At 43.3% G+C, this 144,179-nt stretch overlaps 4 protein-coding genes, 1 long non-coding RNA gene and 2 pseudogenes across 8 annotated transcripts; 5 read left to right on the forward strand and 2 right to left on the reverse strand.

Moving 5' to 3' along the window:
* The first annotated feature begins 376 nt into the window (after nucleotides 1-376).
* On the forward strand, nucleotides 377-60,382 carry LOC139544097 (synaptic vesicle glycoprotein 2C-like). Of its 2 annotated transcripts, XM_071350860.1 has the most exons (13): nucleotides 377-698; nucleotides 17,149-18,232; nucleotides 21,727-21,907; nucleotides 31,667-31,818; nucleotides 42,238-42,371; nucleotides 47,762-47,851; nucleotides 48,144-48,254; nucleotides 48,377-48,465; nucleotides 49,900-50,064; nucleotides 52,634-52,767; nucleotides 55,659-55,862; nucleotides 56,070-56,229; nucleotides 56,336-60,382. In XM_071350860.1, the coding sequence occupies exons 2-13, from the start codon at nucleotides 17,605-17,607 to the stop codon at nucleotides 56,517-56,519; spliced, it is 2,232 nt and encodes a 743-aa protein (XP_071206961.1). In that variant the 5' UTR covers nucleotides 377-698; nucleotides 17,149-17,604; the 3' UTR covers nucleotides 56,520-60,382. The 2 variants fall into 2 exon arrangements, with proteins under 2 accessions (XP_071206961.1, XP_071206962.1); XM_071350861.1 differs by lacking the exons at nucleotides 17,149-18,232; nucleotides 21,727-21,907 and having other exon boundaries at nucleotides 383-698.
* A 5,701-nt stretch (nucleotides 60,383-66,083) lies between these two features.
* LOC139544100 (proteinase-activated receptor 3-like) lies at nucleotides 66,084-71,462 on the reverse strand (annotated as a pseudogene).
* LOC139544099 (proteinase-activated receptor 1-like) lies at nucleotides 67,922-91,260 on the forward strand. Of its 2 annotated transcripts, none has more exons than XM_071350863.1 (3): nucleotides 67,922-68,023; nucleotides 86,769-87,662; nucleotides 87,804-91,260. In XM_071350863.1, the coding sequence occupies exons 2-3, from the start codon at nucleotides 87,017-87,019 to the stop codon at nucleotides 88,223-88,225; spliced, it is 1,068 nt and encodes a 355-aa protein (XP_071206964.1). In that variant the 5' UTR covers nucleotides 67,922-68,023; nucleotides 86,769-87,016; the 3' UTR covers nucleotides 88,226-91,260. The 2 variants fall into 2 exon arrangements, with proteins under 2 accessions (XP_071206964.1, XP_071206963.1); XM_071350862.1 differs by lacking the exon at nucleotides 67,922-68,023 and adding an exon at nucleotides 85,387-85,675.
* On the reverse strand, nucleotides 78,749-84,903 carry LOC139544101 (uncharacterized). The gene is made up of 3 exons (XR_011668806.1): nucleotides 84,808-84,903; nucleotides 82,873-83,146; nucleotides 78,749-82,738 (listed from the first exon to the last, which is right to left on the reverse strand). It is a non-coding gene; the product is annotated as an uncharacterized lncRNA (long non-coding RNA).
* Nucleotides 91,261-91,832: 572 nt separating the features above from the next.
* On the forward strand, nucleotides 91,833-100,718 carry LOC139544102 (proteinase-activated receptor 2-like). 2 transcript variants are annotated; one of them, XM_071350866.1, is made up of 2 exons: nucleotides 91,833-91,960; nucleotides 97,683-100,718. In XM_071350866.1, the coding sequence occupies exon 2, from the start codon at nucleotides 97,733-97,735 to the stop codon at nucleotides 98,759-98,761; it is 1,029 nt and encodes a 342-aa protein (XP_071206967.1). In that variant the 5' UTR covers nucleotides 91,833-91,960; nucleotides 97,683-97,732; the 3' UTR covers nucleotides 98,762-100,718. The 2 variants fall into 2 exon arrangements, with proteins under 2 accessions (XP_071206967.1, XP_071206966.1); XM_071350865.1 differs by lacking the exon at nucleotides 91,833-91,960 and adding an exon at nucleotides 92,301-92,488.
* Nucleotides 100,719-125,520: 24,802 nt separating this feature from the next.
* Nucleotides 125,521-137,670, forward strand: LOC139544103 (proteinase-activated receptor 2-like). Its single transcript, XM_071350867.1, has 2 exons — nucleotides 125,521-125,696; nucleotides 134,850-137,670. Exons 1-2 carry the CDS (start codon nucleotides 125,621-125,623, stop codon nucleotides 135,830-135,832), a joined length of 1,059 nt encoding a protein of 352 aa, XP_071206968.1. The 5' UTR covers nucleotides 125,521-125,620; the 3' UTR covers nucleotides 135,833-137,670.
* Nucleotides 137,671-143,149: 5,479 nt separating this feature from the next.
* The window catches only part of LOC139544104 (proteinase-activated receptor 2-like), a 10,644-nt pseudogene continuing 9,614 nt past the window's right edge, over nucleotides 143,150-144,179 (forward strand).

Raw genomic sequence — 144,179 nt, forward strand, 5'->3', positions numbered from 1 at the left:
GGTTTTCTGATGTCAACGTTGTGAACAGAGTGCCCCGTGGTGGCGGTGGGGTTATGGTATGGGTAGGCATAAGCTACGAACAATGAACACAATTGCTTTTTATTGATGGCAATTTGAACGCACAGAGATATCGTGACAAGATCCTGAGGCGCAGCGGTCTAAGGCACTGCATCTTAGTGATAGAGGCGTCACTATAGACCCTGGTTTGATTCAAGGCTTTATCACAACCAGCCGTGATTGGGCGGTGCACAATTGGCCCAGCATCATCCATGTCAGGGTTTGGCCGGGTAGGCCGTTATTGTAAATAAGAAATTGTTCTTAACTGACTTTCCTAGTTAAATAAAGGTTAAATAAAACATTGTTGTGGTGTTGTGCCATTGTGCCACTTCACTGGTATACGATTATTGATTTCATTCTTCCTAGTCCCTCATATACAGCACACCCCCCATCCCCTCTCTCTTTCTCCCTCGCTCTTTCTCTCTCAGGGTCCTCTCCTCTTTCTTTGAGTACTGCAGAGGCACGGTTGCATCGTGCATCGCGGAGGAGAGGAGAGCGGGAGAAAAGAGAAAGAACTCTCAGCGCGCGGGCACTAACTACCTACATTCCTGTGTCGCGAGGGAAACTAGGGGAAATCGACTGGAAAAGCACACAGCTGGCTCCCTGCGATGTTGTAACGAACTGCCCATTTTCTGTAGTCGGTGAGTATTTTCCCCCCGTCTTTATACTTTAATTTGAGTTAATCTCTTTGACGTCAACCCTGTGTATTGTGAGTGGGCTATCCCCGTGATCTTTGCTCGGTTTACAGTAGGATACATGTAGATTTGAAAGGTGTATCGAACCGTACTCACATTAGATTAGCTCACCAATAACTATAAATATTTGCTATGTATGCTACGACATGTATAGAATACGAGATCATTAATAAACAGGCTTCACGTTTGCATATTTGAGGGAAACTTAAAAGGTGTCACGTTTCTGAACTTCAAACGTTGTAGGTATTTGCGCATGCTGTGCCCTCAATGTAACTGCTGTCGCTGTTGGAGTGGGACACCTGATCAACACATTTCATCCCGCTGAGATCACATCACCGCGCATGAATGAATTAGATATTTAGCTGTACTCATGTAGGCTACTCTAGGATACATGGGATGCTTAATTTAATTTATTCAGTAGGTTTATAGTTAAGCTGGTTAGACTAACAGTTCTACAAAAATGTAGTTGATCAATTAACGAATGCGCACAACCCTTTCAAATAAATAAACTTATTGACTGAAAGATAATGAGTTAAAAAACACAACACATATGTTTATGCCTTATAAATTCCCGAGAGCGTCTCGTGGAACTCATCAATCAATCACCATAGGATATTACACTGAATTTGTATTACCCTTATCCGGCTTCGCCTCGGGCTCACTTACACACACACACGCACACACACACACGCGCACATTATGCAGAAAGGGAACAGATCCATCAATTACAGCAGAGAGGGAGAGAGAAATAGGGAGCGAGAGTGAGAGTCAGAGAGAGAAAGAGTGAGCGAGAAAGAGGGAGCGAGAGAGAGAAAGAGGGAGCGAAAGAGAGAAAGAGGGAGCGAGAGAGAGGCAGAGAGATTTCGATGCTGCTACAAATAGTGCTGCTTTACTGAGTAATCTGCGGAGAGAGGAGCAGTCCGAGGATAGAGGAGGATGGATAATTGATTACCGACCACAATGTCAGGACAAGACAGAAAATCACATCACAGGATGCATTTTGCTATAAAAGTCCGGCCGGTGATTGATGTCCTTCCCGACCGGGTTTACTGTGGCCATGCAGTGCAGCCTCCGCACGACTTCACGGAGCCGCGGTAGTAAAGGGTGAATCTGCGGTGCGTGAAGAGGGGGAGAAAGAGAGGAGAAAGACACCGAAGACAGTCTGCCCAGTACTACTATCTCTGCCTCCATTGTCAATGGCTGAACATACACAACTATCCATCGGCCCAATGTCTCTCTTTCTTTTTTACTGTCAAATTGGCTGTGTGACAGTTTGATGGAGACCAATTCTAAACAGTTTATTATGGGAGCTTGAGCAGGACTGGACATGGCATATTGACATTTCCCTGGCTCAGCTACACAGGCAGGTGTGTGTCCCAAATGACACCCTATTCCCCATATAGTGCCTTTCTTTTGACCAGAGCCCTATATGCTCTGGTCAAATGTAGTACACTACAGTACATAGGGATCAGGGTGCTTTGGGACAGAACCTACCTTAACTCAATGTTGACTTCAGGTTGGAATAAAGGGAGTGTGTATTTTCACCTGCTTATCTTTGGAGTTCATGCATCATAAAAGGAAATCTTATCCAGCTCATTTATTTTATTTCAACAAAGCCTTAATAGCAGTAAAATACCAATAGCCTATCGGTAGCTAGATGTAGCAGCCTACAATTTATTGGTTTGAAAAATGTGTAATTTATCAACTGATGAGTAGATTGTTCCATTGATATACTCACATTTAATGTAATTACTTTTGCAAACTGATTTAGAGGCCATATGTCATGGTCTTTATGTCAGTATACTGATTGCATAACAGAACTACAAGCCCCAAAAAATCAAAAATAAATAAAATATTTCAGGCATTGGGAGTTCTCACAAATTCATGTCATCCAACCCACAACATGTAAAAAAAAAAGTAGAATAATCTGTATACATACAAGTATACAGATAGACAATGATAACATATGCTAGGGGGTACAACAAATTACAGATTATACAAAGACCTTAAAAGATGCACACATATTGATTGTTTTAACAGCTTTCTTATTAGAATAATGTTGAATGGTCTTAATGTACTGCTCGAATTCCTTATAGAAAACACGGAAGAGTGTTTTTTTATTACTGAATTTACATTTATGAATTTGAAATTATGCCATTAGCACAATTAGATTCATGAGGTAAAATTGTTTTTCTTTATTATACTTAAGGAAACCGAGCTACACATTTTCCCATAACAAACAGAAGTCATCAAGAATATGAACAATTATAAAACTGTGAATATCTTTCCATAATTGTTTTACATGTAGACAATGCCAAAATAAATGCAAAACTGTTTCTGGATGCTCAACACAAAAAGTACAGTTAATGTTAATGTTTTTTTTGAGTTTCTTCAGGTAATGATTCGCAGGGTAATACTTATGGATCATTCTGAAAGAGACCTCTTTGACCTTGTTAACAAGCAGGTATTTGTGTGGTAATAACCATACTTTTTCCCAACAGATATTAGCGACCAATGTATTCCAGTAAATTGTGACATAAGGAATGGATACAATATCCCTTTGAAATAAAGCACGTATAGATCTGTTGTTCTGAGGGAGCAAGCAGAAACAAATTTTCCCTATTGGAGTCAACTGGATTAAGCGAGGGTAGGTCAAGAAGGTGAGATCTGGCTACACCTCTGAATAACATGAGAGTTCCAGATGGAATAGCATGAAGGACTATGGCAAACTCTAGGTGTTACAGGGATATTGTAACAAGATAAAAATTCCTCATAATTGAGTAACAATCCTTCTGCATTAAAAAATTCTCACCAGCAGGATATGATTATTGAACCAGTTCTTGAAAAATAAAGACTTGTTTCTATACAAAATGTACTTATTGTTCCAAATGGGGAAAAATTATGTTTATATATTATTGACCACACTAAGAATACTTGTCTATGAAAAGCAGATAATTTCAGGAATTTTATCAATGTTATAGTTACAAAGTAACATAAAATTGAGGCCACCAAAACAGGAGAAAATATGAGGGATGAAATTCCAAATTGAAGTTGGATTCTTTAAGAAATGTTTAGCCCAATTTATCTTAAAAGTATTATTCAAAGTAGGAAAATCAAAAAAATTGAGACCACCATATTCATATGAGTTCATAACGACAGATTTCCTATTAAAATGTGTACGATTTTTCCAGATGAAGTTGAAAAGCACCTGGTCAACCGCTTTACCTATTTTGTTGTCAAGATATAGGGACTGGGCTGCATAAGTAAGTCTGGAGATACCTTCAGCTTTAGAAAGCAATACTCAACCTTTCAAGGATAAATCCCTCTGCAACCAATGGTTCAACTTCTTTTAGTTTTTTTCAATAATAGGTATAACATTTTATGATCATCTTTCCTGTTGATCCTTAGATCCTAAGGTAATCCCAAGGGATGTTACTTTTTCCTTGACTGGAATATTGCATATAGAGGGTATCACACAGTCTTTAACAGCAAACAATTCACACTTATTAAGATTTAGGCAAAGACCAGATGCTTTGGAAAATATATTTATCACATCAACTGCTCTAGGAATCTGGTCAGCATCTTTCAAAAAGAGGGTTGTGTCATCTGCAAGCTGACTTATGATAATATCTCTGTCAGCAATAGAGATCCTGTAACGGGCTTCCTCCTCCTCTTCATACGAAGAGGAGGAGTAGTGATTCGACCAAACTGCAGCGGGTTGTGAATACATAATGATTTAATAAACAAAACTGAAGAACACGACGAACACTTGAATAATTACAAAACAAATAAACGAATGTAGACAGACCTGGACCCGAACTTACATACAACGTGAAGAACGCATGAACCAGGAAACAGACTACATAAAACGAACGAACAAACAAAAACCGGAACAGTCCCGTGTGGCGTAACATACAGACACTGACACAGGAGACAATCACCCACAAACAAACAGTGAGAACAACCTACCTTAATATGACTCTCAATCAGAGGAAACGTCAAACACCTGCCTCTAATTGAGAGCCATACCAGGCAACCCAAAACCAACATAGAAACAGAAAACATAGACTGCCCACCCAAAACTCACGCCCTGACCATCAAACACATACAAAACAACAGAAAACAGGTCAGGAACGTGACAGAACCCCCCCCTCAAGGTGAGAACTCCGGGCGCACCCCTAAAACTCAAGGGGAGGGTCTGGGTGGGCTTCTGTCCGCGGTGGCTGCTCCGGCGGTGTACGAGGACACCACTCCACCACTGTCTTTGTCCCCCTCCTTAGCGTCCTTTGAGTGGCGACCCTCGCCCCCGACCATGGTCCAGGAACCTTCACTAAGGCCCCCCCTACATAGAGGAGACAGCTCAGGACAGAGAGGTAGCTCAGGACAGAGAGGTAGCTCAGGACAGAGAGGTAGCTCAGGACATAGAGGTAGCTCAGGACAGAGAGGTAGCTCCGGACAGAGGGACAACTCTGTCCTATTGGCAGCTCCGGACTGGGTGGCAGCTCCGGACTGGAGGGCAGCTCATGACTGGAGGGCAGCTCATGACTGGAGGGCAGCTCATGACTGGAGGGCAGCTCATGACTGGAGGGCAGCTCATGACTGGAGGGCAGCTCATGACTGGAGGGCAGCTCATGACTGGAGGGCAGCTCATGACTGGAGGGCAGCTCATGACTGTAGGGCAGCTCATGACTGTAGGGCAGCTCATGACCGTAGGGCAGCTCCTGACTGTAAGGCAGCTCATGCAGCTCCTGACTGGCTGGCGGCTCTGGCAGCTCCTGACTGGCTGGCGGCTCTGGCGGCTCCTGACTGGCTGGCGGGTCTGGCGGCTCCTGACTGGCTGGCGGCTCTGGCGGCTCCTGACTGGCTGGCGGCTCTGGCGGCTCCTGACTGGCTGGCGGCTCTGGCGGCTCCTGACTGGCTGGCGGCTCTGGCGGCTCCTGACTGGCTGGCGGCTCTAATGGCTCGGGACAGACGGGCGGCTCTAATGGCGCTGGGCAGACGGATGGCTCAGAAGGCGCTGGGCAGACGGATGGCTCAGAAGGCGCTGGGCAGACAGATGGCTCAGACGGCGCTGGGCAGACAGATGGCTCAGACGGCGCTGGGCAGACAGATGGCTCAGACGGCGCTGGGCAGACAGATGGCTCAGACGGAGCTGGGCAGACAGGCAGTGCAGAAGGCGTTGGGCAGACGGCCGACTCTGCCCTGCTGAGGCGCACAGTAGGCCTGGTGCGTGGTGCCGGAACTGGAGGTACCGGGATGACGGCACGCACTTCAAGGCTAGTGCGGGGAGCAGGAACAGGGCACACTGACCTCTCGAAGCGCACTATAGGCCTGGTGCGTGGTACCGGAACTAGAGGTACCGGGCTGAGGGCACGCACCTCAGGGCGAGTGCGGGGAGAAGGAACAGTGCGTACAGGGCTCTGGAGACGCACAGGTGGCTTAGTGCGTGGTGCCGGAACTGGAGGCACTGGGCTGGAGACACGCACCATAGGGAGAGTGCGTGAAGGAGGAACAGGGCTCTGGAAACGCACCGGAAACCTGGTGCGTGGTGTAGGCACTGGTGGTACTGTGCTGGGGCGGGGAGGTAGCGCCGGAAATACCGGACCGTGTAGGCGTACTGGCTCCCTTGAGCACTGAACCTGCCCAACCTTACCTGGTTGTATGCTCCCCGTCGCCTGACCAGTGCGGGGAGGTGGAATAACCCGCACCGGGCTATGTAGGCGAACCAGGGACACCATGCGTAAGGCTGGTGCCATGTAAGCCGGCCCAAGGAGACGTACTGGTGGCTAGATATGTAGAGCCGGCTTCATGGCACTTGGCTCAATGCTCAATCTAGCCCTACCAGTGCGGGGAGGTGGAATAACCCGCACCGGGCTATGCACACGTACAGGAGACACCGTGCGCTCTACTGCGTAACACGTTGTCTGCCCGTACTCCCGCTCTCCACGGTTAGCCTGGGAAGTGGGCGCAGGTCTCCTACCTGCCCTAGACCCACTACCTCTTATCCCCCCCCAATAAATTTTTGGGTTGTACTTGCGGGCTTTTCGGGCTTCCGTGCTAGACGCGTCCCCTCGTAACGCCGGTTCCTCTCTCCGGTTTCCTCCGCTCTCCGAGCTGCCTCCAGCTGTTCCCATGGGCGGCGATTCACCTCAACTTTAGCCCATGGTCCTTTTCCTTCCATGATTTCCTCCCAAGACCATAAATCCTGCTTCGTGCGCTGTCCGTTAACCCGCTGCTTGATCTGGGTTTGGTGGGTGATTCTGTAACGGGCTTCCTCCTCCTCTTCATACGAAGAGGAGGAGTAGTGATTCGACCAAACTGCAGCGGGTTGTGAATACATAATGATTTAATAAACAAACCTGAAGAACACGACGAACACTTGAATAATTACAAAACAAATAAACGAATGTAGACAGACCTGGACCCGAACTTACATACAACGTGAAGAACGCATGAACCAGGAAACAGACTACATAAAACGAACGAACAAACAAACAAAAACCGGAACAGTCCCGTGTGGCGTAACATACAGACACTGACACAGGAGACAATCACCCACAAACAAACAGTGAGAACAACCTACCTTAATATGACTCTCAATCAGAGGAAACGTCAAACACCTGCCTCTAATTGAGAGCCATACCAGGCAACCCAAAACCAACATAGAAACAGAAAACATAGACTGCCCACCCAAAACTCACGCCCTGACCATCAAACACATACAAAACAACAGAAAACAGGTCAGGAACGTGACAGATCCCTTTAAATCGCTGGATTTAACAGAACTTGTAAGAAGTTGGGTTGCAAGCAGGAAGAGGTCATGCGAAATTGAGCAACCGTGCCTAATTCCTCTTCTCAAATCTTCTCAAATCAAATGTAGGAGAAGTGCCATGCTTTAATTGAATTGAACTGTTCCCATTCATATAAAGAGTTTTAATAGTACTAAAAAATAATTTCCCAAAACCAAATTTCTCAAGGGAGAGAAATAGAAACTCATGTTCCACTGTATCGAAGGCGTTATAAAAGTCTAAGACAATAAAGAAGACAATAAAACTATCTTTGAAGATTAGATCAGAATAGTCAATAAGGTCTAACACCAGTCGGTTATTATTAGATATATGTCTATTCCTCATGAATCCAGATTGGGTTTCTTCTATAATTGAGTCCAATACTTCCTTCATTCTTTTTGCAAATATAGAGGCTAATATTTTGTAGTCATTATTGAGCAGACAGATTGGACGCCAATTATCGAGTAGAAGCAAGTCTTTCTTGGGCTTAGGGATTCATGTAATCAGACCTTGAGTCAAACTGGGAGGAAGAGCATTATTTGTAATGCTTTCAGAAAAGACCTCCAACAGAAATGGGGCTAACTGTTGAGAAAAAGTTTTGTAAAACTCAGCAGATATACCATCAGTCACAGGAGACTTATTCTTTTTAAGGTGTTCAATAGAATAAATGATCTCTTCAACTATAATAGGGTCATCACACTGTTGCCCCCAATTGATTTCACATTCCCCAGAGAGTAAAAAAAATAGTTATAAAACGATATAAATTCCTGTAGAAGTTGCAACTAAAGTTAGAGATTAACATATCATCCAACTTGTTCTGTAGCTCAAACAGAACAGATTTGTCCTCCTCTCTGAGACTTTCAACAGGCAGCAGGTAGCCTAGTGGTTAGAGCGTTGGATTCAAAGATTGAATCCCCGAGTTGACAAGAGTGCAAATCTGTCGTTCTGCCCCTGAACAAGGCAGGTAACCCACTGTTCCTAGGCCATCATTGAAAATAAGAATTTGATCTTAACTGACTTGCCTAGTTGAATAAAAGTAAAAACTTAATTTTTTTAAATCGGTGATCTTTGTAATTACACTTTCTTCTTCAGCTCTCCTCGTCTTGGCAAGAATACTCTCATATTTTCTTAAATATTTTCCAACCTCATATTTAAAAAGCTCCCAGTTATTACTGTATGAATGGTCATTTATAGCTTTGTTCCAAAAGTGTGTAATTAAATTGTTTATCTCCATCTTGACCAACTCATGTTTTAATATAGAGATAGTAAGCTTCCAGTAGGATGCTCTGCCAAGGCCATTATCAGAGATAAAAAGTTTAATGTCAATATAAATAGCTCTAAGGGGAGTGGCAAGGATGTTAACAGAAATACCCTGTTTATCAAAACATTTAGACACCAGCCAAAAATCTATGCGTGATTGTCTGGAGCATGCCTCATTACTCCAAGTGAAAGACTTGTCATTAGGAAACTTTACTCTCCAAAGATCTATAATATCAAACCTTTCCATAAACTGCCTCAAACTTGTATTCATAGAAGTGGACTGTCCCGGAGGCCATCTATCAATTAAATTATTCTGAGAAATATTAAAATCCCCACCTACTATAAGTAAAGCATTCGGGAACTTGGTTAGCCAATGGAGAATACGCTTTTCTAAAGATTCAAGTAAGTGATCATTTTCAAGTTTGGAATTGTAACCATAAATGTTGGTAATAATAATGATGATGTTGTTACAGTTGATAACAAGACATAGAAAGTGACCAGAAGGGTCACAGTCGGAGTGCAAAATACTTCCATTGAAATTATTCTTTAGAGTAATAACTCCAGCAGAGCGTTCAGAACCATGAGAGAGACATACATCATTACCCCACTGAGATCTCCAGAAGTTGACGTCGGTAGCAACTGAATGAGACTTGGGAAAAAATATACATCTGTTTTAAGCTGTTTGGCAAATAAAAATAATGCCTTGCGCTTTACATTATTTCTTAACCCCCTAGCATTGAGTGAAACTATAGACAACAACAAAGTGGAATATAGAACAAAGTACTATGAGCTAAACAACAATCGCAAATTGAAAAAGAATGCAAGGAAACCAGCGTTGCACACCAAATAGATATAAATAATTGAGTGAGAATAGTTTAGCATAAGAAAGCTAATTGCCAGAACAAGAAACAACAAAGAGCTTGCTCACTGCCTATACTACAGGTAAAAATATCAGAAGTGAGAGAACAAATAAAATAGTAAATATCCATTACTCCAGTAGTCCTGTGCAGTTAGAACGAAGGTTAAATCACCTTAGAGCCAGGAGTGGGATCTGCTCACATCAGAGTTAGCTATCTAGGTAGCCTATGTTGACCACTAGGCACAGTCCATGGCAGTAGTCAAGGAGGAAGGTTGATTTTGGATCTGTTGATGAAAGCGCGCCCTCCGATGAAGTAAGCCGCTTTCCCTTCTTTTCGTGCTTTTTCCACAGCTGGCCACAGTTTCTCTCCTTTCTCTGTCTGCTTTCGAGAGGTCTTCAGCAAACCGCAGGTTGTTATCGCGTAGGAAAGTAGATTTCTTGGCTGCTTTCCAAATGGCATCCCTGTAGATCTGTGATGTGAACTGGAGAATGACACATCTGGGCTTGGAGTCACCCTGCCTTCTCGTGCCAAGGTGATGTACAGTGTCGACAAACTCTGCTAGCTTAGCCTTCTCCACAGGTAGGATAGCTTGGCAGACTTTGATGGTCTCTTGCCGCACGTTCTCCCCATCTGCTTTGGGATCTCCATACCGTCTCAGATTCCACCATCTGGAGTAGCTTTCGAGTTCCGCGATTCTTCTTTGGCACAAGTCCATCTTTCCCTCCTCCTTTTCGACATGCTTTTCGATGTGGGTGACCTTCTTAACATCCCTGATTTCCATGCATGCATAGTCAACTGTTTTTTTTAAGCCCTCGATTTTCATTGCGTTGTCGCCAACCATTTTCTCTATGGCATCGGACCTTGCATTGATGAGCCTGGAAAGAGTGGCGATAACATAATTATTGGCAGTGGCATCTGGGCCCAGTTCAAACATGCCTTTCTTGGAAGCTGGAGGTTTGCTTGGGGTTATAGGCAAAGAAGGAAAATCCTCGCCTGACACGCAAAGTGTCATAGAGTCTGTCAGACCAGTATAGTTGTCAATCAAAGCATTTACCTCCTGTGTAACGACATTGGATGATGCTTGAGGAGGTAGCCATAAGATTTCTCTTCTGTTCGCGCTGTGACATTTTGGAAAATATAATCTTAAATCATCAATAACCTGGTGTTTTTAGCAAGAAAAGTATTAGTTTGGTAGTTCAAAACAATACACTTTTTACTATCTTTCAAAAGTTGATATGCAGAGCTCGGTAGGAAGCGTGCTTTCAAGCTGCCATCTTGGAGCCTCCACCAACCCACAACATGTCACAGCTCCAGGATCACGACCTTATGATGTCACAACCTGCCAGCTGACCACTGGACTGGAACCAAGATGTCTCTCCCCTGCTGGTAGAGAGGTCATGAACTCGGATACACACACACACACACACACACACACACACACACACACACACACACACACACACACACACACACACACACACACACACACACACACACACACACACACACACACACACACACACACACACACACACACACACACACACAGTCCTCAGTGCCTCTATGAAACTGGCTTGGGCATCCGTGGTGGGTCTCCTACAGCTGCTGGCCAGTCAACCCACACAGCCATCCATCACTAAATTGCTGCACTTAGCCAGGCAGCTGGGTGGGTGTGTGTTTGTTTGGGTGTGTGTGCACTTGCGTGTGTACAATCAGGACTTACAGTAAATTGTATACTGGTGTGCGTTTCTGTGTGTGACTGCGTGTTTTTGTCAACAGAGGGACTTGCCAGTGTGTGTGTGTGTGTCTGTGCCTGTCTATAGCAGAACGTAAATTATAAACTGCTGCGTGTGTATGTGTGTGTCCGTGCGTGCGTGAGTGGGGTTCGGAGTTGGCAGCTCGAGTGGGAGCGGTTAGCACGGGGAAACCATTTCTGATACTACTGCCGTATCCTGCAGCTACCTAGACTAGAGGATGGTGTCGTTCCTTCCTGAAACATCCTTATAAGGAAACATCTCCAACTTGCACACACACACACCACATTCTCTCCCTGAGGAATACCTGGGTAGTGTTCAGAAAGCACCAAACAGGAGAAAATGTTTTTAAATGGAGGAGGTAATACATCGCCATTCCAAGTTTTTTGTCACGCTCCGTTTTCATGTTTACTGATCATGCTATGTTTTCCTGTTTACTGATCATGCTATGTTTTCCTGTTTACTGATCATGCTATGTTTTCCTGTTTACTGATCATGCTATGTTTTCCTGTTTACTGATCACAACCCTGGTTGGATCTGGAAATATGTCATGCCGTACCACCTGTCCTGAACTGTTGTCTGTTCTATATCACAGTGCAGATGAAGGCCTTTTTTATTTTTATTCAGCTTTACATTTTATGACCCATAAATGGGACAAATCTCCCCTTCTCTGTGATTCACTGTGTGTGTGTGTGTGTGTGTGTGTGTGTGTGTGTGTGTGTGTGTGTGTGTGTGTGTGTGTGTGTGTGTGTGTGTGTGTGTGTGTGTGTGTGTGTGTGTGCGTGCGTGCGCTTTTGTGCATGCACATGTGTGTGTGTGATTAATGAAGATGGCTGTGTGGCGTCAGCGGGCCATGACAGCCCCACTAGGAGGAAATCATTTGTGCCTCTTAGCAGGCTCCTGATTCCAGCCAGCAGGAAATGTGCATATTGTGTAAAACGCACCGTGAGCCTATAGTAACCATAATCACTGTGCAAGGCACAGCAGCTACGCTACGCAGGGATAGAAATGTGGACAGGCATTTGACTGGATTTGTGGGTGGATGTGTGTGTGAATTCTGCATGAGTGTGATTTTGTGACCACAACTTTGTCAGTGTGTGTGTTTATGCTGATGTACCATATACATTCACAGTGTTATCTGGGAATCTCAAGGTGCACAGCGGCGACTTATGTCAACATTAAGGGCCATTAGCATATTAACTATGTGTAGGAAGGGATGGATCCACCATCATACAGTATAATGAAATGCCAACAGACCGACAAGGCCTTTTAAGTTGCGGATCGCCTTCTGAGCAGCTAACAGATCGCTGCAGCTGTACACAGTCCATCTGTAAATAGCCCATCCAATCTACCTACCTCATCCCCATATTGTTTTTATTTACTTTTTTGCTCTTTTACACACCAGTATTTCTACTTGCACATCATCATCTGCACATCTATCACTCCAGTGTTAATTTTCTAAATTGTAATTACGTCGCTACTATGGCCTATTTATTGCCTACATCCTCACGCCATTTGCACACACTGTATTTAGACTTTGTTTTTTCTATTGTGTTATTGACTGTACTTTTTTTTCTTCCCATGTGTAACTCTGTGTTGTTGTTTGTGTCGCACTACTTTGCTTTATCTTGGCCAGGTCGCAGTTGTAAATGAGAACTTGTTCTCAACTAGCCTACCTGGTTAAATAAAGGTGAAATTATCATAATTTAAAAACAAATGGACAGCCGATCTGGCCAGCCGTTTAAACTGTGGCAAGAGAGAGAGAGGGGGTTGGAGGGAGGAAGAGAGAGATAGAGGGGGAGAGAGAAGTTAGGAGACAGCGAAAGAGAAGAGTCTTTCAATCAAACTCTACTTAAACACTTCACAGGCATTCCTATTCCACACTCTATATCCCACCCCTATCTTGGCTGCTTGGTATCCCATCCCCACCAGCATTCATACCCCCCTTTGTAAAAGTTCAGTCTAAGTTAGTTATAGAGTTGATCAGGTATTCCCTCCTTCCCCCCTGGGTGCAGAGCCTCAGTATCCAGTGTGATGATGAGTCTGATGTTCTGCCGGACTCCACTGAGCCGTCAGACACTGTGTTAGAGAAGCTACATTACTGTCATAGAGTTTAGGGGAGTTGTCTAACGGAAAGAGAACACTGTCTGTGTCCCAAATGGCACCACTATTCCCTATATAGTGAACTATTTTTGACCACGGTCCATAGCAATTTGTAGGGAATAGGGTGCCATTTGGTACGCAGCCTCTGAGACGGCTCTCTCCTCTCTAGATGGGCCAGATGAACAGGAAGTAGAGATAGCTGGGGGTTTGTTTGTTGTCTTGGTGGTGGATTATTGTTGTCTCTTTGTTTGTTGTTACAGTGTGGTTTACCTTTGGTTGACCTGTTTTATCGGACTGAGTTGATTTGGTGGAATGAAGTAGGAAGAGAACATACGTATAACATACCTGTGGTGCACACACGTCACATACTGTACACATACTGTACACATGCATATGGGCACACACACTCACGGATATATAAAGTTGCGTTTTACATCACACACATGACTACAAACATCCCCCCTCAGAACAACGCTGCTTTCCACTCTATTTGACTGCAGCAAAATCTCCAGGGCTGGTTGAGTTTGTTCTAGACCACAGGGCTGGTTGAGTTTGATCAAGACATCAGGGCTGGTTGAGTTTGTTCTAGACCACAGGGCTGGTTGAGTTTGATCAAGACACCAGGGCTGGTTGAGTTTGTTCTAGACCACAGGGCTGGTTGAGTTTGGTTTAGACCACAGGGCTGGTTGAGTTTGATCGAGACATCAGGGCTGGTTGAGTTTGGTTTAGACCTCAGGGCTGGTTGAGTTTGTTCTAGACCACAGGACTGGTTGAGTTTGATCGAGACATCAGGGCTGGTTGAGTTTGGTTTAGACCCCAGGGCTGGTTGAGTTTGGTCTAGACCTCAGGGCTGGTTGAGTTTGGTCTAGACCTCAGGGCTGGTTGAGTTTGGTCTAGACCACAGGACTGGTTGAGTTTGGTCTAGACCACAGGACTGGTTGAGTTTGGTCTAGACCTCAGGGCTGGTTGAGTTTGGTTTAGACCCCAGGGCTGGTTGAGTTTGGTCTAGACCTCAGGGCTGGTTGAGTTTGGTCTAGACCTCAGGGCTGGTTGAGTTTGGTCTAGACCTCAGGGCTGGTTGAGTTTGGTCTAGACCCCCAGGGCTGGTTGAGTTTGGTCTAGACCTCAGGGCTGGTTGAGTTTGGTCTAGACCTCAGGGCTGGTTGAGTTTGGTCTAGACCTCAGGGCTGGTTGAGTTTGATTGAGACATCAGGGCTGGTTGAGTTTGTTCTAGACCACAGGACTGGTTGAGTTTGATCGAGACATCAGGGCTGGTTGAGTTTGGTTTAGACCCCAGGGCTGGTTGAGTTTGGTCTAGACCTCAGGGCTGGTTGAGTTTGGTCTAGACCTCAGGGCTGGTTGAGTTTGGTCTAGACCACAGGACTGGTTGAGTTTGGTCTAGACCACAGGACTGGTTGAGTTTGGTCTAGACCTCAGGGCTGGTTGAGTTTGGTTTAGACCCCAGGGCTGGTTGAGTTTGGTCTAGACCTCAGGGCTGGTTGAGTTTGGTCTAGACCTCAGGGCTGGTTGAGTTTGGTCTAGACCCCCAGGGCTGGTTGAGTTTGGTCTAGACCTCAGGGCTGGTTGAGTTTGGTTTAGACCCCAGGGCTGGTTGAGTTTGGTCTAGACCTCAGGGCTGGTTGAGTTTGATTGAGACATCAGGGCTGGTTGAGTTTGTTCTAGACCTCAGGGCAGGTTGAGTTTGATCGAGACATCAGGGCTGGTTGAGTTTGGTGTAGACCCCAGGGCTGGTTGAGTTTGGTCTAGACCTCAGGGCTGGTTGAGTTTGGTCTAGACCTCAGGGCTGGTTGAGTTTGGTCTAGACACCCAGGGCTGGTTGAGTTTGGTCTAGACCTCAGGGCTGGTTGAGTTTGGTCTAGACCTCAGGGCTGGTTGAGTTTGGTCTAGACCCCCAGGGCTGGTTGAGTTTGGTCTAGACCCCCAGGGCTGGTTGAGTTTGGTTTAGACCCCAGGGCTGGTTGAGTTTGGTCTAGACCTCAGGGCTGGTTGAGTTTGATTGAGACATCAGGGCTGGTTGAGTTTGTTCTAGACCTCAGGGCTGGTTGAGTTTGATCGAGACATCAGGGCTGGTTGAGTTTGGTGTAGACCCCAGGGCTGGTTGAGTTTGGTCTAGACCTCAGGGCTGGTTGAGTTTGGTCTAGACCTCAGGGCTGGTTGAGTTTGGTCTAGACACCCAGGGCTGGTTGAGTTTGGTCTAGACCTCAGGGCTGGTTGAGTTTGGTCTAGACCTCAGGGCTGGTTGAGTTTGGTCTAGACCCCCAGGGCTGGTTGAGTTTGGTCTAGACCCCCAGGGCTGGTTGAGTTTGTTCTAGACCTCAGGGCTGGTTGAGTTTGTTCTAGACCTCAGGGCTGGTTGAGTTTGTTCTAGACCTCAGGGCTGGTTGAGTTTGGTCTAGACCTCAGGGCTGGTTGAGTTTGTTCTAGACATACAGGGGCCTCACCCCGCACTCACCTCTCAGCCTCACCCTTCAGCCCAGGCTCACCCCTCAGCCCAGCCTCACCCCTCAGCCCAGCCTCACCCCTCAACCCAGCCTCACCCCTCAACCCAGCCTCACCCCTCAGCCCAGCCTCACCCCCCAACCCAGCCTCACCCCTCAGCCCAGCCCAGTCTCACCCCTCAACCCAGCCTCACCCTTCAACCCAGCCTCACCTCTCAGTCCAGCCTCATCTCTCACCCCACACTTACCTTCAGCCCCACCCCTCAACCCAGCTTCACCCTTCAGCCCAGCCTCGTCCCTCAGCCCAGCCTCAGTACTTTACACTCTACTCCACTCGAGTCCTGGGACATAAACAGATATCATGCTAAAACAAGTTTTGGAGAATTTATCCAAGATAGATAATACTGTGTACTATCTAAAATAACTCCACTTGAAATAATGTTAAGGATATGTGTCCTATACGGTATGTAGGCTCTGTTAAAATAACATTTGATTTGTTATATGATGTCTGAGATGCTGTCTGTCAGCAGGCTGTGGTGTTGAGGGCAGGGTGGTGATGGTGAGGCCTGATGTTTTGACAGGCCCTCAGAGATCCTCAGTCACAGTGTCAAGTAGTCACAGAGGAGGACGCCAGTCCCACACCACATGACATGTACTGGACTGTAGTGTACTGTAGCCTGGCCTGGGAGCAGTACATAGATTCCTGGAAGAAAACAGCAGAATACATTGAGCTAGATGGAATGGAACACAATGGCTCAGACAGAATATACAGACTCTAGACCAGTCTAGACCGAACACAGAATAATAGATAATAGAACTTGACAGATCACACAGACCTAGATGGATGTCATAGACCCCAAACAGAAAACACGGGTGTCTCAGAGGCCAGGGGGTGCATGGAATCTATCCACTTTTATTTATCCCCTTCTTTTTTTTTGGCCTGTTTCAGCCTTTTACATTAATTTCCTTCCATTGACCTCACAGACTGACAGACATATCCCCTGATATTGTTGAGGAAGATTTATAGCGTACACTGAAGGCCTCAAGGGTTCCTCACTAACTACCGGCAGAAATAGTCCACTCTGCAGAAAGCCTGATTGTCGGAACTTATATTGACAAAGGGAACCTGAACACTGCTGTATCCAAATCATTGTATTTCTCTCTCTCCTCAGACAGATGAGCTGTGACCAGATCTAACCACAGTCTGCATGGTGATCTCTATTACTGGAACTCAGCTGTCTTCACCGCTCAACCTTGTGACTGCTCCCATCCCACTGCCGTAGAGATCTGCTTTCCCTCACCACAGCAGCAACAGCTAGCGATCCTAGCCAACACTAGCACCATTTGAACCACCTCCAAACTTACTGTGGGTTAGGGTTAGGGTTAGGGTTAGGGTTAGGGTTTGCTGCAACTGAATTGCCATTCAGTAACTTACACTCTGATACTTCAGAAGAATGTAAGCAAGTAGGCTAACGTAAGTTAAGTCTCTGACAGTTAAGTTGTCCTCCACTGCAGTTCTTTGGCAGAAATTCTTGCCAATGAGAATTGGTTCCCAACTGACCTAGCAGGTTAGATAAAGGACAAATAAAGACAAATAGATAGATAGATGACCAATCAGAGTTAGTGAGATGGATGAGTCGTACAACAACAGGATGTCGCTGGTGAAGGGCGCCAAGGACATCGCCAAAGAGGCCAAACGCCACGCCGCCAAGAAGGTCAGCAAGATCGTGAACCGCGCCACGGACGAGTACTCCTCCCAACGCAACTACAGCCAGTTCCAGAACGAGGACAAAGACAATGACGACATGTGCTACACACAGCCCGACAGCAACGGCCACTTTCCCTGCAGCCGCACAGCCAACGACGAAGACGGCGAACACTACGCCAGTGACGCCACAGAGGGTCACGATGATGAAGATGATGAAGATGAGATCTACGAGGGGGAGTACCAGGGGGTGCCTGCTTACACTGACAGGATGCCCAGGGATGGGCAGGATTCTCTGGGTCAACCTGTCTCAGACAGCCTGAGGGACCGTAAGGAGCTGGAGCTGGAGAGGCAGGCGGACGAGGAGGAGCTGGCCCAGCAGTATGAGCTGATCATGCAGGAGTGTGGCCATGGCAGGTTCCAGTGGCAGTTGTTCTTCGTGCTGGGCATGGCGCTGATGTCAGACGGTGTTGAGGTGTTTGTGGTGGGGTTCGTCCTGCCCAGCGCCGAGACTGACATGTGTGTTCCCAACTCTGGAGCTGGGTGGCTAGGTAAGGAAGAGAGTGTGTGTGTGTGTGTGTGTGTGTGAGTGGTGTGTTTGTGTTGGTAGAAATAGGGACAGTGAGGACATTGGATGACATTTACAAATGTACTCTCATTACGTTAGAACAGGTTGGGTTGTCATGGCACCAGGTATTTGGATGCCTGAGTAGAGAGCTGTGTGTGCGGTATGTGCGCGTACGTGTGCGTCTGTGTGTGCGTGCGAGTGTGAAACTGCCATTTGCTCAAATGAATAGAAATAGTTGTAATTAGTCTCCTAAAATGAGAGGTCTGTATTCCTGCTGTACACCAGTCTGTCTGACAGCTGCTCTCAGACAGACCTGTTGATCAGACATCATCCTCAAGGGATTCCCTGGAGCTGGGGGAATCCTCAAAGAACATCCGGAATGTTCCCAATGTTCCAGATCCCCAATTTGTCAGCTGTTTCTCTCTGCTGTCTGCCTTCCTCTCCTCTCATCCTCTCATCTGTTCCTCTCATCCTCTCATCCATCCTCAGAACAGAGTGATGAGGAGCGTAGCGTGGAGGGGGAATTATGCTTACACATAAGAGCTAATTATCATCGAGACAAACTCACAACGCCGCTCCCCGCTCGGCATGCTCATCTTGTCTGGTGGAGATAACAGCAGCAGCTAGCATTGAGTTAGTTAAGTCCCTCTGGGCTTAAGGCAGAGCTGCCCGCTGTACCGTACCGTTGGAGAGGAGAGAGCAGAAAGACAGTCTGCAGAAATATCTCTAAAGAGTAGGATTTTCTTTACATTCAATTAGACTAAATACAGCTACATTTGAATAATGCTTATTACGCAGTCATTTGTTGTGGAAGTGAACGTCCCTTACAGCAATTCTCAGAAAAATGTGTGTGAATCCCATTATTTCATAGCAGGTGTTGTGGTAAGAAGTAAAGACTGAATTGCACCCTTTGTAGATCCCCTGTCATCAATGACTGGGAATTGAAGAACCCTTTTCGGTTCCAGTTAGAACCCTTTTGGTTTGCATGTAGAACCGTCCTGTAGTCTCTGCTATAGAGTCCAGTGTCTGTTGTCACTTATAATGAATAAGTGTCTCTCATCGTCCCATTTGTACGTCTCAATAAGGCCCTCTACCTTCAGCCTATCAGTCGCATCACCAACATTCAAAGAAGGGAAACCAGAAGTGAAGAAAACAGGAAGGGTCTGGGTTGTGGGCTCTGGCCTTCCCGGCAGTGATGAGGCATAATGTCGGTAAACGATCACCTCTCCCCACAAACACTGATTATAATTTGTATTAACATTTCTCGATTCTGGAGTGAAGTGGATTATTTTCTGCCCCCTTTTCCCCTCCTCCACTTCCCAGTGTCCCTTGGGACTTGAAGAGAGATCACACTCCCTTCCTGCGGAAAAACAAGACTTGACCATTTCTGTTAGCTCACTCAGACAGTTGTTTTCAGGTCAGTGTTGTGGTATGAAACTCTCCCATATCAATTGCTGCTGTCAGAACACAATATTTTTGAGGTTCAGTTAGTGTTGTGATATGAAGTAATACTCCATGGTGAGGTTCAGTTAGTGTTATGATATGAAGTAATACTCCATGGTGAGGTTCAGTTAGTGTTGTGATATGAAGTGGTACTCCATGGTGAGGTTCAGTTAGTGTTGTGATATGAAGTGATACTCCATGGTGAGGTTCAGTTAGTGTTGTGATATGAAGTGGTACTCCATGGTGAGGTTCAGTTAGTGTTGTGATATGAAGTGGTACTCCATGGTGAGGTTCAGTTAGTGTTGTGATATGAAGTGATACTCCATAGTGCGGTTCAGTTAGTGTTGTGATATGAAGTGATACTCCATGGTGAGGTTCAGTTAGTGTTGTGATATGAAGTGATACTCCATGGTGAGGTTCAGTTAGTGTTGTGATATGAAGTGATACTCCATGGTGAGGTTCAGTTAGTGTTGTGATATGAAGTGATACTCCATGGTGAGGTTCAGTTAGTGTTGTGATATGAAGTGATACTCCATGGTGAGGTTCAGTTAGTGTTGTGATATGAAGTGGGACTCCATGGTGAGGTTCAGTTAGTGTTGTGATATGAAGTGATACTCCATGGTGAGGTTCAGTTAGTGTTGTGATATTAAGTGATACTCCATGGTGAGGTTCAGTTAGTGTTGTGATATGAAGTAATACTGCATGGTGAGGTTCAGTTAGTGTTGTGATATGAAGTGGTACTCCATGGTGAGGTTCAGTTAGTGTTGTGATATGAAGTGATACTCCATGGTGAGGTTCAGTTAGTGTTGTGATATGAAGTGATACTCCATGGTGAGGTTCAGTTAGTGTTGTGATATGAAGTGATACTCCATGGTGAGGTTCAGTTAGTGTTGTGATATGAAGTGATACTCCATGGTGAGGTTCAGTTAGTGTTGTGATATGAAGTGATACTCCATGGTGAGGTTCAGTTAGTGTTGTGATATGAAGTGATACTCCATGGTGAGGTTCAGTTAGTGTTGTGATATGAAGTGATACTCCATGGTGAGGTTCAGTTAGTGTTGTGATATGAAGTGATACTCCATGGTGAGGTTCAGTTAGAGTTGTGATATGAAGTGATACTCCATGGTGAGGTTCAGTTAGTGTTGTGATATGAAGTGATACTCCATAGTGAGGTTCAGTTAGTGTTGTGATATGAAGTGATACTCCATGGTGAGGTTCAGTTAGTGTTGTGATATGAAGTGATACTCCATGGTGAGGTTCAGTTAGTGTTGTGATATGAAGTGATACTCCATGGTGAGGTTCAGTTAGTGTTGTGATATGAAGTGATACTCCATGGTGAGGTTCAGTTAGTGTTGTGATATGAAGTGATACTCCATGGTGAGGTTCAGTTAGTGTTGTGATATGAAGTGATACTCCATGGTGAGGTTCAGTTAGTGTTGTGGCTTCATGGCTGCCTGTGTGTTCTTTATTACTGTAGGTCTGTCTGTCTGCAGGTCCCCAGGCACTGTCCAATCAGATTGACCAGATCTCTGTGATCCCTCAGTGGTTTATCAATGACTGGGAATTGACAGGCTTGGTTAAATCACACCACGTGACCTTGTCTGCTGTGGACTGTACTAATAGTCAGACATGCAGCAATTCTGACACAGGTTATGCGTGCGACACACCTGCTTCTGTGTGTGTGTGTCTTCTCCCTAGTCAGCAGTTTGCCTTAAAAAATGAACATGCTTGGTCCAGATGGATCAGATAATTCTCAAGTGCTGCAAAATATAAAAGGGCCACTTAAAAAGGCAACACTGTGTAAATGAATATTTTCTCACTCCCTCTCTTATCCATTATTCTTTCCCTCCCCCTCTCCCTCCCTCCCACCCTCCCACTCTCTATTTTTTTGTTTCTGTCTTTCTTTCTCTTTCTCTGTCTCTCTCCCCTCCTCTCCCTCCCTTCTCCTCTCTCATTTTCTCCCACTCTTTTTCTTTGTCTGTCTCGACCCCCTTCTCTTTCTCTCCCTCCCCCTCCCTCCCTCTCTCTCTGCAGGTAGCATAGTGTACCTGGGGATGATGGTGGGGGCGTTCTTCTGGGGGGGTCTGTCAGACAAGGTGGGCCGTAAACAGTGCCTGCTCATCGCTATGTCTGTCAACGGCTTCTTCTCCTTCCTCTCCTCCTTTGTCCAGGGGTACGGCATGTTCCTCTTCTGCCGCATGTTTTCCGGCTTCGGGTGAGTGGTGTCCGTTATGTTCTATTCTACTATATTCTAGTCTTCTCTACTCTAATTTACTCTTCTATACTGTACTATACTTTACTATACTATAATATACTGTACTGTACTATACTGTGCACTATTCTGTTATTCTATTCTACTCTATTATAGTACTTTATAATGTGTCATGTCTTGTAGAACATTTCCTTCCACTAAAACTCTACTAGAACACTTCAAAAGTTCCATTAAGTTCTCTTCCTCTAAACCTCTCCTAGAACACTTCATAAGTTCCTGTCACGCTGGTATGAAGAGATTTGGGAGACAGGCGCAGGAATGCGTAATAGTTTTTAAAATTATACGGCAAATTAAGGCGTGCCGTGTAAAGGCACGGGGACGAAGACCAAACAAACACGTAACAAAAACACAGGGTTGAAACCCAAACAAAAAGCGAGGATGTCACGACTTCTGCCGAAGTCGTTGCCTCTCCTTGTTCGGGCGGTGCTCGGCGGTCGACGTCACCGGTCTTCTAGCCATCATTGATCCATTTTTCATTTTCCATTGGTTTTGTCTTGTCTTCCCACACACCTGGTTTCAATCCCATTCATTACCTGTTGTGTATTTAACCCTCTGTTTCCCCTCATGTCTTTGTCAGAGATTGTTTTATGTCAGTGTTGTTTATGGTTGTATAGGTGCGCGACGGGTCCTCGTACCCATGTTTATTTTATGTATGTACATATTAGTGTTTGGAGCATGTAAAGTGGACATATATTAAAAGACTCCATTTACACTCCGTTTGACTCTCCTGCGCCTGACTTCCCTGCCACCTATACACACGACTCTGACAGAATCTCTGACCAAAAATATGAAGTCAGCAGGAGAAGACACTTCGCTCATGGAGGTAGAGGAACGCGTCATGGAACAAGCGGAGGAGATTGACAGTCTGAGCGCCGCTATGGATCGCATTGTCCAGAATATGGACCGCTGGAAGAGACAGGGAGTTTCTCCAGCGCCTCCACCACCACAACTGGGATTTCCTTTGAAATAGCTTTTTCTCCTCCTGAACCTAACAAGATCCATTTATCGCTACCCACGGGATACAACGGAGATACTGCCAGCTGCCAGGGTTTTCTCCTTAAACTGAACTTGTATCTGGCCACGGTCTCCCCAGTGCCATCGGACCGTGAGAAGAGTTGCGCCCTCGTCTCATGCCTCACCGGGAAAGCCCTGGAGTGGGCCAGCGCTGTGTGTAGAGAGGAGGATGCGGCGTTGGACCATTTTGAGGAGTTCACCTGCCATTTCAGGACAGTATTCGACCACCCACCCGAAGGCAGAGCGGCGGCTGAGCGCCTCTATTATCTGAGGCAGGAGACGAGGAGTGCACAGGAGTTTGCTTTGGAGTTTAGGACCCTGGCTGCCGGCGCTGGATGGAGCGACAGGGCCCTGATCGACCATTACCGTTGTAGTCTACGCGAGGACGTCCGTCGGGAGCTGGCCTGTAGAGACACCACCCTCACCTTTGACCAGCTGGTGGACATGTCCATCAGGCTGGACAACATGCTGGCTACTCGTGGACGTCTAGATCGGGGTCTGGTTGTTCCATCCTTCCGCACCCTCTCTCCCGAACCTATGGAATTGGGAGGGATGGTGCGCAGGGAGACCGAAGGGGGTTCCCGCTCGAGCACCATCTATGGTCGCAGAGGGCACACTGCTGGTCGGTGCCGAGTTGGTTCCTCTGGGAATAGAGAAGGCAGGCAGAGCACTCTGGCATCACCCCAGGTGAGTAGGCACCATTCTCATCCAGAGCCCTCTGTTACACTAATGTTTGTCTCTGTCACTTTTCCTGATTTTTCCCTGTATTCCCAGTATAAGGCGCTAGTAGATTCAGGCGCGGCTGGGAATTTCATTAATAAAAGTTTAGCTCATAGTTTAGGGATCCCTATTGTTTCTGTGGATATGCCTTTCCCTATTCATGCCTTAGATAGTCGACCATTAGGGTCAGGATTTATCAGGGAAGTCACCGCGCCTTTGTGTATGATAACGCAGGAGGGTCACAAGGAGAAGATTAGTCTTTTCCTCATTGACTCTCCTGCGTTTCCCGTGGTACTAGGCCTACCCTGGTTAGCTTGTCATAACCCCACTGTTTCTTGGCCACAGAGGGCTCTCACGGGGTGGTCGCGAGAGTGCTCAGGTAGGTGTTTAGGGGTTTCCGTTGGTGCTACTACGGTGGAAAGTCCAGACCAGGTCTCCACCGTGCGCATTCCCCCAGAATATGCCGATTTGGCTCTCGCCTTCTGTAAAAAGAAGGCGACTCAATTACCACCCCATCGACGGGGGGATTGTGCGATAGATCTCCTGGTAGACGCTGCATATCCCAGGAGTCACGTGTATCCCCTGTCGCAAGCGGAGACGGTGGCTATGGAGACATATGTCTCTGAATCCCTGCGTCAGGGGTTCATTCAGCCATCCATTTCACCCGTCTCTTCGAGTTTCTTTTGTGAAGAAGAAGGATGGCGGTTTACGCCTGTGCATTGATTATCGAGGTCTCAATAAAATCACGGTGAAATATAGTTACCCGCTACCTCTGATAACTACGGTTATTGAGTCAATGCACGGGTCACGCTTCTTCACAAAATTGGATCTCAGGAGTACGTACAATCTGGTGCGTATTCGGAAGGGTGATGAGTGGGAGACGGCATTTAGCACCACCTCAGGTCATTATGAGTACCTTGTCATGCTATATGGGTTGATGAATGCTCCATCAGTCTTCCAATCATTTGTAGATGAGATCTTCAGGGACCTGCACGGGCAGGGTGTAGTGGTGTATATCGATGATATCCTGATATACTCCGCTGCACGTGCCGAGCATGTGTCCCTGGTGCGCAGGGTGCTTGGTCGCCTGTTGGAGAATGATCTATATGTCAAGGCTGAGAAATGCTTGTTCTTCCAACAATCCATCTCCTTCCTAGGGCATCGGATTTCCACATCAGGAGTGGAAATGGAGAGCGACCGCATTGCAGCCGTGCGTAATTGGCTGACTCCAACCACGGTAAAGGAGGTGCAGAGTTTTTTAGGGTTTGCCAATTATTACCGGAGGTTTATCCGGGGTTTTGGTCAGGTTGCTGCTCCCATTACCTCACTGCTAAAGGGGGGCCCGGTGCGCTTGCAGTGATCGGCTGAGGCGAACAGGGCTTTTGGGCACCTGAAGACTCTGTTTACCTCGGTACCTGTGTTGGCTCATCCGGATTCCTCTTTGCCATTCATAGTGGAGGTGGACGCATCCGAAGCTGGGATAGGAGCAGTGCTCTCTCAGCGTTCGGGTGCGCCACTGAAGCTTCGCCCCTGTGCTTTCTTTTCGAAGAAGCTCAGCCCGGCGGAGCGAAACTATGATGTGGGGGACCGGGAGCTGTTAGCTGTCGTAAAAGCCTTGAAGGTGTGGAGGCATTGGCTTGAGGGGGCTAAACACCCTTTTCTCATCTGGACTGACCACCGCAATCTGGAGTACATCCGGGAGGCAAAGAGACTGAATCCTCGCCAGGCAAGGTGGGCCATGTTTTTCACTCGTTTTGTGTTTACTCTTTCTTACAGACCAGGCTACCAGAACGTTAAGGCAGATGCATTGTCTCGGCTGTATGACACAGAGGAGCGGTCCATGGATCCCACTCCCATACTCCCAGCTTCGTGTTTGGTGGCGCCAGTAGTGTGGGAGCTGGATGCGGACATTGAGCGGGCGTCACGTGCAGAGCCCTCTCCCCCTGAGTGTCCAGCTGGTCGTCTGTACGTTCCGTCTGCTGTCCGCGACCGATTGATCTATTGGGCTCACACGTCACCCTCCTCTGGTCATCCTGGGATAGGTCGGACGATGCGCTGTCTTGATGGGAGGTACTGGTGGCCCACTTTAGCTAAGGACGTGAGGATTTATGTTTCCTCCTGCTCGGTGTGCGCCCAGTGCAAGGCTCCTAGACACCTGCCCAGAGGTAAGCTACAACCTTTACCTGTTCCACAACGGCCGTGGTCGCACCTGTCTGTGGATTTTTTGACTGATCTTCCACCTTCACAGGGTTACACCACGATCCTGGTCGTTGTGGATCGGTTTTCGAAGTCCTGTCATCGCCTCCCTTTTTCCCGGTCTCCCTACGGCCTTACAAACTGCAGAGGCCCTGTTTACACACGTTTTCCGGCACTATGGGGTGCCTGAGGATATAGTGTCTGATCGGGGTCCCCAGTTCACATCAAGGGTCTGGAAGGCGTTCATGGAACGTCTGGGGGTCTCGGTTAGTCTTACCTCAGGTTTTCACCCCAAGAGTAATGGGCAGGTGGAGAGAGTTAACCAGGATGTGGGTAGGTTTCTGCGGTCTTATTGCCAGGACCGGCCGGAGGAGTGGGCGAAGTTCGTGCCCTGGGCAGAGATGGCCCAGAACTCGCTACGTCACTCCTCCACTAACCTTACTCCCTTTCAATGTGTATTAGGGTATCAGCCAGTTCTGGCTCCTTGGCATCAGAGTCAGACCGAGGCTCCTGCGGTGGACAATTGGTTTCGGCGCGCTGAGGAAATCTGGGAGGCAGCCCACGTCCACCTTCAGCGCGCCATAAGGCGCCAGAAAATTGGCGCAGACCGTCGCCGCAGTGAGGCCCCGGTGTTCGCACCAGGGGACAGGGTCTGGCTCTCGACCCGAAACCTGCCCCTCCGCCTGCTCTGCCGGAAGCTGGGTCCGCGGTTTGTGGGGCCGTTTAAAGTCCTGAGGAGAGTGAACGAGGTATGTTATAGGTTACAACTGCCCACTAATTACCGTATTAACCCCTCGTTCCATGTGTCTCTCCTCAGGCCGGTGGTGGCTGGCCCGCTCCAGGAGGCTGAAGTGCGTGATGTTCCTCCGCCTCTAGACATCGATGGGGGCCCGGCGTACTCTGTTCGATCCATTTTGGATTCGAGGGTCGGGCGAGGGGCCTTCAGTACCTCGTGGACTGGGAGGGGTACGGGCCGGAGGAGAGATGCTGGGTTCCGGTGGAGGACGTGTTAGATCCTTCCATGTTAAAAGAATTCCACCGTCTCCATCCGGATCGCCCTGCACCTCGCCCTCCGGGTCGTCCCCGAGGCCGGTGTCGACGCGCTGCTGGAGCCGCGCGTCAGGGGGGGGGGGGGGGGGGTACTGTCACGACTTCTGCCGACGTCGTTGCCTCTCCTTGTTTGGGCGGTGCTCGGCGGTCGGCGTCACCGATCTTCTAGCCATCATTGATCCATTTTCCATTGGTTTTGTCTTGTCTTCCCACACACCTGGTTTCAATCCCATTCATTACCTGTTGTGTATTTAACCCTCTGTTTCCCCTCATGTCTTTGTCAGAGATTGTTTTATGTCAGTGTTGTTTATGGTTGTATAGGTGCGCGACGGGTCCTCGTACCCATGTTTATTTTATGTATGTACATATTAGTGTTTGGAGCATGTTAAGTGGACATATATTAAAAGACTCCATTTACACTCCATTTGAATCTCCTGCGCCTGACTTCCCTGCCACCTATACACACGACTCTGACAGAGGAGTACCTTGAATAAATAACACACGTGCACAATGATTAACTCACAGGACAAGACCCGTAATCATCTGCGCAATCCACAAGGGCACGAAAACCCAAAACACACAGCACAGGTACACCCACCAACGGACATAGTAACAATAATCGACCCCCCAATGGAAACCAAAGGGCACATATCATATATACAGAGACTAATCAGTGGGAATAGGGGCCAGGTGTGCGTGATGAAAGTTCTGGAGGGATCCGTGACAGTTCCATTAAGTTCTCTTCCACTAAAAATCTTCCATGACGACATTGTGTTCTCATTGGTTGAGAGGTAGGGGTTTCTTTGACCATGCAGTACTCTACCAGACAGAGCTCTACTCTCATGGCTCTCTCTTTCTCTCTCTTTCTCTCTCTCTCTCTCTAGCTATTCTCCACTCCAAGGCTCGCTCTCTCTCTCTCTCTCTCCCGTCTCCACTCCTCCACAGCTGTCTCTCAATTCAATTAATATCAATTCAATTTAAGGGCTTTATTGGCATGGGAAACATATGTTAACATTGCCAAAGCAAGTGAACTAGATAATAAACAAAAGTGAAATAAACTATAAACATTTAGAGTAAACATTACATTCATAGAAGTTCCAAAAGAATAAAGACAGTTCAAATGTCATATTATGTCTATATACGGTGTTGGAATGACATGCAAATAGTTCTAGTTCAAAAGGGAAAATAAATAAACATACATATGGGTTGTATTTACAATGGTGTTTGTACTTCAGTGGTTGCCCCTTTCTTGTGGCAACAGGTCACAAATCTTGCATACTGTGATATTTCACCCAGTAGATATGGGAGTTTATTCAAATTGGGTTTGTTTTCGAATTCTTTGCGGATCTGTGTAATCTGAGGGGAATATGTGTCTCTATGGTCATACATTTGGCAGGAGGTTAGGAAGTGCAGCTCAGTTTCCACCTCATTTTGTCGGCAGTGTGCATATAGCCTGTTTTCTCTTGAGAGCCAGGTCTGCCTAAGGCGGCCTTTCTCAATAGCAAGGCTATGATCACTGAGTCTGTACATAGTCAACATTTTCCTCAAGTTTGGGTCAGTCACAGTGGTCAGGTATTCTGCCACTGTGTACTCTCTGTTTAGGGCCAAGTAGCATTCTAGTTTGCTCAGATTTTTTGTTAACTTTCCAATGTGTCAAGTAATTATCTTTTTGTTTTCTCATGATTTGGTTGGGTCTAATTGTGTTGCTGTCCTGGGGCTCTGTGAGGTCTGTTTGTGTGTGTTTGTGAACAGAGCCCCAGGACGAGCTTGCTTAGGGGACTCTTCTCCAGGTTCATCTCTCTGTAGGTGATGGCTTTGTTATGGAAGGTTTGGGAATTGCTTCCTTTTAGGCGGTTGTAGAATTTAACGGCTCTTTTCTTGATTTTGATAATTAGTGGGTATCGGCCTAATTCTGCTCTGCATGCATTATTTGGTGTTTTACGTTGTACACAGAGGATATTTTTTGCAGGATTCTGCATGCAGAGTCTCAATTTGGTGTTTGTCCCATTTTGTGAATTCTTGGTTGGTGAGAGGACCCCAGATCTCACATCCATAAAAGGCAATGGGTTCTAAAATTGATTCAAGTATTTTTAGCCAGATCCTAATTGGTATGTCGAATTTTATGTTCCTTTTGATGGCATAGAAGTCCTTCTTGCCTTGTCTCTCAGCTCGTTCACAGCTTTGTGGAAGTTACCTGTGGTGCTGATGTTTAGGCCAAGGTATGTATGTTTTTTGTGTGCTCTAGGGTAATGGTGGTGGTGGTTCCTTTTTTGGAACACCATTATTTTTGTCTTACTGAGATTTACTGTCAGGGCCCAGGTCTGACAGAATCTGTGTAGAAGATCTAGGTGCTGCTGTAGGCCCTCCTTAGTTGGTGACCGAAGCACCAGATCATCAGCAAACAGTAGACATTTGACTTCAGATTCTAGTAGGGTGAGGCCGGGTGCTGCAGACTGTTCTAGTGCCCTCGCCAATTCATTGATATATATGTTAAAGAGGGTGTGGCTTAAGCTGCATCCCTGTCTCACCCCACGGCCCTGTGGAAAGTAATGTGTGTTTATTTTGCAAATTTTAACCACACACTTGTTGTTTGTGTACATGGATTTTATAATGTCGTATGTTCCCCCCCCCCCCCCCCCCTCCAACACCACTTTCCATCAATATGCCAAATTGAGTCAAAGACTGTTTTGAAATCAACAAAGCATGAGAAGACTTTCCCTTTGTTTTGGTTTGTTTGTTTGTCAATTAGGGTGTGCTGGGTGAACACATGGTCTGTCGTATGGTAATTTGGTAAAAAGCCAATTTGACATCTGTACATTGTTTTCACTGAGGAAATGTAGGAGTCTGCTGTTAATGATAAGGCAGAGGATTTCCCCAAGGTTGCTGTTTCTCTCTCTCCCTCTAGTCTCCACAGTCAGAAAACAGCACAGGAGGTTATTCAAGCTGCCTGGCATCAGCCCTTCCCCTGAGTGGGAGAGAGAAAGAACAGAGAGAAACACAAACATTAGCTAAACATTCACAGCAGACTAAATGTCCTTATTTTTCTGTTTAATGACTGATTCAAAGTCTGCTTGTATAATCACAAGTTGTCACTGACTTTGACAGTGGAAAGAAAAACTTTTTTTGTCATGAATAAAAGACTAAACAATAGGTAGAAACATTGATACAAGCTTTGGCAAACTAGAATAAAGCGTTCTGCTAAAAGATGAATAAGCAGATGAGACTGACAGAATATTTGCCCCCCACTCTTAGATAATACACTCTCTGCACAATTGATTACCTGGTGATTGTTGCACATGATTGTTATTCATAGCATGACCTGGCTCTCTGGTGCGTTTGCATTAACAAGTAAATGTAATTTAATCTGAGACAGCCTGTTTTGGCCCGAGGGGATTCATAAATCACAGGACTGTTTCTAAAGCAAGGTTTCAGTTGGACAGAGCTGTCAAAATCAATCTGCAACAACACAGTGGATTTACACTCAGCTGTGGTATTAGTATGTGTGTCGTGTATGTGTGTGTTGTGTGTGTGTGACTCATAGACTACACATTATTGCAGTTCCACTCTACCAGTCCTACATATGACCAGCACACTCTATCTAATACAATGCCTGTCTTACTTTTATTTCCATGTCGATTTAAAGACTCTTCTCTCCTCATCTCTTTGATAGCCATCAGCTAGCTGGTGGTTTCCACCGGCTGTCAGACAAATTATATAATTTGCATTGAATTGCTACACTTAGCATACATTCGCTTCTCAATGGACAGAAAAATAAAGAAAAGGCATCGTTCAAGCTTCCTACAGATGTAGGATCTAATTTGATCACTGTTTTGTTAATGATAATTTTCTTGCACAGCAGGAAGTGTAGTGTTTTCAAGGCTTCTAAAGTTTGTAATTTCTACTTAAAAATGTTAGACTTGATTTGCCCTAAAATGTATTAGCCCCTACAGAAAAATCCCATTAATTATAATCCACATAATAATTCACATTTCCTGATGCTGCAGGATTATTTTCCTGCTGTAGCAAACTGTCACTATTTTGTTCCCTTCCCAAACAAACCCATCAGCAGAGATCCTAACAAAAAAAGCAGCAGAAATAGACAGATAATCATCTATTAATAGTTTGATGTCTGTCCTACTGTGTTGCCAGTGGGACCAGAAGAAAGGCTTTTAGGCTACTGACTGCTGGTTCCTCTGGTAGACTATTGATTTTTATCATCCACCAGATCAGACCAAGATGGACCTCTCTCTCTCTCTCTCTCTCTGGAGGTATGGAGGATTAGGGGAGCTGTCTGTACGGCTGGAGAGGAGGGGTTGGTTGTACAGTTGTAATGTGGTGCTGGAGGGTGTATTGTATTGCACTGTGTTCTTGTGTACTGTGTAATGTGATTGTGTGGAGGTTGCGGTGGCATGCAGTGCGCTTTCCCTTGGGGTGGGGGTGGGGGTTCTGGTGGTTTTAGTGTAATGAGGATGTCTCATTTAAGTAAGACCAAAAGTCAAAAGTCTCTCTCTACCTCTCTCTTTCTGTTTCTCTCTCCAGACTCATTACGCCAGATCAGAGCTGCCGTATTGTTTCGCCAGCTGCCCAAAGACCACACAAAAAGTGATGTTTTGAAAGTGACCTGACAAAAAGAACAAACAGGGCACTCAAGAACATTACCCTGTTTGTCAGTTAATTTGTCCATATACATCTATTTCTGACATTTCCCATGTCCCCATGCAGGATTGGTGGGGCGGTCCCCATCGTGTTCCCCTACTTTGCGGAGTTCCTTGCGAGGGAGAAGAGAGGAGAGCACCTGAGCTGGCTCTGCATGTTCTGGATGATAGGAGGGATCTATGCCTCGGCAATGGCCTGGCTCATCATACCACACTATGGTGAGTGACTGACAGCCCTGTCACGCTGCAGGATTATTTGTGCCACACCTAGGTCACCAATCATAGAGATTGATATCAGCAGCCTAGGCCTGAACCCTCAACCCGTATCCAGGGATTACCCGTGTTTACTGTCTGTCTGTCTGCTACTGTCTACTGTCTGTCTGTCTGCTACTGTCTAATGTCTGTCTGCTACTGTCTGTCTGTCTGCTACTGTCTACTGTCTGCCTGCTACTGTCTGTCTGCTACTGTCTACTGTCTGTCTGTCTGCTACTGTCTACTGTATTGTCTGTCTGTCTGTCTGCTACTGTCTGTCTGTCTAATACTGTCTATTGTCTGTCTGTCTGCTACTGTCTACTGTCCATCTGTCTGCTACTATCTACTGTCTGTCTGTCTGCTACTGTCTGCTGTCTGTATGTCTGCTATTGTCGTCTGTCTGTCTGCTACTGTCTACTGTCTGTCTGTCTGCTACTGTCTACTGTCTGTCTCTCTGTCTGCTACTGCCTAATGTCTGTCTGTCTGCTACTGCCTGATGTTTGTCTGTCTGCTACTGTCTGCTGTCTGTATGTCTGCTATTGTCTACTGTCTGTCTGTCTGTCTGCTACTGTCTACTGTCTGTCTCTCTGTCTGCTACTGTCTACTGTCTGTCTGTCTCTCTGTCTGCTACTGCCTAATGTCTGTCTGTCTGCTACTGTCTACTGTCTGTCTGTCTGCTACTATCTACTGTCTGTCTGTCTGCTACTGTCTACTGTCTGTCTGTCTCTCTGTCTGCTACTGTCTACTGTCTGTCTGTCTGCTACTGTCTACTGCTTGTCTGATACTGTCTGTTTGATACTGTCTGTCTGTCTGTCTGTCTGTCTGTCTGTCTGTCTGTCTGTCTGTCTGTCTGTCTGCTACAGTCTACTGTCTGTCTACTACTGTCTACTGTATGTCTGCTACTGTCTACTGTCTGTCTGTCTGCTACTCTCTGCTGTTTGTCTGATACTGTATGTCTGTCTGTCTGTCTGTCTGCTACAGTCTACTGTCTGTCTGCTACAATCTACTGTCTGTCTGCTACAATCTACTTTATGTCTGCTACTCTCCACTCTGTCTGTCTGTCTGCTACTATCTACTGTCTGTCTGTCTGCTACTATCTACTGTCTGTCTGTCTGCTACTGTCTGCTGTCTGTATGTCTGCTACTGTCTACTGTCTGTCTGTCTGCTACTGTCTACTGTTTGTCTGATACTGTCTGTTTGATACTGTCTGTCTGTCTGTCTGTGTGTCTGTCTGTCTGTCTGTCTGTCTGCTACAGTCTACTGTCTGTCTACTGTCTGCTACTCTCTGCTGTTTGTCTGATACTGTATGTCTGTCTGTCTGCTACAGTCTACTGTCTGTCTGCTACAATTTACTGTCTGTCTGCTACAATCTACTTTCTGTCTGCTACTCTCTACTCTGTCTGTCTGTCTGCTACTGTCTACTGTCTTGTCTGTCTGTCTGTCTGTCTGCCTGCTATTGTCTATTGTCTGTCTGTCTGCTGCTGTCTACTGTCTGCTACTGTCTACTGTCTGTCTGTTGCTGTCTACTGTCTGGCTGCTACTGTCTACTGTCTGTCTATCTGCTACTGTCTACTGTCTGTCTGCTACTGTCTGTCTGCTACTGTCTACTGTCTGTCTGTCTGTCTGCTACTGTATGCTGTCTGTCTGTTTGTCTGTCTGTCTGCTACTATCTGTCTGTCTGTCTGCTACTGTCTGTTTGTCAGCTACTGTCTGTCTACTACTGTCTACTGTCTGTCTGTTTGTCTGTCTGTCTGCTACTGTCTGTCTGTTTGTCTGTCTGTCTGCTACTGTCTGCCTACTACTGTCTACTGTCTGTCTGTTTGTCTGTCTGTCTACTACTGTCTACTGTCTGTCTGTCTGCTACTGTCTACTGTCTGCTACTGTCTAATGGCTGTCTGTTGCTGTCTACTGTCTGTCTGCTACTGTCTGTTTGCTACTGTCTACTGTCTGTCTGCTACTGTCTGTCCGCTACTGTCTACTGTGTGTCTGTCTGCTACTGTCTACTGTCTTGTATGTCTGTCTGTCTGCCTGCTATTGTCTATTGACTGTCTGTCTGCTATTGTCTGCTACTGTCTACTGTCTGTCTGTTGCTGTCTACTGTCTGTCTGCTACTGTCTACTGTCTGTCTGTCTGCTACTGCCTACTGTCTGTCTGTTTGTCTGTCTGTCTGCTACTGTCTGTTTGTCAGCTACTGTTTGTCTACTACTGTCTGCTGCCTGTCTGTTTGTCTGTCTGTCTGCTACTGTCTACTGTCTGTCTGTTTGTCTGTCTGTCTACTACTGTCTACTGTCTGTCTGTCTGCTACTGTCAGTCAACTGTCTGTCTGTTTGTCTGTCTGTCTGTCTGCTACTGTCTGTCTGTCTGCTATTGTCTGTCTGTCTACTACTGTCTACTGTCTGTCTGTTTGTCTGTCTGTCTACTACTGTCTACTGTCTGTCTGTCTGCTACTGTCAGTCAACTGTCTGTCTGTTTGTCTGTCTGTCTGTCTGCTACTGTCTACTGTCTGTCTGTTTGTCTGTCTGTCTGCTACTGTCTGTCTGTTTGCTATTGTCTACTGTCTACTGTATGTCTGTCTGCTACTGTCTACTGTCTGTCTGTTTGTCTGTCTGTCTGCTACTGTCTGTTTGTCAACTACTGTCTGTCTACTACTGTCTACTGTCTGTCTGTTTGTCTGTCTGTCTGTCTGCTACTGTCTACTGTATGTATGTTTGTCTGTATGTCTGCTACTGTCTGTCTGTCTGCTACTGTCTGTCTGCAACTGTCTACTGTCTGTCTGCTACTGTCTGTCCGCTACTGTCCACTGTCTGTCTGTCTGCTACTGTCTACTGTTTGTCTGTCTGCTACTGTCGTCTGTCTGCCTGTCTGCTACTGTCTACTGTCTTGTCTGTCTGACTGTCTACCTGCTATTGTCTATTATCTGTCTCTCTGCTACTGTCTACTGTCTGCTACTGTCTGTCTGTTGCTGTCTACTGTTGGTCTGTCTGCTACTGTTTGTCTGCTACTGTTTACTGTCTGTCTGCTACTGTATGCTGTCTGTCTGTTTGTCTGTCTGTCTGCTACTGTCTGTCTGCTACTGTCTGTCTGTCTGTCTACTACTGTCTACTGTCTGTTTGTTTGTCTGTCTGTCTACTACTGTCTACTGTCTGTCTGTCTGCTACTGTCGACTGTCTGCTACTGTCTACTGTCTGTCTGTTGCTGTCTACTGTCTGACTGTCTGCTACTGTCTTTTGTCTGTCTGTCTGCTACTGTCTACTGTCTGTCTGTCTGCCTGCTATTGTCTATTGTCTGTCTGTCTGCTACTGTCTACTGTCTGCTACTGTCTACTGTCTGTCTGCTGTCTACTGTCTGTCTGCTACTGTCTGTCTGTCTGCTACTGTCTGTCTGCTACTGTCTGTCTGTCTGCTACTGTCTACTGTCTGTTTGTCCGCTACTGTCTACTGTCTGTCTGTTTGTCTGTCTGCCTGCTATTGTCTATTGACTGTCTTTCTGCTACTGTCTACTGTCTGCTACTGTGTACTGTCTGTCTGTTGCTGTCTACTGTCTGTCTGTTGCTGTCTACTGTCTGTCTGCTACTGTCTACTGTCTGTCTGTCTGTCTGTCTGTCTGTCTGCTACTTTATGCTGTCTGTTTGTTTGTCTGTCTGTCTGCTACTGTCTGTCTGCTACTGTCTACTGTCTGTCTGTCTGTCTGTCTGTCTGTCTGTCTGTCTGTCTGTCTGTCTGTCTGTCTGCCTGCTATTGTCTATTGACTGTCTTTCTGCTACTGTCTACTGTCTGCTACTGTGTACTGTCTGTCTGTTGCTGTCTACTGTCTGTCTGTCTGCTACTGTCTGTCTGTTTGCTATTGTCTACTGTCTACTGTATGTCTGTCTGCTACTGTCTGTCTGTCTGTCTGCTACTGTCTGTTTGTCAGCTACTGTCTGTCTACTACTGTCTACTGTCTGATTGTTTGTCTGTCTGTCTGCTACTGTCTACTGTCTGTCTGTTTGTCTGTTTGTCTGTCTGTCTGCTACTGTCTGTCTGTCTGCTACTGTCTGTCTGTCTACTACTGTCTACTGTCTGTCTGTTTGTCTGTCTGTCTACTGCTGTCTACTGTCTGTCTGTCTGCTACTGTCAACTGTCTGTCTGTTTGTCTGTCTGTCTGTCTGCTACTGTCTGTTTGCTACTGTCTACCGTCTGTCTGTCTGTCTGATGCTGTCTACTGTCTGTCTGTTTGTCTGTCTGTCTGCTACTGTCTGTCTGTCTGCTACTGTCTGTCTGTTTGTCTGTCTGTCTGCTACTGTCTGTCTGTCTGCTATTGTCTACTGTCTGTCTGCTACTGTCTTCTGTCTGTCTGCTACTGTCTACTGTCTGTCTGTTTGTCTGTCTGTCTGTCTGTCTGTCTGTCTGATGCTGTCTACTGTCTGTTTGTCTGTCTATCTGCTACTGTCTGTCTGTCTGCTACTGTCTACTGTCTGTCTGTTTGTCTGTCTGCCTGCTACTGTCTGTCTGTCTGCTATTGTCTACTGTCTGTCTGCTACTGTCTTCTGTCTGTCTGCTACTGTCTACTGTATGTCTGTCTGCTACTGTCTACTGTCTGTTTGTCTGTCTGTCTGTCTGCTACTGTCTACTGTCTGTCTGTTTGTCTGTCTGTCTGCTACTGTCTGTCTGTTTGCTATTGTCTACTGTCTACTGTATGTCTGTCTGCTACTGTCTACTGTCTGTCTGTCTGTCTGCTACTGTCTGTTTGTCAGCTACTGTCTGTCTACTACTGTCTACTGTCTGTCTGTTTGTCTGTCTGTCTGCTACTGTCTACTGTCTGTCTGTTTGTCTGTTTGTCTGTCTGTCTGCTACTGTCTGTCTGTCTGCTACTGTCTGTCTGTCTACTACTGTCTACTGTCTGTCTGTTTGTCTGTCTGTCTACTGCTGTCTACTGTCTGTCTGTCTGCTACTGTCAACTGTCTGTCTGTTTGTCTGTCTGTCTGTCTGCTACTGTCTGTTTGCTACTGTCTACCGTCTGTCTGTCTGTCTGATGCTGTCTACTGTCTGTCTGTTTGTCTGTCTGTCTGCTACTGTCTGTCTGTCTGCTACTGTCTACTGTCTGTCTGTTTGTCTGTCTGTCTGCTACTGTCTGTCTGTCTGCTATTGTCTACTGTCTGTCTGCTACTGTCTTCTGTCTGTCTGCTACTGTCTACTGTCTGTCTGTTTGTCTGTCTGTCTGTCTGATGCTGTCTACTGTCTGTTTGTCTGTCTATCTGCTACTGTCTGTCTGTCTGCTACTGTCTACTGTCTGTCTGTTTGTCTGTCTGCCTGCTACTGTCTGTCTGTCTGCTATTGTCTACTGTCTGTCTGCTACTGTCTTCTGTCTGTCTGCTACTGTCTACTGTATGTCTGTCTGCTACTGTCTACTGTCTGTCTGTTTGTCTGTCTGTCTGCTACTGTCTGTTTATCAGCTACTGTCTGTCTACTACTGTCTGCTGTCTGTCTGTTTGTCTGTCTGTCTGCTACTGTCTACTGTCTGTATGTTTGTCTGTCTGTCTGCTACTGTCTACTGTCTGTATGTTTGTCTGTCTGTCTGCTACTGTCTGTCTTTCTACTACTGTCTGTCTGTTTGTCTGTCTGTCTGTCTGTCTGTCTGTCTGCTACTGTCAACTGTCTGTCTGTCTGCTACTGTCTGTCTGCTACTGTCTACTGTCTGTCTGTTTGTCTGCTACTGTCTACTGTCTGTCTTCTACTGTCTCTCCGCTACTGTCTACTCTCTGTCTGTCTGCTACTGTCTACTGTCTGTCTGTCTGCTACTGTCTACTGTCTGTCTGCTACTGTCTTCTGTCTGTCTGTCTGTCTGTCTGTCTGCTACTGTATGCTGTCTGTCTGTTTGTCTGTCTGTCTGCTACTGTCTGTCTGTCTGTCTGTCTGTCTGCCTGCTACTGTCTGTCTGTCTTCTACTGTCTGTCTGTTTGTCTGTCTGTCTGCTACTGTCTGTTTGTCAGCTACTGTCTGTCTACTACTCTCTACTGTCTGTCTGTTTGTCTGTCTGTTTGCTACTGTCGTCTGTCTGTTTGTCTGTCTGTCTACTACTGTCTGTCTGTCTGCTACTGTCTACTGTCTGTATGTTTGTCTGTCTGTCTCCTACTGTCTGTCTGTCTGTCTGTCTGTCTGTCTGTCTGTCTGTCTGATGCTGGATACTGTCTGTTTGTCTGTCTGTCTGCTACTGTCTACTGTCTGCTACTGTCTACTGTCTGTCTGCTGTCTACTGTCTGTCTGCTACTGTCTGTCTGTCTGCTACTGTCTGTCTGCTACTGTCTACTGTCTGTCTGTCTGCTACTGTCTACTGTCTGCTACTGTCTACTGTCTGTCTGCTGTCTACTGTCTGTCTGCTACTGTCTGTCTGTCTGCTACTGTCTGTCTGCTACTGTCTACTGTCTGTCTGTCTGCTACTGTCTACTGTCTGTTTGTCCGCTACTGTCTACTGTCTGTCTGTTTGTCTGTCTGCCTGCTATTGTCTATTGACTGTCTTTCTGCTACTGTCTACTGTCTGCTACTGTGTACTGTCTGTCTGTTGCTGTCTACTGTCTGTCTGTTGCTGTCTACTGTCTGTCTGCTACTGTCTACTGTCTGTCTGTCTGCTACTGTCTGTCTGCTACTGTCTGTCTGTCTGTCTGTCTGTCTGTCTGTCTGTCTGTCTGTCTACTGTATGCTGTCTGTTTGTTTGTCTGTCTGTCTGCTACTGTCTGTCTGCTACTGTCTACTGTCTGTCTGTCTGTCTGTCTGTCTGTCTGTCTGTCTGTCTGTCTGTCTGCTACTGTATGCTGTCTGTTTGTTTGTCTGTCTGTCTGCTACTGTCTGTTTGTCAGCTACTGTCTGTCTACTACTGTCTACTGTCTGTCTGTTTGTCTGTCTGTCTGCTACTGTCTACTGTCTGTCTGTTTGTCTGTTTGTCTGTCTGTCTGCTACTGTCTGTCTGTCTGCTACTGTCTGTCTGCCTACTACTGTCTACTGTCTGTCTGTTTGTCTGTCTGTCTACTGCTGTCTACTGTCTGTCTGTCTGCTACTGTCAACTGTCTGTCTGTTTGTCTGTCTGTCTGTCTGCTACTGTCTGTTTGCTACTGTCTACCGTCTGTCTGTCTGTCTGATGCTGTCTACTGTCTGTCTGTTTGTCTGTCTGTCTGCTACTGTCTGTCTGTCTGCTACTGTCTACTGTCTGTCTGTTTGTCTGTCTGTCTGCTACTGTCTGTCTGTCTGCTATTGTCTACTGTCTGTCTGCTACTGTCTTCTGTCTGTCTGCTACTGTCTACTGTCTGTCTGTTTGTCTGTCTGTCTGTCTGCTGTCTACTGTCTGTCTGTCTGTCTATCTGCTACTGTCTGTCTGTCTGCTACTGTCTACTGTCTGTCTGTTTGTCTGTCTGCCTGCTACTGTCTGTCTGTCTGCTATTGTCTACTGTCTGTCTGCTACTGTCTGTATGTCTGTCTGCTACTGTCTACTGTATGTCTGTCTGCTACTGTCTACTGTCTGTCTGTTTGTCTGTCTGTCTGCTACTGTCTGTTTATCAGCTACTGTCTGTCTACTACTGTCTGCTGTCTGTCTGTTTGTCTGTCTGTCTGCTACTGTCTACTGTCTGTATGTTTGTCTGTCTGTCTGCTACTGTCTACTGTCTGTATGTTTGTCTGTCTGTCTGCTACTGTCTGTCTTTCTACTACTGTCTGTCTGTTTGTCTGTCTGTCTGTCTGTCTGCTACTGTCAACTGTCTGTGTCTGCTACTGTCTGTCTGCTACTGTCTACTGTCTGTCTGTTTGTCTGCTACTGTCTACTGTCTGTCTTCTACTGTCTCTCCGCTACTGTCTACTCTCTGTCTGTCTGCTACTGTCTACTGTCTGTCTGTCTGCTACTGTCTACTGTCTGTCTGCTACTGTCTTCTGTCTGTCTGTCTGTCTGTCTGTCTGTCTGTCTGTCTGTCTGTCTGTCTGCTACTGTATGCTGTCTGTCTGTTTGTCTGTCTGTCTGCTACTGTCTGTCTGTCTGTCTGTCTGCCTGCTACTGTCTGTCTGTCTACTACTGTCTACTGTCTGTCTGTTTGTCTGTTTGTCTGTCTGCTACTGTCTGTTTGTCAGCTACTGTCTGTCTACTACTCTCTACTGTCTGTCTGTTTGTCTGTCTGTTTGCTACTGTTGTCTGTCTGTTTGTCTGTCTGTCTACTACTATCTGTCTGTCTGCTACTGTCTACTGTCTGTATGTTTGTCTGTCTGTCTCCTACTGTCTGTCTGTCTGTCTGTCTGTCTGTCTGTCTGTCTGTCTGTCTGTCTGTCTGTCTGTCTGTCTGATGCTGGATACTGTCTGTTTGTCTGTCTATCTGCTACTGTCTGTCTGTCTGCTACTGTCTACTGTCTGTCTGTTTGTCTGTCTGCCTGCTACTGTCTGTCTGTCTGCTATTGTCTACTGTCTGTCTGCTACTGTCTTCTGTCTGTCTGCTACTGTCTACTGTATGTCTGTCTGCTACTGTCTACTGTCTGTCTGTTTGTCTGTCTGTCTGTCTGCTACTGTCTGTTTATCAGCTACTGTCTGTCTACTACTGTCTGTTGTCTGTCTGTTTGTCTGTCTGCTACTGTCTACTGTCTACTGTCTGTATGTTTGTCTGTCTGTCTGCTACTGTCTACTGTCTGTATGTTTGTCTGTCTGTCTGCTACTGTCTGTCTTTCTACTACTGTCTGTCTGTTTGTCTGTCTGTCTGTCTGTCTGCTACTGTCAACTGTCTGTCTGTCTGCTACTGTCTGTCTGCTACTGTCTACTGTCTGTCTGTTTGTCTGCTACTGTCTACTGTCTGTCTGTCTGCTACTGTCTGTCTGTCTGTCTGCTACTGTCTACTCTCTGTCTGTTTGTCTGTCTGTCTGCTACTGTCTACTGTCTGGCTGCTACTGTCTACTGTCTGTCTGTCTGTCTGTTTGTCTGTCTGTCTGTTTGTCTGTCTGTCTGCTGCTGTCTAGTCTACTGTCTGTCTGTCTGCTCAGGGTTTTGTTGCTATCATCCTGATCATCAGGCATAATCACGTTTACCCCTGTAGCCCTGTATGCCCAACGGACCAATGTCTGAACAGGGACAATATGTGTGTAGTCTGTGCGGGCAGGTGTTTAATTATCAGTAAAGTAATTGATTTTCCATAAAAGACAGTTGAGTGCAGAAGATATAAAAGCACTCATCATAAAACACAAGGCATATCTTCACACACGTCTGTGCGAGAACTTGTGTAACAGGTTCTCGCACAGAGGGCTCTTCATTGACTGCTGCTGGCCAGAGGCTGAAGGATTCCTCCTCTTCCTGGAAAGCCTCAGTGTGTGTGTCTGTCTGTCTGAGTGTGTGTGTTCGAAGGAATTAAGTTAAGAGGCGGGTCGTAAATGTTTTGTGTAAAAAATGTGTAATGTTTTATGTGTGAAGTGCGTGTGTATATTGCTGTGTGTGGTTACTGTATATTGTACACTCCTATTTGTGTGTACCCATGCATTTGTGTAAACACCCATGTGTGTTTGTGAGTGTTTTATGCCTCTGTGTGTGTATGTGTAGGTGTTAATGTCATGGGCATTGTGCTGTGACCAAGGACACTGCAGGTGTGTGTGATTGAAGTGTGACACTGCCTTGTTCTACGTAGCGCAGCTGTATAAATCTAGGTGTGTGTCAATCAGTCAGCCATACCCTCCAGTCCATTATAGCTGTAATCTCCCTAATGAGATTTGTACTGGTGGAGTCTAACACAGCCCCATGGGCACCACATACACACAAACACCGCAACAACCCCCAACAGACATGATTTGGTTTACAATACTGTGACATCACATGAACTCCCCCTCACACCTCTGACATCTCCCTGGCTTTCTCCCTCTGCCCCAGGGGCTATCCTGAAGACCACCCACACCCTGACTCTAAACAGACCAACTGTCTGGATGTGTGTCTTTATTCAGATGCTGCTGTGTATGTAGGCCTATATATACAGAGGAGAGAGAGAGAGAGAGTTAGCTCTTCCGTTGCTATCCTCAGAGATTGATGTATCAGTTAGTCTCACTAAATGCTTCCAATAAGAATTGAACAACACACTTTGTCTCTCTCTCCCCCTCTATTTCTCTCTCTTACTTTTTCTTGCTCGCTCATTTCCTTCACCATGTGGTGTTCTTCAGTCTCTAGATTCTCATTACCATCATCACGCTGCATCTCATGTGGAAAATAGAAGTGTGTTTTTGGATAATTCCTCATATGAGAGACTATAATGAAATGGGTTGATTATTTAAAGGTACTTGGAGGCACTTTAAGATTTCAGGCCTTCATACTTTTACTTTTATACAAAAAAACGCATAATATTAGACATGGAATATGTATTGTTGTGCTCATTTCTCTTTTTTCTGATTGGTGGTTGTGTGTGTGCAGGATGGAGTTTCAGTATGGGCTCCGCCTACCAGTTCCACAGTTGGAGAGTGTTTGTGGTGGTGTGTGCTCTACCCTGTGTGTGTGCTGTCGTAGCACTCACCTTCATGCCCGAGAGCCCACGATTCCTCCTAGAGGTAAGGAGTGTGTGTGTGTGTGTCTGCATACCGCCCCAACAGATTCACAGATGACACAATCTCAATTGCACTTCACACTGCCGTCTCCCACCTGGACAAGAGGGGAAGTAACTATGTGAGAATGCTGTTCATAGACTACAGCTCCTCGTTCAACAACATAGTCCCCTGCAAGCTCATCACCCAGCTGGAGACTCTGGGACTGAATCCCTCCCCCTGCAACTGGATCCTGGACTTTCTGATGGGACAGCCCCTATAGACTTAGAAGTGTGGTGCCAGGACAACAACAAGAAGCTGATCATGGACCACAGGAGAAAGAGGGGAGAGCACGACCCCATCCACATCGACAGGACTTTTTGGAGCGGGTCGAGAGCTTCACGTTCCTTGGCATCCACATCACTTAACATGGTCCACAAACCCCCACACAGTCATGAAGAGATCACAAAGCGCTACAGAGGGTTGTGTGGACAGACCAGTACATCACTGGGGCCAAGATCCCTGCCATCCAGGACCTCTATATCAGGTGGTGTCAGAGGAAGCCCCGAAAAATCACCAGTCTCCAGCCACCCAAGCCATAGACTGTTCACTCTGCTACCGCCCTGCAAACGGTACCGGAGCATCGGCTCTCGGACCAACAGGCTTCGAGACAGCTTCTACCCCAAGCCATAAGACTGCTAAATCAAATCAAACTTTATTTGTCACATGCGCAAGTGTAGACCTTACTATGAAATGCATACTTACAAGCCCTTAACCAACAGTGCAGCTCAAGAAGAGTTAAGAAAATATTTAACAAATAAACTGAAGTAAAAAATAATAAAAAGTAACACAATAAAATAACAATAATGAGGCTATATACAGGGGGTACCGGTACCAGGTTAATGTGCGCGGGTACAGGTTAGTCGAGGTAATTTGTACATGTAGGTAGGGATGAAGTGACTATGCATAGATAATAAACAGTGAGTAGCAGCAGTGTACAAAATAAATGGAGAGGGGGTGTCAATGTAAATAGTTATGTGGCCATTTGATTAATTGTTCAGCAGTCTTATGGCTTGGGGGTAGAAGCTGTTAAGGAGCCTTTTGATCCTAGACTTGGCGCTCCAGTACCACTTGCCGTGCGGTAGCAGAGAGACACGTCTATGACATGCGTGACTGGAGTCTCTGACAATTTTTTGGGCCTTCCACTGACAACTCCTAGTATATGGGTCCTGATTGGCAGGAAGCTTGGCCCCAGTGATGTACTGGGCTGTACGCACTACTCTCTGTAGCGCCTTAAAGTCCGAAGCAGAGCAGTTGCCATACCAGGCGGTGATGCAACCGGTCAGGATGCTCTCGATGATGCAGCTGTGGAACATTTTGAGGATCTGGGGACCCATGCCAAATCTTTCAAGTCTCCTGAGGGGGAAAGGTGTTGTCGTGCTCTCTTCACAACTGTCTTGGTGTGTTTGGACCATGATAGTTTGTTGGTGAAGTGGACACCAAGGAACTTGAAACTCTCGACCCGCTCCACTACAGCCCCATAAATGTTCATGGGGTTCTGTTCGGCCCGCCTTTTTCTATAGTCCACGATAAACTCTTTTGTCTTGCTCGCATTGAGGGAGAGGTTGTTGTCATGGCACCACACTGCCAGGTTTCTGACTTCCTCCCAATAGGCTCTCATCGTTGTCGTTGATAAGGCCTTTCGCTGTTGTGTCGTCAGCAAACTTTATGATGGTGTTGGAGTTGTGTTTGGCCACGCAGTCGTGGGTGAACAGGCAGTACAGGAGGGGACTAAGTACGCACCCCTGAGGGGCCCGAGTGTTGAGGATCAGCGTGGCAGACGTGTTGTTGCCTACCCTTACCACCTGGGGGTGGCCCGTCAGGAAGTCCAGGATCCAGTTGCAGAGGGAGGTGTTTAGTCCCAGGGTCCTTAGCTTCGTGATGAGCTTCGTGGGCACTATGGTGTTGAAGGCTGAGCTGTAGTCAATGAACAGCACTCTCACATAGGTGTTCCTTTTGTCCAGGTGGGAAAGGGCAGTGTGGATTGCGATTGAGATTGCGTCATCTGTGGATCTGTTGGATCTATGTGAATTGGAGTGGGTCTAGGGTGTCCGGGAGGATGCTGTTGATGTGAGCCATGACCTGCCTTTCAAAGCACTTCATGGCTACCGATGTGAGTGCTACGGGGCGGCAATCATTTAGGCAGGTTACCTTTGCTTCCTTTGGCACAGGGACTATGGTGGTCTGCGTGAAACATGTAGGTATTACAGGGAGAGGTTGAAAATGTCAGTGAAGACACTTGCCAGGTGGTCCGCGCATGCTTTGTGTACACGTCCTGGTAATCTGTCTGGCCCCGTGGCTTTGTGAATGTTGACCTGTTTAAAGGTCTTACTCACATCGGCTACCGAGAGCATTGTCGTCCAGAACAACTTGTCCTCTCGTGCATGCTTCAGTTTTGCTTGCCTCTGTTAGGTTCATATTTTTCAGAATAAATAACTCACGGACACTAGAGAAGCTTTAACCAAGTTTAATTCTTCCCAAAGGTTCTGTACAGCTGTATTCAGACACTCCAACATTTGTCCCACTCAGATATATATATCCCACTTAAAACACTCCCCCTTCTCTACAATCCTTACATCTTATGGTTTAACATGAAAAGAGTAACAAGATACCAAACCCTTATTACTCCCTTCAGGTGACCTGTCCTCACCTCCTGACCTCAACCCCTCCTTCACCTCATCCACAGATGTCCATCTGTCTTTCCTGTATCAACACGGTGCTCTTCTCCCGTCCCCCAACACATTCCAACACATTCCACAGCTATCTGTCTTTCTACAGAGGCCCCGTCTCTTTCTCCTTTGATTATATGCTTCTTTCCTATAATTGATTTAATATCTCAATGTTCAAAATGTCGAATCCAACACCGCGAATCGAGCATAACAGGCATTTAGCAGGTCTGGTAGGCTCGTGTCACTGGGCAGCTCGCGTCTGGGTTCCCCTTTGTAGTCCGTAATAGTTTTCAAGTCCTGCCACATCCGACGAGCGTCAGAGCCTGGTGTAGGATTCAATCTTAATCTTGTATTGATGCTTTGCTTGTTTGATGGTTCGTCTGAGGGCATAGCGGGATTTCTTATAAGTGTCCGGATTAGTGTCCCGCTCCTTGAAAGCGGCATCTCTAGCCTTTAGCTCGATGATGTTCCCTGTAATTCATGGCTTCTGGTTGGGATATGTACATACGGTCACTGTGGGGACGACGTCGTCGATGCACTTATTTATGAAGCCGATGACTGAGGTGGTATACTCCTCAATGCCATTGGATGAATCCCGGAACATATTCCAGTCTGTGCTAGAAAAACAGTCCTGTAGCGTAGCATTCGCATCATCTGACCTCTTACGTATTGAGCGAGTCACTGGTACATCCTGCTTTAGTTTTTGCTTGTAAGCAGGAATCAGGAGGATAGAATTATGGTCAGATTTGCCAAATGGAGGACGGGGGAGAGCTTTGTATGCATCACTATGTGTGGAGTAAAGGTGGTCTAGAGTTTTTTTTCCTCTGGCTGCACATGTGACATAGCCATAAGACTGCTAAATAGTTAATTAATGGTTACCTGGACTATCTGCATTGACCCTATATTGCACTGAATCTATACACACACACACAGGACTATATATACACACTATGTACACAGTCACTCACACACACTACACAAAACCCACTCACATTATTATACACTACGTACTGTACTTACACACACACATAACACACACACATGCATAATGACACCACACAAACACACATACATACATATACACATACTTAAACACACACGCACCTATAGACACTAGGTCCAGGTGATTTGGCATAAAAATCATATCTGGATTTTTTCAAACTTAATAGCCGATTCACAATATATATCTCAATTTTTTTAATGTTCTCTCTAAATAAGCTTTTCTTTACAATTAAAGGTCAAAAGCACAGCATTTCAAACAGTCAGCAATAATCTAATGAATTCAGGGCTTGTGTAATTATACCTAGGCTGAATATAAGTCTTCCACAACCATAAGACCCACTAATAATTTAATGATTTTATCAACATAGTTTAACCTGCTTTTTTTTGTTGCAATAATCACTGATCTGGCTTTCAAAACTGTCTATGAATATGCCCTTTTGTTTACAAATGTAACCAGAACCATGCGTCATGCACTGTCACGTTCGTCGTATGAGTGAGACCAAGGCGCAGCGTGGTATGCGTACATTCTCTTTTAATGAATGAAACACTGAACAAAAACAACAAAATCAACGAACGAAACGTGAAGCTATACAAATAGTGCAGACAGGCAACTAAATACAGACAAGATCCCACAAACACAAAAGGGAAATGGCTGCCTAAATATGATCCCTAATCAGAGACAACGATAAACAGCTGCCTCTGATTGGGAACCATATCAGGCCACTATAGACATACAAATACACCTAGATAACCCACCCAAGTCCATCACGCCCCAACCAACACAGATAAAACAGCTTACTATGTTCAGGGCGTGACATACACATTCACTAATAATGTAGCAGGCATTATAGAAAATGAACACAGGTCTTATAAACAATCTCCCAAGTACAAGCCCACCTGCTATAGTGAGTAGCCAGCTAGTCTTTGTATTTAGTTTATCCAACTTGGATGTATTTGCTAGCTAACAAGGTAGAAAAGTTTGTTATGAACACAACATTCTGTCTGTCTCCAACTATTTGAACAGCTTGCTAGCCTGTCCACTTTGTTCACATGTTGAAATAAAGTAGCCTACCTTATTTGCTCAAAATAAACACAAGTTGCAAATTCCTTATATAATAGTTTTTATGCTCATTGCACATTTATAAAACACAGACTAGACAACTAGCAGTACAGAAACGGAACATTCATTTTCCAGAATCAATGTATTCATTGTATTCATTGATGCTCGCGTTTTAGTAGGGTCTGTCTTCACTCAATTTGAGGAGTTGAAACATAAAAAGGGTATCCTCTCTTAGAGTAAAATAATGTCTAAATGTGTTTCATAAACAGTACACACACTTTTACACTCATCATATGCTGCTGCTATTCTGTTCTTTATTTTACTCTTATTATTATCTATCCTGATGCGTAGTCACTTTACCCTGCATTCATGTACATACAGTATCTACCTCAAATACCTTGTACCCCTGCACATTGATCTGGTACTGGTACTCACTGTACTGTATCTCCATTCTTTATTCCTCTTGTGTTACTATTTTTTAAATGTTTTATTATTATTTTTAAACTCTGCATCGTTGGGAAGGGCTCGTAAGCAAGCATTTCACAGTAAAGTCTACACCTGTTGTATTCGCAGCATGTGACAAATACAATTTGATTTGTGTGTGTAACCCTTCTCTCTGTGTTTAGATGGGTAAACATGACGAGGCATGGATGGTGCTGAAACAGATCCATGACACCAACATGAGGGCCCGTGGAGAACCAGAGAAAGTCTTCACCGTGAGTATACAGTACCTCTCTCTTTGTCACTCTCTCGCTCTCTTTCATCCTCTCTCTTTTCCTATTTTTCTTTCTTTCTTTCGCTCTCTCCTTCACACACACACACACACACACACACACACACACACACACACACACACACACACACACACACACACACACACACACACACACACACACACACACACACACACACACACACACACACACACACACACACACACACACACACACACACACACACACACACACACACACACATAGTGTATTGACTCTGAGTCTCCCCCTGTAGGTGAACAGAATAAAGCTCCCTAAGCATCTGGATGAATTGGTAGAGATGCAGTCAGACTCATCCAACCCTGTTGGCAAAGTCCTCTTCAGGATCAGGACTGAACTCAGAGGGGTATGACTGTGGGTGTTAGTGATGGGTTGCAACAAAAAATATTATATGAAATCATTATGAATAATGACTTTTTTAGGTATTTATCCATCTCTCTCTCTCTCTCTCTCTTTCTCTTTCTCTAGATCTGGTTAACATTCATGAGCTGTTTCAACTACCCAGTGAAAGACAACACCATCAAACTGGCCTTCGTGTGGTTCACACTGTCTTTTGGGTAAGCAGTACCTATCCCAGTTATCAGTTTCTCCTGAGTCTGTGTGTTCATAATGAAGTAACTGACTCTAAGGTAGAGCCCGTGTCTCTCAAATAGCGCTATGATGATGAATGCTAACACGCTAACTGGTAAAGAGACCACCCATCTAAATAAAGCACCATTAGGAACATCAATGCTAAATCCCAATACTTTTGGAATGTATCCACAACATAACAAATCACACAACACAGCTAGAGTCAGATCCCTGGAATGTTAGCTACTCTACAGTATTCAGACCCCTTGACTTTTTCCACATTTTGTTACGTTACAACCTTATTCTAAAATGGATTCAATTAATATTTTTCCTTATCAATCTACACACAATACCCCATAATGACAAAGCAAAAACAGGTTTTTAGAAATTGTTGCAAATGTATTAAAAATAAAAAACGGACTTACATAAGTATTCAGACCCTTTGCTATGAGACTTGAAATTGAGATCAGGTGAATCCTGTTTCCATTGATCATCCTTGAGATGTTTCTACAACTTGATTGGAGTCCACCCGTGATAAATTCAGTTGATTGGACATGATTTGGAAAAGCACACACCTGTCTATATAAGGTCCCCCAGTTAACAGTGCATGTCAGATTCTCTGGTCTGATAAAACCAAGATTGAACTCTTTGGCCTGAATGCCAAGCGTCACGTCTGGAGGAAACCTGGCACCATCCCTACGGTGAAGCATGGTGGTGGCAGCATCATGCTGTGGAGATGTTTTTCACCGGCAGGGACTGGGAGACTAGTCAGGATTGAGGGAAAGATGAACAGAGTAAAGTGCAGAGAGATCCTTGATGAAAACTGTTCCAGAGCGCTCAAGACCTCAAACTTGGGCAAAGACAGTGCAGGAGTGGCTTCGGGACAAGTCTCTGAATGTCCTTGAGTGGCCCAGCCAGAGCACAGACTTGAACCCAATCTAACATCTCTGGAGAGACCTGAAAATAGCTGTGCAGCGACACTTCCCATCCATCTTGACAGAGCTTGAGAGGATCTGCAGAGAAGAATGGGAGAAACTCCCCAAATATAGATGTGCCAAGCTTGTAGCGTCATACCAAAGGAGACTCAAGGCTGTAATCGCTGCCAACGGTGCTTCAACAAAGTACTGAGTAAAGGGTCTGAATACTTATTTAAATGTGATATTTCAGTTTTTTTCTTGATAAATTTGCTACAATTTCTGCAAACCTTTTTTGCTTTGTCATTATGGGTATTGTGTGTAGATTGAAGATTGGAAAAAACTATGTAATACATTTTAGAATAAGGCTGTAATGTAACAAAATGAGGAAAAAGTCAAGGGGTCTGAAAACTTTCCGAATGCACTGTATATCCTAACTAGAGAATGTTAAGAATATTATTCCTGTGAGTGGTTACTAGTCTGTCAGTGACGCCATATCCTTTGCAGGTACTATGGCCTATCAGTGTGGTTCCCTGATGTCATCCATCACCTGCAGTCTGATGAGTATGCCTCTAGAGTGAAGACTCACAACAACGAACATACAGAAGACTTCACCTTTAACTTCACCCTGGAGAACCAGATACACACCAACGGAGTATTCGTCAACGACAGGTACTGTGTCAAAACGCACACACTATTTGTGTTTCACCAATGTAGTCTTCATCAATGATGGTTATTGTAACCAACAAACTCACTTAAAGAGACTTTAATGAGTTAAACAGGCTCTATCAAACCCCCAGTTTATCCAGTTAAAGTAGCCTATCCCATTCCAGGATAGCAGTGTGATCCGTCATTCCTGTAAACAACAAACCGCTCTCTGTAATGTTCTTCCTTTCCTTTATCTACACTGCCTCCAGGAAATAAAAAAACGTATCTCTCGCCCTCTCCTTCTCTCTACCGTTCCTTCTCTCTCTCTCTCTCTCTCTCTCTCTCTCTCTCTCTCTCTCTCTCTCTCTCTCTCTCTCTCTCTCTCTCTCTCTCTCTCTCTCTCTCTCTCTCTCTCTCTCTCTCTCTCTCTCTCTCTCTCTCTCTCTCTCTCTGTCTCTCTCTACCATTCTCTCTCTCCTCTCGTTCTCTCGTTCTCTCTACCGTTCCTTCTCTCCATCTCGCTCTCCTCTAACGTTCCTTCTCTCTCCCTCTCTTCTCTCTGCCTCTCCTTCTCTGTCTCTCTCTCTACCTCTACTTCTCTCTAACGTTCCTTCTCTGTCTCTCTCTCTCCCTCTCCTCCTATCTCCTCTCCTCTCTCTCACCTCTCTTTCTTTCTCCACCACCCCCCCCCCCTCTCTCTCTCTCTTCCTTCTCTCTCATGTCAATATGCTGCACTTGTACTATGCTCCCCCCCACTACCTCTAACAGAACAACACGACACAACATACACTTGAAGTCTGAAGTTTGCATACACCTTAGCCAAATACATTTAAACTCAGTTTTTCACAATTCCTGACATTTAATCCTGGTAAAAATTCCCTGTCTTAGGTCAGTTAGGATCACCACTTTTTTTTAAGTAACTGAGTCAGGTTTGTAGGCCTCCTTGCTCGCACACGCTTTTTCAGTTCTGCCCACAAATTTTCTATAGGTTTGAGGTCAGGGCTTTGTGTTGGCCACTCCAATACCTTGACTTTGTTGTCCTTAAGCCATTTTGCCACAACTTTGGAAGTATGCTTGGGGTCATTGTCCATTTGGAAGACCCATTTGCGACCAAGCTTTAACTTCCTGACTGATGTCTTGAGATGTTGCTTCAATATATCCACTTACTTTTCCTACCTTATGATGCCATCTATTTTGTGAAGTGCACCAGTCCCTCCTGCAGCAAAGCACCCCCACAACATGATGCTGCCAAAGCACCCCCACGTCACGGTTGGGATGGTGTTCTTCGGCTTGCAAGCTTCCCCCTTTTTCCTCCAAACATAACGATGGTCATTATGGCCAAACAGTTATATTTTTGCTTCATCCGACCAGAGGACATTTCCCCAAAAAGTATGATCTTTGACCCCATATGCAGTTGCAAACCGTAGTCTGGCTTTTTTATGGCGGTTTTGGAGCAGTGGCTTCTTCCATGCTGAGCGGCCTTTCAGGTTATGTCAATATAGGACTCGTTTTACTGTGGATATAGATACTTTTGTACCTGTTTCCTCCAGCATCTTCACAAGGTCCTTTGCTGTTGTTCTGGGATTTATTAGCACTTTTCTCACCAAAGTACGTTCATCTCTAGGAGACAGAAAGCGTCTCCTTCCTGAGCGGTATGACGGCTGCATGGTCCCATGGTGTTTATACTTGCGTACTATTGTTTGTACAGATGAACGTGGTACCTTCAGGCGTTTGAAAATTGCTCCCAAGGATGAACCAGCCTCGTGGAGGTCTACAATTTGTTTTCTGAGATCTTGGCTGATTTCTTTTGATTTTCCCATGATGTCAAGCAAAGAGGCACTGAGTTTGAAGGTAGGCCTTGAAATACATCCACAGGTATACCTCCAATTGACTCAAAGTATGTCAATTAGCCTATCAGAAGCCATGACATCATGTTTGGGAATTTTCCAAGCTGTTTAAAGGCACAGTCAACTTGGTGTATGTAAACTTCTGACCCACTGGAATTGCGATACAGCGAATTATAAGTGAAATAATCTGTCTGTAAACAATTGTTGGAAAAATGACTTGTGTCATGCACAAAGTAGATGTCCTAACTGACTTTCCAAAACTATAGTTTGTTAACAAGAAATTTGTGGAGTGGTTGAAAAACGAGTTTTAATGACTCCAACCTAAGTGTATGTAAACTTCCGACTTCAACTGTACATACCGGTACATTAGATTAGATCAGAGGCAGGAGCTAATACAGGAGCTGTAGGGGTGGATAAGAGACAGGCAAACTGGGACATATCAGACACACAATATCACAGGAACATATTGATTGGATAGAAAGGGCTGAGTCAGCGTACAGGCCAGGCTGTTCTCCCAGCTAGTGATCTCACACCGCTGGTTACTGGAGGGGATATCATCAATCTTTTATTTGCTCTATCACTATCTCAACTCCTCTGCTTTGGATAGACCAAAAATAAGTGTTGATGGTACAATTGATTTTTCTTTACTGTATTCATCTTCTTTATTCTTATTTTCCTCCTCTCCTCTCTTCCTCTCCTCCTCTCCCCCTCTCTCTCCTCCTCTCCTCTCCTCTCCTCCTCTCTAGGTTCATCAGTATGAAGTTGAAGTCCGTCACCTTTATAGACTCTACGTTTCAGAACTGCTACTTTGACGACGTGTCAACAGTGGGCTCATTATTCAAGAACTGCACCTTCGTAGAAGCCTTCTTTTATAACACAGGTGAGTCCACACACACTCACACACATGCATGTATGCGCCAGGGTTTCCATTAGCCGGTAATGGCTTTTGTCATAGCCGATAAAATTGAAGCCGGCCAATTGTCTCAGAGAAGAAGAAAAAATCTCATTGTGAAATAATGATTTTTAGCCTGTTCTTTGTTGGAAATACCAGTCGATGGAAATACATTTGACTGGTCATGCTTATCGATCTATTGGTTAATTTGCATAATTTAGTGGAATTAAATTGGCGCGTGTACAGTACATTTGTTATGTATCTTTTTTATCACACTCGTACAGCATACAGATACAGAGCCTTTAAGTGGAAAATCTGTCAGACGCTGCTAGAGCTGCTGCTACAGCATCTTGTGGTGCTTTCAAGACATCTGGGAACTCTGAAAAATACGATGTGAAATCATGACGTCAGAGATCTTCAGGTCGGAAAGTCGGAGCTTTAGGAAGAGGCTCAAGTTCCTGAGTTAGAATTTTTTCCCAGTTGTCTTAAACCCACTGTCAGAAGTCTGAGATTTCCGAGTTCCCAGTTGTGTTGAACTTGGCATCAAACGGCAACGGGAGGCAGGCTTCATCAGCGCATCACACCACTTTGGCAGTATGCATTTTGAAAACATATACATTTTTTGAAACCTGAACGTTTTAATAGATATTATGAGGCATGTCTTAACTTGATTAACTAGCCTATTAGATCTCCTCTCTTTCTAAACAGATATTTTCATCTCTGTCACATCAAACCTCTCGCAATGGCAGTGTGCTTTTGACTGTATTTTCCCGATAATTGCATTATGGAAAGAACATTTGCGTGTAGTCTACTGCCTTGTTTGCATTGCTGCGCTTATAATGTGAATAAATCATATTTTAAACTGAAGCTTCTGATCTGTTGCATCAGAATCATTGCTTTTTAACATATTTTTTAATGTATCCTAGGCCTACTGCTTGTTTGAATTTGGGATCTATTGTCCCACAACTGTTTGGAATATGACATGTCTTTCTCAAAGAGCTGACCAATAGACTAGGTAGCCTACACTTTTCTAATATAGTAGATTGACATAGGCTAGTGATTTTGCTGTTCCTTACTCGTCTTGTTGGCCGAGGAAAAGTAAATGTGGACAGTTATTTTAACATGTTCAAAGTGCACATCAGAATTGGGTAAGAAAGACCGCACATCGTTGCATCCTCGACATGCCTGTTCTGTTAACATGCTTTACCATCATCTAAATGGGATTTCTGTCATTCTGAGCACCGTGGGTGGACACCCTAATCAGGTTATACACTAAATGCATATGGGTCCGCAAATTTCTCAAATGTCCCTTAAATTACAATGTTGCCGTTCAAATGTCTGGCGCCACATTTTCCTAACAGAAACCCTGGTATGCGCACGTGCTCGCACACAAACACACACACGCATACACACACACTTGGTTGTTTACTTCAAATGTTACTCATTCTATTCATTCTGAGCACATCTCTTCCTCACAGCAACCATGTTATAGATGAGGTGTCCCCCTGCCTCTCACAAAACCCTTCAGACATAACTCTCTTCCTCTCCTCTCTCTCCTTTTTCCTCTCTATCTCTCTCTCCCTCTCTCTCTCTGCTCCCTCTATCTCTCTGCTCTCTCTGTGTTCCCTCTCTGTCTCCCTCTCTCTCTCTCTCTCTCTCTGCTCTGTCTCTCTCTGCCCTCTCTCTCTGTTCTCTCTCTGTCTCTCTCTGTCTGCTCTGTCTCTCTCTCTCCCCCTCGCCCTCTCTGTCTCTATCTCTCTGCTCTCTCTGTGTTCCCTCTCTGTCTCCCTCTCTCTCTCTCTCTGCTCTGTCTCTCTCTGCTCTCTCTCTGTTCTCTCTCTGTATCCCTCTCTCTCTCCCCTGCGCCCTCTCTGTCTCTCTCTCTCTCTACTCTGTCTCTCTCCTGTCCCTCCTGCAGCAGTTCAATTCTATCTGATAGAAGATTAGGGATGGAAATACGGTGTTCTAAAGTGAGGTGGAGGGAAGGAAAGATATCTTTTCTATTTTGGCTTGACATTACACAGACCAATGCACGCTGTAATATCATCTCAATGTACACTTGAGCACAGGTTAACGTTATCTTGGTTAACGTTATCTTTCAATACTGTACATCTGTACATCTGTTATATCATTATTACGACTGTGTTATGTAGCCCTTATGAAGGAGGGTTCATGTGGAGTACAATCTAATTATAAGAGGAGCTGACTAATAGTTGAACCAGGAAAGGCAGGGTCTCTGAGGGAGTAGTGAATTAGGGGGGACCGCTAACGGCCACGATGTGGTTCAGCTGACTCAGACCATGAGGGGCCGCAGGTTTAGAAACGGTTCCATCTCAGCATTTAGGAAACAGCTGAACATGAAAACAATCTGGGCGTGTGAGCTTGGTGGCAAAGCCTCATGGGAGACATAGTCTCATTGCCTCAAGCAGCGACACAGAGAGGAAGGGGGTGAGGGAGGGTGGAAGGGAGGAATAGAGAGAGGTATGAAAAGGGCATAGTGTTTGCTGCCTTTGCTCTTTCTCTGTGATGTCGTGTATTAATAGCTTTTCCATCAGGGGAGAGTTACGTAGTTATCCCTAAAAGACCTGGGATGTTTTGCAGACGGACCATATTTGCAGACGGACCATATTTGCAGACGGACCATATTTCTGACCCCTCGGCCCTGTTCTACCTTCCCTTCATCAAGAGAAGAGACACTCACAAGAGGCAGGCTGAGACCATGTCTCAGAGTTAAAGGCCCATGGAAGCAGCATTAGATAATAAGTATAAACCCAGCACAGTGTCCATTCAGAAAGTTCACCTGCCAGACAAACAGAACATAAAGGAGTCAAAATAGTACACTTGTCTGATTCTCTATTTCTCTCTTTGTCTTTCTCCAGATATTGACGATTCTAAGCTGGTGGGGTCGAGGGTGATCAACAGTTCGTTCCACCACAACAAGACGGGCTGTCAGATGACCTTTGATGATGACTACAGCGCCTACTGGGTCTACTTGGTCAACTTCCTGGGGACGCTCGCCGTGTTGCCCGGCAACATAGTCTCCGCCCTTCTCATGGACAAGATAGGGCGCCTGAGCATGCTGGGTAAATTTTTGAAATTCTACTTCATACAGAGTATGTATTTGATATTCAGACAAATGTTCGATTTTGTGACTGTCCCCCCTGGGGTTTTACATATCAGTACCTATGAAATGAAATAAAAAATGTATCACCAAAAAGAGAATGTATTTGTAATCTGTTATCATGTCTTTTGTTGTGATATGATGTGTAATAGCATGTTTTCTCCCCCAGGGGGCTCCATGGTGCTGTCAGGCATCAGTTGTTTCTTCCTGTGGTTTGGGACAAGTGAGTCTATGATGATCTTCATGCTGTGTCTCTATAACGGCCTCAGTATATCAGCCTGGAACTCCCTGGACGTTGTTACTGCTGAGCTCTACCCGACTGACAGGAGGTGGGTACAACACGCAGGCAGGCACGACACACACACACACACACAGACACACACAAACACACACCCTCCATCGTTGACTCTCCTCTGCCCTCCTTTTCTTCTCCAGGGGTACAGGTTTTGGATTCTGTAATGCCATGTGTAAGCTGGCAGCGGTGTTGGGGAACCTGATCTTCGGCTCTCTGGTTGGCATCACAAAGACCATCCCCATCCTGCTGGCGTCGGCTGTACTAGTGGGAGGAGGCCTGGTGGGACTACGACTGCCTGACACACGCGGCAACGTCTTGATGTAGAACTACACTACCCAGCAGTCTTCACTCATGTACCCATTAGGCTTTAGTTGAACACTGTCATAAGGACTACATACTGTATGTAACATTGTTTTAAGACAGTGGTATGTAGGCCTTATGATAGCGTGTTCAAGTAAAGGGCTACATGTTGAAGTGCAAGTGCTAAAGTGCAATTAGTCCAACATTTTGTTAAGTTGCATTTGGAATAAAAGAGCCCTTAGCCATATTTTTTTTAAACCTTAGATACTCTGTACCTGCGATCAGAGGGGTGGAGCTGGAATTCGGGGTGGAGTGCGTAGGAAGAGTTGAACGCTATTTTATTCACCTTCTGGAGGGCTCTGCCCAGGTAGAGAGATGATTGCTGTTACTGCCCCAAGACCGGACTATCTTGCCTAACCTATTTTTCATCCTTGGCATTCCAAAACCAGCTGTTTGTTTTAGGTTATTTGTTGTTGAATATCCAGGCGTTTCGTTTGGGCAGTTGATCAATATTCAGCTCTGTTTATGCAGAAAGCAGGAGGTTTTAACTTGATGAGATATGAAAAAGCCATTCTAATCCTAGCCTAAGTTCAATCAAAGGTACCTATTGCTTCTGTCCTCAGTGCTACGGGTCTGACATGAATACAAGTTAGGTGATAAGATACGTTCTTTAGTCAGCCTGGGTACCATAGTTACTATACGTTACAACATAACCATTCTCTAAGGGCAGAATCCTAACTAGAGAAGCATCAATTTAGGTTTCAGGCTTAAGCTCTTGTGAGCACACGACTCTGTTGGCATGTTAAGGGATATTTAACCTATTTCACTGAAACCTAAAAGTATAGTTTGGAGTGAACTATGCCTTTAACATATTCATGACTTTGCAGTATCATAATGGCATCATTGCAGTACATGCTTTTGCATTTGACCAGGTATGGATCATTTGTGTAAATGTACAGTATGTGTGTGTGTATGTATGATATTGTGTGTGTGTGTATAATATATTGTATATAATTTCCCAACCATGGGTTGGGGTCGATGTTAATGAGTTGACTTGACTCACTGAAGTGTCTGACTGGTTTCCAAATCAATTCAAACTTTATTTGTCACATGCGGCGAATACAACAAGTGTAGACCTTACCATGAAATGCTTACTTACAAGCCCTTAACCAACAGTGCAGTTCAAGAAGAGTTAATGGTTAATGGTGTGTTAATGAGTTTGTCTTTCAGCTTGTCCTACTGCATCACTTGCAGCCATCCATCCCTCATCACGTCACTCTCTGTATGAAACAAACTCTTAACTACACTTCTGTTAAAAATAGGAAACTTTGCATGTGTGTTACTAAAGTATTTATGTTGTGTGTTCTGTTTTTGTGTCTCTGCTACAGGGATGTAGTTGTAGAAAAACATGAAGGTGGCTAAACACTAGCTGGTTGAGATAACAGAGAGAGTAACATAAACACTACAGGTAACAATGCTAATTTGGTGTAACGGCCAGGTGTGTTAACAACACAATTCACAAAATAACCAGTGGTGTAGTCTGTGTTTAGGTGTGTTTCCACTCCACTACATCCCTGCTGCTGTTCTGTGGACGAGCAGCCATGTTAATCTGGGTCAAAGATGACTGTATCATTCTGGTGAGTTCCTTGTTCTGTGGGCAGATGTCCGTCCGTTCTTCTGGGTAATTTTGATGGGGCATGCAGTGGTGAAATGACTGTACTGTACGGAGCTACAGACATGCTATAGATCAGGACTATTCATCTCCAGCCCCTCTAGGTCCCTCCACAGTACTGCTGGTTTCCTCTTCACCCCTTCTGTCCCTCTTCTCACTGATCAATATATCAAAGTATAGTGCTTTTTTACAAAAACATTTGTCACAAAGTGCTTAACCGTAACCTGATCTAGACACAGAAATAACAAGCATGTCATTGATTGGCCAGATAATCCACTGACCAGGTCTGAATCAGTCCCTGATTAGAGGGGAAGGATGAAAACCAGCAGTTCTGTAGTTAGTAGATCATGAGGCCCAGGTTTGAATAGCCCTGCTATAGACAATACATGGAGGTGTGTGTTAAATCATTTGTCAAATACCTGTCCTTGATCTGATTTACTTTGACTAGGGAAGGTTACCAGGTGCAATGTGAAGTATATAGAGGTAGGTTCCACTGGGATCTACACGTAATGTATTCAATAAAGAGTTACATTCTCTAACAACCATGGTACTTTGATTACAGACTTTACAATTGGTGTCATTTATCAAGCTCGCCAGAAGATGGAACTGTTCATTCAGTGTGTGGGCGTGCATGTTCAGGTGATGAGCAACCTTGCATGAGACCTGAGGAGTTGCTTTGGCTAAGTGGGCTAATGCGCTCTTCTGTTGCGCAGGAGGCCCTGCTTCAAACCCCCTCATTCACAATCTAATGACTATAACTGTAGTGAGCTTTAATAGGATCATAAATCAAAATCAAATTAAAATTGTATTGCTCGTGTACATGTATTTTGCAGATGTTATCGCAGGGGTATCGAAATGCTTATGTTCCTAGCTCCAACCGTGCAGTAATACCGAACAATACAAAACAATACACACAGATCCCCAAAAAATTTAAGAAAGGAAATTAAGAAATATAGAAATATTATAACGAGTTATGTCAGAGTCTGGAATATAAATATGTAGGTATATGATGGTGTGTGTCTAGACATTATGGACATTATCTGAATAAAAGCCTTGACTAGAATACAGTATATACATACAGTATGAAGTGGGTAAAACAGTATGTAAACATTAATAAAGTGATACGTGTTCAATGACTATATACTGTTGTCATGATGTTAGCACTCTCTGTGAATTGGCTAGCAGAGATGTGAACAACCCCCTCTCCTGTTGGGAGGGGGGGGGGGGGCAGTTTTACAACTTAACCCCCACGTCATAAATTCCGTAAAGAGACTCTCCCTGGCCATGCAGTATGGAGAGAGTTTCACAGTAGAACAAATGAACTTCTACTACATCACAGAATTTGAGAACTGAACAATATCCATATTTTGGAGAATGTGTAAACGGTCGGTGGAGAAGCCAGCTACGACCCGGTCCATTTTGTTTCATGTTTGTGACCTCATGAAAGACAATACAGCCACATTACCCTAACTCGGTTTATACAGGTGCCTCAGTGATGAGGTTTGCATCAAATTCTTGTATAAAATGAATGAGTAAAGATGAAACTATTTGTGAAATGATGTAATGTGATGTTAAACCTTTAATGTGAGAGAATTGTATTCCCTTAAAAGTTTAACTAAGTCATTGGCCAGCCCCCATGAGCACAGACATGATCTGGCGTCATGGAACAGCCCTTTCCTATTGTTACGAATAAAATCCTCTTCAGACTGAGCAAACCCACAGCGTGAGCTGTGATTGTGAATAGTTTAGACCACGCATACTTCGGTGTAAGCTGAGGTGGCACAGGTTTGATTACCAAGATTGAGCAAACCTACAGCGTGAGCTGTGATTGCGAATAGCTTAGACCACAGAAACAGAAAGAGAGAGAGAGAGACTCGGATGAACTCTTCAGCAGACAGACCGGATTCCAACAGAGAAGATCACAACGACACACTGGGCGTAAATATATATTGATTGCAATTATTCCCGAATGAGTGAGCATTCATGTGCAAAGGATTAGCATTTCAATTCATATAATTATCAACTGTGTAGTGATTCCTTTTGTCTTTCCCGCTTCTTTCTCAGTCCACACCCACTTCCCTTTGTCCACCAAGCCGTCATATTGGCTTAGCCCACTAGGGAATCTTCCGAATCATTTGTTAGTAACCAATATCTACTGTTTGTTTGTTTCTGCATAACTGTGATTAGTTAGTTAGTAAATAAATGATTAAACCAATTGGTGTATGGATGATTTATAGTGAAGGCTGGGTTCGTGCAGATAACCAACAATTTACAACGTTCAAATGAGACTGACGTGAGGTAAAGAATAATTAATTAATAGAAGACTAGTTGATCAGATATTAAAATATCTGAAGAGTTACATTCGGAAAATTATAACTGTAATCTGAAGATTTTCCGTGGTGCCCCGACTTCCTAGTTAATTAAATTTACATGATTAGTTTAATCACATAATAATAATTACGGAGAATTGATTTGATAAAATAACAGTCTTCACCTTTAGTGATGCCAAAGACACGACACTGTACATAGGTGCAGGGTGGAGTACCTGGTGATAGCCGGTGTGCAAAGCTGTCATCAAGGCAAAGAGTGGCCACTTTGAAGAATCTACATGATTCTAAATGTGTTATTTCATAGTTTTGATGTCTTCACTATTATTTTACAATGTAGAAAATAGTAAAAATAAAGAAAAAGCCTGGAATTAGGTGTGTCCAAACTTTTGACTGGTACTGTATGTCAAAAACACCTGGATCCTTAAACAGAGCCCTGGTATGGAACACAGAACCCTGTTACTACTACAGTTACTACTATACATATTACATTTAATTTTAGTAACTACCACTGCAGCATTCTAGTTTCAAAGATCAGTGGCAATAACAAGAGCACTAATTCAACTGAGGATCAACATTGCTCTTTCTGTCCTAAACATTAAAAGCAACCAATTTGATGGCAATAAACTGTACTGAATGTTGCTGGGATCATATGATGATATCATAAGTAAAGGATTTCTACTGACACCCTTCATGTGACGCTTGTGCATTTCTCTACTTGACTTACAGAGAGAGAGGGAGAGAAAGAGAGTGAGAAGCACCTGAGTAAAGATTAAATAGATATGTCTGTATGCACAGCCGCGGGAAGTAGGGGTGCTGAGCACTGATTTCTGGAAAAACTAATTTGGAAAAAAACATTTTCTCCTCAAAAGGAGTGCACTGGGCCTTTACCTGTCCGGTATTATTATAGGACCGATATAGCCATCTGTAAAAACAAATTCTCAGCCCCCCCAAACATCTTCCCGCGGCTATTTCTGAATGTACTTGTGTACAGTTGTTTTTCACGCACAGTGGGACATTGTTATGGATCTAAATCAACTACTTTTTTCAACTACTTTTACTGTCGTGAAGACCAGTAAAGGTAAGAGGAGATCTCAGTATATTTCACTTTCCAAACTAGACACAACACTCCTGTTTACAAATACAGACTGAATCTGTGTGCTTGGAAAAAGAAAGTATCTGAAAATTTAGTTTAGAATGATGTAGGGGAGACAGGGGTTGGTTATCTCAGGGGTTGGTTGTCAGAGTGCTTATTACTCCCAATCTAAAATGGCGCTGTGTAATACTTTTATTTTTTGGGGGGTTAAAATGTGTGAATTCTTTGAAAGAACTCATCGATCTGATTAATTACTGTCAGCATGACAAAACATTGAAGTGAGGGGAATTTGTGTTTTTTATTGCTGAAAGTAATTAAAAAATATATTTTCTTTGTAAATGTTTGAATTTTGGGAGCATTCATGAACAATTATGTTTGTTGAAAAAAGGAAAGGGAGAGCTATATTTAAAACCTGAGTTCCTAGGTCAAGCCAGGTGGTAACTAGCATCTTAATTAGCTTGGGGGGGGGGGGGGTCACATGGAATGTGGGGTTGTTTGTCACAATCAACTCCATTATTTAAAAAAATGTGGGGTTGGTTGTGGAAAATTCCATGGTAACAAAATGATGGTAACAGAATAATATCATGGGTCCCTGATCTGTACTACACAGAAATGCAGAATTATGGATTTGAATGTCATTCTCGTCATAGTGATGTATCATGAATAGGTACACAATATAATGGGACTCCCGGTCACGGCCAGTAATGACACAGCTTGGGATCGAACCCCAGGCTGTAGTGATACCACAACATTGCGAATGCAGTGCCTTAGACCGCTGCACCACTCGGGAGGCCATACAGAACATTTTGTGTAGGTTATTGTCAAAAAATTGCAATGAAATCCATTGTAATCCCACTTTGTAACACAATAAAATGTGAAGAAATCAAAGGGGTATGAATACTTTTTTAAGGCACTGTATTTTTTTCTGTCACACCCACACAGGCATGGTAAAACACGCAAACACACACACAACCCTCTGTTCTGTTGCATAAAATAACCATTTGATGCAATTACAGAATTATAACATAATCTTGCAATTTTGCTTTCACAGTTTCCACCCAATTGGCGACAGATTTTTATCTGTGTATTCCGAAATATGCACCAGAGATGTTGCCATCAAATTTACTTGTTGCAAATAAAAGGATGTGAACGATGACGTGGAGCACATAAACATGTATTTTGTGGTTAAATTCCCATGTACTGAATAAAAAATTGAAGTTAAATGGTTTCCATCTTATTTTCAACTGTACTGATTGTTTTGTCACAAATAATGTTGCGTCATATAGCAAATGTGACCACTCTGGTATTGGCATGTGTGCTCTTGTTACACCCTGATCTGTTTCACCTGTCCTCGTTATTGTCTCCACCTCCTCCAGGTGTCGCTTGTTTTCCCCAGTGTATTTATCCCTGTGTTTCCTGTCTCTCTGTGCCAGTTCATCTTGTATGTTTCCAAGTCAACCAGCTGTTCCCATTTGCCTGTTTTTTGTGTGTTTTTTTTGCATTCTCCTTTTTCTAGTCCTCCCGGTTTTGACCCCTGCCTGTTTCTGGATCTTGTACCCGCATGCCTGACCATTCTGCCTGCCTTGACCACGAGCCTGTCTGCCACTCTGTACCTCCTGGACTCTGATCTGGTTTTGACCTTTTGTCTATCCACGACTATTATCTTGCCTACCCCTTTGGATTAATAAACATTGTAAGATTCCAACCATCTGTATCTGGGTCTCGCCTTGTGGCATGATAGCTCTAGCCAACAGCTCGCAGATAGTGTGAGTATAGCCTATATATGAGTATACCCATTGATTAGTAATTGTATAAGTGTGTGTCACGTTCTGACCTTAGTTCTTTTTTTATGTCTTTATTTTAGTTTGGTCAGGGCGTGAGTTGGGGTGGGCATTCTATGTTGTTTTTCTATGTTTTTGTTCTATGGTTATATTTCTGTGTTTGGCCTAGTATGGTTCCCAATCAGAGGCAGGTGTCAGTCGTTGTCTCTGATTGGGAGCCATATTTAGGTAGCCTGTTTTCCTTTGTGTTTTGTGGGTGGTTGTTTCCTGTGTCTGTGTTTGCACCATACGGGACTGTTTCGGTTGTTTGTTTGTATTTTTGTTATTTTGTTCAGTGTTCTGTGGAATTATTAAATATCCTCATTATGGACACTTACCACGCTGCACATTGGTCCGATCCTTGCTACTCCTCCTCAGACGATGAAGAGGAAATCCGTTACAGTGTGGTCTTTGTTTGCCATTGTCCTGTCGATTTATTGTTACAATGTCCGTTGGTTCGTATGAGTACGTGTGCTATGTTGTTTTGGCTTTTGTTTGCCACGTATATTGTGCAGATGATTACGGGTCTCGTCCCGTGGGATAATCATTGTGCGATTGTGTATTTATTCGAGGTACCCGTCGCTCTTTTGTTTGGGTTTCTACCCTGTGTTTTGTATACGTGTTTGTTTGGTCTTCGTCCCTGTGCCTTTATACGGCACACTGTAATTTGGGGGGGGGGGACTATTACGCATTCCTGCACCTGTCTCCCAACCCATTTATACCGACGTGACACTCTTTCTGAATAGATTAGTTTAAATTCATCACTGCTAAAAAGGATGTGGAGGGTCGCCCAGATGTCACCTTCCCCTGTCACCTCTCACCTGAAACCAGTGCTGTTGCCATGCCAATCAGTTGGTTTAGGTTTACAGAGTGTATTTACCTACAGTTGAAGTCAGAAGTTTACATACACTTAGGTTGGAGTCATTAAAACTTGTTTTTCAACCACTCCACAAATTTCTTAAACTATAGTTTTGGCAAGTCGGTTAGGACATCTACTTTGTGCACGACACAAGTAATTTTTCAAACAATTGTTTAGTCAGATTATTTCACTTCTAATTCACTGTATTACAATTCCAGTGGGTCAGAAGTTTACATACACTAAGTTGACTGTGCCTTTAAACAGCTTGGAAAATTCCAGAAAATGATGTCATGGCTTTAGAATCTTATGATAGGCTAATTGACATCATTTGAGTCAATCGGAGGTGTACCTGTGGATGTATTTCAAGGCCTACCTTCAAACTCAGTGGCTTTTTGCATGACATCATGGGAAAATCGAAAGAAATCAGCCAAGCCCTAAGAATAAAAATTGTAGACCTCCACAAGTTTGGTTCATCCTTGGGAGCAATTTCCAAACGCCTGAAGGTACCACGTTCATCTGTACAAACAATAGTACGCAAGTATAAACACCATGGGACCATGCAGCCGTCATACTGATCAGGAAGGAGACGCGTTCTGTCTCCTAGAGATGAACGTACTTTGGTGAGAAAAATGCAAATAAATCCCAGAACAACAGCAAAGGACCTTGTGAAGATGCTGGAGGAAACAGATACAAAAGTATCTATATCGACATAACCTGAAAGGCTGCTCAGCATGGAAGAAGCCACTGCTCCAAAACCACCATAAAAAAGCCAGACTACGGTTTGCAACTGCACATGGGGAGAAAGATTGTTCTTTTTGGAGAAATGTCTTCTGGTCTGATGAAACAAAAATAGAATTGTTTGGCCATAATGACCATCATGTGTTTGGAGGAAAAAGGGGTACGCTTGCAAGCCGAAGAACACCATCCCAACCGTGAAGCACGGGGTAGGCAGCATCATGTTGTGGAGGTGCCGGAGGGACTGGTGCACTTCACAAAATAGATGGCATCATGAGGTAGGAAAATTATGTGGATATATTGAAGCAACATCTCAAGACATCAGTCAGGAAGTTAAAGCTTGGTCGCAAATGGGTCTTCCAAATGGACAATGACCCCAAGCATACTTCCAAAGTTGTAGCAAAATGGCTTAAGGACAACAAAGTCAAGGTATTGGAGTTGCCATCACAAATCCCAGACCTCAATCCTATAGAAAATTTGTGGGCAGAACTGAAAAAGCGTGTGGGAGCAAGGAGGCCTACAAACCTGACTCAGTTATACCAGCTCTGTCAGGAGTAATGGGCCAAAATTCACCCAACTTATTGTGGGAAGCTTGTGGAAGGCTACCTGAAACGTTTCACCCAAGTTAAACAATTGAAAGGCAATGCTACCAAATACTAATTGAGTGTATGTAAACTTCTGACCCACTGGGAATGTGACGAAAGAAATAAAAGCTGAAATAAATAATTCTCTACTATTATTCTGACATTTCACATTCTTAAAATGAAGTGGTGATCCTAACTGACCTAAGACAGGGAATTTTTACTAGGATTAAATGTCAGGAATTGTGAAAAACTTTGTTTATATGTATTTTGCTAAGGTGTATGTGAACTTCCGACTTTAACTGTACACAATCCATGTCTCAAGGCTTAAAAATCCTTCTTTAACCTGTCTCCTCCCCTTCATCTACACTGACTGAAATGGATTTAACAAGTGACATCAATAAGGGATAATAGCTTTCACCTGGATTCACCTGGTCAGTCTGTCATTGAAAGAGCAGGTGTTCCTAATGTTCTTGTACACTTAGTGTAACTACATGGTACATGTAAAATATTCTCTTTAATAACATGTACTGAAAGAGCCAAGCATTGATCAACAAAGCTGCATCTTAATCCAGGAAAGTTCTCTCCTAGAATCATCCCTAGCCAACTAAAGTATGCCAGGGAGCTAACCACGCTGGATACATGGCAGCATTATTTATATCACTTACAGCTGTCCAAGTGTCTGACATCTGTAGAGGGTAGTGAGCAAGAACAGAACAGAAAGTAGGGAACGCAGCCCTGGTCCGAGGCCATAGTTAAGCCCTGGGCTCTGTGTTATCATGGTCAGTATCCTGCCTCCTCCCTTAGCAGGAATGAGCTGATGTTAGTTTTGGATCAGCTAGTGGTCTCCTGAGCAACGTGACCCAAACACAGGGTGCTGTTTTGAAGTGCAGCTGCATCTACAGTGGAGAGGACAGAATATGATGTGATATATAACACACACATGCAAGCACAACATGCACGCTAAAAGACACACACACACACACACACACACACACACACACACACACACACACACACACACACACACACACACACACACACACACACACACACACACACACATACGCACACGCACACAATATAATTCCAGTCCAGTCTACTCGGAATACAGTGTACAATTATTGATACAGTAGTTGACATTACTATCTGTTCGTTGTCGGAAAGGTCCTGTTTCTGCCATCTGGTTTCCAGCTCAAACAGAAAAAAACAGCAAAGAGTCACATACAAATCCAAACAGATATCACATATGGAACTAGATCCTAAACCAGATGTTGTCCCATTTACACTGAGATCCATAACTGTCCCAACCCTGATCCTGTTTGTGTCCTGTTTATGATCCAAATCTTCATTCAGAATAAGTGGATAGGATACTCAGAAATAGAGAGGATGCTCTGATAGTCAGTCACATACATTCACAGTTTAGCTACAGATTGAGTTCTCTGACATAAATGTATGCCTGTGATCCAGGTTCTAATCCAGATCATGTCAAATTCAGTTGGGGATGCTCAGGGACTTTTCTGATTATTCTGATCATCTGGGGACACTTTTAATCCAGATTCTATTCCAGATTAAGATTCAGGTGGAGGTGTTCAGTCTCTTCCCCTTGAGGGACATGAAGTAGAGTTTGGATCCGGCTGATTTAGACATGAGGAGGAAGAGGAACGGGTCCAGGCAGGCATGCAGGCAGCACAGACACACCGCTACCTTGAAGTAGCCATAGAAGCTCTCCTCTCCGCCCTCCAACAGGCGTACGTAATGCAGGAAGTGGAGGGTCGCGGCGGGGGCGAAACATGCCACGAAGATCACAAACACCAGTGAGCTGGCCTTGACATACAGTGTCCAGTCGTGGTGCGAGCGGTTGAGTTCTCGTACGATCCGTGTGTAACACACAGCCGTGACCACCAGGGGGACTAATAGACCCAGGATTGTCAGGCCCAGATTGTATTAGAGCAGAGGAGCATGGGAGCTGTAGTCCCGGGGGAGTACATCATGGCAGGTGGTGAGGCCGAGCTGGGTTAGGCGGTAGCTCTGACGGACCAGTAGTTTAGGTATGACGGCAGCCCCAAACACCCCCCACACAGCCAAACTGGCCCAAACGGTGCACGCCCTCTTGGGAAGGCTCTTGTAGAGGAAGGGGTGCACCACAGCCAGGTAACGCTTGATGCTAAGGCAGGCTAGCGTGTGGGTCGAGCAGTAGAGGTTGCCATAGAAACAGGCCGTGACAACGCGGCAGGCAGTCTCGCCGAACATCCAGTGGTTGCCGTGGAGATGGTAGTGGGCCTTGAAGACGAGAGAGAGGAGGAGGAAGAGGTCGGAGACGGCCAGGCTGCAGTAGAGGATGGTTGACGACACTGTCCTGACTTTAGTGGCCACGGCAGACAAGATGGCAACGTTGGCCGGGATCCCCACGACAACGGCCAGCACGTAAACGCAAGGTATGACCCGTGTGCTCAGCGGGCCGGCATGATACGCCGCGGTGTCATTGCTTAGCAACCGCAGCGCCGGAGGGGTAAGGGCAGAGGGGCTGAGGAGGGGAGAAGAATGGGGTGCTTGTTGTGTCTGTGTCTGTTGGGTGGCATTAGGGAGAGAGACAGACTTTAACTGGATGATTTCTCCTCTAAATGTTCTGGGATTTACCACTTCAGTGATGTTCCTCTTGGATTTCCTGGCTTTTTTTCCTGGGAGAGGACATGAAGGGAGGGAGACATTAGGGTTTGGCACTATAACTCATACTGAAAGTACACTGAAGGCTATTCAAAACAGCATGATCATTCATTTGGTTAGTAATTTTCATTTACATAGGAATATAAAGTGAGCTCCAAAAGAATTGGGACAGTGAGATGTGTTGTTGTTTTAGTTCTGTGCTCTAGCACTTTAGATTTGAAATGATAGTGCAGGCTGTCAGCTTTAATTTGAGGGTATTTTCATCCATATCAGGTGAACCATTTAGAAATTACAGCAATTTTTGTACATAGTTCCCCCATTTTAGGGGACCAAAAGTATTTGGACAAATTCACTGATCAAATAAATTATTATTTGTCACATGCGCCGAATAAAACAGATGTAGACCTTACTGTGAAATGCTTACTTGCAAGCCCTTAGGGGGGCGCTGTTTTCACTTTGGAAAAAATCGTGCCCAAATTAAATGGCCTCGTACTCTGTTCTAGATCATACAATATGCATATTATTATTACTATTGGATAGAAAACACTCTGAAGTTTCTAAAACTGTTTGAATTATATCTGTGAGTAAAACAGAACTAATTTGGCAGCAAACTTCCATACAGGAAGGGAAAATTCTGAAAATGAGGCTCTGTGTCAGGGCTTGCCTATTCAACTGGCTTTTATTTATGGATCTGTATGCACTTCATACGCCTTCCACTAGATGTCAACAGGCAGTAGAAGGTTGAATGGGGTGTCTAGCTTGATGTGAGGCCGAATAAGCATTGTATAACATGATGTTATAAGACTGTCATCTGATGAAGTTGTCCTAAGGTTAGTGATTAATTTTATCTCTATTGCTGTTTTTTGTGAAAGCTATGTTGGCGGTGAATAAATGGCTTTGTGTGTTTGGCTATTGTGGTAAGCTAATATAATTCTATATTGTGTTTTCGCTGTAAAACACTTATTGGCTGGATTCACAAGATGTTTATCTTTCATTTGCTGTACTCCAGGAGGGGTCTAAGGAGGGGTCTAAGCACGCACCCCTGAGGGGGCCCCCTGTTGAGGATCAGCTTGGCATATGTGTTGTTGCCTACCCTTACCACCTGGGGGTAGCCCGTCAGGAAGTCTAGGATCCAGTTGCAGAGGAAGGTGTTTAGTCCCAGGGTCCTTGGCTTAGTGGTGAGCTTTGTGGGCACTATGGTGTTGAACGCTAAACTGTAGTCAATGAACAGCATTCTCACATATGTGCTCCTTTTGTCCAGGTGGGAAAGGGCAATTAATGGTAAATAATTTATAGTGCCATTTTTCGAGACACTTTTATTCTAAATAAAATAGAATATGTTTCTGTATGCTACCATGATTAATGAATTGTGAATAATGATGAGTGAGACACAGTTACAGATGTAAAAATATCATACATCCAAGATCTGCTAACCTCTCACCATTACAATAACAGGGGAGGTTAGCAGTTTCATGGGGGAATGATATTTGTGCATCTGTAACTTTCTCACTCATCCTTATTCACGGTTCATTCAGAACTATCCGTAATCATGGTAGCATCCACATGAATGTAGAAGCATATTCTATTCTAATTTACAATAAAGTGACTCGAAAATGACACAATACATTATTTACCATTAATTTCTATTGGCAACAAAATAATGGAGAACAGAACCAAAACAACCAAAAATGTCCCAATAGTTTTGGAGCTCACTGTATGACGTATGTCTCACTGTATGACGTATGTCTCACTGTATGACGTATGTCTCACTGTCTCACTGTATGACGTATGTCTCACTGTATGACGTATGTCTCACTGTATGACGTATGTCTCACTGTCTCACTGTATGACGTATGTCTCACTGTATGACGTATGTCTCACTGTATGACGTATGTCTCACTGTATGACGTATGTCTCACTGTCTCACTGTATGACGTATGTCTCACTGTATGACATATGTCTCACTGTATGACGTATGTCTCACTGTATGACGTATGTCTCACTGTATGACGTATGTCTCACTGTATGACGTATGTCTCACTGTATGACGTATGTCTCACTGTATGACGTATGTCTCACTGTATGATGTATGTCTCACTGTATGATGTATGTCTCACTGTATGACGTATGTCTCACTGTATGACGTATGTCTCACTGTATGACGTATGTCTCACTGTCTCACTGTATGACGTATGTCTCACTGTATGACGTATGTCTCACTGTATGACGTATGTCTCACTGTATGATGTATGTCTCACTGTATGACGTATGCCTCACTGTATGACGTATGTCTCACTGTATGACATATGTCTCACTGTATGACGTATGTCTCACTGTATGACGTATGTCTCACTGTCTCACTGTATGACGTATGTCTCACTGTATGACGTATGCCTCACTGTATGACGTATGTCTCACTGTATGATGTATGTCTCACTGTATGACGTATGTCTCACTGTATGACATATGTCTCACTGTATGACATATGTCTCACTGTATGATGTATGTCTCACTGTATGACGTATGCCTCACTGTATGATGTATGTCTCACTGTATGACGTATGTCTCACTGTATGACGTATGTCTCACTGTATGACATGAGAAGTGACAATTAAAAATTGAAAGAGAGAAATATACAGTAAAAATAACAATATGCATTTGGTTTTCCATATAATAAAGCATACAGTACATTAAGTAAAGTAAGGTCATTTGACATGGCATGACTGAGTTTCCTATCTATGGTAATGAGTAGAGCTGCTGACAAGGAGAGGACTCAGGTGTTAGTCAAACACGTGGTTTTCACTGTAACATGTAACTGTAACAGGAACAGTGACTGAATCAGAAGAGATAGAGTAGTCTATCTGTGCCCTGTCGACTAGTCAAATCATACATAAGGTTCAGTGATTCACACATCTACTGTATAAATATAGGTAAGTTATTACAAAAAACATATTGACAATTTAATATATATTTTTTGTGTTAAACGTTATTATAGTTCCCCAAAAAAGCTTGCTATAGATCAAACTGGATAAATCTCACAGTTAGCTAAATACATTATTATTAGAAACCATCACTAAATGGTATTTTTTAATCATTTCAGTTTAGAAGCATTTCAATAATTATTACTTATTGATAAACGGTCATCAATAATAAGGAGTTGTCTTTACCTTTGAATTGAAAGGTCACATCCAGAAAAAGAGATGAAACAAGTAAAAAAAAAAAACAGTTTCCCCATTACCACAGTTTATCTGAATTGTTCTATGAAATAATAAACTCTAGCTACTAACAATATAGGCAGATCTCTATAGATGTCCAGCGAGGTCACATCTCTGTCAAAAAGTCTGTCTGTTCTTGTTCCGTCAAGTTTTTCTCAGTAAGTTAAACCAGAGAGGAAGGCAGAGCAATAGGCAGTAATAGAAAACACACTTCCGGTTTAAACCTTCAAAACAGAAGAGGTATTTTGAAGACATTGCATCTCTAACACACATTCGTTGCAGTAGAACGCTTCAAAGAGATACATTCTTAAAGCTTTTCTATTGGTACTCTTATTTTGAAGGAATGTTTTCAAGTTGGTGTTGCCAGCATAATTTTGTGCTGCTGAAGATCTACTTTCTCAAAATGTGTGTTTACATTTTAGTAATTTAGCAGACTGTCTTATACAGAGTGACTTACAGTTAGTGCATTCATCTTAAGATAATGTAGCTAGGTGGGACAGCCACATTATCACAGTCATAGTAAGTACATTGTTCCTCAATAAAGTAGCTATCAACAAAGTCAGAGCTGGTAAGGGGGAGGGGTGATCTGCAGACGAGATTGTAGCATCATACCCAAGAAGACTCAAGGCTGTAATTGCTGCCAAAGGTGCTTCAACAAAGTACTGAGTAAAGGGTCTGAATACTTATGTAAATGTCATATTTAAGTTTTTTATTTTTAACACATTTGCGGAAATGTTTAAAAACCTGTTTTTGATTTGTCATTATGAGGTATTGTGTGTAAATCTTTTTTAAATACATTTTAGAATAAGGCTGTAATGTAACAAAATGTGGAAAAAGTGAAGGGGTCTGAATACTTTGCGATTGTACTGTAGATATTGCTTTGCCTGGAGTTCCGTCAACCTCTCAGATAAGTTTTATTGATGGGAATTCACTTTACAGCTGCTAAAGGAATAGGACTATGGCACTGAATTGAACCCCCACTCTTTTTGAATAGAGATCAGATCTTTTTTTATGGGTTAAGAGAACTACTCTATTGGTTTACTGATCAAGTCACTTGGGTTATTTAGTCAAATAGAGGGTACAACTCTAGTAAACTTCCTATTACGGAATCATATACAGTGAGGTGTATCCTCCTGAGACTCAGCAATTCATTTTTGTCCTCTCTAGTGGATATCAGTTCTGGGTACGTATCTCTGAGGCTATACAAGACACAGTATGGGCTTTTCAATGATATCACGTGCGGGAGTGTGACCTTGACAACCTTATCTTCCTGGTTCTTAAAATAATGGCTGCCGTCAAAATTAGCACATTAGTAAAAATAAAGAAATCCCCTTGAATGAGTCGGTGTGTCCAAACATTTGACTGGTACTGTATCTTCTGAGGAAACTGGCACAAATAATTCTGTTTTTACCGATCGCACAAATAAAATTCTATAATGAGTCAGCTGTTCAACAGATTAATAATATTTCTAAATAAAAATGCTGTCTTTCCGGCTATGTATGTGTGAGTGGGCGATGGTGCAGATGCACTCTCTCAAAAAAACACTAGTCACATCATCTTTCCTGTAGCTCAAAGACGGGTTTACAAGAAATCTCCCCACTTACATCTTTATGTCTGAAAACAAACAACATCCGCTCAAAAAGACACACTATGCCTGCTGTGTCCCTCATTTACTGGTTAATAATAAATGCTACATGTCCAACAGAACAACAACAATGGCACGTAAGCCGTTTTTTACCCCCAAGCTTCCCCCTCGTGTTCAAACAAAACTGATAACCTCAACTCCCATTTGTTTTATAAATTCTTACTAAAACATTGTATTTATTTTTTGTCTTCAGTATTTTTATCATCTCACTGTGAGTTCCCATCAGGCCCCAGCAGCTACCAGGTGTGACCCTGTGGCCTATCTTGTTCTTCCTGTGTCTCTGACGCACGGATGCTGGGACACAACAGAGAGATGAGTCTCATCTAAACATCTATGTGGACCCCTCTCACTAAAAGCATTGTATTTGGTTCAAAATGTTCTCTAAGACCTAAACCTCAACTGGAGTTGTGTATAAAGGGTGTGACCATTGAGCAAGTTGAGGAAGCTAGTTGAGGATCTTGTAGGTTTTTTGAGAAGTATTACTGTAATGAACATTCCAGATTCTCTGCATAATCAAATAACATTCAGCTCAGACACACAAGACATGCAATCAGGTTTCTCTTCACAGTTACTATGTCCAGAACTAATTCATGGCAACACACAGTATTATATATAGGCATGATCACAAATGACTCAAGCAAACAGTAAAATGACCTTAAAAAACGGATTAAAATATATCTCATGGAATGGCGGGGACTGTGAGGGGACACACGCACACAGACACTCCAACACACACATCATTTTGTTGTTGTATTGTTTGTATTATTTGTTAGTTGTATTGTTTGTATATCATTGTATGTTACATTTGTTTGACTGTCCTTGTCTATCAGTGTATCAGTGTTTGTTAATTGTCATGTTTTTGTGTGGACTCCAGGAAGAGTAGCTGCTAACGGAGATCCAAATAAATAAACCAGAGAACCCTCACAGAGAGCCACCCAACCAGAGCGACTTGACTCACGCCGTCCGTCCGTAGAGGAGCACCTGTCGCGTCTGTGACGTCATGTTGTCGCTAACACCATTACTGGGGACTCATCCAGAGATTAGGTACACTGTTAAACCATACGCTCTGAGGGTACACGCACTCAGCGACAAACACAAACAGTCTGAGGATGGCAATGCGGTGCAGTTACTTCCTCTTTTACATAGACTCTAGTATGTCTTTTCTATTTCTTTGCCATGTCCAGTCAGTGTGCCCCCTCTGTAAACTACCGCTGACAGATATTTTTTAAATAAATAATTATGATAAAACGTTTAATAATTAATTTAACATTGACATTTTTACAACAGGACAATCTGAGGGGGCAGGTGCCTTTGTGCCCCTATGGGCATGAAGCCACTGTCACGAAAATAACAGTCTGTTACAACACATAAGTATAAACAGCTGTATCAAAATGTACAAGCATTGCATAAACAACAACAGTTTGAGGGAATCGGTCCGTTCACCAACCAAGGTGAGAGTCTGTTACTATAATTGAAATGAAGTTAGAACAGCTTAATCATTTACATCTTGAATGAAGTATATTTCGCTTTTGTGCCAAAAGGTCAGCGGTGCAAAGTTCATCCTGTAGGCGACACCCCCTCAACCACCAGCGGAAATAACCACAGCCTGAACCTCAACCCCTGAACCGCACTGATCTAATCTAAACGCCTACTCACACACAGACAGTGCTACAGCCCATGGGACTGTTTGAGAAAGGACAGTAGCCTGTCACATCAAATCAAATCATCAAATCAAATGTTATTTGTCACGTGCACCAAATACAACAGATGTAGACCTTACAGTGAAATGCTTACTTACAAGCCCTTAACCAACAATGCTAAAATTATTTAAGAAAACAAGTTCAAATAAGTATCTTAGGGCTAGGCGTCCTGCTAGTGGGACAACTTCCGGTGAAACTGGAGGGCGCGCAATTCAAATAAATAATCATAAAAATTATGGATATTAAACATTTAGGTACATACAAGTGTCTTATATCGGTTGAAATCTTAAATTCTTGTTAATATAACTGCACTGTCTGATTTACAGTAGCCATTACAGCGAAAGCATGCCATGCAAATTTTTGAGGACGGCGCCCCACATCAAAATATTTTTCCACAGGCACAGGTTTCATAAATTCACAAATAGCGATTAAATATTCACTTACTTTTTGAAAATCTTCCTCTGATTTGTCATGCAAAGGGTCCCAGCTATAACATGTAGTGTCGTTTTGTTAGATAAAATCCTTCTTTATATCCCAAAAAGTCAGTTTAGTTGGCGCCATCGATTTGAGTAATCCACTCGTTCAACATGCAGAGAAAGGAATCCGAAAATCTACCGCTAAACCTTGTTAAAACAAGTCAAAATATGTTTCCATTGACTCCTCAGATACCCTAAAATGTAATCAAACTATAATATTTCTTACGGAAAGAAGTATGTTCAATAGGAAACCGATATTAGCAGGTGTGTCTTGTCTTCATCATGCGCCCAAACACGAATTTCCAAGAGTGTGTCCTTCTACTAAAACTCATATTTCTTATTAGTTTTGGAAGTTACAAGCCTGAAATCTTAAACATAGACTGCTGATACCCTGTGGAAGCCATAGGAATTGCATCCTAGGAGCTAGAATTCATAATGCCACTATACCTGTCCTCTGCCGTGCCTTGATTGTATTACTGCTAATGATATCTGGAAATGTGCATGTACACCCTGGCCCATCTTCTGTTGTTAGCCCCAATTCTGACTTGTGCTCTGATATATGCTTCACTGATTTCTGCTCCCGTAAAAGCCTGGGTTTTCTGCATGTTAGCTGCACGTTAGCTGTTCTAACTTCATTTCAATTATAGTAACAGACTCTCACCTTGGTTGGTGAACGGTCTACAGTGTAATTGACATGGGGGGCTACAGTCCGGGTTCCAACAGATAATAAGTAATGTTCCTCACTTAATTTGTCAATTGGGATGTTTTCCCAGTACTGCCCCATTCCTGGTAGTCTGGCTGGTCATCCTGTGCCTGTTATATAAACTTGTTTAGAACTGGGCTGCATCTTAATCCAGGAAAGTTCTCTCCTAGAATCATCCCTAGCCAACTAAAGTATGCCAGGGAGCTAACCACGCTGGATACATGGCAGCATTATTTATATCACTTACAGCTGTCCAAGTGTCTGACATCTGTAGAGGGTAGTGAGCAAGAACAGAACAGAAAGTAGGGAACGCAGCCCTGGTCCGAGGCCATAGTTAAGCCCTGGGCTCTGTGTTATCATGGTCAGTATCCTGCCTCCTCCCTTAGCAGGAATGAGCTGATGTTAGTTTTGGATCAGCTAGTGGTCTCCTGAGCAACGTGACCCAAACACAGGGTGCTGTTTTGAAGTGCAGCTGCATCTACAGTGGAGAGGACAGAATATGATGTGATATATAACACACACATGCAAGCACAACATGCACGCTAAAAGACACACACACACACACACACACACACACACACACACACACACACACACACACACACACACACACACACACACACACACACACACACACACACACACACACACACACACACACACACTAAAACACTTGCATATGGGAGAGTATGGGAACTGAATACATAACATTACATAATTAATTATCAACTATCAAAGCATATTGGGGACAGTTTCATCATATTGAAAATCCTAATGTTTCCCTAATGAGTGAAGTATGAGGGAGTTAAGAGAGCGAGAGACAGAGAGTTTGTTGTTTGAACCCAGGGAGTCTGGTTCTGTGTTTTCTCACTGAGTCATGCTTCCCCTCCCACACACTCCCACACGCACGCACACGCACGCACGCACGCACCCACACCAACACTCCCACTAATTCCACACACACACACACACACACACACACACACACACACACACACACACACACACACACACACACACACACACACACACACACACACACACACACACACACACACACACACACACACACACACACACACACACACACACTCTTACTCAATTGTCCCCACACGGCAATAACATTTCCCTCTGTCTTCAGAGGGCCCCTGATGAGTCCCCCATACAGCCAAGCCCAGCTCAGCATAATCTAATAGATGACAGTGATGGATGCTCTGACCATTTACTTGTAACATCAAAGTACAGGTGCAGTATTATTTGTGTTTTAGAGGAGTTTGTACAGTTTCAATATTTTCACTGTAAATTGTGAAATTGTACAATGTAGTAATGCTTTCCTGAACACATTGCTTCTCTCTCAAACTAAATTCTACATAGCAGTATTTGTGACTGTCTGAATTTGTCTATCATGAGAGGAGAGTTTACTGATGCAGCCAGGCAGTGTAGACAGACAGTAGCATGTCCAGCACTGTAATTTCAGCAGTAATGTAAGATTGGTTGAACTGGCCTTCCCACCTCATTCACTGGCTCTGGCACTGGCTGAATAATGTCATGTGATCTCCGGGAAAGAGAGGGGACCATAGCCAGACAGGGACAGAGCTGTTAACTCAATCACAGGATACAAAGACACCTCCCTATACACGCATGCACACACAGACACACAAGCACACACACACACAGACAGCCGGCTGGATATAATAGCCTCATATTTAATGTGCCTCTCTAGACAGGAAAGACATGAACAGATAACACATGGTGGATTTGCAGCTCTCTGGACTCTGGTGCTGCTTTAGGTCAAAATTAGATTATCCAGTCTCTTCCATAAAGAAACATGTCTTTCTTACGTGTTGTCTTTGTAACTGTCCCCTATGAACCTTTCCCGGCAGTTTGTGGCCGTTACCATGAAAATGTCTGATTTGGGAATCGTTAAACTGGAAGGCAGATCCCACCTAACCCAATTGCAAGCCATCTGTATGAGTTACTTGACACTGTGAACCAGATTCCAGGTGGTGAATAGGTGTGTCAAAGTTCACAGTTATATTCTGATACCGTTACATTCAATGTCATGTCATTAGATAGAGGTTGATAAACAGCAGGCGCAACCGGTCTAGCTTGATTCTTTGTCAAGAATTGGCTTCCACTGGCTTCCCTGCTTTTTTAAAGTCAGCTACAGACAATATGTTCCCACTGGGCAAACACTGGTTGAATCAGTGTTTTGAAATTACGTTGAAATGAAATTACGTTGAACCAACATGGGATAGACGTTGAATTGACATCTGTGCCCAGTGGGTTATAGAATGAGGTTGACAGAGATGGTTCAGTGTTTCTGTGAATTCCTCTCCACACAGGAAGCTATTACAGTTTTTTTCAATTGCTAACAAGCATCAGTCAATACTGAAGCCCTTTTTTCAAAACTCTTCACACAGTTTGCATTACCAACATGCATCTTGGCCAAACAGTTAATCTCACCTCCAAAACTCACTCAAACCACTAAAACACTTGATGCATGCTTCAAAATAAGCTCGTTCGACCATAACACTGGCAACAATTCTCACTCAGAAAGCATACGTTGTCTCTCATAACACACTGACCTAAAAAACACTAACAACAGGAAGCATTACATAAATGATGAACTTCTCTTTAAAGTTCAAATGATTTTTCACAAAATTCAGTATAGAATAAGAATAACACCTTTTCACTTTATTGACTGTACTAAAGTATATGTAACAAGAATTAATAAAAAATGCAGCAATTTGCTTCAATAGCCTTTATTTATTATATATCTATGCATATAGTAATTTACTTGTGAAAAATAAAAAGTTGAAACCAAAATCAAATTCCTGAAATTCCAGGGATGCAATAATAATTACAAAAAAACATCAACAACATGTATAGTATAATCACTCATACTGTACAGTACTGTGAGGGTTCTAGTTCTCCCTCTCTCCTGCATTTGGCCACAAGTTCTCATCAACATCATATCTTGTCTTCTCTGGTGATGCATCTTGTAAAGTATCTTCTGGAATGTCTAATCCAACCCTGGCAGTCTTCAGGAGAAGTGTCTCCACACCCCCGCATTCATGGGATCCAGAAAGGACATCTGGTCATGTGGATGGTGGTCATAAACCTTCCACCATGCAGTGAAAAACTCCTCTATGGGGTTTAGGAAGGGGGAGTATGGAGGCAGGAATAGTACTGACATCCTGGGATGTGCAGCAAACCAGTCTGACTGCAGCAGAGTGGTGGACTGCCACACAATCCCACACAACAAAGGTAGGGGAGTTTCTTGCCCCTCTCCTCTGCTTGCACAAGTCAATTATGCAGGTCATCCAGAAAATAAATGAGCCTCTGTATTGTAGGGGCCAATGAGTGGTTTGTGTAACAGCAAACCATCATTGGACAGTGCTGCACACTTTGTGATGTTAGCTCCTCTCTGGCCTGGGACATCCACGGTTGCTCTCTGTCCAATCACATTTCTTCCCCTGCGGCGTGTTTTTGCCAAGTTGAATCCAGCTTCATCCACAAAGATGAATGTACAGTCGTGGCCAAAAGTTTTGAGAATGACACAAATATGAATTTCCACAAAGTTTGCTGCTTCATTGTCTTTAGATATTTTTGTCAGATGTTACTATGGAATACTGAAGTATAATTACAAGCATTTCATAAGTGTCAAAGGCTTTTATTGACAATTACATGAAGTTGATGCAAAGAGTCAATATTTGCAGTGTTGACCCTTCTTTTTCAAGACCTCTGCAATCCGCCCTGGCATGCTGTCAATTAACTTCTGGGCCACATCCTGACTGATGGCAGCCCATTCTTGCATAATCAATGCTTGGAGTTTGTCAGAATTTGTGGGTTTTTGTTTGTCCACCCGCCTCTTGAGGATTGACCACAAGTTCTCAATGGGATTAAGGTCTGGGGAGATTCCTGGCCATGGACCCAAAATATCAATGTTTTGTTCCTCGAGCCACTTAGTTATCACTTTTGCCTTATGGCAAGGTGCTCCATCATGCTGGAAAAGGCATTGTTCGTCACCAAACTGTTTCTGGATGGTTGGGAGAAGTTGCTCTCGGAGGATGTGTTGGTACCATTCTTTATTCATGGCTGTGTTCTTAGGCAAAATTGTGAGTGAGCCCACTCCCTTGGCTGAGAAGCAACCCCACACATGAATGGTCTCAGGATGCTTTACTGTCGGCATGACACAGGACTGATGCTAGCGCTCACCTTGTCTTCTCCGGACAAGCTTTTTCCGGATGCCCCAAACAATCGGAAAGGGGATTCATCAGAGAAAATGACTTTACCCCAGTGCTCAGCAGTCCAATCCCTGTACCTTTTGCAGAATAGCAGTCTGTCCCTGATGTTTTTCCTGGAGAGAAGTGGCTTCTTTGCAGCCCTTCTTGACACCAGGCCATCCTCCAAAAGTATTCACCTCACTGTGCGTGCAGATGCACACACACCTGCCTGCTGCCATTCCTGAGCAAGCTCTGTACTGGTGGTGACCCGATCCCGCAGCGGAATCAACTTTAGGAGACGGTCCTGGCGCTAGCTGGACTTTCTTGGGCGCCCTGAAGCCTTCTTCACAACAATTGAACCGTTCTCCTTAAAGTTCTTGATGATCAGATAAATGGTTGATTTAGGTGCAATCTTACTGGCAGCAATATCCTTGCCTGTAAAGCCCTTTTTGTGCAAAACAATGATGACGGCATGTGTTTCCTTGCAGGTAACCATGGTTGACAGAGGAAGAATAATGATTCCAAGTACCACCCTCCTTTTGAAGCTTCCAGTCTGTTATTCGAACTCAATCAGCATGACAGAGTGATCTCCAGCCTTGTCCTCGTCAACACTCACACCTGTGTTAATGAGAGAATCACTGACATGATGTCAGCTGGTCCATTTGTGGCAGGGCTGAAATGCAGTGGAAATGTTTTTTGTGGGTTCAGTTGGTAAAGAGGGACTTTGCAATTAATTGCAATACATCTGATCACTCTTCATAACATTCTGGAGTATATGCAAATTGCCATCATACAATCTGAGGCAGCAGACTTTGTGAAAATGAATATTTGTGTCATTCTCAAAACTTTTGGCCACGACTGTATATGCAGTTTGCCTGGCTTCCATCTCCATTACTCTCTAAAATACAGTAAATCCACAGTTTTCCAGTACTTTACATTATGCATAGCTGTGTATGTGCCCTGTTTGGTTATTGAACAGACATCTTACCTGGACATATTGATACCGGAATTCTTACACACGTTCACCATTTCTCTCAGGGTACAACTGCTTCATCCTTATTATGTTTCTCTAGGACTCTGGCAATTGTCGTTGTGCTGACCGTATTCACATTCCCAAAAGTGATATTGTCTGCCAGCACTCTGTCCCGAATTTTATTGCATTGATGCCAATTACCATGTCAACAATGCCAATTTCCTGCGTATCTGATAATATTTAGTTTCTCCCTCCTGTGGGAGGCTACCTTTGGATCCTACTGAAAAACACAAAACAGTCAATATATTTCAAAATGTAAATACATGTAAAAATGTGAACATACTGTATTGTACTGTAATATGTACTTCAATTATCACTGAAGGATGCACATCTCACCTGTTGTTTTGCCGGAAAATTCGTACTATTGATGCAACTGTTGAACGCTGCAGGTTTGGTTGCATCCTTAAACTGGCCTCTCTCGAAGAGACCATGGTTTACAACATGGTCAATAATTGTGGACCTTATCTCATCAGAGACCACCGCTTGGTCTTCCTCTCCTTTGTCATCCATGCATTCTCCCTCTCCCTGTCACTCTTCTATCCCCACCAACCTGTCTTCCTTGATCCATCTTTCCAAATTAAATCATTCCAAAGTCGTCCTCTTTTGTCTGTTTGGTAACGAGACTAAAAACAGGACACTTGGGTAGGCTTTCAGCTGAAATTGCAATCAGCTGTGTTTGGAATAATTCTATATTCTGCCAAGATGTTCTATATGTTTCAATCTGGTTACTGCAGAAATGCACGACATTTGCCATCATTCTGTTTTGAATGTTTTTTTAACAGTTTGGAAACAGTGTGTTAGCATTTGAAAACATGTTCTGCAATTATATCGTTTTGCAAGTAGGCTGCATCCTGCCTCCTATTTTGGTCTGGCCACAGCACCTCATCTACATCACAAGCGATGTTCTCCCTGGCTAACCAGCGGGGAAAGAATCTTCTGGAGTGACGGATCCAGCCGCCGAAAGACCCCACAGCAACTTCACCACATGCACCCTCCATTGCCTGGAGAAAAGTCATGCGTGTGAGGGGATGGAGGTCATGCACCTTTTGTCGCTATCCTGAAAAAAACTCTTCAGTTGGGTTTAGGAATGGGGAATATGGTGGGAGGTATAGAACAATAAATTGTGGGTGGTCGATGAACCAGTTGCGGACCAGAGCAGCCAGGTGGAAACTCACATTGTCCCAAATGACAACATACCTGGGCTGCTCTGGTCCACCCCTCTGCTCCGCTGAAATGATGATGCCATGTAGTGTGTCCAGGAATGTGATGAGAAGGGGGGTGTTGTAGGGACCAAGGTTGGCATGGTGATGGAGGACGCCTTGCTGGCTAAAGGCTGTGCACATGGTGATATTCCCTCAACACTGTCCAGGAACATTATTGGCCATTGTGAATGTTCCGTCCCCTTCTTTTGGCTAGGTTGAAGCCAGCCTCATCAATGTAAATATAAACGTGCTGAATTGCAGCAGCATCCAGCTCCAAGACTCTCTGAAACAGACAACAAGACAATATGTGACATACCTAGAGCAGTCAATATGGTGAGGCACAATACAATGGATTACAGTACTGTAATGTGTCTATACAGTGCTGATATGATAGTAAATTCACAGTATAGTACTTACAAATATTCATAGCGCTGTTCTTTAACACTGAGTTTCCTCAAATGGCGCCCTGTAGATCCGTTTCATCCGGATTCGGTTGCGCTGTAATACACGGCCTAATGTAGACAAGCCCACCTGGTGAATGTTGTTGAATATTGTGTTGTCTGCAATTATGTGGTTCTGGATTTCTCGTAGTCTAATGGCATTGTTTGCCGCCACCATGTTCACAATAGCGGTCTCCTGTTCTGGTGTGAACAGCTGGTGTCTTCCACCATGGCCTGGCCGTTTCTCAGTTCTGCAGAAGATCCACAAATATGATATGATTCGGATACAGTAAGCTAAAATAATCTTTTTTTTCTCAATATGAAATGACATTACTGTAACATAGGCCTACTGGTATGTCAGACTGCAGTATACATACATAAAGAGCATAGTGTAGATGGTAGGTAACTTACTGGTTGTTATTTCTGAATGTACAGATGATAGATGCAACTGTGTAGCGGCTCAGGTTGGGCTGAACTCTGTGCCCAGCCTCCCTCATACTCAACCCATGGTTGAGCACATGGTCAACCAATGTGGCCCTGATCTCATCTGAGACAACTGTCCTTCCTCATCCTCGTCCTCTCACTTATTCACCTCTAGCTCTTGCTTCATCATTGACTTCCATTTTCCTCCAAAACAGGAGAGCTCATCTGTGGCCTTTTATAGTGCTAAAGCTCTGATTTCTAAGTGAACAATTCAGCAACTAGTGTTTACATCTGTGAGGAGTGGGTGTTGCCAATTGGTACATAGAGTTTGGCATTGTGATTGGCGTTGCTTTCCTAAAATCTAAATAGATTTTAAATTTGTGCCTAATGTAGAGAACTTTTGTTTATTTAACTAGGCAAGTCAGTTAAGAACAAATTCTTATTTACAATGACGGCCTACCGGGAAACAGTGGGTTAACTGCCTTGTTCAGGGGAAGAACGACAGATTTTTACCTTGTCAGCTCAATTGAAAATTGAGAACTGAGTGTAAAGCAGGAATTGTGCTTGCAATTTTGCAGATTTGGTTTAGGGATTTGGTACATGAGTTTCAGGTTTCGGTGATTGCTTTCAAGTTCCAATTTTAGTGTGTAAACAATTGGGAAAAACTGTAAGCATTAATCACAGAAGGTGATTGCAGAAAATCCAAACTTAGTTTTAGTTTTACACTAATTTAATAATCTAGGAACAATGTTCATCATGATTGTTGGAGGATTCTTTAAGCTGAATTCTTTGTTCTGAACCTTGACAGGCAGACAGAACATTGGGATGGGGCTAGTTCAAAACAGCAAGGTCAGTTTACTTTCCCAAGGAAAACTAGCCTCTGGAAATAGACAGGAAAACATCGTTTTTTTTTTATTCTTGAGCGAGGTCAACATCAAATGCATTGCTCTTAAAGGGCTACATGGTCAATCTGCTGTCTGCATTGTCCGTGCAGCATTTAAGGCCTCTGCAGAAGTCAGGGCATTCATACTTCTTGCGCTTTGCGGAGCAACGCGGAATTGTTGTGAAGGATGTTGTCAAGGAAGTGAGTTTCTGATTATACAGGACTTAATGTCAATGCAGAGCTACAGTATACAGAGCCCTCCGTATTGTTACAAAATTTGAGGAGCACGGCGATGCGCTATCGAACTTAATGGCGCCTCCGACCACATTTTCGGATTAAGCATAAATTGGCTCTTACGAGAATCACACTAAACCCAGACATTTTGATTTGTATAAATTATAGCTGCTTATAAATTACATTATCAAGTACATTATACAATAATGTGTTGTCCCACAGCTTTGGACCACTGATTTAATCATTGTTATAAATGTGCTCTGCAGTACCACAGGAGACTCAGCTGCAACTGTTGTCTTGAGGCCATTAGTAGTCTGTTTTTACAGAAAGTAATTCCTCGCCAAATGACTTCCTGTCCATTCTTATACCCACCCTTTCGCTCTTGAAGATCACAATTGGGCATTTCCTGGAAACTCCTGATGCTGACCATTATCAACGTCAGTTCTGCACAAAATAGAGGAAATACATCTTTATATTATCATCAGCAAGCACCTCACTAAACAAAACATATCAAACTGACAAACAGCATACTTCAATATTCATATGATCTCAAAAGCGTTTTAGTTTAATAAAATTGTTGAAAAATATGAGTATCTCCTCTTGTCAGAATCTAGGAGTATAGGCGTACTGTGTACTGCACCTGGCTGTGTTCATATCGAACATTCATTCAAATGATAATAATACAAATAAAAAGCAGGCACTAACAGGGCCAGCCAGTGTAAAAAAAAGTGACATTTTCTATTTAACAGTTGTCCTAACAAGAAAACAGCATTGATCTCCATTCAGTAATTCCATTAAACGTTAACTGTCGACCCATGTGAAAGTTAGTCCTGTTGTTGACTCAAGTGATGACATCAGAAGCTAGGAACGCGCGCCACCCTGGACAATTTCCATATTCTGCGTCACGGATGGACTGGGGAGGCGTAAACTGTCTGAAAGCGACAGTTAGTTCTCTATGCAGCAACAGAGAAGGAGACCAAACATACATACACACATACATACATACATACATACATACATACATACATACATACAGGTTGATAATAATATGTGTTCAGATCTAGAATAAACGCTTTAGGCTACATTAGTAAACCTTTTCATCTTTACTGGACTTCATTACAGTTCGGTGAGGTAGTAAATCTGTTCATCTTTATTGGACTTCATTACAGTTCTGCGAGAATGTTTTTCAAAGCCGTTCTATTCCTGGCAGGCGTGCATGCGGTTTCATGCGTTTTTAACGGTGAGTAGAATTCGCCTGATCCGTGATAAAATGTATTACATACAAAGAATGTGTAGCCTACACTTTTAGACCCTACCTGAATTATAGCCATAGACTATTATTTGGAAAAGTTTCATTCTATGATATAAGCGGGTCGGTGTGGCACGGTGACTTATAACCGTTGCAACATAAAGTATTATGTGTAGTATTCATGAAACATTTACAGACAGTTACATATTCCAAAGTATAAAATACTACACTGAACAAAAATATAAACGCAACATGTAAGGTATTGGTCCCATGTTTCATGAGCTGAATTAAAAATCCCATAAATGTTCCATACACAAAAAAGGTTTATTTCTCAAAAATTGTCTGCACAAATTCATGTACATCCCTTTTGGTGAGCATGTATCTTTTGCCAAGATATTCCATCCACCTAACAGGTGTGGCATATCAAGAAGCTGATTAAACAGCATGATTATTACACAGGTGCACCTTGTGCTGGGGACAATAAAAGGTCACACCAAAATGTCCACTTTCGTCACACAACACACATTTTGAGGGAGCGTGGCTGCACCCCTGCCCAGTCATGTGAAATCCATAGATTAAGCCCTAATGAATTTATTTAAATTGACAAATGTCCTTATATGAATTGTAACTCAGTAAAATCTTAGAAATTGTTGCGTTCAAATTTTTAAGTGTAAGTCAGGGATATTTATGGAGTTTTATTATAGGCCTACATTTTATCCTTTGCTTTTCTTGTCTGAAATAACTCTCCTTTTTATGATGCAACAAAACCGGTTGAAATGTATTGCGATACAATTTTAGAAGTGGTCTTGTTGAACACCATTTTATTGACAGAACCAGCATTTTATCAACAACGGAAAGTAGATTTTAAAGAAAGTTATTCCAATACCCATGTAGCACCTCTCATTTTCAGGACACACATTATAGTCATCCCATTTTCAAAGGGATCCTATAGGAACTTCAAACAGTCTGTTTCAGGTCCTCCATAACACTGAGCTCTATGACTATTATAATGTAGACTGCAGTGCTCCACACACCTATTCCCATGTGGGACTGACTTGCGTCTCTGTATTGTTTTTTTCCACAGGCAGCTCCATCGTGAGGACCTTTGCCAGGAGGTTAGTCACGGAAGGGTCCGCGGTCACAGACGAGCCAATAGATCTAGACCTACTGGACTACTACCCAGACATAGACAGTAATGGGACTGGAGTTGGACTAAACAATGTGTCCGGACCGGGAGAGAGAGTTGGGTTTATAAATGGGTCCAGACTGGGACCGTTGGAACTGGGCTCTGCCAGGAATGCTACAGAAGTCTGGTCTTACACCATCTCTGTTATGGCCAACAACTTCCTCACAGGCCACCTCTCTACCATCTTCATCCCGACGCTTTACACCTTCGTCTTCTTCATCAGCGTGCCTCTTAACATTGTTGCCATGGTGACCTTTGCCCAACGGATCCGGCCCATGAAGCCGGCAGTGATCTACATGCTGAACCTGGCAGCCGCCGACCTGCTGTTCGCCCTGCTGCTGCCCTTCAAGATCGTCTACCACTACAATGGCAATGACTGGGGCTTCGGCGAGGGGTTGTGCCGCCTGGTCACTGCGGCTTTCTACTGCAACATGTACTGCTCCATCCTCCTCATGACCTGTGTCAGCGTGGACCGCCTGCTGGCAGTGGCCTACCCCATCAACTCCCTGGCCTGGAGGAGCCCCCGCAACGCAGCCTTGGCCTGTAGCGCCATGTGGATCCTGGCTGTGGGTGGCTCGCTGCCTCTTGTCCTCTCACAGCAGACGGTCTACTACGACCCACTGGATATCACCACCTGCCATGACATCCAGGACCTGGAGCTGTTAGAGGAGCAATACGTCTTCTTCTTTCCTATACTCTCCTGCACCCTCTACTTCCTGCCGCTGTTCATAATGGTGACCTGTTACTCCCGGGTGGTGCAGGTGCTCAACAAGGCTCCGTGCGGTGTTGTAGGTAAATACAAACCAGGGAAACCAGACATAATGTACTTCATTTGGCTAATCTGTTTCTTAATCTTGATGCAGAAGGTCTGTTTAAAAAATACATCTCATTAGAGGATAATAATATTTTCTATTGTAATTTGATCTGATCTAGGCCGTTCAAGGCAGAAGGCGCGGGCTGTGGTGATGGCGGTTACCGTGCTTGTGGTGTTCGTGGTCTGTTTCACACCCACCAACTCCATTCTCCTCGCTCACTACCTCCAGATCGCTGGGCAGGTGGGTGGGGAACCAGACGCTACCCATGTGGCCTACCTGGTGTCACTATGTTTGGGGAGCATCAGCTGCTGCCTGGACCCGCTGGTCTACTATTTTGGCTCGTCCCAGTGCCAGAGGCAGCTGGAGGGGGCGCTGGGATGCCAGATGGTCGCCGAGGGAAGGAAGAGTCTGGCCTCGTCCTCTGGTTCCTCCAGGACCAGCACCAGGACCAGAATAAGCACGAGGACCAGCACTAGGATTACTAAGGTGGACACCTTCCAGGCCAGCCTCAGCAGCCAGTACAAGAAACTCCTGGTCTGATGGATAGATGGAGACACAGAGAGCTGTTTCTTTTTCACTGACAAAAATGTAAAAAATATATTTAGTATATGCTATATTTCCACTGTTTCAGACTGTGCAAGATGCTTCTGGTCTGACAGATAGACATGGACCAAAGCTAGGCTATTTCTGAGGAGAAAGAATGGATTTGGCTTGTATGATGAATTCAGTCAGACATTCATCCATAGGTCTGGGTTAGCTATGCCCAACTCTAAATATGAAGAAGAGATATACATTTCCGTTGTTTCAGACAGTGCAAGAAGCTGCTGTCCTGATTGTCATGGGCCAAAGTTGTTTCTGACCTGTACGACACTACAGTACCAAGAATATATATTTAGGGTAAGAGAAAAGGAAAATGTAAGTTTTGTGAAAATGTAATGGATAATACCATTTTTAATCTTTATCTTAAATATATTTCCTGTTGAAGTTGGTATTATTCCCCAAAACGGTTTATTTTAAGTTTGACGGTCTGCGATAAGGGAATAACAAAGGAGTCTTTGTATAATCATGTATTGTACCATTTCTTAAACACTCACTGTGAACAATACAAGGAAATGCTTTCGACGGCCTACTGGCCGTAGAGACATTTACCCAGCATTGTGAAATGTGTAGCCTATGCACTATGTTGTTAATGTTGTATAGAAATACCATGCAGTTTATTAGGTACACCCATCTTGTACCAGGTCGGACCCCCCTAAGCCTCAAGAACAGCCTGAATTCTTTGGGGCATGGAAAGGTTGCACAATTTCTATAAAGGGACCTAACGTCTGCCAGGAAAACATTCCCCACACCATTTCACCACCGCCACCAGCCTGTACCATTGACACCAGGCAGGAAGGGGCCATGTACTTATGCTGCTTACGCCAAATCCGGACTTTGCCATCATCATGATGCAACAGGAACCGGGATTCGTCGGACCAGGCAATGTTTTTCCACTCATCAATTGTCCAGTGTTGGTGATTACGTGCCCACTGAAGCCGCTTCTTCTTGTTTTTAGCTGATAGGAGTGTCCCGGTATGGTGTCTGCTGCAATGTTTTTTAGAAACTTTTACAAATGACTCAAGACATTTCAGCTTTTCATTTTTAATTCAAGAAGTATTCAATTATTTTGTTATGGCAAGCCTAAAAATGTGCTTAACATGTCACATTACAAGTTGCATGGACTCACTGTGTGCAATACTAGTGTTTAACATGAATTTTGAATGAGTACCTCATCTCTGTACCACACACATATCATTATCTGTAAGGTCCCTCATCAAGCAGTGAATTTCAAACACAGATTCAACCACAAAGACCAGGGAGGTTTTCCAATACCTTGCAAAGAAGGGCACCTATTGGTAGATGGGTAAATATAATAAAAGCAGACATTGAATGGTGTATCAATACACCCATCGATACAGGCGTCTGTAGGAGCGAAGCCTTTTCGTGAACGAGGTGGTGTACCTTAATAAACTGACCACTGTGTGTATATTATCACTCCAATAACTTTAGCTCACACTCATTATTACTAAATGTTCCATTTGTGTGAATGTATAATCTATGCATTCAGAATTGGAAGAGCTGTTTGACTACTCAAATACCCAGACAAGTCAAGCAAAATGCATCAGAGCAGGTACTATGCTGCGTACAGACACGCTTGCGCACTCAACGATCGAAATATAACGTATTGCGGTACTACTTTGAGAGTAAGAAGTGCTGTGATACCCCCTATTGGTGTGAATTATACATCCTTCAAGTCAAGTACATTTACAGCACTTTGTCACAGTCCTGCATGTTGCATTACATACAGCAGGTGGCGCTACATACCTATTTAGTACAAACAAGTATTCCGTGGGATTTATATTTTGTCTGGAGGATAACATTAAATGAAAAAAATATTAAATGGTCTTAAAACCTCTCAGGGATAGGCGGGACGCTTGCGTCCCACTTGGCCAATAAGCCAGGGAAAATGTAGAGCGCCAAATAAAAAAGAAAATAATATAAAATCAAACTTTCATTAAATCACACATAAGATACCAAATTAAAGCTACACTCGTTGTGAATCCAGCCAACATGTCAGATTTCAAAAAGGCTTTTCGGCGAAAGCATAAGATGCTATTATCTGATGATAGCACAACAGTAAACAAAGAGAGTGTAGCATATTTCAACCCTACAGGCGCAACACAAAACGCAGAAATAAAATATAAATCATGCCTTACCTTTGACGAATTTCTTTTGTTGGCACTCCAATATGTCCCATAAACATCACAAAGGGTCCTTTTGTTCGATTAATTCCGTCCATATATGTCCAAAATGTCCATTTATTTGGCGCGTTTGATCCAGAAAAAAACAGCTTCCAATTTGCGCAACGTCACTACAAAATATCTCAAAAATTACCTCTAAACTTTGCCAAAACATTTCAAACTACTTTGGTAATACAACTGAAGTTATTTGTAAACGTTAATAATCGATCAAATTGAAGACGGGTCTATCTGTTTTCAATACAGGAGGACAACAAACTAACGATACTTTTCTAGTCTTGCACAACTCTCAAACAGTACACATAACATTACACTGATTCCAGATGGCCGTTCTTCTTCATTGCACAAAGGAATAACCTCAACCTATTTCCAAAGACTGGTGACATCCAGTGGAAGCGGTAGGACCTGCAAACAGGTTGATTAGAAATCTAGTATCCCAATGAAATTTCATTGAACAGACGGTGACCTAAAAAAAATAAATCTGAATGGTTAGTCCTCGGGGTTTTGCCTGCTACATAAGTTCTGTGATACTCACAGACATGATTCAAACAGTTTTAGAAACTTCAGAGTGTTTTCTATCCAAATCTACTAATAATATGCATATCTTATATTCTGGGGATGAGTAGAAGGAAGTTGAAATTGGGCACGCTATTTATCCAAAAGTGAAAATGCTGCCCCCTATCCTAGAGAAGTTTTAAAGAAGGTATTTGTGCCATACTGTTACAGAACATTACAAAAAACAATGGTAAATGTTTCAAATAAAGCTATCTGATTTTTTGTGTGTGTGATGTTGTATATTTTGTTTGTGGTTTAATTTCTTTCAAATTAATTTAAGGAATATAAATAATGGACACTGAGGCATTGTGAATAGCTGAAATATTGAGGAATACATGTTTATGCACACACACACACTGGCAGTGACTCACCAATTTTGTCTCATAATTTAAGGTAGTTGACCAAATTAATTCCACATTAAAACCTTTTCATTTAGATAATTTATTTCCATTATGATTTGAAGACAATAGGTCAGATAACATTGTTACTTCTTGTCCCCTCTGTCCTTTCTTCCCATCATCACTATTCCTCTCCATTTCATTCCTCCGTTTCACCTGTACAAAGACAAACAGAGCAAGAGAAAAGCACCCGAGAGTCCTCAAGCAAATAGCCATCTGCTCTGTTTATTGAACCAAACAGAGATGCTAGTGACTAACTCAAACAAAAAGATCAAACTGTTGTAACTTCCACTGACCCTGCCCTGAGTACACTGGACCTGATGCAAGACACACCACTTTCTCGTTACTCTCATAAACCTTTGCTCTGTGTTGCAACTGGGAACATAACGACAGAGAAGAGGGCAGGAGACATCAGCAGACAGGGAATCATATTCTTTAACTGTGAGGAAATGTTCTTGATGCACTCCTCTTTTCCATTGAAAGGCTATCCCACTATTTACTAGCCCTACCTACTACACATGCTGGTAGGTCTACTCTACTGCAGTACTGAGCTATACATTTCCTTAGGCCTATGCTTGTAAAGGAGGTACATTTGCACATCCGTTTTTCTGCATGTGGTAGTGAAGGTGCCCCTAGGCACAGCTCTAGGATTAGTTTATACCTTCCTCAACTTCAAGCCTAGGTGGAAAAATATAAAACTGACCTTAGATCAGTGTCTGAGGGCAACATCTGGACATACTACATCTGCTCAGGCAGACAGCCTGAACGACACAGGTGTGCATGGTCACGTGTCTTATAACATTACGCAGGTTTTTTCTTCCCACCTGTTATGTAAGGAAGGGGTGTGGTACCCTACCTCTTCGGTTTCCTTCAACGTCGCACAGACAAAAGGAATACACAAACGCGTGTATCAGCATTCAACAACTCTTCATACATAGCAGATAGCTCAATGTTGGAAGGTTTTGTGGAAGTTAACATAGGTTTTCAGCCACATTGGTTGAAACTTATATTTTTATTGGCCTGCGTCGATCTCTGTCTGTCTCAGAAACATGGTAAGAGAAAGCTTTTTGCCTCTAATTCTCTCGTTATTAGTTTTTTCCCCGATCAGATAGACGTTATGATATTCTTTATTGCTTTGGAAAATGTATTGTGTCGGATTCCCTCGATCTGATTGCTTTGAATGCAGAGTTTGTGAAATACCCCAAAACGTGATGATATTTCCAATGTCGGTGTGGTTACAAACCTCAAGACATCAATGAGTGATGTAATCATCCCACATGGCAATGGGCTTGTTCAACATTGCTGCGACAGTGCAGGCGACTGCTTAGTGACTTATCTACAAATCACCTTGCATTTTCATTTATTTATTTATTTCACCTTTATTTAATTGAGAACAAGTTCTCATTTACAACTGCGATCTGGCCAAATAAAGCAAAGCAGTGTGACACAAACAACACAGAGTTACACATGGAATAAACAAACGTACTGTTAGTAACACAATAGACAAGTCTATATACAGTGTGTGCAAATGAAGTAAGATTAGGGAGGTAAGGCAATAAATAGGCCGTAGTGGCGAAATAATTGGTGAAATAATAAACACCGGAGTGATAGATGTGCAGAAGATGAATGTGCAAGTAGAGATACTGGGGTGCAATGGAGCAAAAAATAAATAACAATATGGGGATGGGGTAGTTGGGTGGGCTATTTACAGATGGGCTATGTACAGGTGCAGTGATCTGTAAGCTGCTCTGACAGCTGATGCTTAAAGTTAGTGAGGGAGATATAAGTCTCCAGCTTCAGTGATTTCGTTCTAGTCATTGGCAGCAGAGAACTGGAAGGAAAGGCGGCCAAAGGAGGAATTGGCTTTGGGGGTGACCAGTGAAATATACCAGTGGAGCGCGTGCTACGGGTGGGTGTTGCTATGGTGACCAGTGAGCTAAGGCGGAGCTTTACCTAGCAAAGACATAGTTGACCTGGAGCCAGTGGGTTTGGCGACAAATATGAAGCGAGGGCCAGCCAACGAGAGCATACAGGTCGCAGTGGTGTGTAGTATATTAAGTTTTAGTGACAAAACGGATGGCACTGTGATAGACTGCATCCAATTTGCTGAGTAGAGTGTTGGAGGTTATTTTGTAAATTACATCGCCGAAGTCAAAGATCGGTAGGATAGTCAGTTTTACGAGGGTATGTTTGGCACCATGAGTGAAGGATGCTTTTTTGCGAAATAGGAAGCCGAGTCTAGATGTAATTTTGGATTGGAGCTGCTTAACACTTCTTATGGCTGCAATCCCGTTAACGGGATGATATGACAACAGCCAGTGAAAGTGCAGGGCGCCAAATTCAAACAACAGAAATCTCATAATTAAAATTCCTCAAACATACATGTATCTTATACCATTTTAAAGGTAATCTTGTTGTTAATCCCACGAAAGTGTCCGATTTCAAATAGGCTTTACAGCGAAAGCACCACAAACAATTATGTTAGGTCACCGCAAAATCACAGACAAACACAGTCATTTTTCCAGCCAAAGACAGGAGTCACAAAAAGCAGAAATAGAGATAAAATGAATCACTAACCATTGATGATCTTCATCAGATGACACTCATAGGACTTCATGTTACACAATACATATATGTTTTGTTCGATAAAGTTCATATTTATATCCAAAAACCTCAGTTTACATTGGCGGCATGTTCAGAAATGCTTCCAAAATATCCGGAGAAATTGCAGAGAGCCACGTCAAATAACATAAATACTCATCATAAACTTTGATGAAAGATACATGTTTTACATAAAATTAAAGATACACTTGTTCTTAATGCAACCGCTGTGTCAGATTTCAAAAAAGCTTTACGGCAAAAGCACAATATTCAATAATCTGAGAACAGCGTTCAGCCACAAAAGGAAGCCATACAGTTACCCACCAAATTGTGCAGTCAACAAAACTCATAAAAAGCATTATAAATCTTCACTTACCTTTGCTGATCTTCGTCGGAATGCACTCCCAGGACTCCCACTTCCACAAGAAATGTTTGTTTTGTTCGGTAATGTCCATCATTTATGTGTTTTGTTAGCGTGTTTGGGAAACAAATCCAAAGTCAGGAAGCGCGTTCACTAAAGCAGACGAAATGTCAAAAAGTTCCGTAACAGTCAGTAGAAACATGTCAAACGATGTATTGAATCAATCTTTAGAATGTTTTTAACATAAATCTTCAGTAACAGAGCTCCATCTCATGTGAACGCGCATGGTCAGAGCATGGTCAGGTCATGATAGACCTGACTAATTCCTGTCTCCTTCGGCCCCACTTCACAGTAGAGGCATCAAACAAGGTTCTACAGACTGTTGACATCTAGTGGAAGCCGTAGGAAGTGCAAACTCATCCATATCCCACTGTGTATTCAATAGGGTCTTGGTTGAAAATCGACCAACCTCAGAATTCCCACTTCCTGTTTGGATTTTTTCTCAGGTTTTTGCCTGCCATATGAGTTATGTTATACTCACAGACATCATTCAAACAGTTTTAGAAACTTCAGAGTGTTTTCTATCCAATACAAATAATAATATGCATTATCTTAGCAACTGGGACTGAGGAGCAGGCAGTTTACTATGGGCACCTCTGGGCACCTTTCATCCAAGCTACTCAATACTGCCCCTGCAGCCATAAGAAGTTAATGTGAGTCTGGTAGGAGAGTTCACAGTCTACCAGACAGACATCATCAATAACGACTCATTTATTAGTTGTAGATCAGTTAGTCAGTCACAATTTACCCATGATACATCACGGTTTTGATGCTCGAACACGGCCACAGACACACACATTTTCTCAGTCGAGAGTTTTGATAGGGTGTAATTGCAGCTGCAATTCGGGGCGTTCCTGCATGCGGGCATTCCTGCATCGGCAGGAACCCCTCTTTATACACTACATCACCAAGAGTATGTGGACACCTGCTCATCGAACATCTTATTCCAAAATCATGGCATTAATATGGAGTTGGTCACCCTGAACTCATCTGGGAAGGCTTTCCACTCGATGTTGGAACATTGCTCTGGGGATTTGCTTCCATTCAGCCACGAGCATTAGTGAGGTCAGGCACTGATGTTGGGCGATTAGGCCTGACTCGTAGTCAGCGTCCCAAATTCATCCCAAAGGTGTTCGATGGGGTTGAGGTCAGGGCTCTGTGCGGGGCAGTCAAGTTCTTCCACACCGATCTCGACAAACCATTTCTATGGACCTCGCTTTGTGCACGGGGGAAATGTCATACTGAAACAGGAAAGGGCCTTCCACAAACTGTTAAATGTTGGAAGCATAGAATGGTCTAGAATGTCATTGAATGCTGTAGCATTACGATTTCTCTTCACTGGACCTAAGGGGCCTAGCCCGAACCATGAAAAACAGCCCCAGACATTATTCCTCCTCCACCAAACATTACAGTTGGCACTATGCATTGGGGAGGGTAGCGTTCTCCAGGCATCCGCCAAATCCAGATTCGTCTTTCGGACTGCCTGATGGTGAAGCGTGATTCATTACGCCAGAGAACGCGTTTCCACTGCTCCCGTCCAATGGTGGCGCATTGCGCATGGTGATCTTAGGCTTGTGTGCGGCTGCTCGGCCATGGAAACCCACTTCATGAAGCTCCCAACAAACAGTTATTGTGCTGACAATGCTTCCAGAGGCAGTTTGGAACTCGGTAGTGAGTGTTGCAACCGAGGACGGATAATTTTTGCGCTACGCGCTTCAGCACTCGGCAGCCCCATTCTGTGAGATTGTGTGCCCTACCACTTCGCGGATGAGCCGTTGTTGGTCCTGGACGTTTCCACTTCACAATAACAGCACATAGAGTTGACCGGGGCAGCTTTAACAGGCCAGAAATTTGACAAATTGACTTGTTGGAAAGGTGGCATCCTATGACAGTACCAGGTTGAACGTCACTGAGCTCTGCAGTAAGGCCATTCTGCTGCCAATGTTTGTCTATTGAGATTGCATGGCTGTGTGATCGATTTTATACACCTGTCAGCAACTGGTGTGGCTGAAATGGCCGAATCCACTAATTTGAAGGGGTGTCCATACCTTTTTATATATAGGGTACTTCTACTTTTAAGCTAGGACTCTGGTACACAGCGACAGCGGGGTCGCTCCAGTACAGTAGGTAGCAGTAATGCACCATATCGTTGGATGCCAAAGGCCAATAAACCCCACAGAAAAAGAGGCGGAGGCAACAACAGTTTCTAGCTAGCTAGGACAATGGTAGATACTGTCCTCTGCCCCAGCCTGTCAGGCACTGTTTTCCAGCAGTTCTGTTAACAAGGGTGAGAGCAGGTGTTTAGGAACCAGGGTGCTAGCTAGCTAGTTAGCAAGCTAGGACTTGGTACACAGCAGGCGGGAGAGATAGCTAGCTAGCACACCGGTAAACTGTGTACTTTGCCCCCGCCTGTTTTCCCGCAGTTTTGTTAATGACGGCGAGGGTCAGTGTTGTAGGTGTTCGGCAGGTGTTTAGGACACTGGGTGCTAGCTCGTTAGCTAGCTAGGACTCTGATACACAGCAGGTGGGATAGATAGTTAGCTGGCAATAGCTAGGATACCAGTAGACAGTGTCCTTCGCCCCTGCCTGTTGGGCACTGCTTTCCCACAGTTCTGTTAACAACGGCGAGGGTAGATGTTCTGCAGGCGGGAGCGAAGGACACTGTGTGCTAGCTAGCTAGGAAGACTCCGGCACAAAGCAGACTGGGAGTGACACCGGTAGCTAGCTAGCTAGGACACCGGTTGACTGTCATTCGCCCCCGAAAAACTCAGATGAAGGAACACCATCATACACAATATTGATATTTTTTTTACTGAAAATGACCACTTTAAGGAGTATACTACAAAGCAGGATCAATGAATTAGCCAGCTAACCTTGATGACCAGAAATAACTTTTTCTGGTTCATAAAGAAAACTACACTTAAATACAGTATGTGTTTTTTGGTTGTTGAGTTAAGTAGACATTGCCCACTTATCCTTATTCTCCTTGTTCCTACTTTTTGTTTACCCCTCTGGTGTCTTATTAGTTGATTTCAAATAAATGTTACTTTTGATATAGTTGACATAACAACAATAAAAAAGTAATAATCGAGGCATCTACCTGACAGCGAAGTAAATAAGTCACAAATGTCTATTGTATTCAAATGGCATACATTGTAACCTCATTGTTGGAAGTCCTTAAACAGTCCTGTTTATAATCCCCTTGTTTCTCGCCTCTTTCTCAGAGCGTTTTAATGCTGCCATTGACGACCGAGGATTCTCAGGGAACGAGACAATGGAGGGGGTGGGGGTCTCCCTGACGGCCCTCATGGTTCTGGACAGTCATCTGACCACGGTGTTCCTCCCCATCGTCTACATAGTGGTGTTTGCTGTGGGGCTGCCCACCAACACCATGGCCATCTGGGTCTTCCTGTTCAGGACCAAGAAGAAGCACCCTGCCACCATCTACATGGCCAACCTGGCTCTGTCTGACCTGCTCTTTGTCATCTGGACGCCTCTGAAGATCGCCTACCACTTCAACGGTAACGACTGGATCTATGGAGAGGGGCTGTGTAAAGTCCTGGTGGGCTTCTTCTATGGGAACATGTACTGCTCCATCCTCTTCATCACCTGTATCAGTGTCCAGCGCTACTGGGCCATCGTTTACCCCCTCTCCCAGGATTGTAGGAACAACCATGTAGCTATCGGTGTCTCGGTCGCAGTCTGGGTGGGGGTCTGGCTGCTGACCACCCCTCTCTACCTCTATGACCAGACAGTCAAGGTGACCAACCTCAACATCACCACCTGCCACGATGTCGTCCGGCCCAGCCAGAATAGCATGGCCGTCGGCTACTTCCTGACCATGGGAACCCTTGGATTTGTAGTTCCCACTGTGGTGTGCGTGGTGGCCTACGTTCTGATGCTCAAGTCCCTGAGGAACTCAATGACGGACAGCAGCATCTCTAAGAATCGGCGCAAGGCTGTGGTGCTCATCATTACTGTGCTGGTCATGTTCCTGGTCTGTTTCACCCCCAGTAACATCATGCTGCTGGTGCACTACTCCCTCCTGCTGGCCGGAGTAGTGAACGATGGCTACGGCTTTTACATCACCACCCTGTGTCTGGCCGCCCTCAACAGCTGTGTGGATCCATTCATCTACTACTTCATCTCAGAGGAGTTCAGGGAGCACGTGAAGAACACGCTGAGGTGCCGCAGTGAGAGGACAGTGGCAAGGATGAGGGTCTCGTTCAGCGCTCTTAAGTACTCCAAGAAAAAAAGCACCTACACGTCAGACTCAGGGAACACACAGAGCAGCTCCTGTTAAGGGGGTTGTCATGTGGAGATGGAAGTTGGCTGTACTGATGTTTTTAAAGTACTGGACGGGTGAAAGGGAATAGCTGGTGACCATCTGCCATGTACTCAGTACTTTGTTGAAATCTTCTTGGGTATGACGCTACAAGCTTGGCACACCTGTATTTGGGGAGTTTCTCCCATTCTTCTCTGCATATCCTCTCAAGCTCTGTCAGGTTGGATGGGGAGCATCGCTGCACAGCTATTTTCAGTTCTCTCCAGAGCTGCTCAATCGGGTTCAGGTCCGGGCTCTGGCTGGGCCATTCAAGGACATTCAGAGACTTGTCCCGAAGCCACTCTTGGATTGTTTTGGCTGTGTGTTTAGGGTCGTTGTCCTTTTGGAAGGTGAACCACCCCAGTCTGAGGTCCTGAGTGGTCTGGAGCAGGTTTTCATCAAGGATCTCTCTGTACATTGCTCCGTTCATCTTTCCCTCGATACTGATTAGTCTCCCACAGCATGATGCTGCCACCACCGTGCTTCACCGTAGGGATGGTGCCAGTTTTCCTCCAGACGTGATGCTTGGCATTGAGGCCAAAGAGTTTAATCTTGGTTTCATCAGACCCTGAGAATCTTGTTTCTCTTGGTCTGCGAGTCCTTTAGGTGCCTTTTGGCAAACTCCAAGCGGGCTGTCATGTGCCTTTTACTGAGGAGTGGCTTCCGTCTGGCCACTCTACCATAAAGGCCTGATTGGTGGAGTGCTGCAGAGATGGTTGTCCTTCTAGAAGGTTCTCCCATCTCCACAGAGGACCTCTGGAGCTCTGTCAGAGTGACCATCGGGTTCTTGCTCACCTCCCTGACCAAGGCCCTTCTCCACCGACTGCTCAGTTTGGCCGGGGGGCCAGCTCTAGTAAGAGTCTTGTTGGTTCCAAACTTCTTCCATTTCAGAATGATGGAGGCCACTGTGTTCTTGGGGACCTTCAATGCTGCAGACATTTTTTTGGTACCCTTCCCCATTTCTGTGCCTCGACACAGTCCTGTCTCGGAGCTATATGGACAATTCCTTCGACCTCATGGCTTGGTTTTTGCTCTGACATGTACTGTCAACTGTGGGACCTTTATATAGACAGGTGTGTAACTTTCCAAATCATGTCCAATCAATTGAATTTACCACAGGTGGACTCCAAACAAGTTGTAGAAACATCTCAAGGATGATCAATGGAAACAGAATGTACCTGAGCTCAATTTTAAGTCTCATGGCAAAAGTTTTTTTTTATATATAAATTGGAAAACATTTCTACAAAACTGTTTTTGCTTTGTCATTATGGGGTATTGTGTGTAGATTGAGGATTTTTTATTTATTTAATCAATTTTAGATAACCAAATATGGAAAAGGGAAGGGGTCTAAATACTTTCCGAATGCACTGTATTTACCTGGGCTTTACTCCTTTCATTTTTCTTTTGATCTTGACAGACTCCCCAGTATCTGCCGGGGACAAGCATACCTATAATATGATGTTGCCACCACATTACTTGAAAATACAGAGGGTTGGTAGAATCTTATTTAAAATTATTTTCAGCTGTAATTCTGAAGACCTGCACAATCAAGACATCTTCATAATGCATTTTTGTACAGTTCCTATACGTTGTCTTTCACTTTGAAAATGTGGAGCAGGTTGTGTAAATCGGTAGAAAAAAAACTAGAATGTAATCCCTTTTTAGAATTGAGGCAGAACCTTTTGAAAACTGTTCAAGGGATGTGTAGACTTTCACTAAGCATTGTAAACCATGAATGTATGATATTTCTATCACCTATGCATATGCTCGTGAAGCTCATCTGATAAATAAAATGTAAATATTGTACATATTACATTTGTCTATAACAGATTGTGTGTAATGTTTTATTTTTCAATAGAAATACATAAAACAAAAATGATATGGCCTTGGCTTTGTCAGCCGAGTGGCATTTAGCAATGGTTCCCTTTCTGTTGTGACATGAGTTTACATAAACAACTACCAAGTAGAAAAGGGGAAATTCTGATCATTATCTTGAATGTACAGTATAGTTTTGTATAGCAGAACTTTCGCCTACACCCTGAGAGATGTTGCAGCCTTAACTAAAATGGCAAAGAGAACCAATACTAGATTGGCATAGCTCTGATTTATTTAGAAATAGGTTTTCTCTATCCTATAAGATTTGTCTGGGTTATCCTTGGAAAAAACCAAGCAGGTTAGACCCGTGTAAAGTAGTATTCTCAGCCACAAGCATACCTTCCTTCCCCGTTCAGACTCGAGAGGTTGTGAAAGCCAAGGGGAACTACTGTTATGCTTATCAAATCAAAAATCAAATGTTATTGGTTGCATACATTTAGCAGATGTTATTAGTGAAGGAGTACAGATGTGTAAGCAGCATATAAATATGGTGTTTCATACATTGGCATTTTTCCTATTGGCTTACTCACTCCCAAACCATATTACCCAGAGGCATGTTGAAATTAACAGACACTCGAAACCATGTAATATGCGTGAGAGAGTTTCCAAGGATTGTTCCCAGACATTCATCCATAGCCAGTGACCATGGCACGCCTAAGTCTAGGTTAGCTATGCCCAACTCTAAATATGAAGAATGGACATACACTGAGTTTATGAAACATTAGGAACACCTTCCTAATATTGAGTTGCACCCCCTTTTGCCCTTAGAACAGCCTCAATTTGTCGGGGCATGGACTAGAAGGTGTCAAAAGCGTTCCACAGGGATGCCTTCCCATAGTTGTGCCAAGTTGGCTGGATGTCCTTTGGGTGGTGGACCATTATTGATACACACAGGAAACTGTTGAGTGTGAAAAACCCAGCAGCGTTGCAGTTCTTGACACACAAACCGGTGCGCCTTGCACGTACTACTATACCCCGTTCAAAGGCACTCTCATCCTTTGTCTTGCCCATTCACCCTCTGAATGGCACACATACACAATCCATGTCTCAATTGTCTCCAGGCTTAAAAATCCTACTTTAACCTGTCTCCTCCCCTTCATCTACACTGATTTAAGTGGATTTAACAGGTGACATCAGTAAGGCATCATACTGTAGCTTTCACCTATATTCACCTGGTCAGTCTATGACATGGAAAGAGTAGATGTTCCTACTGTTTTGTACACTGTGTATGTATATTGTACATTTCCCTTGTTTCAGACTATGCAAGAAGCTGCTGGTCTGATTGACATGGACCAAAGCTGTTTCTGACCTGCACCCGACTACCAAGAAGATACATTTAGGGTAAGAGAAAAAGAGAAAAACTGTAATGGATCATATTCTTTTCTTTCTATTACATCTTAAATCTTTATCTTAAATATATTTCCGTTGAAGTTGGTTTATTGAAGCAGGTTTAAAGTCTCTAAAACCGTTTCTATGAAGTTTGATGGTCTATGAAAAGGGTAAATCCATTTGAATTCAATCCCTTTTTGACCGCATCACTTTTAATTTAAACAAAACTTTCCATACAAGTTTGCCAATGGAAGAAGTGGTCAGAAAGTGACTTTTTGGACCTGAATGCCAAAACAAAAATGGTAATTTCTTGACCTTTAATGTCAATTATCTAAACTCAAACTCTGATATTTTTCATATTCGCGCATGTTGTAGTTGAGACACAACATGCTCTTGAATACACGGTGGGTGTCATTGTTAAATAATTGAATTCATAGAATGGACCTACTGTATCCCTTCAGACCAATACAATTTTACTGGTACACCTTTGAAATTGAAATTTGAACCTCTAATTACTACCACAGATGTCTATTCTATTATCTATATTTCTATTATTTCAAAAAGTTTCCTATGGAAGTTTGACAGTATAATTTCAAACAACAGATATTCCCATTCAAGTCAACATTCTTAAATGTGTGGACCTCCAACCATTTTAGTGGTAACATTTGAAAATAAAAATTTCCATTGGATTCCCATTTTAGTACATTTATCGCCAAAACGTGACACTCACCTGGTATTCAAGAGCATGTTGTGTCTTAACCGATGGCGGGCACAACATAAAAACCTCAGATGTAAATTGGGTTCTAAGCAAAAATGGAAAAAAATGGAGTTCACAATCTTTTATAACTTACGTTAATGGTAAAAAATGACATTGTATTAATAAATTGTTGGACAACTCTGTTTGTAAGCTTTTAAATTGTCTCATTGTATGGTGGGGTTTGCAAAACAGTCAACTTTGAGCACCTTTATCTCTTGAATGTTTTGGCATTCAGTTCCAAAAAGTTATTTTCTGAGCACTGGGAAAATATGTATGGAAGTTTTCATTCAAATCAAAAAGGTTGCTGTCAAAAAGTTATTAAATTCAAGTGGATTTACCTAATAACAAAATAGTCTTTGTATAATCATGTATTGTACCATTTCTTAAACGCTCACAGTGAACAATACAAGGAAATGTTTTTCTACGCAAGCTAAGTGAGGTCACTTCTATGCCTGTAGTGTAGAATTATTGTTTTGTTTATTTTGTCACCATTGTTTATATGTAGAGACATTTACTCAGCAATGTGAAATGTATAGCCTTGCACATTGTCAATGTTGTATAGAAGCACCATGCACTATATATTATCACTACAATAACTTTTTAGCTCATACTCATTATTACTGAAATGTCAATTTGTATGAATGTATAATCCATGTATTCAGAAATGGGAGAGCTTTTTGATTTCTCAAATTAGGGGTGCTAATGTAGAGTAAGAAGTGCTGTGATGCCCACTATTGGTGTGAATTATACATCCTTCAAGTCAAGTACATTTACAGCACTTTGTCACAGTACTGCATGTTGCATTACATACAGCAGGTGGCGCTACATACCTATTTAGTACAAACAAGTATTGCATTTACTAAATGGAACATATTATTATTATTTTTTAAAGATCTTTAAAAAGGTATTTGTGCCATAAAGTTACAGAACATTACAAAAAAAATGATGGTAAATGTTTCAAATAAAGAAATCTAATTGTGTGTGATCTTGTATTGCTTGTGGTTTAATGAATAGGGCTTGCTAAGCAAGAGTCCCAACTTTAAATCTTCAACATACTTCTGACTTATTGCTAATGGGACTTACGAAAAACAAATGTCCAATTCTATATCTTCGTCATACTACTTGTTCTCAACGCTACTACTCCTCTAACATGGGTCCAGCCCATAGCTTGTGCTAGCGAATTTTCAACATTGTATAAAATATTCCGGGCCCTCAGCACAAATGAGTTTGGGACAGCCACAGCTGTAGGCTATTTGCACAAGGGATAAGAAGCAGTGTTTATTTGGGCAGGAGCTCATCAGAGCTGAGTACCAACACCCAGGGTTGGGGAGTAACAGATTCCATGTATCCCGTTACATGTAAGGGATTACAAGAAAATGAAAACAAATCTTTGACACTTCTCTGTTTTCTCAATGACATTCAAATCAGCATTGAAAAAAGGAGCAAGTTTAAGTTTGTGCCACCTGAACGAGTCTGACCACAAGTCAGAGACCACTATGACGACACACCAAATGTGTTTGATGGATCGCGGGAAAAGAGCAGTTAGGTTTTTAGGTTAGGTTTTTAGGTTTTTGTAGGCTACAGTCCAAGCTATGTCTTCCAATGGTGCAACTGCTGTTGGCATCCAAAGATTATCCAACTTGAATAAACGCTTGGAGGTAACACATGGAATCATGCAGTAACCAAAAAAGTGTTAAACAAATCAAAATATATTTTAGATTCTTCAAAGTAGCCACCCTTTGTCTAGCAACACCTTAACTGGAGGGAGACAACTCTATTTAATCAGACCGCTTCTCCTCGCACTTCTTTCACTTTTCACACTCAACTGTAGTTTAGACATTGACCACAACCACACAACTACTGACAACAACACAACTGCTGACCACACAACTACTGACAAAAATGACTGACCACAACAACACAACTACTGGCCACAACTACTGACCACAACATACCACACCTACTGACCACAAGCACACAGATACTGAACACAACTACACAACTACTGACCTAGCCTACTGACCACAACCACACAACTACTGACCTAACAAACTGACCACAATCATACAACAAGTACTGACCACAACAACAGACCCTGACCACAACCACTGACCACAATCATACAACTACTGACCACATCAACACAACTACTGACCACAACCACACAACTACTGACCACAACTACTGACCACAACCACACAACTACTGACCACAACCACACAACTACTGACCACAACTACTGACCAGAACCACACAACTACTGACCACAACTACTGACCACAACCACACAACTACTGACCACAACCACACAACTACTGACCACAACTACTGACCAGAACCACACAACTACTGACCACAACTTACCACACCTACTGACCATCAATAACCATGGCTACTGACTACAACTACTGACCACAAGCACACAAATACTGAACACAACTACTGACCTAGCCTACTGACCACAACCACACAACCACTGACCACAACTACTGACATAACCTACTGACCACAACTATACAACTACTGACCTAACCTACTGACCACAATCACACAACTACTGACCTCAACCACACAACTACTGACCACAACTACTGAGCCACAACCACACAACTACTGACCACAACTACTGACCACAACCACACAACTACTGACCACAACTTACCACACCTACTGACCATCAATAACCATGGCTACTGACCACAACTACTGACTACAAGCACACACATACTGAACACAACTACTGACCTAGCCTACTGACCACAACCACTGACCACAACTACTGACATAACCTACTGACCACAACTATACAACTACTGACCTAACCTACTGACCACAATCACACAACTAATGACCTCAACCACACAACTACTGACCACAATTACTGAGCCACACAAGTACTGGCCACAATTACTGACCACAACCACAACCCACAACTACTGACCACAAAAATATTTTGAGAGCTGTCATCACTAGATCCACCATCATATTTATCTCCCCAAATAAAAACCCCAAACTCTAATCATTACACCATTCAACTAAAATCAAACCTAATTTACACTGAACATTTTACAAAAGTAAATCATGCATCTATTTTTCTGAAACCCACAGCATGAATGATTCAGAATTGCTTTGCTTTCGTAAGAGTGTTGTCCACATGATCCTGCCTTTTATTCCCATCTCCCATCTCTTTGTCCTATGTCTTTCTCCTTTCAGTTTTGACACTCAGCAACTGTAGTTTAGACATCATTTGTGATCTATTTTAACTTCCCCACAATCTAAAGTAATACGGTTGATAGACTACTATATCAGAGTAATGAGACCAATTATTTTACTAAATGTAACTTTAACTATATGTAACTGCTTTTCTTTGAATAGTAAAGTAAAACTTCTTCCATTACCACAAAAATACTTTTAAAAGAGCTTTAGCAAACCCCACAACTTTACTTGTAAAGTTACCATCTAGTTTCTTTAAAATGAATGGAAGGAATATAAATAATGGACACTGAGGCATTGTGAATTGCCGAAATATTGAGTAATACATGTTTATCCACGCACACATCAATTTTGTGTCTCATAATTTCAGGTAGTTGACCAAATTAATTCTACATCAAAACCTTTTCATTTAGATAATTTATTTCCATTATGACTAAGACAATAGGTCAGATGTTACTTTCTGTCCTCCTCATCCTATCCTTCACCACCATTCCTCTTCATTTCATTCCTCTGTTCCACCTAAACAAAGACAAATAGAGCAAGAGAAAAGCACCTGAACCTGATGCAACTCACACCACTCTCTCAAGCTACCAGTTTGTATGCCAGATGTACAAAATGGCGCCATAGCTTTTTTAACTAACCTGTTCTTGCCGAGATATGGAATTCATATCAATAAGGATAGTTTTAGTGGTACTCAGATACAAGATAAAGAGAGACAATTTTCACAATTGGCTGATACAATTTTTTTTGAAAGATCATAATGAAATCAGGAATGCTATTGAGTGTATTAATGCCTTCTCACATGTATCTGGTTTTATCTCTGAATATTAGGAAATTTGAATTATTTGCGTTGAAGACTTAAACTCTATGTAAAATCAGAAAGAAAAGGTGTTAGGAATTTTATGAATAATAACTAAACAATTTCTAGATTTAGATAAAACTATAACTAATTTAAACTTTGCCCTGTATTATTAGTATTATTATATGTGATTAATAATGTTAATTCATAAGGAAGGGATTATGAAGTATGTACAAGGAGAAATTAAAACGTAATAAACACCATTCAAACTTAGTCAGAGAGATTTGTGCTGTGGGTTATAAAGTAAGCAAAAAGGGTCGTTAAACTATGGTTGAACTGACTCAACTTAGCCCTGAGATGTTTAGATACGGCAGTGAGTAACTTTTTAGGTCTTCCATTATCTTGAGTTGTCTGCTAAAGTGGTAATAAATTATAGTGAGCCTTCAGGAGAATAAATGATATTGTGTGTCATGTGTGTGCACTGGGGAGTTGGAATGAACTTTTGAACCTGTTTTATATTGGTCAAGAGTAGGAGATTTATTCTGTAAACCAATGACGTCATATCTGGTATATAAACTGTTGTTTATGGTTAAATGGGTGCGTGCTCCGAGAATAAATACTATTATCTAATTTTAATAAGACTGTATCCTGTCTATTTTATGTTAATAAGTATCTTACAAATTCTTATAAATAGACAGATTGATTTTAATTAATGAGTACATAGAGGAATCATTTAATTCCTTTAACAAAGGCCAACTTAAATTTCTTTCCTATTGTAGAGAAAGTTGAAAGAGATTTAACTCCTGGTTATTAAGAGATCATTCTTTATCTGGATGTGTACTTGTCAAAATCCGATGCCCAGATTAGATTATACCTCCCGTGCCTTGGATGTTCCTCTATCAGTAACTAATGATACTGATACTAAATTATTTAACTTCATATGGAGGAATAAACCAAATTTTTTAAAGAAAAGTGGTCAAATGTAGCACCCAAAGTGAGGGAGAGCTGAATGCACTGGATTTTAAAACCTCTAATATAATCTTTAAAATCAAATGGGTACAAAACTATTTAAGAAATGAGCATTGCACTTGGAATATAATCCCTAATTTAATATTCCAACAGATTGATGGTTCTTAATCAAATGCAACTTTGATGTGGGTAAGGGACCTATTCAACTTCTAACTTTCATAAACAAGTACTGCTAACTTGGAACCTCGTGTACAAACAACTTTTTCGCATATAGATATACAATCTGGAATAATAAAGACATAAAATACAAAAACAAGTCTTTGTTTTTCCAGAACTGGTTTGACAACAGCATTATCTGGGTTTAATAATTATTGAATAATGATGGACAACTATATGATTATTCAGAATTGTCACGAACCGGCTCAAAGCCCGTAACAAAAGGGAGACAACGTGGAGATAAGAAATAACAAAATATATTTATTAACTAAGTACAATATACAATGGTGTGTGTAATCAGTAATCAGTAGTGTAAGTGAGTGTTTTGCATGCATGAATGTGATAATGCAGGGTGTTGAAAGGTGCTAAAGCAAACAACCAAAAACCACCAAGATACACAACAAAATCTGTAAAAGTGTCTGCATGGAGAGAGTCTCCTCCATGAATGGGGAAGTGGTGTATTTATCCTATGACACAGCGGGCCCAGGTGTTTCCCATGTAGCTGACGACCCTCCCAACTCCGCCCACCGGCATCCTAATAAGGAAACAAGAACAAAGAGAGAATACGGCAGACAGAGTTGGAGGGTCGTCACATAATTTATGAAAACACATGATGTTACATTCACTTCTGAGGAGTTTCAAATAAACTCTTTTTCAGGACCCTGTCTTTCAAAGATAATTTGTAAAAATCCAAATAACTTCACAGATCTTCATTGTAAAGGGTTTAAACTGTTTCCCATGCTTGTTCAATGAACCATAAACAATTAATGAACATGCACCTGTGGAACGGTCGTTAAGACACTAACAGCTTACAGACGTTAGGCAATTAAGGTCACAGTTATGAAAACTTAGGACACTAAAGAGGCCTTTCTACTGACTCTGAAAAATACCAAAAGAAAGATGCCCAGGGTCCCTGCTCATCTGCGTGAATGTGCCTTAGGCATGCTGCAAGGAGGCATGAGGACTGCAGATGTGGCCAGGTCAATAAATTGCAATGTCTGTACTGTGAGACGCCTAAGATAGCGCTACAGGGAGACAGGGCGGAGAGCTGATCGTCCTCGCAGTGGCAGACCACGTGTAACAACACCTGCACAGGATCGGTACATCCGAACATCACACCTGCGGGACAGGTACAGGATGGCAACAACAACTGCCCGAGTTACACCAGGAATGCACAATCAAACCATCAGTGCTCAGACTGTCCGCAATAGGCTGAGAGAGGCTGGACTGAGGGCTTGTAGGCCTGTTGTAAGGTAGGTCGCCACCAGACATCACCGGCAACAACGTCGCCTATGGGCACAAACCTACCGTCGCTGGACCAGACAGAACTGGCAAAGAGTGCTCTTCACTGACAAGTCACGGTTTTGTCTCACCAGGGGTGATGGTCGGAATGAGCGTTACACCGAGGCCTGTACTCTGGAGTGGGATCGATTTGGAGGTGGAGGGTTGCAGGCAATCTCAACGCTGTGCGTTACAGGGAAGACCTCCTCCTCCCTCATGTGGTACCCTTCCTGCAGGCTCATCCTGACATGACGCTCCAGCATGACAATGACACCAGCCATACTGCTCGTTCTGTGCATGATTTCCTGCAAGACAGGAATGTCAGTGTTCTGCCATGGCCAGCGAAGAGCCGGATCTCAATCCCATTGAGCACGTCTGGGTCCTATTGGATCGGATTGTGAGGGCTAGGGCCATTCCCCCAGAAATGTCCGGGAACTTGCTGGAAGAGTGGGGTAACATCTCACAGCAAGAACTGGCAAATCTGGTGCAGTCCATGAGGAGGAGATGCACTGCAGTATTTCATGCAGCTGGTGGCCACACCAGATACTGACTGTTACTTTTGATTTGACCTCCCCTTCGTTCAGGGACACATTATTCCATTGATGTTAGTCACATGTCTGTGGAACTTGTTCAGTTTATGTCTCAGTTGTTGAATCTTATGTTCATACAAATATTTACACATGTTAAGTTTGATGAAAATAAACGCAGTTGACAGTGAGAGGACATTTCTTTTTTTTGCCAAGTTTAGTTGTTAGAGCTGTCCCTAAAGGTGCTATTCTTCTTTTAGGAGAATATAACAATACTCCAAGTGTAACTGTTGAGGATTTTGTAGCCTCAATTCAGCTAGAAGGAATTGAAATTTTAAACTATAAATGTAATAACATGTAAGAAAACTGTCAAGTTGTTACTATTCCCTCTGCTAGAATATACTGGAATACAGCATTGGGACAAGTGAACTGGAACAAAGTCTTGTTGTTGTCTGGCGATTATTGTACAGTGTGTTCGGAAAGTATTCAGACCCCTTTCCTTTCCACATTTTGTTACGTTACAACCTTATTCTAAAATGTATTAAATTGTTTTCCTCATCAATCTACACACAATACCCCATAATGACAAAGTGAAAACAGGTTTTTAGAAATGTTTGCAAATGTATTACAAATAAAAAACATAAATACCTTATTTACATAAGTATTCAGACCCTTTGCTATGAGACTCGAAATTGAGCTCAAGTGCATTGACCATCCTTGAGATGTTTCTACAACTTGATTGGAGTCCACCTGTGGTAAATGCAATTGATTGGACATGATTTAGAAAGGCAAACACCTGTCTGTATAAGGTCCCACAGTTGACAGTGCATGTCAGAGCAAAAACCAAGCCATGAGATCGAAATAATTGTCCGTAGGACTCTGAGGCAGGATTGTGTCGAGGCACAGATCTGCGGAAGGGTACCAAAACATTTCTGTAGCATTGAAGGCCCTCAAGAACACAGTGGTCTCCATCATTCTTAAATGGAAGAAGACTCTTCATAGAGCTGGTCGCCTGGCCAATCTGAGTAATCGGGGGAGAAGAACCTTGGTCAGTGAGGTGACCAAGAACCCGATGCTCACTCTGACAGAGCTCCAGAGTTCCTTTGTGGAGATGGGAGAACCTTCCAGAAGGACAACCATCTCTGCAGCACTCTACAAATCAGGCCTTTATGGTAGAGTGGCCAGAGGGAAGCCACTCCTCAGTAAAAAGCACATAACAGCCCGCTTGGAGTTTGCCAAAAGGCACCTAAAGAACTCTCAGACCATGAGAAACAAGATTCTCTGGTCTGATGAAACCAAAATTTAACTCTTTGGCCTGAATGCCAAGCGTCACATCTGGAGGAAACCTGGCACCATCCCTATGGTGAAGCATGGTGGTAGCAGCATCATGCTGTGGGGATGTTTTTCAGCAGCAGGGACTGGGAGACTAGTCAGGATCGAGCAAAAGCTGAACAGAGCAAAGTACAGAGAGATCCTTGATGAAAACCTGCTCCAGAGTGCTCAGGAGCTTAGACCAGGGCAAAGGTTCATCTTCCAACAAGACAAAGACCCTAAGCACACAGCCAAGACAATGCAGGAGTGGCTTCGGGACAAGTTTCTGAATGTCCTTGAGTAGTCCAGCCAGAGCCCGAACTTGAACCCGATCGAATATCTCTGGAGAGACCTGAAAATAGCTGTGCAGCGATGCTCCCCATCAAACCTGACAGAGCTTGAGAGGATCTGCAGAGAAGAATGGGAGCAACTCTCCAAATTCAGGTGTGCCAAACTTGTAGCGTCATACCCATGAAGACGAGGCTGTAATTGCTGCCAAAGGTGCTTCAACAAAGTACTAAGTAAAGGGTCTGAATACTTATGTAAATGTGATATTTATGTCTTTTTTATTTTTAATACATTTGCACAAAAAAAATTGCTGTTTTTGTTTTGTCATTATGGGGTATTGTGTAGATTGAGGAGGGAAAAAACGATTTAATCCATTTTAGAATAAGGTTGTAACAAAAAGTGAAGGGGTCTGAATACTGCACTGTATAATTGATCTCATGCCTTTGTCAGTAGCCTACTTGTAGACACATTGAATTATGTTGAGTTAGCATTCTTGTACTGGGGTAAATCTATTTGAATTGAATCACTTTTTGAAGAATCTCAAATATAAAATATATTTTGATTTGTTTAACACTTTTTTGGTTACTACATGATTCCATGTGTTATTTCATAATTTTGATGTCTTCACTTTTTCTACAATGTAGAAAATAGTAAAAATAAAGAAAAACCCTGGAATGAGTAGGTGTGTCCAAACTTTTGACTGGTACTGTAATAATGAAGCCATTTTTTCCCCCCACAAAATTATTGAACTAGGTCATTATTACTTCTGTATCAGCGTTAGCAGAGCAGACAAAAACACTCCTCAGTCACTCCTTCATGTTGTGCACGCAATCGGTTGAGACACAACATGCTCTTGAATACAGGGTGGGTGCCATTTCAATCATACAAATACAACTCATAGAATAAACAAATCCCTTCAAAACACTGCAATTTAGCTGGTAGGTTCACCCTAAACCATTGAATGTAAATTGAATTGAAATTGTTACTTCTAATTACTACCACAAAGATGGCCGCTGGTCCACCCACTGTCAAATTCTAATTTAAATGCTCATGTCTATTCTATGATCTATATTTCAATAATTTCCTATGGAGGAGTGACAGTATACTTTAAAACTATAGATATTCCCATTCAAGTAAAAAGATAATTATGTATGGACCATTTGAAAGTAAAAATTTTCATTTTATTCCCATTTTAGTACATTTATCAAAGAACATGACACCCACCCTGTATTCAGTAGAGACACAAGACCATGCATGTTGTTGTTTTTGTGTTGTGCAGCAAAACAAAACTCAGATTATGTAAAATAGGGCCAAAGCTACAACATATACAAAGATGATAAACATAGTTTACACATATTTAGATAATTGATGTTTAAGGTTAAATGACAATTTGTATTAAAAAAATCATTCTTTCAAGAAATTATAAAATAGTTTGACAACCCTGTTTGTAAGCTTTAAATTATATCAATCTCATCCGTTTATCTTTTCCAGTGAAGATATGGGTGTCTCATGGTATGGTGGGGTATGCAAAATAGGTCAACTTTGAGCACCTTTATCTCTACAAAAAAGTCACTTTCTGAGCACTGTCAGCAACTCGTTCTCTGGTTGGGACAAGAATGGTGGTCCCAAGCTCCAGCGATGGGGTTGAGCCAGTTCATTAAGGGTTTTACCACGAGTGATGTCATTAGCAGGATACACTGTCAACATACCTCCAGTCATTGACTTCAGCTGGGTCTTGGATTTCCGCATTGCGAGTTCCGACGAACACCTTATACCTGCAGGACTCCGACTTGAGCCAGGTCAGTACAGAGGTCGAATCACTCCAGTAGATGACCCTTTGGATTGACAAAGTGAGCTTGGCTCGCAAGGTGGAGTCCAACTGGGCTCTGGAAAGGGCAGCGCTGAGTTCCAGACTAGGCACAGACAACTGCTTTTTGTGCGCGACCCTGGACCTGGCCATGACAATGGAGACATGGGTATGGCCTGCCTCATCCTCCAGTCGGAGATAGGAAACCACTCCATAAGCCCGCTCTGAAGCATCACAGAACACATGAAGTTCCCGGCTTGATTCCAGTTGGTCAGCACAGGGTGGCACATCTGGACCTTAGAGAGCTCTGACAACTCTGTTTCCCAGCAGATCCATCGTTCCAGTAGGTCAGCTGGGTGGATTGGTTCATCCCAGTCCCTCTTGATCTGCCACAGGTCCTGGACCAAGACTTTGGCTTGGGTTGTGTATGGCAGGATATACCTGAGGGGATCGTATTGACTGGCCAGGGTCCGATAGATGGTGTGCAGAGGGGTGGTTTTGGTGCTCAGGGTTGAGCGGTGCTTATACCCCAGGGTATCCGTTATGCAGCTCCATCTCAGTCCTAGAGTGGGCTCTTGTGGGTTAGCGCCAGACAGCGACAGCCATAGTTCACTGCTACTTTACCTTGCTACGGCAGGAGGTGCTGGATAACTTCTACTGTGTTGCTCGCCCACTGTCTGACCTCGAATCCCCCTTTGGACAGGTGATTCTGGACTTTGTCGTGGAGTGCTTTTGCTTCAGCAGCGGATGGGGGCACTTTGTAAGCAGTTATCCACATAGAATGCATTCTCCACTGAATCCCAGACTTTTAGGTCATTGTCTGGGTGCTCCCGGGTGTTTGTTTGCAGAGCATATATGGCACAGCAAGGACTGCATGTGGTGCCAAATGGGAGTACATTCATAGATTGTGGGCTCTGCGTCTCATTCCATATCTCGCCGTATGAACCGGGGCAGTGTGGTGTCGGAAGGCAGCAGACAAATCTGATGAAACATGGCTTTGATGTCTCCTCTGACGGCTGTGGAGTGCTGCCGGAACCAGAGAAGGACACCGAGCAAGGAAGGACCTAAGGTTGGTCCGGGGAGCAGACAGTCATTCAGGCTTTGACCAGCGGCTTGGAATGAACAGTTGAAGACAAGTCTGTACTTCCCACTGTGTTGCTGGATAACATGGTGAGGGAGTTACCAGGATTTGCTGAGTGGGTTTCCCTCTTCATGAGCTGTCATGAAGAGGGAAATAGCCATATGACCATGGTGACATATCCTGCCTTCACAATCGGTTTTGAACTTCAGCAAGCTCAGGATTCTTCACCAGTTGCCGCACCGTTCAGCGAAGTAGTGGGAGTACAGCCCGTGTTGTGGTTGCCAGAGGAGGATGGTTGGGCACCCATAGCAATGGGTTTGCGTACCTCTGAACCTCATCCATTTCAGTGGTGGTGTGCTTCTCCAGGAGGTCTAATGTATAAGAATCATGTTTTGAGCGGGTGATCTCCTTTAGCTTCCGGTTGGAGAAGGTGTCCATCTTCCAGAGCATCTGGACAGGGAGATGGAGCTGGACTGCTTCTGGTAAAGAGGACTTGCTGTGACTGTACAGCTTGTGTGGAGAGAAGTAGATGGGCTGGACGCTGCACAGCCCAAACCAAGGATGTATGGACAGCAACGGGCCCTCCTTCTGGTCCAGTTCGTATAGGCTTGGTCGGGGTAATGAGATGTGGGTAGAGTGTTCAGGATGAGTGGTGCAACCCTGGCCATGTTGGGATGAGGATATTGCTTCTGTAGAACACTCACCGGGCAGGAGTGCTCTGCGATATTCAGGCCATCTGCCGTGAAGGCATTGGTGATGTTGAAGGCCACGTCCCTCTGTCCTGAAGGTAAAACACAGAAGGTCACAGCAGAGCCTTTCACTTGGATAACATCATGACGCACCATACCTCTGGTCGAGGTATAGCTCATTTGCACCTCCTACCATGAGCATACTCTGCTCCTTCGGTGCTTGGGGAATTACATCATGCAACACTGTGAGATGGATTTCCTTACAGCGATTGCAAGGTTTCCTCAATGTGCAGATCTACGCTTTATGGCTACGTGCACACATATAGCATCGCTCACCTGAAGTTATCAAGGCCTTCAATTGGGGTCGAGTGAGCTTTTGAACCTTGGGGCATGAGTCCAGGAGGTGCCCCTTACTATTGCAATAGGGGCAGTAGGGCTGGAATTTGATGTTCTTGCTCGAGAGAGATCTTCTTCCCGGGTTCCTCCCTGGCTTCATTCTTTAAGTACATGGTAGTGGGATTTGGCCTTTTATGAACTTCCTTGCATTCAAACTCCTTCATTACCCCAGAGGCTGTGGCTAAGATTGAGGCCTGGTGATCGAACCCTCTTTCAGGAGAATCCCTCTTTCAGGATGCCTTTGTTCAAACAGTGTTTGATGAAACTGTCTCTGAAGTAGGCTGGAAGCTCACCAAAGAGCCTGTCTATGTGGGAACCACATGTCAGCTCGTTCCCATGTTCTCCTTCAACGGATTGGATCATCTAGGTCAGGGATTGGACAGCAAGGGAGAACTCTTGGAAGGCAGCATGGTCTCCTGTTTTGATTGGAGACGTGTTCAGGTTGTTGTTTAGTTCATTCTGGACTAGCTGGCGTGGCTCACCTTATCTAGCTTTCGGGTCCAGGAGAGCGGCAGTGTATGGTGTTGCGGAGTGCATAAAGGATTTGGCCAGCTCGTATGCACTTGGAAACCGCAAGTGATCCATCAGTACTTGGTATTTGTATCGTTCTGACAGATGACTGTGAATATCCAGTGGGCTCTCCAATGCCATTTCCAAGAGGATAAAAATCACTCTGCTTTCCACACTCCAAGTATCTTAGTTTGGGTCTGGGAATTCCATAGGCTGAGGCTACCAACAGTTCCATGATGTTGGCTCCCTCTTCTGGTTGCGTGAAGGATAAACCCGGGACTGCTGATGAGCTCACTGTGGCCTCGTTGGTGGCAGCCTGAATTGAGCTCTCCCACCTGATGGTTGACGACTGGCCTGGCCCAGGCCCTGAATGAGAGAGAATATTTGCAGTTGTTGCTAATTGGCGGAAAGATGAAGGAGAGGTGCTTTGGCTAGATGAAGGAATGCTAACTTGTGTCACTGGCATAGAGAGCGTTGGCGGAGCGGCCTGTCCCACATGGTACGTGCTGGCTGTTGACTTCGGAGCCTCAGGCGACTGTGTGCCATGCTGTACCAGAGGAGCAGATTGGGAAAGAAAGGCAGACAGGTCAGGTCCATGTGGAGTGGTGGTCAGGTCAACTCCCTGTTCTTTCCTCTCCAGAAAGGATGAGAATATCTGTGCCTCCTCCAATTATTTTCTTGCTTGACGGCGGCGTCGCCGCTGCTGTGCCAGGTCTTTGGCCATGAATTCCCCTTCCTGTAGAGCTCTACGGGCCTGCACATCCAATAGGTGACATCGTTCATCAGCCTGTTGTTCCTCCTCAATCTGACGCTCAATTTCCTCCAACACTAGTAGTTTCATTCCCTCTCTTAGGACAGCGGTCTGTGAATTGCTGAGGGCTAGTGAATGGCAGCTACCATGGCCACTGCCAAAGGGGTATCCACCGGTCTAACTCTCACTCCGTCTAGAGTGCTTTGACGATTTCCCATGACTTGAGGGGTGAGTGGAGCCCACCTTGGAGAGCTGGCCGGCCTGTGCGGTGGGAGTTACCTCTTTCATGGGTTCTTCCTGTAGACCACTCTCCCTTTCCAAAGCAGTTCCCGGTCCTTGGCTCGGACAGAATGGTTGATGGCTGAAACGTACAGTCGATCCATCACTGCTTTGAGCCCTAGTAGGCTTGCCCTTTGGTGGGGGAAACTCCACCACATAATCCTTAAGATAACCAGGTGGTTGTCTGCTCGTTTGTTGCCTCGTTCTCCTGATGCTTGAGGATGATGCCTTCTTCAGTGCTTTAGGCTTAGCCCCTGGATCTTTTATTGGTTCCAGGACTTTTCCCTCATCTTTAGCCTCAGCTGCTATTTCTTCTTCTCTCCTTCCTTCCGGTGGAGACAATTCTTTCATTTCCTTTTCACCTGTCTTTGGTTCAGTCATCATCTGACTTGAAGGACCATTGAAAGATTATTGGAATCTGTGTGGGTAGCTAGACAGGTAGGATGACTGACAGTAGTGAAGGTGAACAGGTGGTCACGGGTCAGGTGACAGAGGGCAGGTATTCCTTTAACCACAAAGTGGTATGTTTACTGGGTAGTTTGTCTGTGCTGCATAACAAAAGAAACAGAATAACATGTATCCAATCAAATTCATAACCACAAATGTCAAATCATAACAATCACTTATTATTAATATAATTAGGTAATTCAGCAATTCAGTTTAATAGGAATACAATATGAATCATGATTGAGTCATTTAAGATCATAACCATTCATCATAATCATGAGAATAATGCAAATACATCAATGAGTTATCAATTATTCAATCTATAATCTGTCATTTCAATAGCTCCTTGGTCATGTGACCTACTGGACTCAAACAAGGTTAGTCAGTGGACACTGAACCTTGTTTGAAGTCTGTAGGTCACATGACCAAGGAGCTATTGAAATTTGAAAGTTTAAAAAATGAATGTAAAATCATGTGAGATGAAAATGGACAAACTAAAAGGTGTGCAATATAGAAGAGTAGTCAGTGGACATTCTGAACCTTGTTTGAAGTCAGTAGGTCACATTACCAAGGAGCTATTGAAATTTGAACATTTGAAAAATTCATGTAAAATGTGTGAGATGAAAATGGACAAACTAAAGGGTGTGCAATGTGTAGGCCCACTGAGTGTACATTCTGAACCTTGTTTGAAGTCAGTAGGTCATATGACCAAAGAGCTATTGAAATTCAAAAATGTAAATAAATAATTTTAAATAGTGCGAGATGTAAATCGACAAAAAATAAAGTGTGTGCAATGTGTGTCTATGCCATCGGGTTAGCTCCAACCAGTTTTAAACGTTTTAGGAGTAATGGTTAAAGAGCTATTGAAATTTGAAAAATGAGATTTGTCACTATGTTGACGGTCCCTAACTGCTGTTGGCGGACGTAAGGAAAGCTACAGGCGAATATCCGTTGATTATCCAACCTGAAACTGTCTTTATCTCGGTGCCGTGGACTTTCTCTACTCTGTAAAGTTCATCATAAATTATTTCATTTGTAGTCTAATAAACTGCATGGGTTCCCTAGTCGTAGTGGGAGGACCACACTACATATCACCATGCGACTCCAAGTTAACTTCGATATGATGGTTATTATATCATTATTTGTGCAAAAAGGCGTGTCCACTGCCATTTCTCACATAATTAATTTTACTGACACAAAAAGATTCCAACATGTCGATTAAAGGAATTATCTGTGGGCATTTAGAAAATGTACAGAAACATCCTGTTAAAGCTGTTGTGACTTTTTTATATGGTATGACTTTACACGTATAAAAACTGTGGATGGAAACGTGGTTTGTGGGGAAATGTTCTTGATGCACTCCTCTTTTCCATTGAAAGGCTATCCCACTATTTACTAGCCTACCTACTACACATGCTGGTAGGCCTACTCTACCACAGTGCTGAGCTATACATTTCTTTAGGGCCACGCTTGTCAAGGAGACACACTTGCACATCCGTTTTTCTGCAAGTGGTAGTGAAGTTGCCCCTATAGGCACAGCTCTAGGATCAGCTTATACCTTCCCCAAATTCTAACTTGAAGCATTAGTGGAAATATACAAAACTGACCTTAAATCAGTGTCTGAGGGCAACATCCAGACCTATAGCCAGACCTAGACAGGCACACCAAAACCAAAAGCCATAACTGAATTTCAGGAATAGTATATAGGCTAGTTGAAGACTATGTCAATATGAGAGTTAAGGAATCACATACCGATATACTTTGGTTTCTTATTTTACAGTTAATGTTACTAATTATCTGATGTGCATAGACTAATACCAGTACAGTTAATGTTACTAATTATCTGATGTGCATAGACTAATACCAGTACAGTTAATGTTACTAATTATCTGATGTGCATAGACTAATACCAGTACAGTTAATGTTACTAATTATTTGATGTGCATAGACTAATACCAGTACAGTTAATGTTACTAATTATCTGATGTGCATAGACTAATACCAGTACAGTTAATGTTACTAATTATCTGATGTGCATAGACTAGTACCAGTAACATCTGCATTTCCACAACAATCCTGTTTTAATGTGTTATGTATCTGAATATACATGTGTTAGGGGATTCATTGTTCTTCAAATAGGCTAGTTGCCCTTTTCCTTAAAAAGACAAATATACAGCTTTAATTTGAAGGAGTACATTGATTGTAAGGAACAAAATATTTACTGGGAACAAGCCTACTCAAGTTTAAAAACACCACACAGAGGCCTCCAACTATTTTCAATACAGCTTTATTCGGCTGTTGCTGTGTCTTTTTGTAAACAAAAATATTATATTATATGTCCAAAAATGAAAAACAAAACAAAAAAAGCATCATCATGGACAATGTACATTTTACTATGGTCTACTCACAACCTATTCGTATCCCTGCTTTATTAGGATACACTATTTTCAATACAGCTTTATCTGCCTGTTGCTGTCTTTTGGCAAACAAATCCACAAAATCATCAAGATGTATGGCTCTAGCCCTTCTTGACTCTACACTTAACACCCCCAAATTGCTCATCACTCATTGTATTTCTCAAGACAGTCTTGATTAACTTTAGCACAGAAACTCTTTGATCACATTCTGCAGTGCTCACAGGTAACGCAAGTGCAATTTTGGAAAGTTTAAACATCTTGTGGAACACCTCCCAACATGGTTCAAGGAAGACTGTGAGCTCTATTAAACTGGTTGGTGTTTCCAAGCCACTAGTTTGCTTACTATCAAGAATTCGCTTAAGCTGAGTGATCTCATATTCTAGATCCTCAGTGCTGCAGTTGTATTGTGAGGCAAATGGAAACACTACATTTTTTTCTCACAAAATGTGTGACTGTAGTGATTCAAGGCTTGTATCCCTTGCATTATGACAAAATTTACTTTAGAAAATCTTCTCTTCACCTCAGAGAGAAGCACATCACCAATTGGAAGGAATGAACCTGCCCGAAATGACTCCTTATCTGTGTTGACCTGTCTTTGAACTATTGGAGTGGAAATGTAATACCCTTCAAGCTTAGAGCTTGGTGTGACCTGACACCCTGGACGGCCTGGAGGTGCAACACTGATGCTGCATTGCCCGGCAAAGGTCACAGTATTGTCCCAAATCTCATTAAAGAGAGATCCCTCTCTATAACTGTTCAATGTGTCAACAAGAGAATCAACAAGGGTAACAGCCGTTCCCAAATTGAATTGTGGGGACTGTAAAATATCTGACAGATGTTTTATCTCACCAAAAACATTGGTGAATGTTACAAGGAGGCCAACACACAGTATATCTATTTTGGCTAATAGACCTCTTGCCTCTAAAGCTCTGTCACCATTTCTCTATTCAGATATTTCTTTCAGTAGACATATGATGGCTGGCAGTCTGTCCCTCACTGTCTTGCAAGCATTGTACCTACATGCCCACCGTGTCTCTAGCAGCCTTTGTAACTCTCTCTGGGCCCCCTGAGAGAGTTGCATGGCAAGCGGTACCGGAGTGCCAAGACACATTGTGTGCCCCCCCAACCCCTCTTTTTCATGCTGCTGCTACTCTCTGTTTATCATGTATGCATAGTCACTTTAACTATACATTCATGTACATACTACCTCAATTGGGCCGATCAATCAGTGTTCCCGCACATTGGCTAACCGGGCTATCTGCATTGTGTCCCGCCACCCGCCAACCCCTCTTTTACGCTACTGCTACTCTCTCTTCATCATATATGCGTAGTCACTTTAACCATATCTACATGTACATACTACCTCAATCAGCCTGACTAATCGCTACTGTGTATAGCCTGTCTTTTTACTGTTGTTCTATTTCTTTACCTACCTATTGTTCACCTAATACCTTTTTTGCACTATTGGTTAGAGCCTGTAAGTAAGCATTTCACTGTAAGGTCTACCTACACCTGTTGTATTCGGCGATTTGAAACATCTCCCTCTATCTCTAGCCACCTTTGGTGCACATATGACCCTGACACAAAGGCATACAGTTTCTGCAAAAGAGTAAAGAAACAATAGGCTTCAGGGATGCATTTCACACTGTCAACTAATACTAAATTTAAGCAATGTGTATTGCAGTGAACATAAAAAGCTAATGAGGCCTCTGATTTAATGCATGCTTGCACACCTGTGTTCTTTCCACTCATGACAGAGGCACCATCATATGCTTGCCCTACTAGGTGGTTTCTGTAGTCAAGGCCATACTTCTGCAGTATTTGTCAAATCTTCTGTGAAAGTGCTGCAGCATCCAGGCACTCTGCTGCTTCAAAGGTGAGGAAGTGTTCACATATTGACCCATTGTAATAGTATCGAATTACAGAGGACATCTGTTCCTTTTTGCTAATGTCTTTGGTCTCGTCGACCATAATGCTGAAAGCCTCACTTTGTGCAACTTCACTAATTATTGAGGTGCGGACCATTTCAGCCAGTCAATCAATTGTTTTGTTTTGTGTACTATGCCCCAGGTATGTTGCATTTCTTTGACTTGTCATTTTCCTTTTGACTGTGTGATCATGCTTGGCTAGCAGTTCCATAATGGAGAGGAAATTTCCTTTATTCTTACCTTCCGTTTCTTTATGTGCTTTCTGTGCAATGTTTTGCATAGCTGTGAGGAACAGTTTTAATGTACTCTCTATTTTCCCTCACTAATTTATTATATTCTGCATTTAACCTCTCCAGGGTACGTGAGACGGTAGCGCCCCACCTCTTCAACAGCCAGTGAAACTGCAGGGCGCCAAATTCAAAACAACAGAAATCCCATAATTAAAATTCCTCAAACAAACATGTATTTTACAGTATTTTAAAGATACACTTGTTGTAAATCCAGCCACAGTGTCCAATTTCAAAAAGGCTTTACGACGAAAGCAAACCAAACGATTATGTTAGGTGAGTGCCTATTCACAGAATAACACAGCCATTTTTCCAGCCAAAGAGAGGATTCACAAAAAGCAGAAATATAGATAAAATGAATCACTAACCTTTGATGATCTTCATCAGATGCCACTCATAGGACTTCATGTTACACAATACATATATGTTTTGTTCGGTAAAGTTCATATTTATATCTAAAAATCAGAGTTTACATTGGCACGTTACGTTCAGAAGTTCCAAAACATCCTTTGATTTTGCAGATAGCCACATCAATTTACAGGAATACTCATAATAAACATTGCTAAAATGCAACCGCTGTGTCAGATTTCAAAAAAGCTTTACGGAAAAAGCAAACCATGCAATAATCTGAGTCGGCGCTCAGAGCCCAATCAAGACACAAATATATCCGCCATATTTTGCAGTCAACAGAAGTCAGAAATAACATTATAAACATTCACTTACCTTTGATGATCTTCATCAGAATGCACTCCCAGGAATCCCAGTTCCACAATAAATGTTTGTTTTGTTCGATAATGTCCATCATTTATGTCCAAATTCCTCCTTGTTGTTCTAGTGTTCAGTACACTTTTCAAACTCACGACGCGCGGGCAAGTCCAGCGGAAAGTACGGACGAAAAGTAAAAGAAATTATAATTATATAATAATTCTAATATATAATAATTCTTCAATAATGTTCCAACCAAAGAATTCCTTTGTCTTCAGAAAAGCAAATGGAACAGGAGCTATGCTCTGACCATGTGAACGCACATGGTCAGAGCATGGTCAGATCATGGCAGACCTTACTCATTCCACTCTCCTTCGGCACCACTTCACAGTAGAAGCATCAGACAAGGTTCTAAAGACTGTTGACATCTAGTGGAAGCCTTAGGAAGTGCAACATTACCAATATCCCACTGTATCTTCAATAGGAGCTGAGTTGAAAATTGACCAACCTCACATTTCCCACTTCCTGGTTGGATTTTTTCTCAGGCTTTTGCCTGCCATATGAGTTCTGTCATACTCACAGACATCATTCAAACAGTTTTAGAAACTTCAGTGTTTTTTCTATCCAAATATACTAATAATATGCATATTCTAGCTTTTATGGCTTTGTAGCAGGCCGTTTACTCTGGGCATGCTTTTCATCCGGACGTGAAAATACTGCCCCCTACCCCAAAGAAGTTAAGGAGGCTGAGAGAGAGCATTTGCTTGCAGTCAACTTTTCATTTTCTGCCCATGCTAACATAGCATTAGTATGTGATTCTGATTTGGCATGACCTACAAATCCCCCATCTTTGTAAGTTACTTTTTTCCAATTTCTGAACCCCTCTTCAGATGTAAACACTGAATCACCTGAGGAGGTGAGACTGAAGTGCCGGCAGGCATAGCAGTAGGCAGAGTCTTTACTCTGAGAGTATTCCAGCCATTTATGCATACTCTACCACTCTTTCGTGAAACCCCGTCTTCTATCCCCCTGAAGGGTCCGAGGGAGAAACTTCAGATGTGGCTGTTTGGGCCCCTCTGCTCTTGACTGGGATATATCTAGGATGAAACAAGAGGCAAAATCAGTTATTTAGATTTTAAAGGCAAAATCAGTTATTCAGATTTTAAAATTAAAATAATAATAATAAGAGTAGCTAGCAACTCTCCATAGCAATTACCGATTACATTTGTAATCGGTAATTATATTCACTATTCAAACTCAACTACCAATAAACATGAATCAGAAGGCTTTATGTGATTATGTCATGACTCAACTCAATGTAAACATGCTATAACCATACATTTATTCAGATAACGTTACTCTCTAGCCATCTATTTCATTATCAGGGGCACTGTCACACCGTCAACTTCACCTGTTGGTCCAGGAATGGGTTGAATAGCTCTAGCTGAGTCCTGCCTCGCTTGGTTGTCAACCTCTGTGACTGTTGTTGCTGCCCGTTCCGCACTTTCTTGCCATGCTGCTGTATGTTGTTCTTCACTGTGCTCTGTCACAAATGCTGCCTGTGCTTGTTCGTCGCTGTTATGTTCTGCCTCTGTTCTGTCATGCTCTCTCGCTGCCTCTGCCTGTTCATTGGCTTGCTCAATGACTTTATCATCATCTTCTACTGCATCCTCACTAACGTTAACCCTCTGTTGCTGTTCCCCTGTCGGCTGCGTCTCCCCTGTACTACTTTTCTTCTTAAAGAAAGAAGAGATATCCGTGGACTTTCTCTTCATTGTCTGCAAATTGACATAGCTACAGCGACTAATCGTAGCTAGTAAGCTAACGCTATACCAGCCCATAACGTCAGCTAGCTAGATGCTCATCAAGTGGTTTGAAAATGGTGGTTTGAAAATCTTTCTAGAAAGCTACGATAATTCTAACTATAGTTAGCTAGCGCTCTCTGCTGTAGAGTAACCTTAAGGCATAAGCTAGCTAGCTAAGCCCCCCAATAACAAATTTAACTAGCTAACTTAGCTAGATAGCTAACTAACGTAAGCTAGCTAGCTAGCTAGGTAATTCGACACTGTCAAAAAGTGAACAGTTTACTATATATATATATTTTTTAACGATAAGTAGTATTGTATGACTTACTTACCCGTTAGCAGTCTGGTGGTCTCATCTCAACTCTGCAGGCAGCTGCCAGCTAGGCTAGCTTCCGATGATGCCACCAGAGACACCCCGGGGGAGGGGTGAAAGGGGTCGGAGTGTGACGCAGTGACAGACGGTCAAAAGCGGTTGGCTGGCTATACATTAATTTTCTTTCACATGAACTATTATGAAAAATGTACATTATTGATTTAAATGAATAGTACTAATGTAACAGATAGAAGCATATTATGCATACTCAGAAGCATTTATGCATTTGCGACTAGCGAGGGGGGGGCAGCAATTGTATCAGGGTGGCCGTGGCCCCCCATGTCCACCCGTTGGCGGCGCCACTGCCTACAACATCCACTAAGCCAGTCAGCCTGAACAACACAGGCATGTATGGTCACGTGATTTATGACATCACACAGTTTTTTTCTTCCCACCTGTTGTGTGAGGGAGGGGTGTGGTACCCTACCTCTTCAGTTGACTGTAGCCAGCAGATTGACCAAATTGTTTACAGATGCACTAGGGTCAGAAGGGTTTACTGTGTAGATTAGGATACAGAAAAACTGGGATAAAGGGACAATTCAGAGTGCTGCGCATTTGTCATCCCTGGATTGAGGTACATTTTCTGAGACATATCTCGCGCTGGCACTGCTGGGTCTTAATCTATACAGGAAGCCTGTCTGACCCTAGTGCAGCTATAAGCAAGCGCGTCGGATCTGCTGGCTACAGTTGACTTCAAAGTTGCACAGACAAAAAGAATACACAAACGCTTGAATCAGCATTCAACATTCTTCGTACATCGCAGGTAGATTATTGTTGGACATTTTTGTGGAAGTTAACATGAGTTTCAAGCTGCATTGGTTGAATCTTATGTTTTTATTGGCCTGCGCCGAACTATGTCTGTCTCAGAAAAATGGTAAGAGAAGGTCTTTTCCCTTTATTTCTCTCATTATTTGTTTTTTTTCTTCGATCAGATAAACGACATTGTGATATTCTTTAATGCCTTGATGGACAATTTGTTTAGTCGGATCCCCTCTATCTGATTCCTGAATGAATACAGCTATTGTAAAATACACTTGCTTGCTATGTCGGTGTGGTTACAAACCTCAAGACGACAATGAGTGATGATGTCATCATCCCACATGTCAATGACACGCTGTTCTTCACAAAATCGAGATGATTAAGGGGAAATGACCGCCCGAAGGGTATATTGAAAAGCAGGAGCAATGAGTTAGCCAGCTAAATTTGGTAAACAACCAGAAATAACTATTTGTCTGATTCATAAAGAAAGCTAAAATTAAATATGCGTTTTTGGTTGCTGAGTTAAGGCCAGGGACCACAACATCAAAAGGTAATTGTTTACCCTTAATCATATCACAATCAACGTTTATCAGTTGGATGAAGTCAGCCTAAATAGTTTGGTTTCATTTTGTAAAGACACTCCAGGACTTGTGCAGAGCAGATTGTGGATGAATACTTTATTAATCTTTCTGTCTGTAAAATACTAAAGACGTACATAAAATGCATTTTTGCCGCATTTTTTGTAAGAAAATGTTATCTAGAATAGAAAATGGACAACATATCAACACTTCTCTCTGGGCAAGCCTGGAGAATATATCTAAGGTTAAGCACACAAAATGTGGTTAAAGCAAATGCTTCTGAAGCAGAGAAAAATGAGTTGGGGTGTGGAAAGAGCCTGATTTTCAGGAAATGGAAGCTACAGACAAGTACACTGAATTTAGATTACCAAACAAGAAATACCTATTTAGACCCAATCACCATCTCTTCAAAGTAAGTTACTAAATATGGTCGTATTTGTAACACTATGAAATGGGCATTTAAAATGTGTGTAATTTAATGTAGTGAGCTTTGAAATTATTGATGTAGGTCCATTTTATAGTGGTTCAACTTCATTAAAATGTTGATGATAGTAGTATGATAAATATACATTTTAGAAGTTTTTGAAATGTTTGTTTACATTTGAAAATACTAATATTAATGGACCAAAATTCTAACAACAGGTAGATGCAAACATTTTATTTTAGCCTGTGGTGCATGGCCTTAAATAGACCATGCCCATTTTAAGCTTATCCTTCCAAGAAATTTAAAGTTTAGGCTAACAGGCTGACCACAACGCTCGCGTCGCAAAATACATTTAGAAATCTATGTTATTCAATTATTGCACCCACACTGCTCGCGCACGCCAACGAGCGTCTGCGTTGCCAAGGGCTAAAATAGAAATCAGTTCTATTTCTGATGCAGAACGCGCTGCAAGTCCTGCCTCTCCCATCTCCTCATTGGTTTATAGAAGCCGGTACCCACGTGCCAACTCCTCACTGGTTATACCCACGTGGGTGACTGAAAGACGAACGAGGTCAGTGGCGGTAATGCACCTAATTTATGACGTTGCCAATCGCAATATCAAGTCAAGAGAAGAAAAAGCCTGGAAGGAAGACAGATGACTAGAAACGATTCGGTTGACCGTTTTATGTGTGGATTAATTGGCGAATAGAGGACCTTGTGCATTTAAGGTAAAATAACAACTCAATGTTTATATCCCAGGACAAATTAGCTAGCAACAGAAAGCTAGCTTAAATAGAACAAATTAGCTAGCAAGTGCACGCTAACTAGCTAAATTGCCAAAAATGTTTAATGCTTTTTGACCTGTCCCCAAATTAATATAATTGGTTCAGAGTTTGTTTTGATATTTTAACCTGCGTGTCATGATCGCGTTTGGTGTGGGAGGACAAAATACAATTATGGACGATGGCGCACGCGTGCAGCCGGTTTGTGTTCCGTGTAACTCCTTGAACCTGCTTTGTAGTATGGCTTTAGAAGCTTCTGAAAGGCTAATTGACATAATTTGAGTCAATTGGAGGTGTACCAGTGGATGTATTTCAAGGCCTACCTTCAAACTCAGTGCCTCTTTGCTTGACATCATGGGACAATCAAAAGAAATCAGCCAAGACCTCAGGAAGAAAATTGTAGACCTCCACAAGTCTGGTTCATCCTTGGGCGCAATTTCCAAACGCCTGAAGGTACCACATTCATCTGTACAAACAATAGTACGCAAGTATAAACACCATGGGATCACACAGTTGTCATACCGCTCAGGAAGGAGATGGGTTCTGTCTCCTAGAGATGAACGTACTTTGGTGCGAACAGTGCAAATCAATCCCAGGACAACAGCAAAGGACCTTGTGACGATGCTGGAGGAAACCGGTACGAAAGTATCTATATCCACAGTAAAACGAGTCCTATATTGACATAACCAGAAAGGCCGCTCAGCAAGGAAGAAGCCACTGCTCCAAAACCACCATAAAAAAGCCAGACTACAGTTTGGGGACAAAGATCGTACTTTTTGGAGAAATGTCGTCTGGTCTGATGAAACAAAAATAGAACTGTTTGGCCATATGACCATCGTTATGTTTGGAGGGAAAAGGGGGAGGCTTGCAAGCCGAAGAACACCATCCCAACCGTGAAGCATGGGGGTGGCAGCATCATGTTGTGGGGTGCTTTGCTGCAGGAGGGACTGGTGCACTTCACAAAATAGATGGCATCATGAGGCATGAGGAAGGGAAATTATGTGGATATATTGAAGCAACATCTCAAGACATCAGTCAGGAAGTTAAAGCTTGGTCGCAAATGGGTCTTCCAAATGGACAATGACCCCAAGCATACTTCCAAAGTTGTAGCAAAATGGCTTAAGGACAACAAAGTCAAGGTATTGGAGTGGCCATCACAAAGCCCTGACGTTAATCCTATAGAATATTTGTGGGCTGAACTGAAAAAACGTGTGCGAGCAAGGAGGCATACAAACCTGACTCAGTTACACCAGCTCTGTCAGGAGGAATAGGCCAAAATTCACCCAACTTATTGTGGGAAGCTTGTGGAAGGCTACCCGGAATGTTTGACCCAAGTTAAACAATTTGAAGGCAATGCTACCAAATACTAATTGAGTATATGTAATCTTCTGACCCACTGGGAATGTGGTGAATGAAATAAAAGCTGAAATAAATAATTCTCTACTATTATCCTGACATTTCACATTCTTAAAATAAAGTGGTGATCGTAACTGACCTAAGACAAGGACTTTTTACTCGGATTAAATGTCAGGAATTGTGAAACTGAGTTTAAATGTATTTGGCTAAGGTGTATGTAAAGTTCCGACTTCAACTGTAGTTTGCATAAGAACAGTGGTGGTAATAGTTCTCAATTGTCATACTTGAGTAAAAGGTAGGATACCTTTAATAAAAAATGACCAATATTCACAAAGTAAAATGCTACTAGAGTAAAAGTCTAAAAATATATGGTTCTAAATATACTTAAGTACAGTCATGGAAAACTTACAAAATGTTCAAAATTTTGTTGAAGTGCAAAGTAAAAGCAAATCCTATGAAATTCCTTATACTAAGCAAACCAGACAACACAATAAAAACACAACCGGAACTCACACATTTACAAACGCAGTATTTAAGTTAAGTGAGTCTGCCAGATCAGAGAGTGTAGGGATGACAACTAGGGTTGCACATTTGTGGAATATTCAGAGGTGGAAACTTTAAGTGGAAATTTACGGGAATATATGGGAATTATTGGAAATATATGCAAATTAATACTATTTAAATGTAGATGTTTTTTGCATTGGATATATTTACCATATCATCTGGAGACAGAAACATAAACCTTTTACCTTATCATAAGTAGACATAATTGCAAATGGTTAAAACCTTCCACTAGATATAAAAAAAAACGATTTAGTTACGAATTGAACTTTTAATTAAATAAGTTGAATCTTCACATGGGATGATTTCACTGAACAACAAAAGAAAGGGAATATTGAATGATTAACAATGATCCATCGCATCTCCCAAAAACGTTTTCAACATACATCTGTAAAATGATAGTCTAGAAACGAATGCTTTGGTTGTCTTCCTCTCAGGCTTCCATGTCTTCTCCCTGGTCCTCCTCAATGTCCACCTCTTGAACATCAGACTCTGAGGCCTCATCTTCACTGTCACTTTCCAACCTTGTTGAGGATGGCTCGTTGTTAGGCTCAAAAAGCCCAAAATTTGCCCGGTTGGCCACCAATTTTTCAACCCTTGTATTGGTCAGCCTGTTGCGTGCTTTGATATGTGTCTTCCCAAACAAGGACCAGTTGTGCTCTGAGGCGGCTGATGTTGGTGGGATTTGGAGGATGATGGAGGCAACAGGGGAAAGAGCTTCAGATCCACAAAGTACCTTCCACCAGGTGGCTGATGAGATATGTTGGCACGACTGCTATATTGCATCTCCTTCCCAAAGCCCTTGCTTGGAAGTGTACTACGCCAGACTGCCAAGAACTTTGTCCTCATCCAGGCCAAGGTGATGAGACACGGTAGTGATGACACCGTAGGCCTTGTTGATCTCTGCACCAGACAGGATGCTCTTGCCAGCATACTTGGGGTCCAACATGTACGCTGCGGCGTGTATGGGCTTCAGGCAGAAGTCTTCACCCTTTTTGATGTATTTCAGAACTACAGTTTCCTCTGCTTGGAGCAACAGTGAAGTGGGCAGGACAGTATGGATTTCTTCTCTTACATCTGCAAGCAGAGTCTGAACATCAGACAGGAGGGCATTTTAATTTTATCTTTATTTAACTAAGCAAGTCAGTTAAGAACAAATTCATATTTACAATGACGGCCTAGGAACAGTGGGTTAACTGCCTTGTTCAGGGGCAGAACAACAGATTTGTACCTTGTCAGCTCGGGGATTCGATCTAGCAACCTTCCAGTTACTAGTCCAACGCCCTAACCACCAGGCTACCTGCCGCATTGTCTCCCTCAAACCGTGCAATGGCTACTGCTATAGGTTTCAGGAGTTTCAGGCTGCTTCCCAAAATACATCATCCAGGAGGATCCTCTTGATGGGGCTGTCCATATTGGCAGACTGTGGTATGGCAATTTTTTGGGGAGGGACGCCTTCCCCTCCAGGAGACTGTCAAACATGATGACAACACCACCCCAATGGGTGTTGCTGAACGGTTTCAATGGGGTGCTCTTATTCTTTTCACTTTGCTTGGTGAGGTAGATTGCTGCTATAACTTTGACCTTTCGTATACCTAGCCATTTCTTTGGCTCTCTTGTAGAGTGTATCCATTGTTTTCAGTGCCATGATGTCCTTGAGGAGCAGATTCAATGCATGAGCAGCACAGACAATGAGTGTGATGTGAGGGTTGGACTCCTCCCCTTTAGACCAAGCAGCCTTCATGTTCGCAGCATTGTCTGTCACCAGTGCAAATACCTTCTGTGGTCCAAGGTCATTGATGACTGCATCAGCTCATCTGCAATGTAGAGACCGGTGTGTCTGCTGTCCCTTGTGTCTGTGCTCTTGTAGAATACGAGTTGAGATGATGTAGTTAATTATCCCTCGCCCACGAACATTCAACCACCCACCAGAGTTGATTGCAATATAGTCTGCTTTCTCTATGATTTGCTTGACCTTCACTTGAACTCTGTTGACCTCTGCATCTAGCAAATTAGTAGATAAAGCATGTCTGGTTGGAGGGGTGTATGCTGGGTGAAGAACATTCAGAATTATCTTCCAATACACATTGCCTGTGAGCATCCGAGGTGAACCAGTTGCATACACAGCTCGAGCAAGACATTCATCAGCATTTCTCTGACTACGTTCCTCCATTGAGTCAAAAAAACTTCTGATTCCAGGAGGACCACGAGCTGTTGCTATCGATAAGGTGTTTGATTCATAATTTTCACCTCAAATAGAAGTAGAGGGACTTTTGTCAGAGGTTGCTTGTTGTGAGCGCTGAGGGAACTTTATGCACTTGGCAAGATGATTCTTTATCTTTGTTGCATTCTTCACATATGATTTAGCACAGTATTTGCAAATGTACACAGCTTTTCCTTCTACATTAGCTGCAGTGTAATGTCTTCACACATCAGATAGTGCCCGTTTCATTTTCCTGTAAAGATTAGGAAAAAATGAGTAAAAAAATAAACCATGTACAGATAAATAGTTAAGCAGTTAGATTAAACTTAGATTCACCACCGACAAATCCACTATAATTGAGAATTTCAATAAGCATTTTTCTACGGCTGGCCATGCTTTCCACCTGGCTACCCCTACCCCGGTCAACAGCACTGCCCTCCCCTCTGCTACTCGCCCAAGCCTTCCCCATTTCTCTTTCTCCCAAATACAGTCAGCTGATGTTCTGAAAGAGCTGCAAAATCTGGACCCTTACAAATCAGCCGGGCTAGATAATCTGGACCCTTTCTTTCTAAAACTATCTGCTGAAATTGTTGCCACCCCTATTACTAGCCTTTTCAACCTCTCTTTCGTGTCGTCTGAGATTCCCAAAGATTGGAAAGCAGCTGCGGTTATCCCCCTCTTCAAAGGGGGGGATACTCTTGACCCTAACAGCTACAGACCTATATCTATCCTACCTTGCCTTTCTAAGGTCTTCGAAAGCCAAGTCAACAAACAGATTACCGACCATTTCGAATCCCACCATACCTTCTCCGCTATGCAATCTGGTTTCAGAGCTGGTCATGGGTGCACCTCAGCCACGCTCAAGGTCATAAACGATATCTTAACCGCCATCGATAAGAAACAATACTGTGCAGCCGTATTCATTGACCTGGCCAAGGCTTTTGACTCTGTCAATCACCACATCCTCATCGGCAGACTCGACAGCCTTGGTTTCTCTAATGATTGCCTCGCCTGGTTCACCAACTACTTCTCTGATCGAGTTCAGTGTGTCAAATCGGAGGGTCTGTTGTCCGGGCCTCTGGCAGTCTCTATGGGGATTCTCTGATCCACCTCTACGCAGACGACACTATTCTGTATACTTCTGGCCCTTCTTTTGACACTGTGTTAACAACCCTCCAGGCGAGCTTCAATGCCGTACAACTCTCCTTCCGTGGCCTCCAATTGCTCTTAAATACAAGTAAAACTAAATGCATGCTCTTCAACCGATCGCTGCCTGCACCTGCCCGCCTGTCCAACATCACTACTCTGGACGGCTCTGACTTAGAATATGTGGACAACTACAAATACCTAGGTGTCTGGTTAGACTGTAAACTCTCCTTCCAGACTCACATCAAACATCTCCAATCCAAAGTTAAATCTAGAATTGGCTTCCTATTCCGCAACAAAGCATCCTTCACTCATGCTGCCAAACATACCCTTGTAAAACTGACCATCCTACCAATCCTCGACTTCGGTGATGTAATTTACAAAATAGCCTCCAAAACCCGACTCAATAAATTGGATGCAGTCTATCACAGTGCCATCCGTTTTGTCACCAAAGCCCCATATACTACCCACCACTGCGACCTGTACACTCTCGTTGGCTGGCCCTCGCTTCATACTCGTCGCCAAACCCACTGGCTCCAGGTCATCTACAAGACCCTGCTAGGTAAAGTCCCCCCTTATCTCAGCTCGCTGGTCACCATAGCAGCACCTACCTGTAGCACGCGCTCCAGCAGGTATATCTCTCTGGTCACCCCCAAAACCAATTCTTCCTTTGGCCGCCTCTCCTTCCAGTTCTCTGCTGCCAATGACTGGAACGAACTACAAAAATCTCTGAAACTGGAAACACATCTCCCTCACTAGCTTTAAGCACCAGCTGTCAGAGCAGCTCATAGATTACTGCACCTGTACATAGCCCATCTATAATTTAGCCCAAACAACTACCTCTTTACCTACTGTATTTATTTATTTATTTTGCTCCTTTGCACCCCATTATTTCTATCTCTACTTTACACTTTCTTCCACTGCAAACCAACCATTCCAGTGTTTTTTTTTTAACTTGCTATATTGTATTTACTTCGCCACCATGGCCTTTTTTATATTTTTATTTTATATATATATATTTTATATATTTTGTTTGCCTTCACCTCCCTTATCTCACCTCAATTGCTCAAATTGTATATAGACTTATTTTTCACTGTATTATTGACTGTATGTTTGTTTTACTCCATGTGTAACTATGTGTTGTTGTATGTGTCGAACTGCTTTGCTTTATCTTGGCCAGGTCGCAATTGTAAATGAGAACGTGTTCTCAATTTGCCTACCTGGTTAAATAAAGGTGAAATAAAAAAAATAAAAAATAAAAATAAAAACAACTAATTTGTAAGACTTTTTTTATTTTTATGAAACATGTATGGAAACAGGTGAATTATCACTCCTCAGTTATACGGCTCAAGCAAGCTAAAACCAACATGGTAGCAAATACTAACTAGCAGAAGTTGTTAAGAAGTTAGAAATGATTTAAACACACTTTGCTGTAGGCTACTATTTACTAGTTAACAGAAAATCTTCTATGTCATATAAAATATATTCACCCCACCCAGTATTGTAATCAAAACTTACCAGAAAGCATGTAGTCCTTGGCTCAGACAGTGTAGTAGCGTGGGCTCAATAGCATCTCATTAGTGTTCAAGATCTTGAGAATCAGCTGTATGTGTGATGGAAGAGTGCACTGTGTGTGCAAAGGATTGCAATTCCATTGAGTTGGGGATAGTTTAACCAAAATATGCCACAAGACCTAGAATTGCCTTGTGTATCCCACTAAAAAAGGTTCACTGTTATAAGTTAACTTTTTTGATGAATTTTAAGCAAAATTCCCCAAATTCCAGGGCTTAACTTACAATGGAAAATTTCTGGGAAATATCCCGGAAAGTTTTCGAAAAGTTTCCGACCCTTTGCAACCCTAATAAAGTATTAGATTGATGGGTGCATGAATTGAACCATGATACTGTCCTGCCTCAGCAAAAATAATGTAACGACTACTTTTTGGTGTCAGGGAAAATGAATGGGAGTATAAAGTACATTTTTTCTTTAGGAACGTAGTGGAGTAAAAGTTGTCAAAAATATAAGTAGTAAAGTACATATACCAAACCCCCCAAAAAGTACTTTAAAACACTGCATAAGAACAATTAGAAAAGTAATAATTTAAGAATGCAATAAATCACAAATGGCTATTGTATTGAAATGGCATACATTGTAACCTCATTTTTGGAATTCCTTAAACACCCCTATTTATTTTCATCTTGTTTCTCTCTTTTCTCAGAGCGGTTTAATGCTGTCGTTGAAGACCGAGGCTTCACGGGGGATGAGACAGCGGCGGGGTTGCAGGTCTCCCTGGAGGCCTGCATGGTTCTGGCCAGTCATCTGACCACTGTGTTCTTCCCCATCGTCTACATAGTGGTGTTTGCTGTGGGGCTGCCCACCAACGCCATGGCCATCTGGGTCTTCCTGTTCCGGACCAAGAAGAAGCACCCTGCCACCATCTACATGGCCAACCTGGCTCTGTCTGACCTGCTCTTTGTCATCTGGACTCCTCTGAAGATCGCCTACCACTTCAACGGTAACGACTGGATCTATGGAGAGAGGCTGTGTAAAGTCGTGGTGGGCTTCTTCTATGGGAACATGTACTGCTCCATCCTCTTCATCACCTGTATCAGTGTCCAGCGCTACTGGGCCATCGTTTACCCCCTCTCCCAGGATTGTAGGAACAACCATGTAGCCATCGGTGTCTCGGTCGCAGTCTGGGTGGGGGTCTGGCTGCTGACCACCCCTCTCTACCTCTATGACCAGACAGTCAAGGTGACCAACCTCAACATCATCACCTGCCACGACGTCACCCGGCCAAGCCAGAATAGCATGGCCGCCGGCTTCTTCCTGACCATGGGAACCCTGGGATTTGTAGTTCCCACCGTGTTGTGCGTGGTGGTTAACGTTCTGATGCTCAAGTCCCTTAGGAACTCAATGACGAACGCCAGCATCACCAAGAATCGGCGCAAGGCTGTGGTGCTCATCATTACTGTGCTGATCATCTTCCTGGTCTGTTTCACCCCCAGTAACATCATGATGCTGGTGACCTACTCTCTCCTGCTGTCTCAAGTAGTACACAATGACTACGGCTTTTACATCACCACCCTGTGTCTGGCCAGCCTCAACAGCTGTGTGGATCCATTCATCTACTACTTCATCTCAGAGGAGTTCAGGGAGCACGTGAAGAACACGCTGAGATGCCGCAGCCAGAGGGCATGATTAGGATGAGGGTCTCGTTCACTGCTCTGAAATACTTCAAGATGAGTAACACCATCCAGGTTTGGGGTCAATTCCAGTCAATTCAATAAGTACTGATTAGGAAAATGTGGAATTGGATTGGTTGATTTGGTTTACTTGCTGAATTGTCTGGCATTAAAATGGAATTGACCCCAACCTTGGTACCTGCACCTCAGACTCAGGGAACACACAGAGCAGCTACATTTAGGCGGGTTCTCATGTGGAGATCAAAGTTGGCTGTACTGATGTTTTTAAAGAACTGGACAGGTTAAAGGGAATACCGGGTTGGTCTCAATCTACTAAAACATTTTGTTTTCATCATCATCAATGGAGAGAAGCTATTTTAAACTGAGATGCAACCCCAGACTACTTCATATTATGTGCTTGTTATATTGCCTCCTCGCCCCTCATACAATTTTAGTGCAGATTTTGTTGGTTTTATCTAGAAAACAAAATCAGAAAAAGTGTTACTGATCCATCCTCCACATTTAGACAGTCAAAGATGTCCATTATGTTTGTTCCAGCACTGAGCTCTCTGAAACTGTTAACTTAGTTCTTAGTGCCCAGCACTGACCCTTCACTTCTGGCAACGGGTATTGTTCTTTATCAAGTGAGCCATACATGACCTACTGTACAGTGCCTAGTGAAAGTCTATACACCACTTGCATAGTGTCATGACGTGGCCCTTTCTGGGTATAGGTTGTGGCATCCCCCCCTCTCTCTCATGCTCTCCTACACCCAGGTTCTGTTATCTCAGGCCATAAATTCCTGGTGGAGTTTCTCTCCCCCTTGCCATGCAGAAAGAGAGACACAGAGAGAACAAAGGATTTCACATGACGAACTCCTAAATCCCCAAAATGTGAATTTGAAACAAAATGTCCACTTGTGAGAATGGTCCGTGGACACTTAAGTGACGGGTATGACGAGTGCGTTTCCTTTGGTGACCTTAGAGAGGACAGGAAACACACATAACTATATCTCTGAATGTATGAATGAGTAAAGCAGCAACTATTTGTGAAATGATGTAATGTGATGTTAAACCTTTGACGTGGGAGAATTTTATTCCCTTTAAAGTTTAATTAAGTCATTGGCCCGCGCCCGTGAGCACAGACATGATCTGGCGTCATAGAACCGCCTTTTCTACAGTTACGAATAAAACCCCCTCCTGACGAAATCCTCTTCACACCACAAAAACCTCAGTGTCAGTTAACGTTGCAATGGATATTGAATTTCTAACCATACCAGGTGGAGCATTGGCTACACGGGTGGAAATGGTTCAACTCTGAGACTATCGATCCCGACAGAATAAGAGCAAATCTTAGATACTAATTACTAGTATGCAGCCAGAAATTATGTAAACCTGGGATTGTGAATACCGATAACCGCCGAAACATCTATCTATGAGAACATTTCCTAATTGTACTCTGAAGTATCCATTCTAACCACAAAAGACTTTGATCTTCAGGGAAGCAGCGAGAGAAAGACTCGGATGAACTGACTCTCCGCAGAAGGACCGGATTCCAACAGAAATCACGACACACTGGGCGTAAATGTATATTGATTGCAATTATTCCCGAATGAGTGAGCATTCATGTGCAAAGGATTAGCATTTCAATTCATATAATTATCAACTGTGTAGTGATTCCTTTTGTCTTTCCCGCTTCTTTCTCAGTCCACACTCGCTTCACTTTTTCCACCAAGCTGTCATATCGGCTTAGCACACTAGGGAACCTCCCCTATCATTTCCTTGTAACCATATCTACTGTGTTTGTTTATGCATTTATGTGATTATTTAGTTAGTTAATAAATTATTAAGCCAATTGGTGTATGGATGATTCATAGTAAAGGCTGGGTTTGTGCAGAAAACCAACAATTTACAACGTCTGGAATGAGACTACCGTGAGGTAAATAACAATTAATTAATTAGAAGACTAATTGATCAGATATTAAAATATCTGAAGAGTTACATTCAGAAAATTCTAACTTTGTAATCTGAAGATTTTCCTTGGTGCCCCGACTTCCTAGTTAATTACATTTACATGATTAGTTTAATCATCAGTAAAATGTATTTGATAAAATAAGTCTTTACTTTTAATGATGCCAAAGACACCACAGTTATGACATTTTGCTGCAATTAAAGTAAATCTAAAAAGAGATTAAATATGACCATTTAAATTATTTCTCACAGATCTACACAACCTGCTCCACATTTTCAAAGTGAAATCAAAAGTATAGAATTATTTTTAAGTTAATAAAAATGATGTATTGATTGTATATGTCTTGATAGCCCAGAGTTAATACTTGGGTAATTTCAGTGTAGGAAAGGATGAAACAGCGTCTGTGCTACCAGTAAGTACAGATAGTAGTATAAATCCCCTCGCACAGTCCCTGTAGCCGGACAACTTTCTCATGGCTTCTGGAGGGAAATCCTGTAAGAATGCTCAACCGGTGTCGCTCATTCAGCGACAGAAACTTTCAACCGGTTTTCCCCATTAAGCAGCGAGTCGGAGTCTGAGGCCGAGCCTTCTCTGGTCTCTACTCCTCCCGTTACGGGGTCTGAGATGCCGAAGCTTCCCACCATTAGCTCTGACAAATTGAAAACCCTAGTCATTGGCAACTCCATTACCCGCAGTATTAGACTTAAAACAAATCATCCAGCGATCATACACTGTTTACCAGGGGGCAGGGCTACCGACGTTAAGGCTAATCTGAAGATGGTGCTGGCTAAAGCTAAAACTGGCGAGTGTAGAGAGTATAGAGATATTGTTATCCACGTCGGCACCAACGATGTTAGGATGAAACAGTCAGAGGTCACCAAGCGCAACATAGCTTCAGCGTAAATCAGCTAGAAAGATGTGTCGGCATTGAGTAATTGTCTCTGGCCCCCTCCCAGTTAGGGGGAGTGATGAGCTCTACAGCAGAGTTTCACAACTCAATCGCTGGTTGAAAACTGTTTTCTGCCCCTCCCAAAATATAGAATTTGCAGATAATTGGCCCTCTTTCTGGGACTCATCCACAAACAGGACCAAGCCTGGCCTGCTGAGGAGTGACAGACTCCATCCTAGCTGGAGGGGTGCTCTCATCTTATCTACCAACATAGACAGAGCTCTAACTCCTCTAGCTCCACAATGAAATAGGGTGCAGGCCAGGCAGCAGGCTGTTAGCCAGCCTGCCAGCTTAGTGGAGTCTGCCACTAGCACAGTCAGTGTAGTCAGCTCAGCTATCCCCATTGAGACCGTGTCTGTGCCTCGACCTAGGTTGGGCAAAACTAAACATGGCGGTGTTCGCCTTAGCAATCTCACTAGAATAAAGACCTCCTCCATTCCTGCCATTATTGAAAGAGATCGTGATACCTCACATCTCAAAATAGGGCTACTTAATGTGAGATCCCTCACTTCAAAGGCAGTTATAGTCAATGAACTAATCACTGATCATAATCTTGATGTGATTGGCCTGACTGAAACATGGCTTAAGCCTGATGAATTTACTGTGTTAAATGAGGCCTCATCTCCTGGTTACACTAGTGACCATATCCCCCATGCATCCCGCAAAGGCGGAGGTGTTGCTAACATTTACGATAGCAAATTTCAATTTACAACAAAAAAAAATGACGTTTTCGTCTTTTGAGCTTCTAGTCATGAAATCTATGCAGCCTACTCAATCACTTTTTATAGCTACTGTTTACAGGCCTCCTGGGCCATGTACAGCGTTCCTCACTGAGTTCCCTGAATTCCTATCGGACCTTGTAGTCATAGCAGATAATATTATAATTTTTGGTGATTTTAATATTCACATGGAAAAGTCCACAGACCCACTCCAAAAGGCTTTCATCGACTCAGTGGGTTTTGTCCAACATGTCTCTGGACCTACTCACTGCCACAGTCATACTCTGGACCTAGTTTTGTCCCAAGGAATAAATGTTGTAGATCTTAATGTTTTTCCTCATAATCCTGGACTATCGGACCACCATTTTATTATGTTTGCAATCGCAACAAATAATCTGCTCAGACCCCAACCAAGGAGCATCAAAAGTCGTGCTATAAATTCTCAGACAACACAAAGATTCCTTGATGCCCTTCCAGACTCTTTCTGCCTAGCCAAGGACGTCAGAGGACAAAAATCAGTTAACCACCTAACTGAGGAACTCAATTTAACCTTGCGCAATACCCTAGATGCAGTTGCACCCCTAAAAACTAAAATCATTTGTCATAAGAAACTAGCTCCCTGGTATACAGAAAATACCCGAGCTCTGAAGCAAGCTTCCAGAAAATTGGAACGGAAATGGCGCCACACCAGACTGGAAGTCTTCCGACTAGCTTGGAAAGACAGTACCGTGCAGTATCGACGAGCCCTCACTGCTGCTCGATCATCCTGTTTTTCCGACTTAATTGAGGAAAATAAGAACAATCAAACATTTATTTTTGATACTGTCGCAAAGCTAACTTAAATGCAGCATTCCCCAAGTGAGGATGGCTTTCACTTCAGCAGTAATAAATTCATGAACTTCTTTGAGGAAAAGATCATGATCATTAGAAAGCAAATTAATTAATTATTAATTATTAGACTCCTCTTTAAATCTGCGTATTCCTCCAAAGCTCAGCTGTCCTGAGTCTGCACAACTCTGCCAGGACCTAGGATCAAGAGAGACACTTAAGTGTTTTAGTACTATATCTCTTGACACAATGATGAAAATAATCATGGCCTCTAAACCTTCAAGCTGCATACTGGACCCTATTCCAACTAAACTACTGAAAGAGCTGCTTCATGTGCTTGGCCCTCTTATGTTGAACATAATAAACGGCTCTCTATCCACCGGATGTGTACCAAACTCACTAAAAGTGGCAGTAATAAAGCCTCTCTTGAAAAAGCCAAACCTTGACCCAGAAAATATAAAAAACTATCGGCCTATATCGAATCTTCCATTACTCTCCAAAATTTTTGAAAAAGCTGAAGACAAACAATGTATACGAAATGCTTCAGTCTGGTTTTAGACCCCATCATAGCACTGAGACTGCACTTGTGAAGGTGGTAAATTACCTTTTAATGGCGTCAGACCGAGGCTCTGCATCTATCCTCGTGCTACTAGACCTTAGTGCTGCCTTTGATACCATCGATCACCACATTCTTTTGGAGAGATTGGAAACCCAAAACGGACAAGTTCTGGCCTGGTTTAGATCTTATCTGTCGGAAAGATATCAGTTTGTCTCTGTGAATGGTTTGTCCTCTGACAAATCAACTGTACATTTCGGTGTTCCTCAAGGTTCCGTTTTAGGACCACTATTGTTTTCACTATATATTTTACCTCTTGGGGATGTCATTCGAAAACATAATGTTAACTTTCCCTGCTATGCGGATGACACACAGCTGTACATTTCAATGAAACATGGTGAAGCCCCAAAATTGCCCTCGCTAGAAGCCTGTGTTTCAGACATAAGGAAGTGGATGGCTGAAAACGATCTACTTTTAAACTCGGACAAAACAGAGATGCTTGTTCTAGGTCCCAAGAAACAAAGAGATCTTCTGTTAAATCTGACATTTAATCTTGATGGTTGTAAAGTCGTCTCAAATAAAACTGTGAAGGACCTCGGCGTTACTCTGGACTCTGATCTCTCTTTTGACGAACATATCAAGACTGTTTCAAGGACAGCTTTTTTCCATCTACGTAACATTGCAAAAATCAGAAATTTTCTGTCTAAAAATGATGCAGAAAAATGTATCCATGCTTTTGTTACTTCTAGGTTAGATTACTGCAATGCTCTACTTTCCGGCTACCCGGATAAAGCACTAAATAAACTTCAGTTAGTGCTAAATACGGCTGCTAGAATCCTGACTAGAACCAAAAAATTTGATCATATTACTCCAGTGCTAGCCTCCCTGCACTGGCTTCCTGTTAAGGCAAGGGCTGATTTCAAGGTTTTACTGTTAACCTATAAAGCGTTACATGGGCTTGCTCCTACCTATCTTTCCGAGTTGGTCCTGCCGTACATACCTACACGTACGCTACGGTCACAAGACGCAGGCTTCCTAATTGTCCCTAGAATTTCTAAGCAAACAGCTGGAGGCAGGGCTTTCTCCTATAGATCTCCATTTTTATGGAATGGTCTGCCTACCTATGTGAGAGACGCAGACTCGGTCTCAACTTTTAAGTCTTTACTGAAGACTCATCTCTTCAGTGGGTCATATGATTGAGTGTAGTCTGGCCCAGGAGTGTGAAGGTGAACGGAAAGGCTCTGGAGCAACGAACCGCCCTTGCTGTCTCTGCCTGGCCGGTTCCCCTCTCTCCACTGGGATTCTCTACCTCTAACCCTATTACAGGGGCTGAGTCACTGGCTTACTGGTGCTCTTTCATGCCGTCCCTAGCAGGGGTGCGTCACTTGTGTGGGTTGAGTCACTGACGTGATCTTCCTGTCTGGGTTGGAGCCCCCCTTGGGTTGTGCTGTGGCGGAGATCTTTGTGGGCTATACTCGGCCTTGTCTCAGGATGGTAAGTTGGTGGTTGAAGTTATCCCTCTAGTGGTGTGGGGGCTGTGCTTTGGCAAAGTGGGTGGGGTTATATCCTTCCTGTTTGGCCCTGTCCGGGGGTATCATCGGATGGGGCCACAGTGTCTCCTGACCCCTCCTGTCACAGCCTCCAGTATTTATGCTGCAGTAGTTTGTGTCGGGGGGCTAGGGTCAGTTTGTTATATCTGGAGTACTTCTCCTGTCTTATCCGGTGTCCTGTGTGAATTTAAGTATGCTCTCTCTAATTCTCTCTTTCTCTCTTTCTTTCTCTCTCTCGGAGGACCTAAGCCTTAGGACCATGCCTCAGGACGACCTGGCATGATGACTCCTTGCTGTCCCCAGTCCACCTGGCCGTGCTGCTGTTCCAGTTTCAACTGTTCTGCCTACGGCTATGGAACCCTGACCTGTTCATCGGACGTGCTACCTGTCCCAGACCTGCTGTTTTCAACTCTCTAGAGACCGCAGGAGCGGTAGAGATACTCTTAATGATCAGCTATGAAAAGCCAACTGACATTTACTCCTGAGGTGCTGACTTGCTGCACCCTCGACAACTACTGTGATTATTATTATTTGACCATGCTGGTCATTTATGAACATTTTAACATCTTGACCATGTTCTGTTATAATCTCCACCCGGCACAGCCAGAAGAGGACTGGCCACCCCTCATAGCCTGGTTCCTCTCTAGGTTTCTTCCTAGGTTTTGACCTTTCTAGGGAGTTTTTCCTAGCCACCGTGCTTCTACACCTGCATTGCTTGCTGTTTTGGGTTTTAGGCTGGGTTTCTGTACAGCACTTTGAGATATCAGCTGATGTACGAAGGGCTATATAAATACATTTGATTTGATTTGATTTGGTGGAAGCATCTTTGGCAGCAATTACATCTTTAAATAATTTGGAGTAAGATTCTACCAACTCTGCACAACTCTTAGGGCAACATTATATCTGTTTTTTTTTGTCGAAATTGCTCTACCTCTGTACATTTGGTTGGGATTCATTGATGGACAGCAATATGCAAACCAGATTTCTCTAACTTTTTACCTGGGCTTTGCTCCTTTCATATTTATTTTGATCCCGACAAACTCCCCATTCTCTGCCGGTGACAAACATACTCATGACATGATGCTGCCTCCACATTACTTCAAAATACAGAGGGAATACATGAAGTGCAGGCATACATGAAATGTTGAATAATCTATATCCCCCTATAAGATTCACATTGAATCAACCGCGATTTGTCTGGGTTATCTTTGGATAAGACCAAACAGGTTAGAGCCGTGTAAATTCACAGACACTCAAAACCATGTCATGTGACAGAGAGAGAGCGCGAGGCTACACTGGTAACCTGATTCCATCATTCTCTTGTTTTTGGGTGTGTTCTTCTGTTTATGTAAAAGAGAAAGAAGGCATCGGCATCAGGGTAAGTTAACTACCATCTTGACCTTGGGAGGAGAAGACAATTCATAGACAGATCATTTATACTGTACAAAGTTCAAGGACAATGGCCTCATCTCAAATACTTTCCTGCTTATTGTTGTTCAGTTGTGAGTGTGCAGCCAATACAATGGGTAAGATTTACCTTTTATAATTGATCTCATGCCTTTGTCAGTAGCCTACTTGTAGACATTGTATTATCTTGAGTTAGCGTACTTGTACTGGGGTAAATCCATTTGAATTCAATCACTTTTTGACAGCATCCCTTTTGATTTAAACATAACTTTCCATATATATTTGCTCATGGAAGAAGAGGTCAGGAAGTGACTTTTTGGACCTGAATGCCAAAACATTCAGGAGATAAAGTATTTATATACACTAGCATTGCTTTCAATTGG

Source organism: Salvelinus alpinus, chromosome 18 (assembly GCF_045679555.1).
Source record: "Salvelinus alpinus chromosome 18, SLU_Salpinus.1, whole genome shotgun sequence".
In the NCBI taxonomy this organism is placed as follows: Eukaryota; Metazoa; Chordata; class Actinopteri; order Salmoniformes; family Salmonidae; genus Salvelinus; species Salvelinus alpinus.

Coding starts and splice junctions, on each gene's coding strand:
- LOC139544099 (XM_071350862.1), top strand. CDS start 85,615: ATGTTTTTCAAAGCCGTTCTATTCCTGGCAGGCGTGCATGCGGTTTCA. Junction 85,676..86,768: donor GGTTTCATGCGTTTTTAACG/GTGAGTAGAATT, acceptor TTTTTTCCACAG/GCAGCTCCATCGTGAGGACC. Junction 87,663..87,803: donor GGCTCCGTGCGGTGTTGTAG/GTAAATACAAAC, acceptor GATCTGATCTAG/GCCGTTCAAGGCAGAAGGCG.
- LOC139544103 (XM_071350867.1), top strand. CDS start 125,621: ATGAGTTTCAAGCTGCATTGGTTGAATCTTATGTTTTTATTGGCCTGC. Junction 125,697..134,849: donor ATGTCTGTCTCAGAAAAATG/GTAAGAGAAGGT, acceptor CTCTTTTCTCAG/AGCGGTTTAATGCTGTCGTT.
- LOC139544102 (XM_071350865.1), top strand. CDS start 92,386: ATGTTGGAAGGTTTTGTGGAAGTTAACATAGGTTTTCAGCCACATTGG. Junction 92,489..97,682: donor CTGTCTGTCTCAGAAACATG/GTAAGAGAAAGC, acceptor CCTCTTTCTCAG/AGCGTTTTAATGCTGCCATT.
- LOC139544097 (XM_071350860.1), top strand. CDS start 17,605: ATGGATGAGTCGTACAACAACAGGATGTCGCTGGTGAAGGGCGCCAAG. Junction 21,908..31,666: donor CGCATGTTTTCCGGCTTCGG/GTGAGTGGTGTC, acceptor GTCCCCATGCAG/GATTGGTGGGGCGGTCCCCA. Junction 55,863..56,069: donor AGGGCGCCTGAGCATGCTGG/GTAAATTTTTGA, acceptor TTTCTCCCCCAG/GGGGCTCCATGGTGCTGTCA.